The following is a 135,810-nucleotide window of genomic DNA, read 5'->3' as shown; positions in this document are numbered from 1 at the left end:
TGACATTTCAGCTTGTGTAGATGGCCAAATAAAATATACATTCATTCGTGACCAACATAACCAGGTAATATACTATGTACTAACTCTCTGGAATGAAAGATGAAATGTTAAGACGCAGTCATAAGTATCTCTCTCTCTACTAGCCAGCTGTACCACGTATACTACTCGTTCAACCTCTACATAAGATATTTCTCACGCTTGCAGTGCATGTTGACCAACAAGGCCGTATAGCATGAAGTATGCCACAGGGATGACCTTTCCATTGCTGACTATGGTTCTGAGGAGGCCCTTGGCTCACTAGGGGTAGAGCATGGTGTAGCAAATCTAATCGGTGTAGGTATGACAGTAGATGTCGAACGTCCTACCGCAAAGTGCTGTGATGCTGTTAAAATGTAAACCTTCAACCTACGCAACCCTATGTCAAATCTATGATGTGAACTACTAAGTGGGTCATGGTGCATGTATTGCGTCCGATGGCGCTAGGGACTAAAGATCCGAGAGTGGCATGAGGGAACCGCTACTTCGGATAACATCTTATTGAAATGGCCCTGGTTTGGATAACGGATCGAGGAACTGGTGGTGAGAAAATAGACCCGAAGGTCATTATAAAAATGGAAATTCACGGCCATCCTACACAGTCGTACACGTGGAGTCAGACGAAGCTGACCAGCTGGATCTAAGCGCTATCCTATAACCAAATTTTTGGGGGGAGGTTGTCCCATCTCGGTCCGTTTAAAGTGGAGAATCAATTATAGACTCCGATGTCACAACACAGCTACTACCCTTACACCCAATGAGTACTACTACACAGAGATGGCTACGACAAAAGGTCAGCTCATATACTCACAAGGATCGTGTCCTTCTTGACTTTGATACTGCTCCCGCCCGTTTCACATAAAATCAGATGTCTACAGTTCAGTGACCATTAGATTCCATATTCAAATCCCACCAGTTGATCTTTGAAACTCAACTTCTACTATGTCTGCATGGCGTCTTACCAATATCCTTTCGCGGCGCTTCATATAATATCCCCATCGCTGTATGGGTCACAAAAGAGTATCCCCGCCAGCCCCCAATAGTGTATGTTGTTCCAACCCAGGACTAGACCGAGTAAACACGTTGATGTGAGTGGCAGATGTAAAGTTGAATATATCCAACACTGGGAAAAAAAGAGCGAGGTAAGTTCACTTACCGAAATAACCACCAATCAGAACAAATTCATTCCCGAGCAAGGCATGTAATCTATCAGCTTTACTCGAAGCATAGCAACAAGAGTTCTCCCGTGGTCCGCCAGTCTACGCCAAACCAAAAACAATTCCATCATCGTCGCCGTCACTTTTACAGGAAGCAGCTGTGAAAAGCAATTGTAAGAACGTCATACACCCAGCGCGGTTCTCAGGAGTGGGAGAAAACAGGGTCCCAGGAGATAGAATAGGGTCTAACACCATAAAGTGTATCACGATCCTTACCTGATCAAGTACCACTGCCGAGGGCAATTTGCCAGATTCATCGCCTGTATGGTGTTCAGAATCCTGATGAGGAGCAGCTTGACTTGGCTAGATGGAAGTTTATCGAGAGGCACGACAGGTTTTATGGTAACACGTACACCTGCGACTAAGTTCGTTATACTCGACCCAGATCCTCTCGCAGCACCAGTCCTCGTACCACTCTGAGTCAATCCCGTAAGCCCCTCCTCTCTCGGGACAATCTCTATAAGGAAGTCGAACTGGTCTGACTTCGCAAGCGGGACAGTGTTCGACGCTTATTTGAGTCAGTAATAATAAATGCACGAGCAGTTATTTCCGAAAAAAAAATTTGGTGGCGAAGTTGCGTGAAATTTTATGTGACAAAGTGGCGAAGAGAACGTGAACATCAAGTTTCTGTGGCGGAAAGAATAACACCAGACGCACTTTCACAAATCTTATAGGCCCAGGGCAGTTGGGGTAATCACAGAATGCGAATAATACTAGGCATTGCGAGATTCCTGCCTTATATCGACATTCAAGGGGCTGTTGGCTGCAGTAGATACTAGAAACCAAGGCGCTACATTGATGGGAGTAAGGCAGAAACTTAAAATGGTGACCCGCACTGTTTTGTGTGGTACAGTATGCGTAGTGCTTCCCCATAGGCTATAAATCAGAATTCGAAATTCTTGAACTGCTCAAGGTTCCTTGGTTCCAGCTGTGTCTTGTGCAGTATCAGAATGCATAATGCCCCAGAGATTCAAGACTTCCATGCTCTCGGATATAGCCGCTATGGTCCAAACGAATTGAGGATCTCCCGACCAAATGCAATTTAATGCTCCGATGCTCGCGCAGCAACGTTAACTGTATCACAAAATTTCGCCAATTATCCGAGTGCCATTAATATTGAATCCTCGTTCCTCAGGAGTCCAGAAAATCGACGTAAGTTCCTGATAATATACAGGACTCAAGTAATAATTGGTATCACATCGCCTCAATTGATCATGACTCGGAGAATTATTACCACCGGAGAAGATGCACTTTGTTAATAGTCACACTTTCTTTGATTACTAGCTAGTTGTAAAAGACGTAGTCGCCTAAGACTCTGGCATGTTATACATGAGCACGTTGACAAGCCAAGAAAATGGGTATCTGCCAAATACCACTCACATCGATTGGTTAGTATATTTCGCTTATATATTAAGTCATTGCAGAATTTGAGTTCACTGTATCGTGACTCATGCACATGAGTGGTTCAGATGGAGTAAGAAGAATGGCGTACAGCACCAACATTCAAAGCTGCATGCAGAGCTACTAGCTGATTATAAGACTCACGTAAACTCATCCTGAACTATAATCGAGATCATCATCATCTCATAGTGCGTATCCGGATCTCGCGCCGAGCTCATTGAAGAGGTAAAAAACCACGTGTTTGTAGCACTCCCCTGAAAACACTGGACATTGGAAACAACGGTGCGCATCGCCTCCCCTGTTCCTTTTGAGATCTCCATATCTATCTCTAGGGCTTTCCCTGCCCATTGATGGCTCAACCTTCCTTGAAGTAGCGAATGAAGTCAAGGGTGAACTTTTGGCCACCAAGGTGGCCTTGTATAAGTCGTATTAAATGAACACCATACAATATACAAATCTAGAATCTTCCACATCTGGTCCGAAGGATGTGCTCATTCATCTGATACGAGCGCTTGAACACCTTTCTGCAGCCCTGCACAGACAGCCTTAAACTTCCTCTCGTGCACCTCTTTGACGTGACGAGTGAGGTTATCCTTGTTGAGGATTGCTGAGCACCCGTCCTGGGTGCATTTTACTCTATCCTTTGCTTGGCTAGCCTGCATAACGAGGACAGGCAGCTGCGCGTCGGGTCCGACTAAAGAATCCGATGGGACATGCTCCTCGAGATAAACGCTTTGGAAGGGTTGCGGAGCAGGTTCATAGATGGAGTCGATCGTGCCGTGGAGCGAGAAACCTAGGAATATATTCTAAGCGTTTCAATGAAAAAGTTGCGAATGATAATGAATTTACCGAGGCGAGATTTCACACCCTCAGGCTCCAATGATGATTCCGTGACACGCGGGTCACAGAATGCCGGAAAGCCCTCAGAGTACATGCTGTGCTGAGGCGTTACATAGTTGGCAAAACCGTGGGTGCCATTGAGCAATAAGCCTGTACACGGTAAGGGTTTAGAGGAAAGACTGCGTATACAGCAAATTTACCTTCTATGCTCTCTGATAGCGATCCCATGACCCCAAACGATGCCTCATGGGGTGCAGGTTGTGGCATGAAGTAGCGGTCGTGTGAAGATCCAAATGGTGTAATTACGTTGAGGCCATCGAGCCCAGCTTGGGAGTCGACGGTGCTATCACATCCGCCAGAATCCTCCATGGTGACATTTGACTGGTAGTTGTCAAGGATATTCCTAAAGAGGCTGCGGATCTCCTGGATTTCCTCGTGCACACGACGCTCTAACCTGTCAAGGCGGTCGAGGCACTGGAGATATGACTGCAGGACTAGTCTCGTTGATTGTTGGTCAGGGGCCTGCCCTGGCTGTGAGAACGATGGGTTTTGTAGTGTCGATGTGGATGAATTCATGTTGCGCTCACGTCCTTGTCTGTGATGCAGTGTAACCTATCTCTCTGTGAATTATAGCCGAGTACGAATGTGAGGAGAATACTTGCGAGAGTTGGATTGAACGAAGGACGGCTTTTATGCTCCATGCCTATGGCACGCCTGGCAGGCGTAATCTGGACTGCCCTGATTCAAGGAGTAATTTCCTTGTAACCTCATGTTGTAAATTGGCAAGTTTTGAAATGAAGTGCGCACCGCTACACCTGGAAGATACGCGACGTAAATGCCAGTTCGTTAAAGTGGAATTTAGCTTACTTTGACGCAATTCGAAAACGAAGCGATTGGAGACCAGCAGAAGGTCTTACGACGTTATGGGATGGTGTCGTATCAGGCAGAACTTGGTGCCAGTGTGAGCTGTTGTGGGAGAAGAATAGCTGGTACATACTGAACCAAACGCATAGGTAATAACGCACATAAGAAGAGTGACGTGCTTGTGCCAGTTTCCATTCGTCCAAATCCATCAACTCCGTGCGGGTGGCAAGGGTGGCGACCATATCTTGATCATCGAAAACTGCGTCGATGATCTTCATGCTGGATGAAAAGAAGCAAGGTCTGATTAGATCTGAGCGCTTTATGGCGTTATGAATACCAAGAATCTTTTGATTCACTAATCACTAGTATTTCATTGGTGGATTGGAATAGGCCAATATGGCAGTGCCGCAGGCCTGCACTGGTACACGAATAAGCCATTGCCTCGCTTCTGCAAATATGAATAATTTAGCATTGCCAATTCTAAATCAGTTGGAATGGAAGTCTAGTGGATCAAGTCACGTTAAACCACGCTAGTCCTCCGTCCTCTTCCATTGAATCCGCGATAGAGTTAATCCCGGTTGACTTTACCCCATGGGTCAGGAAGTCACTTACCCGATCGGCACAAACATCACGCTTGATTCCAGTGGAACAAGATCTTGCAGTCCTCGTAGCAGCACTACCCGCAAAATTAGTCACTTCCTTGCCGCTTGAATCACTTTCTCTGGGCGTTCCAACCCATCGTGCACAGTAAATGAACGATCGACTTCAAGTCTGGTTTATGATGTTGTAGCTTGAACAGAATGTTTCAATTATGCACGTTATAACCGTGAATAGTTCTAAACGCCATCAGGTAATATAGCAAACCTTGGAGTGTGACGCTCGAATCATGGATCCCACAAGTTGGTTCTTCTAAATCGACGAACCCTCATTTGATGTGCACGGAATCCCAAGAAGTCGATGGCCATACTTATCTGGTACAAAAACATGAGTTAACACATAGCATCTTTATATATAGGGGCGCATCAAACCTCGGACATCAGCGATGAGAGATCGCTGTGATGACTCAACCCAAAATTGCTCTATAAAGTCCCAGTGACAATTGTCAATGGCAGGGATATCTAGACGCTTAGCGCTTAGGCTTGACACCTCTCGAGGATGGCCACAAGCACCTAGTGATCAAGTACTGCGAATGTCACAGTATGGCTGCCGGCCCGATAAAACCTGACACGAGAGCGCCGCAGGCATACGTAATCGACAGACCTGGTATGTGATGAACTTTAAATATTAGTTTTGGTGAGCTAGGCACCGACCTTCGGTATTCGGAACGACCAGGTTACTCCCGAATCCCAATGTAAGAGTCCCGGTTAGGTCGGAATATGTAGTCAAGAGCCCATGGTCAACTACAAGAGCTCTTTCGTCAAGTACTGTTGAGAAGTACGTTGCAGAAACGAAGATGTGAGAAGCGTCACATATCTGCACACCGCATAGTTGCTTACGCCTGTGAGATCTGCATGAGCTACTTTGTTGCAGTGGACCGTCTATGCGCATGGCATATACTATCGGTTTATCTTAGTGCCATGCGAAAATGATATGACAGGACATACGATATTGGAGACCAGCAGCTACATCAGCAAGCTGTGACGACGCCCGTGAGTTGTGGTGCAGCTATATCATTGGGGAAGACTTACCAAACTGAATTTGTGGGCCTGTCATAGTTTTCATCAAGACATGTGTTCAAGGATCCGTTGGGAATCCGTAGAGATACGATAGCTGGTACTGTGCCAAACCCGTAGGCAATCCCACACAAGGGAAGAAAGTTTTCATGGCACAGTAGTTTCTATTACTTGCGGAAGTCGTCCATCAACCTCTGTAAATATTTTCATATCATTGTAGCGGGTGTTCTACATCACATAGGCCCACCTTGGTAAAGATTTTCTTGAAATTGTCATCCTAAATTTCGATCCTCACACATTGAACCGCCACCTTGAACCTTATCATCAGATGTTAGATTTTACTACGAAACTCGTACCAACCTCCGCGTTAATATCTTTGTCTGAGAACATGCATTTCCATATGTCACCGAAACTGCCCTGGGCAGTAGCGTAAGCCAATTCCTTCACGACCTTCGCAGTAAGGTCGACCGGGCGTCTAAATCGGTTGCAAAAATTGCCATGTCAGTCAGCTTCAAATTCTACAAAAAAGACTGCGTTACTCACTCATTATCATTGACGTCTACGTCCAGGTACGTCGAGTTCGACGTTTCTGGTTCTGGTTGGACTTTCCACCATTTATTGGGCAAGGCACTAAAGATCCAGGTGGGAAGGGAAAGTACTTGTCGCACTGGCAGCGTAAGTTGAATGAGATCGGATCTTTTAGGCCCGGGGCAGTTTGGATAACCAGAAGAACGAGAATATTTGCAAGATCCCTGCCTTTGTGTTGACGTTCAAGAGCTGGCTGCAGACTAGCACCAAGGCGCTGGCATTCATGGGAGTTTACCACGACCACAGGAATATGCCGTTGTACTAGCATAAGGTTAGTCCGGAATTCTGAATGACGTTGATCAAAAATTTAGGTTTCCCTTCTTTTTGGTCGTCCAACCTAATAGTACGACCATGTGCATCTGCAGCTCTGCCATCGATCAGCATCTCATGCGAAGACGGCTTTTATGGCATTAAAGGATCAGCTAGATTCTCCTTCCGACCTTGTTCAGCTCTTGCTTTAGTCGGTCTCATTACAGCCCGTCTAGCAGGTGAGCACCACCCTGCTCGCGCAACCGTCGAAGTGCACGTCCGCCCGCTCTCATCAGTACCAGGAACTGCAGATAAATCTCGATACGAGAGATCATAGAATGCTTGTGTCCTCTCGCACAAGATCCTCGCACTTTCATTCATATCATCGCTTAAGCCCTAGAACATCTGACCCTCGGTTATGCCCTTCTCGGAGCCGTCCAGCATTGCTGGATAACGGTCCATTTAGGAGGCGTCTGGGTGCAATGGCTTGATGCCTGTAGATATCGCAAGGAATCTGTATGTCGCACCGGAAGTAATGATAGGGAGTTTTATCAGAAAGGACCCAGGGCGATGCTGAGGACACAATCACTGAGACACACTTGAAACATGACACCTCCAAAGGAATATACGTCACCTTGAGTACTAGGAAAGCCCACAAAATTATTTGATTCGTCGCAAACTTGAAAAAGCTCTCGTCCGATCCATCTCAGCATCCCTCCGATGGAAGAAGAGAAATAGGACTCGCTAGAAAACTCCGATAGTATAACTTCCATCCCGAAGTCAGCCACACATGCTAGTGCTCGTCTGAGATCGTCGACAAAGATATTCGACTGAACCGAGATGGAATTGAGTGAGTGATCCATACCCGGAAAGATAATGTTATAGTTATGTAGGGTTATAAAAGCTTGAATTGGCGCGAAAAAAGTCGATGCATACGCACCGGTGCTCGTCATCGCCTTTCGGGTCGAGGCAGTGATTTGATGGTGGTTTTGCTCCAAGTAACGTGTCAGAGTGCCAACAAATTATACAGTCTTCTGCACACGTTTAGCAACCTTCGCTCAAACTCCTACGCAAGTCCACATACCTCGTATCAGCGCTACATCTCGTGCCTTCGCGCATGCACCACCCCAAAATAGCTGTCAGACCAGCTCTCACAGCTTCGCATTCTGCCTCTGGGACCTGTAAGCCAATGAGGACAATAAACGCGAAAAAATAGTTTACATCGTTAGATGCTTGATTGGATCACGGTGCGTTTATTGCGTTCGACGGCGCTAATAGAGACTGCGGCTGTGAAAAGCAATTGTAAGAACGTCGTACATACAGCGCGAATCTCATGAGTGGGAGAAAACAGGGTTCCAGGAGATAGAACAGGTCTAATACTACAAATTGTATCACGATCCTTACCTGATCCAGTACTACTGCCGAGGGCAAATTGCCAGAACCATCGCTTGTATGGTGTTGAGAATCTTAATGAGGAACAGCTTGGCATAGCTAGATGGACGTTCGTTGGGAGAGGTACGACATGTTTTGTTGGTAACACGTACACCTGGGACTAAGTTCGGTGTGAACGTAATTAGCGATTATTTTATGATGGAGTGACATACCTTCAAGATCGCTCTTCATGACTTGCTTAATGTAAGTGAGAGAGGGAGCGGAGGACTTCCTGTAACCCGCTGTCTCTTTCTCTGCCGTATCTACTTGCCGCTGCCAAAATGAACAAAGGAAATCATTGCGGGGGACTACATGTATGGGAGAGTAAGTATGTGGGAAGATCTATATTGGTAACCTTAACCCTAGACTAAGGGCATGTTCACCTCGCCCGAACATGGTGCGCCGAGGCGTAAATTTTGCGAGCTAAGTACTGATTAGTTGTCTTTTGGACGTCATCGATATCCTTATTGGAAGTGTTTTTGAGATGGCAAGATACTCTATTGGAGAGTTATTCATTATCCTTGGCGTCTACATTAAGGATGTAGACACCAATGATAATGGACCACTTTACTAAAGATCAAGGTGGGAAAGGAATATTTGTCGCATTGCCAGCGCAATGAGCCCGGATCTTTATAGGCCTGGGGCAGAGCATCTCGGGGTAATTCCTAGGTTTTGCAATATTCTAGCTGCGACGTTCAGGGGCTGATTAATGGCGTATAAGCAAAAGCATGGGAATTTCAATACCATGACTACTTACAGGAACGTGCCGTTGCATCACCGTAAAACAATCGTACATAGTACCGCTTGCGTGGATTCGTCAGGTACTGCTTCCCATCCAATTGTCATGAACTGCTCAAGGTTCCTTTGTCATGCCCTTGGCTATGGTCCCAGATCTTTCCCAATGCTCGCACAGTGATTAAAATTTTAGTGTCGATCAGGGATCTATCTCTAATTATAATCATCCCAGTGCAATGAGGCAAGTTCCTGGTAATACAGGAAGCAAACAAGTCAATATCACATCGCCTTGACTCGGAGTAAGAAGAATAGCGCACAGCATCAACATTCAAAGCCGGATGCAAACTCAGAGCTACTAGTAACTGGTACGTAGCTATTTTGCCTGCTCCGATGACAATGGCTTAAAGGTAGAGTAAGGGCAACCCTAGTTTATTGGGCTCACTGCGCTCAAAGTTTCAAAGCTCAACGCCTAAAACCAGTTACACACAAGCTCCAACTTTTCTTCAAAATACTTCAGACACTCCAATTTCGGGCAACGTCACTTGGAGTATCTCCCATCAGTTCTCCGCCCACTCGAATCTAAAACGATCCAACAAGCTGGTGAGACTTCAGCCAGACACTACGGCAGCAACGCTGACTTGATTCAGAATTGATCACTTGACAGATTTAACTGGCCAACTAGATCGCACGCCACTTCTTTTGGAGGCCTGAGTGACATCCGGCGATGTACATGGGACAGGAATGGTAGCATCATTGTAGTGAGTGCGTCCCGATTTTCATGTTCGAGTCTGATAAAGTCACAGGTAGCTGTGAAGTCAATCAGGAATCAAGCACTAGATGAAGAGCGTGCCAAGAGAAAAATTAGGGTGCGTCAGCGTGCTCCGTACAATTCAATGTTGCTTATCGGTTGTTATAGAGGCTTCGCCGTGAGCTCCAGCTTTGGTCGAGACTTACACGACACATCGTCCCACGTACCAGGCTTTGGCCAATTCGTTGCCTTGGTTTGCTCCTGGTATGACAATGGAACCCCTTCAGGTTATCCGGAATCCCATGATCAAACCGTGTCCGCAGTCAATCGTTTCCAACTGGTATGTCTTGCATGATCTGTCTGAAAACGTACTCATGCCTTAGCAGCTCAGTCATATTTCTGCGGGTCTTCAACACGGTAAGTGACTTGCTTAGTTTTGCAGCATATTTGATAATGGTTCTTTGTCTCAGTTCACCCGTGCTCTCAGGGCGATCTTACTAGGGTAGAGTCCGTGGGCACATCTTATTTCACGTCCGCCCTGGATGGCACTGTGTGGTGAATAGCACCCGAACTTCTTGTTCCCGAAGAAGGCGCAATATGATCCCGATGCATACTGGGGTGGGTATTAGGAGCGGCGTAAGGTAGCTGCTTGAGCTCATTTAACTTAACTATTAATAAATTGCAACCAGCAGCTATCGAAAATGTCGTCAAGTTCAAACTGCAGCATTGCCCGTTACGATTGGGACAAACGTCACGACAAATCGAGCTTGGGTGCCGCAATCAACGTTAACGTTGCACTCCAGATTGCACTCAATCAAGTCTAATTATTCTGTTTAGAACTATTCTAGGCTAACCCCAGGTGCAAACAAACGTTTTCTTCTAGATCGACACTAAGACATCCGATCGACGTCTTCGTCACAGTCAGGGCTCGAGCTAAGCTTAAGATCAAGATTGCATCTCACGGCACTATAGGAAATTCATACGCCTTAAGGATCCGGCCGAAATGTAGATGGAGTTGTCTTCGATACACGCACCCCTTATAAGCTTAACTTCACTATACATATTTTGACACAGGTGCTAAATTTGTAAGTGCCAGGAACGATTTTGCACTGGCTCCCTGATATGTCAGCAAGAGAAGCAAGGTACCCGGACTGAGAAGGCCAGGCAAGTGCCGAGACCAAAGGATAAGAAGGATCCACCACTGATATATCACTTACTATGTATCATAGCGGACTATGGGCTGTTGGATATGATGTATTAGACCAACCCTATAGATTATGGTCTTTTGATATATCAAATCACTATATGGCCTGACAAGAACTTTGGTGAACATTCTAGTCGAAAAAAAAAACACGGCAGTATACGAAAAAAAGATAGCTAGAGTGAGTGCCCAGGCTGCCTTCGTACAGTCCATGACACCACCTTTCTTCAAATCTCCAAACATATACCCGTAAAAAGCTTCAACGACATGTTTTGCGACAGCATCATCGACCTCCCATAGCGTGCCAATGATGCTCTTGAACCCTGAAAACTGAATACCAGCTGCGAGGTGGATCACTTCGTCAGGCGTCTCCTCATCGCCTACAGCAGTGTGACAAGCTGATAAGAACGCGAACTCGGCCTGCGGAATATGTCTCTCCATGATATCGAGCAGCGTCAAATGTTCGTCTCTCATGACAAAATGCGAATCGTAAGGCTGTTTAAGGTCCTGCTTGCCATGACAAGCAAGGTGCACACCCAGGTGTTCTTCTGCAAAGCTGAGAGTGCACCTGCTCGGGTGGCTTCGTCGCCAGAAATAGTGGTGCGGTCAGCTGTCGCAGGGACGAGCTTATGGACAAGCTCGAGCTCGCTGTCGACAGCCAAGAGCGCGTTGCCTTTCCCTGCACCCGGTTGACCCTGTCCGATCGCCACAAAGGACGGAAGCACGCGCTTCTTCATCAACTGTCTAGATCTGATCAGAGCCGAAAGTGTCGGCGTGTAAGAGCAAATGTAGAGATCCTCCAGGCATGGCTCCTTCCCAGAACGATCCGCCTTTATTTGAAATGGGTGAGCTGCATGGAGAGGAATGGACGTGAAAGCTGCAGTGGGACACAACCAGATTCGAGAGCGACGCTTTAGTTTGAGAGCGTGCTCGAGTACGTTGACGATGGGTAGCATGATCTGGTCCCATATTATCCGCAAGAGCACTATTAGATCCGTCCTCGACTCCCCTGGGTTCATCCGAGATGAATCTCGTATTACCCTGGCGAAGCGATCCTTAAGAATCTTGAGGTCTGCGAGAGCGATGGACGGCAAAGGAACATGATGGGGGTCTCCTGACGTCGGGACGATGATGGCGCTGCACGAGTATTGACTCGCAATGAGGATGATGACCGGTCCCTGGCGTGCTGCCACTTGGAGGTCTTCATACGAAGGTGGAAGCAGGAATCGCGAAAATGCCGGAAGATTGCGTATCTCAGCTACCGCAACCTCCCATTGCCCTGTAAGTCGCCTATATTCAATTGCTGCCCGATCAGTAGCAGCTCTGTCGACGATGGTTGCAGGACTCTGTGCGGCATTGGAAACGAGTTTGCTCAATTGCAAATAATTGTGCGCCAGTCTCGGATTTGCTGACTGAAGGTCTTCGACTGGAGTCCTGAGTCGAGAGGCCAGCGACCACTGCTGGCCACGGCCTTGCTCCACAAGTTCAACTGCTTGTCGTAGATTGTTATGACGTATGGCGCATGAGGCCGCATCCGCAGGAAGTGAGCGTGCATGAAGAAAAGCTGTTGCAGCCTCACGCCGTGAGACGATCGACGATCGCGTCATCACGTGGCTGTCGAAAAGCTCAAAGCATACTTGGTATGCTTCGAGGGCAGAGTCGTGTTGATGACTCTCAGCATCAGTAACCCAGCCCAAGGCGCCTTTAATGCGTCTCGGAAAGCCTTGAGTAGGATGTCTTGATGCAAGTCTGAAGTTCTCTATAGCGAGCGACAAATCAGCAGGGTCGTGTAGAATCCGGTGACGAGACAAATAAGCCTTCTGCAGCCACATGTAGCTGAAATACCTGTCCGGGTGTGTCGAGGACAGAGCCGCCAATGATTGTCGGCAAAGAGTAATGGCCTCCTCGACATCTTCATTCTTCTGCGTTTGCGTAAAACGAGAGCAGAGCGCCGAACTCAAGTTGTAAAGAGTTCTATGGCGCTCTGGATGGTCAAGCCGCATTAACCGAAGGCATCTGCGATATAAAACAATGGCCTTGTTGAGATCCTCGCTAACATGCAATTTGTCATATCTGGTGTCGAGCGCGAGGGCAATGTTGTTAAGCGCGGTGTCACGATGTGGATGCCCAGGTGGGCGCAACGTCGGTGCTTCGCAATAGAGGCTGATAGCTCTGGTGATGTCTTCACTGTCGCCGCATTTGTTGAAACGGTCGACAAGAATGCCCCCTAGGTTGCCCAATAAGCAATCACGAGATTCGTGCCCAATAGGGCACAGGCGCAGTGCTTCTTCATGCAAAGAAATGGCATCATCGAGGTCATTAGGTTTGCCTTGGTGATCGAAGCGCGACGTGAGTGAGAAGGCCAAGTTGTTCAGGTAAGCATCACGGTCAGCATGTCCCTCGGGGATCAGAGACACGGCTTCACGACGAAGTTGTATGCTCGTGTCAAGATCATCGATGCTGCCGTGCTGATCAAATCGTGCTTTAACTGCTTGTGCAAGCTCCATGAGGGCTCTGGGACGGAGTTGATGGCCCAGAGGACAGAGCTCGAGAACGACTCGTCGAAGGTGGATGCCCTCATCAGATGCATCTATTGGAAGATTGTTGCATTCGGAGATCACATAATAGACACCGTTTTCCCCTGCCGCGATGCTACGAAGATAGGTGCCCTCTGGACATAGAGGCAGTAGTTTATGATAGAGTTGGGCGGCTTCGCGGATGTCGGCAGCAGTCCCTTTCTTGGAGTGGCGCCAAGTCAGCGCTTCGGTGAGATTGTAAAGAGATAAGGAATGATTGGGCTGCGAACGCAATGTAAGGGCGTCGCGGAAGAGGGAAGTGGTGGCATCAATGTCTTCAAGATCATTTCGGATGTAACCTTGAAGGCGGGCGCACCCGAGGTTGGTGAGAGCCGTGGCATGATGTGGATGGCCGGCCGGACACATGTCTAGAACCAACTGAAAATGCTCTAAAGCACATTTCAGGTGAGAGACACTCTTGCGTCTCATGTATTCGGCAAATTGTGCGTGGCCCGCATCTGTGTCTCGAGCAATATCGCAGTCTACGAGGGACTGCAGTTTGCGTCGTGTCAGAAAAAGCTAAAGGAGAGATACCAGCGTCACTCACATTGAATAGTGCGTCGTCCTGATCGTCGCAAGCACGTACAATAGCGGCCTTCAGCTTGATGGAAGGGTGAACACCGCGCACGGGTGGGAAGGATAAATCTACGGGACGTTAGTATATGCTTGACTGAGAAGCGAATCACTCACCGAATAACTCATGTCCATGATTGAGTAGCTCATTCCATGACATTTGAAGTCTTCCAACGACCTCACCACCGCCTAGCAATCGACCAAGCTCATAAGATGCTCTGATCTCTACTAACAACGTAGGTGAGGCATGTGATGACCTATAAACCAAATATCAGTTCTTGCATAGCGTCAGAAAGTCTCCATGGACTTTACAGAGTCGCAGAATTCCCCCACACCACAGATTTTTCAGACGATAAAACACTGATGGCTGATTTCCAGCATCTCCGGGAGTCGACATTGACGGATATGTAGATGCCAGCGGGAATGCGCTCGGAAGGGACTTGAAGATTCTTTCCACTGATAACTGTAGGGCGAGGATGATGAAACAGATACGAAGGTAATATAGAGGGACTCGCCTTCAAGTCTGATATATTGTTCTTCTAGGCCACTACGTGTGATTTTGGGACGAAACGGACGACGAACGACACGCAGCATCTGAAGTTCAGAATGAACAGCAGAAGGGGGTGGGTGGAATGAGTCAGACTGTGGATGGAGTTCGGCTGAGAGAGAGAAGATGTTGAGGGTTCAGGCCACGCTGCACGTGTATTTCATGTTGTCGAGGGCTAGAGTATGATAGACGCTGGTATGACTACACTAAGCGCTGGGAATGGAGATCATCGACCAGGATTAGCGGAAGAATCTAAAGTAGACCATGCCATGGCTAGTCTTCAGCGAAAGTGGCCAGCCAATGTCGAAGTCGGCATGGGAGTCTCAGAGTGATTGGACTTGTATCGTCCTGCTTAGTTAGCACAGGGCAAGATGTAGAGTCGAAAGCAAGAATGTAACCAACTGCATGCTTGTTCGGTGAAGGATGGTTGACGAATGTTCAGGATGCTGTGGCCGCTGCCAGGATTCACTGCTGAGAGATATCAAACTAAACATTGTGGGAGAGAAATACTGACTATATCATTGGCACTGGATGAAGAGGCCAGCGAGACCATCGCGCAGGGAAGCCTGAAAGGTGATGGAAACATATTAATATCATTTAGGCCGAGGACATGGTTATTGGCGTCGGTATGGCTCGACGCAGGGATTACAGGAGTGGACCGCTGCGGTAAGCACATCCCCGAGACTACCATCCGCTATTGGAGGCGAGACCTCGGGTACGCTACTGAGGTTGCTTAAAAGTCGCATGAGGAAGTGCATTGCTACGAGGTATTTTGGACTTACTGGTTGTTGGGACGGTCTATCCTGCTTCTCCACCACCACCACAGCTTCCTCTTGATATTCTCCAAGCAAGACATATAGTGGAAAAAGAATGGTAGAATTGTTCGGGTTAGGGATCAGTGGGAGTAAGCAGGGTAGCACTACCTAGTAAAACTACCTGATACCGTGTTAGGTTCCCGCACGTCCTGATTCGTAGAATTTCACGTCACGACAGTGATGACTCCACCCAACACTGCTCGACAAAATTCCAGTGACAATCTTCAATAGAAGGGATATCTGGATGCTTAGGCTTGACACCTTTGAGGATGGCCACAACCACCTGGTGATCACCGCGAATGTTACAGTACGGCTGCTTGCCTGATAAAACCTGGCACAAATGAGAGCATTGCTGTACAGTTCGGCTGGTTGACGTAATAAAGCATCATAAAACGCACAATACACGCACCAATCCCTCCAAAGTCCACCTCGACCGCGCCAAACACCATCAACCTCCAGTAAAATGTTGGAGCTCATTCTCACTACACCATTGTGGCAGTCGCAGTTTTCTCCGATGAACGACGGACGGTTATGGGCTCGTACGACAAGACACTTCGTATGTGGGACTTGAAAACAGGGGACGTGTTGAAGCAGATGGAAGGGTATCGCTGTGACCCGTGGCTTGATGTGTATTCTGTACGCGACATGGAACGTGTGAGTTATGTCCATTACGCCATTCCAGCCTCGAGTGATTGCAAATTGGTAAGACTCTGTCTGCTGTCAACGTTCAAACTATCATGAAAGTCAACCTGCAATTGTATATCCTCGTGCTTTGACATGCGGGTACTGGATGATGCACTCTGTGACGCAGTTTTCTCCTTCAAGAATAGTGACAGGGTAGAAATTCGGTGACAAGTAGTAGCATGTAGTACCCACTGCACGAACACTTGCATATGTAGAAGCCGTGCACCTGTGTCAGGAATGAGCTGGTGCACGGTGTCGACTCGGAGGTTTTCACGGCACCTAGTTGCTTTTCTTGGCGTTATTAAAATAAGGCCACTAGATTTGTGCCCTTGTACTCGATAAGTGCCTCGTCATTCAGCGCTCAGCCTCAGCGCCTTAGCTGTATTTCTGATCCTAGAAAAGCCGTACCTCCGCCCCTTGAATACATCTGGGCCTGTACAGACCTCAGAAGACACCTCAGACACCTCGTATCAGCGCCACATCTCGTTGCCTTCGCGCATGCACCCCACCCAGAAACAGCTGCCAGACCAGCTCTCACAGCTTCGCATCCTGCCTCTGGGACCTGTAAGCCAATGAGTAAATACAATAACGACTTAGCACATTTAGCACTAAACCACATGTACTGTCGACATTAGGTCAGCTTACAACGACAATAAGCGAGAGAGAAAACTAGTATACATGGGTGGATGCTTGATTGGGTCACGATGCGTGTATTGCGTTCGATGGCGCTGATAGAGACTGGAGCTGTGAAAAGCAATTGTAAGGATGTCGTACACACAACGCGGTTCTCATCAGTGAGAGAAAACAGAGTCACAGGAGATATGGGGTCTAACGCTACAAACTGCATGACAATCCTCACCTGATCCAGGACCACTACCGCCAGCTTCATCGCTTGTATGGTGTTCAGAATCGTGATGAGGAGCAGTTTGACATGGCTAGATGGACGTTCATTGAAAGAGGTACGACATGTTTTATTGGTAACACGTACACCTGCAACTAAGTTCGGTGTGAATGTAGTTAGCGAACACTTGGAATTGTTTTATGATGGAGCGACATACCTTCAAAAGTTCACGTCTGGATTTCTTAATGCGAGTGAGAGGGAGTGGAGGATTCCTGTAACTTGGTGTCTCTGTATCCACTTTCTGCTGCCAAATGAACGAAGGAAATAGTTGAGAGGCTTCCCGGACTACACGTATGGGGCGACATTAAAGAGTAGGTGGGAAAATCTGTCGGTTGTCGGTTCAGAATCTTCAGATTATTAGTAATCTTAACCCTAGACTAACTTAGGGCATGCTTAACTCTGATTAGTTCTCCGTCGTCATTAGAAGAAGTGTGTTTGAGACGCCGAGAAACTCTATTGGAAAGGGATCTATTATCATTGGCGCCTACAGATGTAGACGCCAATGATAATAGACCACTTCACTAAAGATCAAGGTAGGAAGGGAAAATATTTGTCGCATTGGTAGCGCAGTGAGGCCGAATTTTATAGGCCCGGGGTAATTGAATAATTACATTTGCAAAATCCCTGCCTTAATATCGACGTTCAAAAGGCTGGCTGGCAGCACATTACGAATAAGGAAAGCTGGATTCATGGGAATCTAGGGCCGCCGCAGGAACATGCCGTTTGTACCGCTTGTCAGGTACTGCTTCCCATACAATTGTTCAAGATTCCTTGGACAAAGAACTCTGCCCTTGGCTATGGTCTCCTATTACAAAGTGTGCCAAGCGTTACGTATCTGCTCCGTGCCAATCAGTAGCTATATATACAGCTAATCTCTCAAATCGAAGAGGTAAGTTCCTGATCTGATAATACAGCAATACTTGAAACAAACATCGCCTCGACACTGCTCCCGCAGAAGCCAATAGCCGTACACTTTCTTTAGTTCCTGAGCTACTAGTACGAAATGCCCCAAGGCTCCATATTATAAGTAAGCCAAGAAACTGCGTATCACTCTTACATAAAATGCCACTCACGCCGATTCATTGTATTTCCTTAAACCAATCGCAGAATTTGAGTTTATGAATATTTGAATAATGGCGCACAGCAACAACATTAAAAGCCGCATGCAAACTCAGAACTACTAGTAACTAGTATGTAGTTACCTTGTACTTACACTACTATTGATTCCGAAAGAGCTCTAAAATGATGATGATTTCATTGATGCTGCTAGCGTAGTTGTTTTGCCTGCTCCGATGTGACAACAGCTTAAAGGTAGAATAAGAGCAACTCTAGTTTAAATGTCCTATTGGACGTGCTGGATTCCCTTATATGCAGGTACATATCGTAGAAACGACTCTTCGTCGCGGGAAACTATACTACATAGTGTGATCATGCGGCAGACCCAGTCAAGCCTGGTATAATTTATTAGTACAGCTTCAATACTATGTACATGGTCCTATATACATATACATAAGCGTTGCGGTATTTTCTCTCCAGCCCGAGTCTCAATCCTATGAAACATACAGAGACTCTTGGGCGATTTTCGTACACGGAAGCGGCTGCATCACGAAAATCTTTTGCCTCTGCGTGGTTTCAGTCACGAATTTGGGCTACTTCCAGCGACCGTTTTCCGATGGATACACAATGACTCACTCACTACATATCTTGAACACCATTTCACAGAATTGACCATCAAACGAATGCACGAGCGTGCTTGAGAAACGAAACGCTCGTATATTCGTTTGATAGTCGATTCTGTGAATTGGTGTCCAAGGCATGTGGTGAGTGAGCCATTGTGTCCATGGGAAAACCATCGCTGAAAGTAGTTCAAATTGATGACTGAAACCACGCAGAGGCAAAAGATTTTCGTGATGGCAGTTGCTTCCGGAAATCGCCCAAGAGTCTCTGTGAAGCGAGCGAGCATGCGTATCGCATGCGAAGGGGAAACCAAAACGTACTCGAGTAACTCTGGCCTAAAAATCGTCACCTGCGACATCGACCCTTATGGATTTGACCGCTATCTGTCATGGATTCAGATTGCTGGACAGCCATATGTGTAGCATGCTTACCTCCAGGCCTTGACGGTTAGATGCAGTATAGGTGCATTTCCACACATCCCCGAAACTACCTTGCGCTATTGGATGAGGTGAGTCCTTGGATACGAATCCCGTAAGGTCGAATAGGCTGCACTAAAAGTCGTATGAAGAAGTGCGTTGTCACAGGGTACGATGATCGTGGACTTGCCAGTCGTCGAGGTCTATCTTACCACCACCGGTGGTAGCGATCATGACAGACAGGCTGCTTCTCCACAACAACGACTTCTTCCCGACCTTCTCTGACAAGGACCTGCAATGGGATACGAATGGAAGAATGATTTAGGTCAGTAGACTCATGTGTTGTGCTCTTTTAACAAGGCAGGCTGAGCGCAGAAACAATAAGACAATAGTATATTAGTACCTCCTTTTGTAGGTTAGTAACAGAGGCAGTGAATCAAAAGTCACGTCAGGCGTCCCGTTCTCTTATCTCTTCCATCGAATTTGTCAGAGCATGCTGTACCGGCTGACTTCACCCAATAGGCTTCCATACAGCATCACTGCCCACAACAATAGCCACTTCCTTGCCGCTTTACTCACCTTCTCTGGGCGTTCTGCCTGTCATACACAGTAAATTTGACAGGTCCGAGTCCGGTTGGTAATGCTGTAGTCCGAACAACGGAAGTCCTATTGGAATGGTCGTTCTCCCTTGACCGCCACAGCACAACGGTAACTAGTCGTGCGTTATTTTTGTCTTGAGACAATACACATTGCTAGAACAGGAGTAGCCTGCGTGATCCTATATCATTTCATTCATTCGCAGGAGACAGATTGAACGGCCGTACTAGTACACGTACTGTCATAGTTTTAGACACATGACCAACACAACCAAGTAGCGGTCGGCAATATAGCAAGGATTACGATAGAGTCCTGGATCGCACAAGTTGGTTCTTCTAAATCGACGATCGCGAACCCTCATTTAATGTGCACGGCACAAGAGGTACACGTGCAACTTAGATTAAGTACCTCTGTTCTAATTAAAGTAAATATGGCCCAATTAATATTGCAGCGTGGTGACTCACCTAGCGCTCCATGAAGCAAGATCATTAATGCACACCGAGTTGTCTTACCGCGTGTTTCTACGCATTACCTCACGCGCAGTGATGCAGTGCGGATCAATATTATTTCGTGGTTTTGGTTTATTCTTTGTTTTCTATTCGCTGGCTGACTCAGATACCACTGGCGGTACAGACCAAACGCGGACCACAAACGAAGGTCAGCCACGGTATGATAACTATAAATGAAGTTATGAACGGACATACCAGTCTCGGATATATCATATAGGACTGACTCCGACTGAGGTCCAGAAAAATAAGGATTATGTGAGCGCGTTTCGGGAGTAATCGGAATACTACATACAGAATGGGCACGCTGACGCACCTTGGACGCACCCTACTTTTTTTCTTGGCATCCTCTTCATCTAGTGCGTGATTCCTGTTCGACTTCACATCTACCTGTGTCTTCATCAGATTCGAACATGGAATCAGAACGCACATACTAGCATTACTTTCCTATGTACATCGCCAGACGTCACTCAGGCCTCCGAAAAAAGCGGCCGGTTAAATCTGGCAGGCTATCCATTCTGAATCAAGTCAGCCTCGATGCTGTAGCTGAGGTCATACCGGTTTGTTGGATCATCGAGTGGGGAATTGACTGCGGAGAACTGGTGGGAGATAAAGTCACGTTGCCCGGTATTTTCGAGCAAAGTTGGAGTTTGTGTGTTCGTTCCACTGACTTTTGGTGTGGATTTATGGTGAATAGTGTTTTCGTAACCAACTGAACGTTCATTCGTATGTGACAACTCAGTGTTACTTATTGGTTTTTATAGAGGCTTCGCCGTGAGCTCAAGGTTTGGTCGAGACTCACATGATACATCGTCCCACTGTACGACACTGTATCAAGCTTTGGCCAATTCGTTTCCCTGGTTTGCCCCCAGTATAACAACGGATCGCTTCTTGAATCCCATGGTCAAACCGCGTCCATAATAAATCGTTTCCAACTGGTATGTCTTGCATGATCTGTCTGAAAGCGTACTCATGCCTTTGCAACTCAATGATATTTCTGCGGGTCTTTCACATGCCTCAGTTCACTCGTACTCTGCTATTCAGGGCGATCTTACTGGGGTGGAGTCCGTAGGCACGTCTTATTTTACGTCTGCGCTGGATGGCACTGCGTGTATTTTTTTCCAGGTTTGCTCAAGATTACGTTGCTTCAACGCTGAGTCTCACCCTTACGCCAGGCATTGACGGGAAGACCACCGTACTCCGAGCTCAAGCGAGCGCACAAGTTGTGGTCACAATTTCTCTCGGGACAAAACCGTCGCGTCCTAAGTTTCACGCGATCATTGGTCGCCATTGGAGTTTTATTCTGAATTGCTGGTCCATCAAGACCGTCCTCTCAGCAAGTAGATGAATACATCAAAAGCCAGTTCTACCTCTTACGGGCGAGCAAATTCTAAGGAGTGAACAGTCTGGTCCCCAAAATGTCGACCCGATCGTGTGGCCACGCGCTGCATCATCAGTAGAAATTTTCTGGAGTGGGAAGCAGTCCACTGGCGCTGCACTCAACGTCACCGAGGCGCTTCCTCTCCTCGTTTGCATGTAAGTAGTGCTTCTTGATGTGGAAGTACCTCGATGACAGATGGACGATATAGAATGTCAGGTACAGATGGTATAACGTGGCATCAATGCCATCCCACTCCAGCCGCGGTGGTGTGCGCTTCGACTGGACGCATGCGATATATACCCTTGATTTAGAACTTGATCCGAACTTTGGGTCTTTTTACGATTGGTCTTGGCGTTAATCAGTCTGCGTCGTTGCTTACAAGATGTGTACAGCTCTCGTTCACCCAAAACCTGACTTATTTTGAGAAATCTATACCTCTGCTCTGCGAGAAGTCACGCAGCGAAATGGAAGTTGACGAAATGTTCGGGTGATGCACTGAACAACGATTCATGGAGTATCCACATTTTTAGCAACCCACATCGATATCTTGACTGGAATTCTGAAAATAGCAGGTGACAACACCCATTGGTCCCACGTGGGCAATGTTGTTAGATTAGCGGAGCGAGCTTGGGCGGCGTTTTAACTTTGAATTGGCTAGTTTGAATCCTGACTCTACCGTACCCCAGTGATGCATCAAGCTTTACTTGTTCCTGAAGTCCTCCTGGAGATATTCGCCTATGTGAATATAATGCCATCTACTGAAACAACATCGACCCGGGAATTGCTTGCAGCGCTTGCAAGGACATGCAAAATCTTCTACGAGCCTGCGATGGATTTACTGTGGACTGAAATCGACGGGTTAGAACCACTGCTAGGCTGTGTAGCGAGGTTACATCCACTGATATATCATAGCGGTACAACGGTCAGTGCATGACTTCATTACGCTTTGTTCATTTCTTTTAGGCTCACCGAGCATCTACATAATAGTGGGACGAACCCTGGGCGAAAGGTGTCGAGCCATTATCTGCCCATGAGGCCCGTGAATTTCTGCGTCACTCCTCCCGTATACGCACATTGGACATACAATCTGATCATCCGCACCTTCTCTCTGTCATCCCCGCCGAGGCATGCATATTTCCGGGGCTGAAATCATTAAGTCTTACCACCGTATATTTGAACCTCTTTCTGCCTCACATGCTGCACCGATGTCATCTATTGAGCGTCGACGAGGATCTGCAATCTTTTGTGACACGTTGCATTGCTCTGGAGCATTTATGCATCCACACTCCCGAATGGCGCCACGTTGACACCACAGCAAATGAGATGTCCCTGCTATCCGATAGGATTCATTGGTGCACACGGCTTGTAACTATTTCTTGTCCAATGCTCGACTGGGCAACATGGAAGCATCTCTCCCACCTCCCTACCCTTCTCAATTTGGAAATTAGACAAGGGTGTAATGACCCTCCTTCGCTGTCAAACCGAGATATCGTGAATTTATCATTCCTTAACATCACAAGCCTTTCCTTTCAAGAGCTCTATGATACTGCAGATATCATCACAGTCATGCAACACTCGCAATTTCCCTCGCTGAAAGAGTTCGAGTTTGAAGCCAAATATATCTCTTCAGAAGAAGCCGAGCAACTCTTTCATGCTCTGTCCCACTGCAAAGCGTGTCGGACTCTAGAAGAAGTCACCATTTGTTCTCTTAATGAGGGACACCTTGTACCCCCAAACAGCGAGCCTTTGACACCAATTCCGCATTTCCTTTGCTTTACCCAGCTCCGAACCCTGGAGCTCACATTTTATAATTCCTGCATCCACCTGGACAATGCCATGCTCTTGCAAGCCATGTCTACTTGGCCGCACATCCGCACTCTGGAAATCGATCACACAGGTGGCTATTTTTCTTCTTCCGAAGTCTCCCTCGGTGGATTATTCACAGCGCTCGGTCTATGTCCAGAATTGCATAGACTACGAGTTCCAATCAATCTTGCAACTATCGACATCGATCCTGATGCCGAGCCAATACAACATACCTCCCTACGGTCATTGGCTTTGGACTTGTCCGGGTCTCAAATAGCAGATGCTAAAACTATCGCTCGCATTATTTCCGCCTGGCTCCCTTGTGTCGACCAAGTTCAAAACCTATATGGTTTGAGCTGGGTTGAAGTCAACAGGTATCTTAGATCTTTGAGAACGGCTACTGTGCCGGATGTTGTGGGAGCCTCCTAGAATAATTGAGTTCGGAATATCTTCACGTCCGGGAATGTGTCATTAGTACGATTTCCAACACGATTACGTGCGCCATCTGAGCTCCACCGTTCACTGTGCTCGACGGTCCCCTCCCTCCTTCTGTATACCTTTTGATATCCGCATCTGTAACAGCCATGTGATCACACAACACAGTACGTGCTTGTTAAATTCAACAACTACATAGAAGGATACATCCATGCCATATGATGAGATACCATGGCTATGTCTAGCGCGCTATACAGATAGTCTAATAATCATATAGAAGTGATAATGAAGAGAGGAAAGCGTGTCAAGAAGAGCGAATGTTCAATTTAGATGTCGTTAGTCGTAGATAGAAATGGTTTCAGGGATCCGGACATCCCGGCGTATATCTAGGCACCCGAACAATCATATTACATAACGCTCGAAGGTCTGCCGAAACATTGTCTCCCTTCTCCGTTTCTCCCATTTATTCTTATACTGCTTCCTAGAACCCTTCCTTGATTATATCAAGCATCAAAGCAAGTACAACACCAGAACGGGACCGCCTATGGAAGTGAACCACACCGATACCAGAATCACCTTTAATATCATGTAGCTTCACCTCATCTCAGCCTTGCTCGCTCTGTCTCTGGGCTGCGAGCCCCTCGGCTTAGTTCAACGATCGAATCATGGATCCCCCAAGTTAGTTCTTCTAAATCGACCAACCATCTTTCAATGTGCGTAGAATCCCAAGAAGTCGATAGTACTTGTCTGATACAAAAACATAGTTAACACATAGCGTCTCTATAGCGACACATCAAATCTCGGACATCAGCAATGGGAAGTCGCTGTGATGACTCAACCCAACATTGCTCGATAAAGTTCCAGTGACAATCTGCAATAGCAGGGATGTCTGGACGCTTAGGCTTGACACCTTTGAGGATGGCCATGACCACCTTGTTATCATTGCGAATGTTATAGTACGGCCGCTTGCCCGATAAAACCTGACACAAATGAGAACAAGAGCGCTGCAGATGTAGGGTATAGCATGGGTATGGGCCACACTGCGGGTATGGGGGTCACGGGTATGGCGGGTATGGGTATGGTGTTGAGATGTGGTACCTGTGGTCATACCGTACCCATTAGCACGGTATATGGGTATGTTTACGGGTGTCTCCGATAGAACTGAGAGTGGAAAGGACGGGATGGCCGAAGAACAGGCACAAGGGGAGATGCGCATCCAAAATGAAATGATAACGCAAGTCGATGTGTTTAGTGCGAATGTGATTGGCAGCTTCTGTCGACAATGCAATAGCCCCCGTGTTGTCAGCATAGAGTTTGAGAGGCAGCGTGAACGTGATCTTCAAGCATTCGCAGAAAGACTTGATCCAAAGTCCGTCTTGGATCGCTCCCGTTAGTGCCATGTACTCTGACTCCACCGAAGACAAGGCCTGTGTTGTCTGCTTCTTCGCCGCATGCGAGATAGGACTACCATGATAGTACCAAACGTACCCGGTGATCGAAATGCGGTCCTCTGGACAAGTGGCCCAGTCAGCATCGCTGAAGCCGTGGATGGTGATGTCTGTGTTCTTTCCCCCGTAGTGCACACAATGGGATAGGGTACCAGAAAGATAACGAAGGACTCGTTTTGCGGCGGCGTAGTGCCGAAATTCAGGTGCGGAATTGTGCTGAGACAGCTTCATGACGGCGAGGGCTATATCGGGGCGAGTATACATTGCAAGGTAGAGTAATTCACCGACAAGCTTGCAATATTCGGTTGGGAGATTGTCGATGTGAGGATGAATGTCTGTGTTGCGTCCGAAAGGATTGACGGGGTCCATTGGGAGTGAGACGGGATTACAGTGACGAAGGCCATGTTCCTCGAGAAGGTAGACAATGTACTCTTGCTGATGCATCCAAAGCTCTCGAGTCGCACGCGAATGAACATATTGGACGCCCAAATGCTTGACAACTGGCCCTAAGTCCGCAATTCCGAAGCGTGCTGCAATGCGACCTTTGATCCAGTCAAGGAACTTGCGGTTGTTACAGCCCGCAAGGCCGTCATCAACGTGCCACGCGATGATGCAAATGACGTGCACCCCCTCAGAGTTGACGTGGTCATACACGAAGACAGCATAATCGGCTTCGCAATGCAAGAACCCCAAATGGATGAGAACCACACGCAAGAGCTCATACCAATCGTATGCAGCTTGTTTCAGTCCGTAGAGTCAAGACAAGAGATGGCATACCAAGCTTGCCCCGTTCTCAAAGCCAGGTGGTTGGCGCATGTACACATCTTCACGCAGTTTTCCCCACAGGAAGGCGCGCTTCGCGTCGAAACTGTCTATCTCCCAGTCGTGAGCTGCTGCGTGTGCGGAAAGGAGTCGGATGGAGGATGGTCGTGCGACGGGTGCGAATGTCTTGCCGAAATCAATGCCTAGTACCTGCAAGAATCCCTGCGCAATGAGACGGGCTTTGTGCACAGGCCCACCTTTCGCATCCTCCTTAAACTCGAGAACCCATCTACATCCTATTGCCCTGCGTCCTGCCAGAAGCTCCACCAGTTCATACATGTTCATCTCCGACATTAAATTGATCTCCTTGCGCATGGCGTTGAGCCAATCGTTAGCGTCCGAACATTGCATTGCTTCATTGAAGGTGGAAGGAGGAATCTTCATGTTGTAGTCCGAGGTGAGAGGATTTCGGCGAGTATCGCTACGGATGGTGACACAAGCGAATTCCGTGGCGATGAGATTGGCGAGCACATGGGGATAGCCAACTTCATCCTTGTCTGGGACAATGGCATCAGAATCAGCAGTCGTACCTTCTGGAGCATCAGGCAAAGTATTCACCCCCTCAAGAGGCACCTCCTGAATGCGTGCTTGATGCAACTCACGTTGATGCGCTAAGCGTTCATGATCGGATGCCAACTGCTCTTGGAAGATTTGACCACGTGCCGTGGGCAAGCGCACACGTTCAGATCGACGTGCCTCTGTGGGTAGAGATGCTGGGGTGGAAGACGATGTGGTCATTGAGGACACTGCCGGATTCACAGGAGTTGAGGGTTGTGCAGGAGCCATTTCTTCGTCGTCCAAATCATCTCCGTCAGTTGGGAAAGGACGACCAGAGAATGTTTCGTCAAATATAACGTCCCTGGAGTTAAAGAAACTACCGGTTGCCGTATCACGACAGCGCCATGCACGCCCGTCTGGGGCATAACCCACAAATATAGCTTCGCGTGATCTTGGACCCAGCTTCTCTTGGAGTTCGGAGGGTATCCGAGTGAAGCAGCGTGCACCAAAGACACGAATGTGCGAGAGGTCGGGTTTAGCATTATGTAGCATTTCGTACGGTGTTTTACCTGCAGGTAACGCGCGAGACTCTGTGCGATTGAATAAATATGCTGCTGTTAGCGCTGCTTCTCCCCAGAGATTACGTGGGAGCCGTGCGTAGTTTAACATTGCGTACATCCTTCCCTCAATTGTGCGAAGCACGCGTTCTGCTCGTCCATTCTGTTGATGGAAATATGGTGCCGAGAGTTGACATTCTATCCCAGCGGCGTGTAGTTCAGCAGTAAACATGTCATTGAGAAACTCTCCACCGTTATCGGAGCGAAAGGCGACAACACGCAGACCCAAACGAGTCTCCCACCTCGCGCGAACAATCTTCCATGCCTCTAAAGCTTGGTCCTTGGTGGCCAGAAGCTGAAGTGCGAGAATTCCCGTGTGATCATCAAGGAAAATAATGAAGTATCGTTTGTGGTGAGGTGTGAGAACCAGGATGGGACTGCACAGGTCAGAATGAATGAGCTCTAGAAAACAGGAGGCGGGAGACTGCGATGTGGGATGAGGCTGCCGTGGGTGCTTGCCAATGATACATGATTCACAGCATGACATGGCGTTGTGCGAGTCCAGGGTAACACCACGAGCAGTGAGAGGAAGGCGACAGACTGATTCTCCTCCGGTATGACCCATGCGTGCGTGCCAGATGTCGTAAGTCAGCGGAATACGTGCAAAAGCAGAGACTTCTGACAGTTCAGATGTGAGAGGTGTTGACTCGGAAGGAGGGATGAACTCGAGATCGATATAAAAGAGACGTCCCAACATAGGAACGGAGCCGAGAGATTCTCCCTTGTACATAAGCTCACAACGCGAAGGCTCACCCCGAAAGTTGCATTCCCAACCTTTTGCTAACATCCACCCAACTGAGAGAAGGTTCAACATGGCTCCTGGCGCATGAAGACAGTTCAAGAACCGAACTCGATGTCGAGTACCGCCAATCTTAAGCCATGCGACACAATCACCGCGACCGGACATGTGAAGAGACCCGTGGTTGGCCGTTTTGACAATGACAGGATCCTGAGTAGAGTAAGTCCAGAACATGGCGCGGTCACTGATGAGAGTGCTAGTGGTGCCGGAGTCAAGAATGGTGGATAGTGCATGAGTGTGGGCAGAGATGTCGTCAGGCAGCTCCTTGATGCCTGCACACGATAGGTCACATATGTGTGCGGCTAGTGCAGCAACAGCGGGTGGTGGATTGGATGATGCCGGTGAAGGAGTGGGAGGAGTGACTGATGCTACTGCGGCCGTCTCTTTCTTCTTCTTCTGCCAGGGTGCCTGTCCCGCCATTCCTCCACCTTCACGAAAACAATGTTCTTTGTCGTGATCCCCGCGTCCACATCCGGTCGTTAAGCAAAAGATTCCTTGAGGATTGTTCTTGTGCTTCCGCAATCCGGTGATAGAGTTAACGTTGGAAGCGGAGGAGGTGGACACAGAGTTGGCATACTCGGATCCGGGCCCAGATGCAGCAGTGGGATGGGTGTTGATCATGCGTGAGGCCTCTGCAGTGATGCGTGCGGTGCAACTCTCGAATGTGAGAGCATTTGTTTGGAAGGAGGCCGAAATGGGATTCCCGCTGCTGAGTGCAGAACTAACAACAGTGGCAGAAAAACTATCGTGCATGCGTTGTTTGAGTTGCATGCAGAACAGTTGCCAGGCGGGAGATGTAGGAAGCCCGGAAAGGAGATTAAACACAGCCTCTTCGTCCGAATAAGCAGCACTCATGCCAATCAGGCGATCACGGCAACTAATATGCTGACCGACGTAGTTACTTGCGTCATGTGCATCTTTCATGCGAAGTGCCTGTATGCACCTTCGAATGACAAATTGAGAGCTGACGTTGTTACGATGGAAGTGGTTTTTGAGAATTTTCCACGTGTCACACACTGTGATCGAAGCATTGCGGGGAATTAGAAGATGGATACTTGGTGCGAGCTTGCAGAGGATGATTGTCTTAGCCTTAGAGTCGTTGATGAGCCAGGCTCATATAGCTGCCTTCTCGGCATCAGTAGGAGTTGTTGGAACAGCTGCTACAGGCAAGACCGAAGCCGTTCCGAGAATGTCACTTGGATCTGCATTTTCGGTGACATGACACCAGAGGTCATCATTCGTTAAGACGAGCTGCGCCTGCGTCTCCCAGGGAATGTAATTTTCTGCTCCCGTCAACTCTGGTATGTGGTCGTACTTTCCCATCGTTGGGACAATGCACAGAGTGAATTTGAGCAAGGAAAAGAAGATTTGAGTTGTTCCAACATGAGGGATTCCGTATCTTTCCGGTTTCTGTGTCGTTTAAGACACAGGGCTCATAACCTGTTAGAAAGTAGCGCGCTCAGCGTTGATAAGCAACAACTATATTCACAATTAATGTACCTGTTAGAAAGTAGCGCACTAGGATCAAGTAAGTACGAGGCTCAGAGCAAGATAAACAATACGCGTACCTCAGCGTTGATAAGCAACAACTGAGGGACACAAACGACGACAAGACGAGATACTTGTAGGATACGGAAAGATGGAGCTTGAATGTCAAGAAGAAGGTAACCATACGGTGCCAAGAATGAAGCACATGATACGACGAAGTGGTGAGGTTGCCCAATAGCCAAATGCAACGTTAATCTGTCCGAATGCAGAGGACGACTTATCTCTGTCCGGATGCAGAGGACGACTTATCTCTTCAACAGTCTTCAATGCGAATACTGAGATATTCGCACCTTTGTCTAGGTCCCGCCTGTCCGCTTCGATATACATCACTTTAACTCTACATTTCTCAATACTCCCTCCATTCACTCCATCATTATGGTTAATCAGACGGCCTCGATCACCGAGTCACCCCCTGAAGCTCGAATATTTCTGACTACAAAAATGGGTAGATGAATGGATTGAGGCTGCCGAAAATCTCATTGGAGAAGAGTACATAGATCGTTACAAAGACCAGGTCTTACCTTCGACTCCAGCTGCACATGTCTTGGCAGAAGACAAGGTGCAACAATGTGCTGATGACTTTGGTGACATATCTCTTGGCATAGCGGCATCTCTAGTAGATGAGCTTGACAACTATTTGCAGCAACCAGTGGAGAATACCAAAGTCCCGCTGCAATGGTGGGTCCATAATCAAAAGACATATTCAAATTTGCACCGGATGGCACTTGATTACCTTAGTATTCCTGGTAGGTTGTGCACCATTGCTCTCGCTAGCATCACAGCTTATGTATTACACACCATAGCTACCTCAACTGCAGTTGAACGTGTATTTTTGCAAGGCCGGCACCTTCTGCACTTTACTCGAAACCGCTTGTCTCCAGCATCAACCTGTGCATTCCTCTGTCTTGGCTCATGGCTCCGCTGTGATCTGGTAGTGCCCAAGGACCTTACTAAGATCATGAAGTCTCTGAAGAAAAGAAAACGAGAGGACGAGAGCATTGGGTAAGGTTATTCTACGTAGTTTCACTATTTTTTGTTTGTGTACCCGCGGGTAAATGCAACACCGCGGGTAAGCTGCCATACCGCGTGTTAGTATGGGTAATACTGTACCCGTATCTGTACGGGTACAGTGTTGATCTTCCGACCTGTGGGTGTACCTGTGCTATACCCTATGCAGATGTACGTCGTTGACAAACCTGGTATGCGATGCATCCAAATGAATAAATGTTGCTTTCTAGTTTTGGTGAGCTAGATGCATCCTCGGTGTCCGAACCTTCGAAAAGTTCGGGCGCAGCCCATCGTACGTTACTCCTGATGTAAGAGGTCCCGTTCAGGTTGGAACATGTAGTCAAGAGCCCGTAGTCTAGAAGAGCTCTTCCATCGCTATTGATAAGTACATTGCTCTAAGAGGCAACAAAGGTGTGAGAAGCGTCATATATTTGCATACCATACAGTTGCTTACACCTGTGATATTTGCATGAGCCATTTTGTTGGAGTGGACTGTGCGCCGTGTACTATCAGCTCATCTTAGTGCAATGCGAAAATGACAGCATATGATATTGAAGACCAGCAGCTACATCAGCAAGCTATTACGACGCCCATGAGTTGTGGTGTAGCTATATCGTTGGGGAAGACTTACCAAACCGAATTTGTGGGCCCCAGAGAGACCATCATAGTGTTCATCAAGATATGTGCTTAAGGATCCGTTGGACATCCATGGAGATACAATAGCTGGTACTGGACCAAATCCGTAGGTAATCCCGCACAAGGGAAGAACGTTATCATGGCGCAGTGGTTGTTACAGTAACATGGCACGAGTCCCCCGCCAGCAGACAGCCCTCTGCCACCCGCACGGCTATAGACGATAGACGACACCGGAGCCTCACCACCTCTACTGACGACGATAGAAGATGATAGATAAGAGACGATAAGCGGCAACTGCCGGCTTAGATAAGCGGTCTGGACCGCACGTGACATGGACATGACGACGTAGGTCTAGAAGACCTATTTATGTTATCAAGATAGAAGGCAAGCCTCGTGTTGCCTCATGTACTGATAGAAGGATACCACGTGGATCCTATCTCTGATAGAAGCCCGCCTCATGGACGCTATCTCTGACTCATGTAGATAAGCATATTAGAACCCAGCTTTAGGCTGAGCTTAGATACGATAGAGTAGCCTTATATAAGGTCGAAGATTAAAGTAGATGTTCCTTACTTTAATCTTACTAGGTACAACCCAGAACTAGTCTAATCAACTAGGTTTACCCTTGAACTCCTTGTCCCGCTAAAGCTACCTGCTCGACATCGACTCGTACCTTCAGTGACGCCTCTCACTGTCTGTAACCCTGCTATCATCTCAGCGTAACCCCTCGTTAACCACCACGAGCTACGTTCGAGTACGCAACCTTTGCTTGTCTGTGAAGGCCGACGACTCTCAGCACTTGGTACCACTGTCGTGGTTGTCGCTGTTTAGATCATCCTAGTCGCACACGACCGTTTGTCGTAACAGTGGTTTCCACTTGCAGAAGTCGTCCATCAACCTCTGCAAACATTTTCATATCATTATAGTGTTCTACATCATGAGCATGTCGGCACACCTCATTGACGATTTTCTTGAAACTGTCATTCTGAATTTCAATTCTGACACATTTAATTGCCACCTTGAAACTTATCATCAGCTGTCAGAATTTACTACTAAACTTATACCAACCTCCACGTTATTATCTTTTTCTGAGAATATGCATTTCCAAACGTCACCAAAACTGCCCTGCGCAGTAGCATAAGTCAAGTCCTTGACAATCTTGGTGGTGAGGTCAACCGGGCGTCTAGATTCATTGAAAAATTTGTCACATCAGTGGGGAGCTCTGCAACAAACTATGTCTACCCACCCATTATCACTGATGTCTATATCCAGGTGCATCGAGCTCGACATTTCTGTCTCCGGTTGGCCTTTCGCCAATTTCCAAACATCACCACAGCCTCCTTGAGTGAGAGGGTATGTCAATTCCTTGCCAACCTTGGTGGTAAGGTCGACCGGGCATCTAGATTTGTTGGAAATTTTGTCACATCAGTGGGGAGCTCTGCAACAAACGATGTCTACTCACCCATTATCACTCACGTCTACATCCAGGTACGTCGAGCTCGACGTTTCTGTCTCTGGTTGGCTTTTCACCCATTTCTCAAGTAGCACACTAAAGATCCATTCGAAAAGAGAATTCATATCTCGACCTGGCAAGGTAATGAGATCAAAGCTTTATAGGATTGCTTTTGATGCATGTGGTGGATTAGCTCTGCATTGGATATGGCTCGATTGCAGCGTGGTGAGTCGCCTAGCACTTGTCTGTATCCATGAAGGAAAATCATTTATGTACATCAACCTTTCTTACCCTGTCTTTCTCCATGCGCAGTAATGGAGCATGGCCTCTTCATCCTTCATCAGGATCATTTCGTGGTGTTGGTCCATTCTTTTTTTCAATTCTCAAGAGGGCTGGCCGGATCACATCCATGCACTGGGAGTAAAGATCCAAATGCGGACCATGATGATGTTCCAAATGATGCTGTCAACGGAACATCTCGTGCCAAGAACATGAGCTTCTAGAGTACAGATTTGTGAGTGATTTTTTAAGATCCTTCCATTGTAATTCTTCTGGTGCATCTTCATACCGATCTATGGAAGGTACTAAATCCTCGTCTGGTACAGCAAGTTTACTTTCAAGAATGCCAACTCAACTTTACACCACAGATCCACATCATAAACCAGTGGGACGAACACAGACTCCAAATTTTCTCCAAAATGCTTCAGACACACCATATTTGAGCAACAGTATCTCCCACACTGGAAGTAGCCCAAACTCGTGACTGAAACTGAGCAGAAGCAAAATGTTTTCATAATGCAGTTGCTTCCAAAGTGCACGGAAATCACCCAAGAGTTTTTGTGAAGCCATGTGGTCTGAGCATGCATATCCCACGCAAAGGGGAAGCCGAAAACGCGCTCGAGCAACTCTGGCCCTGAAATCGTCAGCTGTGTCATTGATCCTTATGGATTTGACTGCTACCTGTCATGGATCCAGTCTGAGATTGCTGGACAGCCGTACATGTAGCATGCATGCCTGCAAGCCTTGACGGTTGTATGTGGTATAGGTGCATTTCCACACATCCCCGAAACTACCGTGTGCTATTGGATGAGGTGAGTCCTTGGATACAAATCCCGTAAGGTCGGGTAGGCTGCATTGAAAGTCGCATGAGGAAGTGCATTGTCACAGGGTACGATGACCACGGACTTGCTGGTTGTCGGGGTTAACAAGGCAGGCTGAGCGCAGAAGCAATAAGACATTAGTATAATAGCTCCTTTTGTAGTTAGTAACAGAGGCAGTGAATCGAAAGTCGTGCTAGATGTCCCCCGTTCTCTTCCATTGAATCCGCAATATGCTCTCATCGGCTGACTTCACCCGATGGACTTCCTTACAGCAGGACTGCCCGCAACAATAGTCACCTCCTTGCTGCTTTGATCACCCTCTCTGAAATGCGTGTCTAAAACGGCTGCCGGGAACGGCGGGCTGATGGGGGCACACCCAGAGCATTCGCGATTTCGGTACATCAAAGGACACCGGGGGTCCAAGTAGAATAGCACGTATTGTCCTACACACCACGTGAAACCGCAGATTGTTGTGGCAGGGGATGAGGTACCTGGGAATCAGCAGATTCCGATGAAATCTCGCTGCAATCACATGAAAATCTCCTAGCCACGAGCTCTAGGATACCTTCCTCAACGGACACAAATGGAATAAAATAAAATACAAACACCTTCTCTGGGCATTCTGCCTGTCCATGCACAGTAGACTTGACAAGTCCGAGTTGGGTCGGTAATGTTGTAGTCTGAGCTGAACGGGACTCCCATTGGAATGGGCATTAATGACCATTCTCCCTTGACCGCCACATCACGGCGGTGGCTGCAACACCACTATAGTCATGGTTTTTTTTTGTCTTGAAACAATACACATTGCTAGAAAAGAAATAGCCTGCATGATCCTATATCATTTCATTCATTTGCAGGAGACAGATCGAACGGCCGTATGCGTACTGCCACAGTTCTGACAGATCTGAAGGTTCTACAACTAGTGCTGCCGTGGTCTGGTTCGGTCTGGTTCAGAGGGTCCTGGACGAGAACTGAGAACAGGACTGTGGTCCGGTTCTGCAAAATCTTCGAACCCCGAACCGGACCACAGAGAACGGTTCTCTGTGGTCGGGTTCGGTTTTTTTCTGGTCCAAACTCCAACCGAACCCGAAAATTTTCAGTGGTGAGCATGAAAAAAAAATCATTGGAAGACTAGTTTACACATCAAGTAGCTACTCCAATGACATGGCTACATATGACTCTATGCCTCTGTAGCCACTGATCCAAGAGCTAACTGATTCGATCTATACAAATGGTGAGAATGAAATAAAACACAATAACAACCAATGCTTACCGTCGATGTTAGTGGGTAATGTGAACCTGCGGCATCTGATCCAGACAAGCAATTTGAAGTAAGCTGCCTTGCAAGGCACACATCAGTGAGAGTGTTTGTTAGAATTGAAATCATTTTACCTCCGTCGTCAGCAAAGGAAGACATTCAGGACAATGAGAGAGGTACGTGCGGTTTGAGTCGCACCTCCATTCTCAGATGTTGCCGTCACCTTTTTTTATACACAGAACAGGGAGAAAACACCTGCGCATCTCGAGTGAGAGGCGGCGGGTGAGAGACAGCGGGGTGAGAGACGGTGGGTGAGATACAGCTAGCACGCCGAAGAGAGGTAGTATCACAGCCACCGGAAAAAATGTGTTCGACAGCAACAGCTGAGCCTGGAATAGTGAGAATATCACGAGCCAGATGTGAGAGGTCATTGAGGTATGTTGGGAGTGGGCAGCGCACCTTGTTCGTCTCCTCGACAACTTTCTTTCTCCCATTCCTCTTCTCCTTTCTCTTTCCCCTGGCGTCTTCCTTTCTCCTTCACCAAAGTGTCGTCTGCATTCGCCTTAGCCACACCAGCATTTTCTGGCGTGTGCTGGGCACATGGGCTAGACACTGGTTGTTGCTGGAGTGGGGTAGTGGTTGCAGCAAGTGGTGGTGGTGGTGGTGGCGGCACGGTCAACTCAATCAGTAAATAAAATGAAAATGGATATACAAATAACTACCTTGAGGACAGAGTCTTGAGAGTTGATTGATTAGTACTAACCTTCAAAAAGGCTAAAAGTAGCCTAATTAACCAATAGTGCAACTCCCGAAGACGACACTTTGACGTCGACATAGAGACTGACGTTGTCGTAGTTGAAGTTGAAGTCGACAATGGGTTCGGGGTTTGGAATGGTTCGGGAAGGTCAAACCAGAACTGGACCGTTTGGGAAGATCTAGAACCGAGAACTGTTTTCCGGTCCGGTTCTGGCTGGCGTGAGAACCATGGACTGAACTGCGGAGAACCGGACCAAAAGTCCGGTTTGAACCATGGTTCTGGACCGGACCACAGCAGCACTATCTACAACTCCATTTTGGATGTGGACACTAGACTCGTAACCAGTCTGGACTACGTCTTTGAGATGTTACGAGTCTACGTGGACACATGACCAACACAACCAACATCAGTGAATTGATGAGTCCGTGATATTGTACCCGTGGTAACTATAGACGGATATAATTCTGCTCCTAGTAAATATGGCAATATATACTGTGATAAATCTGAGTCGTTGGTAAATAGCCATTCATGTCTGCAAATCTAGATTATTGCGAGCAGTTTATGATAAGGTTGTGATGTCGTAGCGTGATGGCCGGCAAGAGATGGTAGCGTAAGTATGCCCCCCTTGTCGAGCATTCTCATTCTTCAATATTTATGTCATAAATTATATGACTATTCAAGGGTTTCTCTCGGAACATCAGTAAACTACAACTTTCCCACAGAGGTCGCAAATTTGAGGTCTAGCGACAGGAAGCCACAGGGCTCTACAGCTCACACAGGCTTACAAATGACAGCAATAAAGCGCTCACAGTTTGGACAGACTCACAATTGATAGCAACAAAGCACTCAAGTAATGAGGCTCCTACTAGTATATACTCGTTACTCGTACTAGTAGAACCTTGACACTTGCCGCAGTCTGACTTCATCAAACAAACACGCTGATATATGAAAATCGGTTACATATAAAATTTTCATTGAAGACAATGTAAACATAAGCCTCGCATACTACATAGTATATCAAATATATGGATAATGCAATATGATGATAACAACATGACTCCGAATATCGATTAATCAAGAACAATTGTTGGGCGCCAGCCCTGCGATACTTTCAATCCTGAGCAGAGCATCAAGACCAACAATATTACAAGAGAGTGCACAGACTTACCTTGCGCACTTGACCAACCTTGTCCTTGTGGTGGATGGCTGAATGCGACGTGAGACCAACCGCAATCTTTAAAAATAATCCTCATGCATCCCAGCCCTATGTCCGTCTCATTGATTTTCTTCTCAACAGCTGCTGCTTGAAACTTGAGTAGACGCGCGGAAACCTCATTCTCCTGTAGCACACAGTCTGCAAGTGTCTTCTGTGCTCGGAAAACATCTCGCTTTGCTCTTACGAGATCAAGTACAAGGCTGGCTTCAGAGTCAGTTGGTTCATGGGTACTGGACTATTGAAAAGTAAGGCGTGATATGGATGATAGAAACGAGAAACGAAGACCCACCAGTGAATTGACAGCTTCAAGGACTCCATATAAGTCGCACATACTGCCACTGGCAGGAATTTCCACATTAGAATCATTGTCACGCTTAGTGTAAGAATGATGAGCAGGATTATCGGAGGAGGAAGCAAGTGCTGATAGTGATCGCAAAGTAGTAATGTCAAACTTTAGCGATGAGGATAACATGGAGGGACTCAGACAATGTAAGGCAGGCATCTGGGAAATGCCGAATGCACATCGAAAACCAAGTTTGCTTTTCTTAAGTCCGCGACTTAGATATCAGTACCAGCGCGCCGTCATGGCCCCAGCTCATTGTCCGTCGTGCAGAAAAGAATTTCGGAACCATACATCTGTCGCTCGTCATATGAGCCAACCACGGTCTGGATGTAATAATTGGCTAGAAGACCTGATCAAACTCAACTCTACCTTACCACTCACCGAAGATCCCATGGCAGTGGACAATACTATTGACGAAGGCCCCTCTTACGAACAAGGAGAGGATGTAAGTTTCTATGATTTGAGAACTGAAGGAGGGCATTTGGACTTTGAGGCATCTGGACACAGCAGAACTCGGGACGAGGTAGTTACCGACTACTTTCCACAGCCCCTGCTGGCTTTTGAGGAGGGTTACACATTTCTAAGCCTATTCGACGCAGACAAAAACAGTGTCTATCGTAAAAAAAATCTATACTATCTGTTCAGCGATCGAAGGGAATGGCAGCTTGCATTATGGCTTCTTCATTCGGGTTTGAGCATGGGGCAAATCAACGATTTCCTAGCGCTTGATATTGTAAGTCTTGAATTTGAATATCATCACGACAGCTTAGCTCAAAGAACACTTAGATCGATGATCTTCCTCTAACCTTTCACTTGGCAAAAGATTTATGAGGTCGAGCTGAATCATTACCTAGCGGTCCACGTTGGAAGTCTCAAGTTATTCCTACGTCACACCCCACAAAGTCTCCAGCAGTTCTCTACTGGCAGGATCCACTTGAATGCATCGCTTCTCTATTCAACCATCCTTTATTTCACAATCGCATAGACTACATGGCTTGCAAGGTGTATAACACAGCGGAGAAGCTCTCTCGGACATATACCGAATGGATGACAGGTGAACATGCCTGGGAGATGCAGGTATGTGATTCAGTCTCTCCTGAAGTCATTGCTTCATGCGTTCTTGTAGTCTGCACTTCCCCATGGCGCAACTCTCCTTGGTACCATTCTATCCTCGGACAAGACATGCATTACTGCATTGTCAGGCGACCACATTGCGCATCCTCTCCTTATCAGCATCGCCAACATTCATATGGACATACGCCTAAAATCATCTTCAAACGCCTTCCTTCTTGCTGCCTTACTTCCAGTCCTGAAATTCATCCACAAAAATAAATGAATGAGAGGTGTGTTGCAAGACCAGCTCATTCATCATTGCCTGGACATCGTATTAGAACCTCTCAAGTTGGCTGCTCGAAATGGTACCATGTTGTCCGATCCCCTCGGACACAGCCGTTACTGTTTCACGATGCTCACTAGTTATATTGCTGACACGCCAGAAGCCATGATGTTGGCATGTGTTGGTGGAAAGACGTCCCCAGTGACTATGGCGATGTACAAATATTTTGGGGATCCCTTCCAACATGAACCCTGGACACGATCGAAAACTCTTGCACAACTGGACATGGTGCATTCACGCGCTCGTCCAAATGATATTGAGGCCTTTTTCCGCGAGGCGCAGAAGTTTCGCCTGAATGGCATAGACAAACCATTCTGGTCGGACTGGTTGTTAGTGGATCCGTCCCGGTTTCTCACACCTGAATCACTGCACCACATTCATAAGCAGTTTTGGGACCATGATGTGCAGTGGATTATCCTTGCAATGGGAGGGTCCGAGATAGATTTTTGGTTTTTGGTTATACAGCCCACCACTGGTTATCGACATTTTCACGGAGGTATCTCCAAACTTAAGCAGGTTACAGGTCATTGTCACTGAGACATTCAACGATCCATCATCGCAGCCAGTGCAGATGCAGTACCTGCTGGAGTTATTGTTGCTGTACGTGCGCTCATGCACTTTCGTTATCTCGTGCAATCGCTGTGTATTGACGACAAGGATCTTGGTCGCATTACAGCTGCACTGAGCGAGTTCCATGCGAACAAACATGCGATCATTGCTGCTGGTCTTCGTCAGGGAAAAGGCAGTAAAGTCATCAACAATTGGCAAATCCCAAAACTCGAGCTTATGCAGAATATCGTGCCTAGCATTCGCAACTCTGGAGTTATAGCACAGTGGTCTGTGGATGTTACCGAGCATGCACACATCACCATGGTCAAAGACCCAGCAAGATCTACCAACAATAATAACTACGACCCACAAATCTGTCGTTATCTCGACCGTGCTGATAAATGCAATCGGTTTGAGCTTGCCACTAGCCTTTTGGATCATTCGCAGAGGGAAGACCCAGGAGTTGTTGGAGATGAATTTGTTGAGGAGGATGACGAGATCGACGATGACGTGAATGACTTTCCTGCAGAGCTGCTGTCCTCAATTCAAATTCCCGCACAACCACATCCTATCACGAATTACTTTTCACTCGCAAAAATACTCCAGCACAAGGAAATCGGATCGGTACCTGTCCCACTATGTTCTTTTACCATTGGGCGCACCGCTCTTCACCTTTCTTACAATCCATCCATCAGGAATGCCACTGTCAATGAAGTTGCTATCATGTTCTGCCTACCGGACTTACGACCAGCTATCGCAGATTTCCTTCACCGTGAGGCAACCTATGGTAATCACATACACTCAATAAGCGGTCCTAGAAGATCCACGCATGACACTCAGCTTCCATTTGACCACCTTCAAGTGTGGTTCAAAATTTGTCTGCAGGAGACTGATTTTCATGATCCCGATAATGTTCTACCCGTGCAAACGCTCAACTGCGCACCACCTTGTGGCCCATGGACTTTAGGTCGTTATGATACGGCCATTATTCAAACCAACTCAGGGCACTCTTGGCCTACCAGTGGCCTTTCAGGTACGTTCTTTCTGTCTTTGAGGGCGATACTCACCAAGCTAAAAAATAACCCAAAGGGCATTCCATTGGCCAAATTAGGCTTGTCATTTGGCCCATTGCCAGAAGTGGGATGCCGTGGGCATGGGATGATCAATTCTTAACTTACGTCCAATGTTTCGATATCTCTAGTGAATGTGTTCCAACCACTCAGCTCCATACACTGAAAAGGGCAAAACACTCGAATGGCATGCGGATGGGCGATGTCATTCTGGTCTCTCAGCTTAGAGCGCCTATCCATCTTGTTCCCCATTTGGCGCCACTGCGGACACGCGTCTCACCACATACAACAGCTTAGAGCATGCGATGGAGTTTTGGTTAAATTATTTTTGGACCAAAAATACCTTTTTTGCTCTATCCAAGTTTCATCAGTACCATTTTTGTAGGCTAAAAGATACAGGTACTCACTAGGATTCTGCATTGTTGAATGACATTGTTACACTTTCACCCAGTCATGGCGCCTGCAGATCACAGCAAAACTGTAGACTTCAGAATGAAGTTAGCGTCACTAATGTCAGCTCCCCGTGTCAGTGATGTGCCTATGATGGACAAACTCACCAATCTCGAGCTCAATCATCTGATTGTAGAGGAGGAAGAACCAGGCAATTCTACCCAGCCTCTTAGTTATTTGTTGTCGCGGATTTTCAGGACATTTACTATTGAAGTCCCAGATGCCACAGAGCTCCAGGTTCCATTACATAAAATTCGTTATCGTGATACCAGACTTCACGTTAAATTTGCTCACCTTAATGAACAGTCTATAGTTCCGTTATATGATGAAGCCAGCCGCAGGTGGAACTGGGCACTTCCCAGATCACATCATGAAACTGGCATCGATCAGTTACCCTAACTCAAAGAGATTGGAGATGGAGAAGAGGATAGCGGGGCGAACAAGGAGTCTGAGAGTGGGGGTAGTACTAGTGGCGACTCGGAGGGCCCATCAATTCAACAGCACCTTCTGGTTGACACCGCCAGTAGTGACACCAGCCAAAAACCACAGACGTTGGAGGATATCTTCTCGTCGTTCTTCAATGCTACGTGTGGTGCTGTTGCTCAGAAGAAGCGAGCACAGATCATGGCAGCAAATAGCGGAGCAGTGATTCGTACATGGAGTTCACGGAACTCCACGCGCCCTGTCAAGGATGATGAAGTATCGCGGAAGCCTGACCTTGCATTGTTGGACGACGTAGAGGCTCGTTGGGATACCATCAAAGCTGCTTGCGAATTGACGTCACAGCCATACACACCTTCAAGTACAATTGGAAAAACACTCGACAGCAAGGCCTACCTTCTCTTGAGGCGCCAGCCTTGGAGGCGGTTTGTCTTACTCTTTTCCCTTATGAACGAATACCGTGAACTGCGAGTCCATATTTACGACCACGCAGGTGGTGTCGTAACGCGTCCCATCCATATCGACAAGGCTCCCAATCGTTACCTGCATATCCTATCGAGCATTGTCTTCGGTCATCTTGAATGTATTGGTTATGATCCCTCCATTAGTATCTTCACCAAGACTCTTTGTCCTGCCCAGCTTGAAAACCCAATTCTCCACCCTTCTACTAGACAACAAATCGCACTAAATCAAGTGCATGGTCCCCAGATGGACGGTGCGACCGAAGGCACTGTACCAAATATGGATATTGATGCATCCGAATCTGAGTCTGACTCAGACGTGAAGACCCCACACTCAAAGCTGAACCTCCCTATGGACCCTCCTCAGATAGAAATACCCGAAGACCCTCTTCGCCAACCCTTTTCAGAACCAATCGGCAGGATCACAGTTAACGACCATGCATACGACATCCTCGAACTTATCTTCTCTAGCCAGGGGCTCGTCGGTCGAGGCACTGTCTGTTACTTAGCCAGGAGAGACAATGAAGAATACATTATCAAGGACCATTGGGTTCTTGGGGGTAAAGATGCTGTGTTGAATGAAGTCGACATGCTGCATGAGATGAAAGGGGTCCATGGCATACCAGAACTGGTTGAATATTGGCTTGTCGAGGTTGTACCTGGGGAAGTCGATAAAACTATGAGCTATCGATACAAGGTTTTTGAAAGTATCAAAGGTACCTCTTGTACACATCTGCATTTGGTTCTGAAGCCCTGCGCGTGACCTTTACATGCATTCCGGACCAAATTAGAGTTAGTAGGCGCTCTTCGAGACATTGTCAAAAGTGCGTACTATATCTGGTTCATCTTCTACATTACACTGACATATTTCTCAGTTCAACAGACAGCGGTTGAGGAGTGGGGAATTCTTTACCGTGACTGTAGTCTCAACAACGCTATGATCTGGGATGATGGCAATGGGGGTCAGGGAACCTTGATCGATTGGGAATTCGCCGTGCATATTGTTGCAGGTCGAAAATATGCTATCAGTGGGACGGTCAGTACCACTCTATTGCTGAGGGGATGAATATACTCACAGCAATCATCAGGGTACATTGCTGTTCATGTCTCGTTCTCTTCTATGGCAGCTCTCAGAGGCTGTTGGTGACCAGGTGACATCTCTTCGCAGCTGGAAGGCAAAGCTCGCAACACAGTCCTCTGCAACGCCCCCCCCCTCTCATACTACACCACTACCATGATGATCTCGAATCCCTTTTCTATGTCTTTGTGTGCATCTGCATCGAATTCAGGGGTCCCCTCGGAGTTAGATGTGACCTTTCAGCTGATAGGAGTCAAGAGTGGCTACCGCACCGATGGTCTACCAACACGCTCCGAGACACCACCAATGAGAAGACTTCATTTTTTTTCCACCCAAATGCGCAAAAGCTCAAACGACAATTCCACCCCTACTTCACCAGTCTACTCCCGCTTGCAAAAGATTGGTACGAGTTGATCAGGAACAAAGGACCATCGAGTACAGTAACTTTCCAGGAGGTCATTGATCTATTGGAAATGCACCTCGACATGCTTCCAAAGAACGAGCCTTCCCCTGAACTTCTGTTCGCAAGGAGAGTCATTGCAGCGCTCCTGCAAAAGAGAAACGCGAATGAATTGGAGGGTAATGATACAGATTCACAAATAAATGAACGTCATGCGACAATAGGTCAGATGGGTTGGACGATGGAAGTTGCACCCCAGCCCAAGCGGAAGAGAACTACATAAGTAATCATTCTTCAAGTTAAGCGCCTTGCTTAGTACTAGTCAATACCCCTTTTACGTGTACAATTGAACTTTTGTTCTGGAGATATTCCCACCCACATTCAAACATACTCGGCTATATATTCACAAGTTCGACGCAAGGAGGTTTTTTACACATTTTCTCTCAGCCTACGGCATTTTGACTCAACTTCGAAGCGGACTCGTGGACTCGGCTACATCTCATCAACCCCATTCATGGTCTGTGCTGCGCTGTATTACATTTGGTGCGCTTGTGTATGATGTTTTATCTTTAAGTGCTTTTCAAGGTGCGATGGGAGCTAGATTTAAAAGTAAGTATCTGTAAATTGTTGGCGTCGTGGTTCATCTCTCCCCCTTCTTTACTCATGCCAGGTAGCCCCAAGAAAGGAAAACGAAGCGGAAAGCTACGGATTCCGACCTCAAAGCACCTGAAGGGCAAGAAGGTGTGGTGAAGAGAGCGTGTGCTCAGGCTGGGTCAACCACCAATCAAGTGGATGAGTCGCAACACCCTCGACGGTCAGGACGTCCAGGCGCTGGGAAGGGAGGTAGAGACACTCAGCTGGAGAAAATTGGCGCCATCTTGCATGCCCCAACACGGACCAACCAAGCCAAGGGTAATACATCCCTTGATCCGAACATTCCTACAAATCCTCTTGCTCCAGAACCGCCTTGAAAGGGTCGCGGAAGCCATTCCAAGGTAATTTTATCCTGTTTGTAGGGTACAATACTAACCAGGCATTCAGAAGAAGCAGCCTCCTCTGCCATATAGCCCCTCGGAGACATTAGATGTAACGACTTCGAAATCATGCTCAAAGAACAAGGTGAATTTCTATTCCGCGAATATATATCTACTAATCCTTGTGCAGACTCCCGTCTCTCTTGCCCCGAGCTCTGAGTCATTTAACAGTCAACCAGCTTTTGCACCATGTGAAGCTGGCGGCTGATATGGATTTTTGCCCCCGATCACTTCCATCGTCCCCCCCAGCATGGAACCAAATATTAATGCATCAAATAATGCCATCGTGGCCAATGCTAGGAGGCTCCACGCACTGTCTACTCCCGACACCTCCCAAAGTCAGACTCCTGTTGGTACCTCTAACTTGTCCCAATCTCAAGCTCGTGTTTCTGAAACTCACCATCCGATCACTGCTCCTCGCACCAAAGATCCAGTACCTTCCAAGACAACTTCAACTACTGCAACGCTATCAAACACCAACTTCTACGATAATTTGGATCCTGCCCTCCAGTTGAGTGCACCACCAAATCCAGATTCTGAAGAGTCAAGCACGTCGAAGGATGGGGATTCATCTAGTTCGGATGAAGGTGGTGAAGACGAGCAGATCGGTTGGGGGGAAGTTCGTGGGCGTCATAGTGCTCATCCTGGCAGGACCTTCCCTCTTTTAAATTATGTTGCGCTGATGAACAACAGGTTTTTCAAGGGAAGAACTACCGTCCCAATCTCAAGTGGCGACTGTGCTGCCAACCGATTTCGAATTCCAGCACTCACGCGACGAAGATGACCAAGTGGCCGAGAGAGTTTTGGCGGTTGATGGTGATTTAAGTGAGAGTAGTGCGGCGACGGATCAAGAGAGTGCTCCCCAGGTATGAACTTCATATTTTGCTGGAGTATACTAATTTCTCATTTAAGCCGGACAATGTCTTGAGAGCTCACCACGAGAGAAATGGCTATCCCCGCCTTCCTGACCCCGCCCTTCTAGAACTTCTCCGCTCTGCTGAGGTAGATGTCCCTAACCCAAAGGCTAAACCAAAGGCAAAACGGAATCGGAAATTGAAATTGAAATTGAATGCAGAAAACGCATCTGATGATAAAGGGCCCAAAGCTTCTCAACTGGGATGGTATAGTTCGTGCTGGAAGAGTTTCCTTGAAGATGCGAAGGAGGAGTGTCGCACCCAGCAAGCATTAGAAAATCCATTTCCAAGCCTTGTTGTTGACATGCCGGTCTCAATCACTGAATGTCTTTCAGCATCCCTCGTGCAATGGCTCAAAACCGGCCACCAAGTTGATGCTGGTAAGTCCCTGTTTCCGTCGAGATAGTCAATTGACTCGAGGCATCCAACAGGTGTGTGGCCCGAACACAAACCAGACATGGTGAGGCTGGTGCGCTATATATATTGTCATACGCCTCATATCTTATTGATTTTCTAGTTGTACGATGACCTGGCAACTTGGCATTCTGAGCTCAAAAAAATTGTCATCGCTATCGCACCTTCTGCATATGGCCTCGTCCCACCAGCTGATATTCCCATTCAAGAACGCGCAGCTTGGGTTGAAGCTGCCGCTGCAGATTTGTTGGACGATGGCAAGTTTTTGCGCTATGGACTGGACAATTTAGGGAAAACGAGGAACTTCGCTCACCCCGCATTTCTTGAAGCTATCATTCTCTTCATGTATACCGGAACTTATCGCATTGCTAGTAGGCGACCAGATATTTTTCGGAAACAGGTACCATTGAAGTGTTTGGCTCTCATTTGTACAGCGGTACTTTCTTCATAATGATGTGCTGCCACAAATTTTCTGACATTTTTCTAGTTCCACTGCATCCTGCAAGGCCTCGCAAAACACGGCAATGGCAAGCTCTATCCGAAGTTTACCGCCAAGGAGTATGAGACTGTTTATATGGCAATGCTTGGTCTACTCGAAAACGTCAAGAACAATCCTTATCACGGTCCGAAGCTGATGCATCAGCTTCGTGAATGGGCTCAAGTCAGATGGTTAGGACTTTTTTTGTGTATCGTTTAGTGCTGACGAATTTCTCAAGGGTGGAGGCATCCAAACACGACGGCATCAACACATCAAAGCACCATAACCTACGGGTGCAGCTTGATTGAGGCTCCTGGTACCGTTTTTCGCAGAATTAACCCGTTGCATCATGTTTTCGCTCTCTTTTGTTCTTATTTACCGTTTACTACTACTACTAGTTTTGTGTTTCCGCTGATTCAATTATATCGTGATTTTTTGCACTAGTATTGTACCCGATATGAATAAGCTAAATTGTGAATACCTCTAAGCAGTCTGTGAGTACCTGCACAAACATGGACAGAGGTCTGTACAGACGGACAGAGGGTTGTACAGATGCTGACAGAAAATAATACTATTTAAAAGACCTATTTGGTACCTACTGGGTGGGTCTGTGAGCATCTGTACAGAGATTGACAGAGAACATCCTACTGTGATGAACTGGCTAGTAAGGACCAAGCTGTCCACTTGGTGTGCTGTACAGATCTGGACAGACCTGTACAGAGCGTGGTAATTTACTGATGAAAGCGGTGTTTGCATTGGTCAGCAAAACTAAGTTAGCACGCGAGTTTATAACAATGTTGTGATATTGTGCCATTACTGCCTGTAAGAACTAATAGCGTCCAGTTCGTATGTTTTGTGAATGTTGCTATGAGACCTGTAGAGATGCTTCTCCTAAATATCTATATATTCCATAAGAAATCTTGGTTTTTCATACACACCCCCCAGATCTAAACTTACAAGACACATCAATGATGGAGTTGAAGTATAGCAGCATCATAAGCATACAAGTCATGGTAGTGTAGTGGCCACGAATTGAGAGCCTATTCTCCCTTTGTCTTATGTATGGTCTCGGTTTTATGGCTATATAAAGCATTCTAATGGAAAGTTGCTTTTACAATGACTGCCGAATTTAATGGGCCATGTGACTCAAAAATGAGATTGAGGTGCAGCGACGTCGGAACATACGAGGCACAATAGTGTAACATGCATAACGACACCTGCTATAAGCACCTTAAGTATGGGGGAAAAGAGAGGGGATGCAAATTGTCGAATGCGGCTTGATGGCACAGTGTTAGATGTGGAGACTGGCTCGATCGAACTTCATCAGTGGCGGGGTCGCGTGAACAACTTTACAGACTGGATATTGTTTTTGTTGCAATGTAACACGGACACGCAATTTATTGGGTTGGGGCTGCTGTCTTTTACATCAGAGTATATTACGAAAGGGGATGTATGTTGGTTTACTAGTACAGGCGTTAGATTTCGCTACAAAGATGCATGATGCTAAGTCTATTGATACAGAAAGTGTCAATGATACTCATAGGTGTCAAAATGTGATCTCGAACTTGTACGTTTCGAGGAGCGCTTGAACGGCCGCAATATGATAGTGTGCCGGGCTGCATGCTGGTCATGACATGCGGTGACTGCATCACACATTTGGGCGAACATGCTTGCAATGAGTCTGAGGCGGGTGTGGCTTAGTAACGCAGAGAGAGGCAAGGAGAAATGAGTAGGAGAATATTGCCCTTTGCGTTCTCGTAGGGCGCATAGTGATCGCAGGCTTGCTCGAGGGAATGAAAGAGATCTTCGCCAGGGACAAACTCCCAAGACAAGGAGTAGAAAAGTGTCAGTCTCGAGTATACGGTGGAGTGTGACAATGTTCGGATGTGGAGAGAGGAATTGGTGTATTGTGACTTCTGTGAGTTGTGCTGTAAGAGCGTCGGAGTCGAGGTTTGCCTTTGAAAGGACTTTGAGAGTAAAGTCTCTGCCATAAAAGACTCGGTAGGCGGAGGGGTTGGATCGAGATCGAGGACGCCAATGTGGCCATCTTTGTTGATGGGCATGCGGTAGATGATTTCATGGACGAGATAGATGACTGCATAGCTGCCTGTTCCTAGTCTACGAACGACTTGGAATTCTTTTGCAATGTTCATATCTATTGGAGCGAGGACGCAAAAATGAACTGGATCGCCCTGGAGAAGTAAGTCCTCGCCTACGAGGTCGCCTGGAGTTAAGACATCTTCTATCAGACATGATACTGATGGAAGAATTCCATACATGCTTGTCGGATCTCTATTGAACGGGTACTGAGCATCAACGGATGAGACCGGTGATGCAACATCTGAGCTCTCAAGGCGGGAATCAAGACGATATTGAGAGGGAAGTTTCGAAGGAGGTTTGGGCATGTATAACCGTTTGAGTGTTCCCTGCAGGCCATCCAGGTGTAGCTTCAGATGACGGTTTTGCCAACAGCTGCGAAATACTGGGGAAAGTTTCCCTGTCAGCTCATTGAGATTGTAGCACTTCACTTGTAACGTACTAGTAGTAAGTGCCGGAGGATTTTCGCAGGGCCAGGCACCCCGAACTTTGTTGAGAATGACTTGCTTTTCAGAGCGACACTTGTCTTTGAAAGCTGAATAACGATGCTTCTCCATAGTCTTTTCATCTTCGCCGGGCATTGCAGGTACTAGGTGTCTCTCCTGGCTATTTTCATAATGTTTGGCTGCATATGTTGACAATTGAGAATGGCGGCTGGGAATGAGTGCTAACTGTGTGGTGTGGACGTTTATCTCCCAAAAGGTAATCATTATTGTTTGCTACAGCAATATATCACCATTAACTGAATCAGACTACATACAATGCTTCCATGGAACAAAACATCGAGTTCAACCAAGAGAATGGTCTATACAACTCACCAGCAGTAAGTGAACAAGTTTTGCCTACAGTAGCTTGCCTAACCCTAATACTAGCAACTCCAAGACCATACGACTATGATCGTCCCGGGCCCTCTGATCATCAGCGATTCAGCGATTGTAAGCAGCCGCACACTACCAGATATCATAGCAAGCCCTAACGATTTCCAGGCAACGTGGAACACTACGATGCAAACGGCTCAGGACCGGATTAGAAATCATCGTTCTGCATCGCAGCTTGAGCCCATTCACACCACAGACAAAGACAAATGTTGGCTTACTTTGATGGTGTTACGGAGGGAGCAGGAGTTGGATGAGATTATGAAATATGCAGAAAATGCCTGGCAGGAGTTGAATGAGGTCAAGAGGCTGTTGGGGGTCAGGAGGAATCAGTAGGAATCAGATTGGTCATATCGGTTGTGATTGATGAAACATCAAATGTCGGACTCTGGTATCAGCTCGAAAGAAGTTTAATGCATGTGAGATATTCGACGAGACCAAAATACAAACCATACGATCAATGAAGAGTAAATTCCAACAGAGAAACCTACTTCATAACTGAGAGGGTGGAAAATGTTCACCGAATCCACGTCTCGTTGCTTGCATCCCCATATAAGATCTATCCGAGCGGGAAGCTGACCTAATGGCCCTTCAAGAACCTATTGACACACCAGAATAAGAATACAATTATTGAAGTGGCAAACGATCATCGATCTGTACTCGGTAAGAAAAAAATATGGGCAAATAGAATAAACTTACGAGCTGATGTGTGTTCTGTAGTGGAATGGCTCTTCATCAACACTGCTCAGGTTAGTATAGCGAGTGTCCACAGCCTCACGACGCTCAGCCGTCAATGCTCCCATAAGTTTAGCGAGACTGAATTATTATGTTAATCGGATCTACAATCTGAGGGAGTATACAAACTCACTCTCTAAACACATCAGTAGATGAAAGATCTAGCACTTCCAAAACATAATAATTGAGAACCCAAGCTAAAACTCGCTGTGAGTTTGCTTGTGAATAAGGAGGTAAAGACCACTGACGAAAAACGGGGTATTGAGTTACCCACTTGGCGACGTGACTTATCAAGGAAAATAACCAGCAGCATGCAGCTATCTTTGAAGAAGATCTCGAACCTGATGACCGGGTTAGTAAAGTGACATGCAGTGAGTGACACATCTCACCCTACATCTTGGAAAAGGAACATCCTGTCAGAAAAGCCTGAAACTTGCTCTAATGACCTGTCACAGAAGATATTCAGTATGACAAAAGATAGAATAGAAAAGTGTTCTCTATACCATCGTTGAGCCCGCTGTGAGTTCCAAACGTCCACAGCACTTCCGGATATAAAAATCAATCCTTCCAGCGCATCACCTGCACCAATAACTTCACCTTCACTAGTCTCTATAAGGCCTTCTAACATGTACAGGTGGGTACGCCCGAAGATCAACATGCCAACTAGGAATCAACGATTGAGAATGCTAGTCAGCAAGTCAGTAATTTGACCGCTCACGAAAGGAATCAGCGCTGGATACTCGGCAGACAGTGCTAACAGCCTCAATGACATCACCAGGTTCGAGTTGATGCCTCACTCTCCTGAGTTTGTCCTCAGTTACCTCTTTAGCGAGCTGATGATCACCTGGAAACAATGTTAGTCAAAATTGATAAAAAATCAAGAGTAAACAACAACCGTCTTTGCCTGTATAAGATGGAACAGCCACGGTATTCGGAGAAGCAAGTTCTGACTGGGACAGCGACAATAACTCTGAATCAAAAGCTGACGAAGCTTCCTCACGACCAGTAGACCTCAAGTCCTGCACAAACATTTCTCCATCTTTGTCCTGGCTGGTATCATTGTTTTGCCTCTAACAGCGAAAAACTCACTGACCTAACTTTGTGCGGTCCTTCAGTCTCGTCCAATTTCTGCACCTCCTCCCAACAGCCCCAAACCTCAAACTCAGAAACAGACTAACTCGTAAAGTCTACCACCCGCCTTTGGGATCATGGCTCGCAATACACATGTAACCTGTACCTAAAATAGGTATTGGTCCTCTTCGAACAACAGGGAAGATGGATGCTGATTTGGTTTCAGATTCATCTGTAACGGGCGTCAAGATAGGTCAGTCTCAGCTGGCCATAAGGTTGAATGTACCATCTAGGCAAGGCATTTTTTTCCCCATGTGGAAGCTGGCATAATCTGAAATGAAATGTACGCTTTCATAGGTGTAATATGTGAACAAGATGGACTATCACCAACTGAAGTTTGTGAATGATGCCCTGGAAAGATTGCAGCGTAGTTATAAAGCAAGAGCGTCATGTTTTTCTGCACCAGTCTTTACTGGAGGAACGCATATTGAATGGGTAGAAGTAATTGAATTCGTGCTTCAATGCATCGGCTTTTTCCTTTGGGAATGGCTCTAAGTCTGGCCACAGTCTATTGAGGAAGATGTATTCCCAGGCCTCATTCGTCATCTGCTTGGCACTGACGACCAGAGGCCCAGGTGTGTCCGACCAAAGATGTCACCACCTAAGTGATTGTGGTCAGTGAGATGATAAGGTATAGCTCTAGCACCTACCAGGCAACAGACGTGCAACAGTGAAGTATCACCGTGGCATCTTTAGCGCTCAATGTCAAGTTGCTGGATGTCACGGTAGTGTGGGAGAGAGAGAAAAAGAACACCCGATTTTGGCTCTTGAAGTTGAGATGTATGAGGAGGAGGAGTCCAGAGTAGTTGAAAGGTGAAAGGGTACATCATCGAGAAAAAGAGTTCAAGAGCGAGACGACTCGTGGCCAAGAGAAAGGGTTAGAAAAAGATGGTACGTGCTCCAGAGGAAGAGCTTATGTCGAATTAGGTTATGAGCCAATGGCGAGAGTCACTACACATAAAGGGCATGCTCCAGTTCATGATCCATGATTGAGCCTGGTAGTCGTCCTACAGGCTCAACCCTTATTTGAAGTCATAAAGAACAAACACCGCTTCTTGTATTGTAAAGTGCTTTCCTGGGCAAATGTCAACTCTAAGGTCAGCAGCATCTGAGACGAGATCCTCGGAGAGGATGTCCTTAGCAGAGTCTTCATGGTATGCTATAAGTGTGCACTAATCAGAAGGAATGGAGCAAGACGTTACCTCCATGATGTTCGCTATTGGAGGGCTCCTCTGCTTTGACAACGGATGCTTTCTTTGCTCGCCTGTTCTCGACGACATCTGCACCATCGCCATCACCCTCGATGTCCTCCTTTTCTGGAGACGGTGAGGTGAACACGGCTTTATAGCCCTGCAAACAAGGTAAGATTATTCCTGGGCAACTCGGGTATGGGTACGACAAACCTGCACAAGAATTCTGCCCTTGAAGAGCCCATCCTCCAGATCGTCTACAGCTGCTCTTGAAAAATATTATGATAATGCCTTGGAAGATATACATGATTAGGCTGCTGTCTTTGCCAAGATAACTTGAACTAGTAATACCCTTCGTTGGTCCATATAAAATTTGTGCTCCTCGGATCCCTTTGATGGTGGTTCAAGCTTGTGCAGATGTGCAAATTCTTCGCCCGTTTTTTACTATATTTCATTAGGACCTGAACTACAGAGTCTTTGAGGCAGTCATTGGCTATCAATCTGTCATGGAGATCAAATGGCATGTAAGATAACGACGAAGTTCGAGAAAGCCGAACATACAGGGTAGCCTGACGTCCTCAGGTTGTTCTTCAACCTTGACAAGTATGGTAGTAACCCACTAGCAGGAGTCCTTCAAGTTGCTCTATTCAAGTTGATCTTGGCAGAGTAAGCGATCATGATGGTCAGGCGATGTTTGGTAAGGTGGACGAAATCCTCCCTGTGGATACCTGCAGAGTCCGAGTCGGTATGGATACTATGACTATCATCGATAAGCAAGGCACAAAGAGATGTGCTTTGAGAGTTGAAATGGAGGTGAGCACCATTCCTGAAGTCGGTACAGTACTGTAGTATCCAACAATTTCAATCTCCGGCCAACAACGTGACAAACTTCTGATGTTCTCTACTGCCCTTAGTGCAGGTATGGCGGTATACATGATGAACATTGAATGCAAAGATGACTCGGACGCCTGCAGCTCAATACCAAAAAACTGTGTTAATTAAATTGAAGGAATTTAAAAAGATAGAAGGTCGTCGTCGTCTGAGTTGTCCCCATTGCCATGATCTTTCTCAACTCCCTCGTCTTCATGCTCTAGCTCCTCATCGCTAAGTTCTTCATCGCTCATTTAATCATCATCATCATCCTCGCTGCATCCCTCACAATCCTCACCGTCACTATTCTCTGCATAGCCCACATCCTCCACCTCATTACTGTCGTCCACAACGTCCATTGCATCGCCCGGTGTAGCACTCGAGCTTGCGCTAGGCTCATATTCAGCTATTTTCCCATGCATGTCAGACACACGAATCACTTCCAATGTTATCCGACACTCATCCGCACAATCCGATGTTTATCCACTAAACCCGACGCTAACCCGCTAAACCCGACGCTAATCCGATGGACCCGACATTTCCCGCGCATCGGACCCGATATTTTCCTGCGCACTTGTCCTCCCTATGTCTTGTCCTGTTGTATCTATCCCCACTAGGTGCGCAGTTATTCATTTTCACGTCACTAACATTGTAGAATGCGTTATTACATGTCCGCAGTACATCGTGTCTTATTACATAGGACATCGGACCCGAAAATCAGCGCTACTACTTTCGCCTATAGCACTCCGAAATTCTACATAGATACTATATATTTCGCATACCTCCTACCTATTTACTTCACCTTTCTACCTCCAAGTAGGAGGAGGTCATCTGATATTTGTAGTTCTTAGTTGGATTCCGCAATATCATCCATTCCTTATCCGAAACATCTGACAGTAACCTGCCATTCACTATCCCCGACATTCGCTACATTCCCAACGCAAACCCGATGCAAACCCGACAAACCCGCTAACCCATAACCCAAAAACATCGGACCCGACGTTTTTGACATCGGACTCATAATTATACCTTCGGACTTTGTTTCCCACGCTTCGGACTATCTTCCTTTTGATATAACTGATTATTCTAATACCAACAGCAAGCCCCTCAGGTCGAACGCACTTGTCTTGCAAGTATAAGCAGACTAGGCTGTGCACGACCACAACATTATTATATTGCTGGCTACTTACTTTGTGTAGTGCTGTTACAGGCATCCGTAACACCTACAGAAGCCCCAGCTCTGCCTACGCCTGCCCCCGCTCTGCTAGACTCCCCGTGCGGCGGTGCGCCGTCCGCGCCTAGAAAAACAGCGGTCTGGACCGCTATGACCCCGCCCCTGGCGCTATGACCCCGCCCCTGGCCTAGACGGCCTTGTACCTGATCCATGGAGGCTGTACTACTCATGGTCACCCTAGATCAAGCGCATGTATACAGCATGTCGCTTCATGTAGATCTGGAGTGCCCTTGGCGCCTCATGTACCTATGCACAGTCGCACTTGGCGCTGCATGTTACAGGCATCTGTAACACCTACTAGAGCCCCAGCTCTGCCTACGCCTGCCCCCGCTCTGCTAGACTCCCCGCACGGCGGTGCGCCGCCCGCACCTAGAAAGACAGTGGTCTGGACCGCTGTGACCCCGCCCCTGGCGCTATGACCCCGCCCCTGGCCTAGATGGCCTTGTACCTGATCCATGGAGGCTGTACGCCTCATGGTCACCCTAGATCAGCGCATGCATACCGCATGTCGCTTCATGAAGATCCGGAGCGCGCTTGGCGCTTCCTGTACCTATGCGCAGCTGCCCTTGGCGCAGCATGCTTGATTAGAGGTTAAGCCTCATGTATCTTATCTGAACCTCATGTCTGGCTATCATAGATTTACGATATACTATTGATTACAGACTGAGCTAGAATACTTGTAGTACTTCCCTATAAGTAGACACAGATTATTGTACTTAGACTTTACTTTAATCTACTAGGTTCATCCCCAGAACTTGCTCATCTAAGCCTTAACCAGCTTCCTTGTGTGAGACCGCACTTCTAAGTCGCCCCCATACGACTTAGCACATATCCGCTAGCCCTGCATCTCGACGAGCGCCGTCTTACCGAGATCGCCGGAGGAATCCTTGACGTTCCGTCAAGGCTAGACCACGCTCAGCTTCAGTAGACTCACTCGAGTCGTCGCTGAGAAGACCTATCCTAGTTCGCACACGCCGACCAACGGTCAGCGTAACACTGCATGCTTGATCAGAGGTTAAGCCTCATGTATCTTATCTGACCTCATGTCTTGTTATCATAGATCCTAGATGTACTATAGATTACAGACTGAGCTAGAATACCTATATGTAGCACATATAAGTAGACAGATTATTGTACTTAGACTTTACTTTAATCTACTAGGTTCATCCCAGAACTTGTTCAACTAAGCCTTCCAGCTTTCTTGTATAAGACCGCACTTCTAAGTCGCTCCCCGCTTCTTAGCCGTATCCACTAGCCCTGTATCTCGACAAGCACTGTCTTACCGAGATCACCGGAGGAACCCTTGACGTTCCGTCAGGCCGAGAACCACCCTCAGCTTCAGTAGACTCACTCGAGTCGTCGCTGAGAAGACCTATCCTAGTTCGCACACGCCGACCGACGGTCAGCGTAACAAGTGCCCAGCAATTGTTGTATCTCTACACCGGTGATGCAGGGCTACTAAGACAGTCTCTAGTCATTTTCTGTATCATTGGCGGATGCCCCACACCAAGATGACCATAGCGCATGAACATATCTCGGTCAACGAATCTGCACCAGAGGTTGAGTATCAGTATACCATAAGAATGGATATTTACACTCACATGCCAATGTAATATGCCTCCCAGTCATCTAGTTCCTCTCCAGGACGTGCTAATGTTTTTCCGTGGCAAAGCGAGCTTACACCACGTCCCAAAGCAAACACTGGAATCAAGTGCACTCCTCGGATCACTTGCCCTGGGTCAAGAAACTTGAATGTGTCTGTGTCAGATTCCTCCACGAAGGCGACTTTGGGAAGACGAGTATATCTCGTGCCAGATTTATGGTTCTGCAAAGGGGCCAGCCATCTGACCCAGAGAATTTCAAGGTGTTGCTTCACCGGCTGAGTTCCGTCATTGAGCCACGTCTCCATATGATATATTCCCAATACGCAGGCATACCAGTATGGATGGTCGGGAGTTGTCTCCCCTGAAACTACCATGACGTCCGCATGCGTTCGTGGGTTGATCATGTCATACTCGCGCCTCATGTCGTACGTAGTATAATGCACTTGCATGGGCTGGACAGAGTGTTACAGTAACATGGCACGAGTCCCCCGCCAGCAGACCAGCCCTCTGCCACCGCACGGCTATAGACGACACCGGAGCCTCACCAGCTCTATAGACGATAACAGAGCATCATTGACTCTATGACGATAGATGATGACAGATGATGATAGATGATAAGCGGCAACTGCCGGCTTAGATAAGCGGTCTGGACCGCACGTGACGACACATGACGACATAGGTCTAGAAGACCTATTTATGTTATCAAGATAGAAGGCAAGCATCGTGTTGCCTCATGTACTGATAGAAGGATACCACGTGGATCCTATCTCTGATGGAAGCGTACCGCATGGACGCTATCTACGATAGAAGCCCGCCTCATGGACGCTATCTCTGACTCATGTAGATAAGCAGATTAGAACCCAGCTTCGAGCTGAGCTTAGACACGATAGAGTAGCCTTATATAAGGTCGAAGATTAAAGTAGATGTTCCTTACTTTAATCTTACTAGGTACTACCCAGAACTAGTCTAATCAACTAGGTTTATCCTTGAACTCCTTGTCCTGCTAAAGCTACCTGCTCGACATCGACTCGTACCTTCAGTGACGCCTCTCACTGTCTGTAAACTCTGCTATCATCTCAGCGTAACCCCTCGTTAACCACCACGAGCTACGTTCGAGTACGCAACCTTTGCTTGTTTGTAAAGGCCGACGACTCTCAGCACTCGGTACCACTGTCGTGGTTGTCGCTGTTTAGATCATCCTAGTCGCACACGACCGCTTGTCGTAACACAGAGTGGATTGTGTTGTTAGGGATGATGACTAAGTTTCACTCCTTGTCTGTGAAGGTATGGTCGCAGTAGCTGACGTCTAGCTTGCGCAACCTATAAAGCACATGATCCTTCAGTTTTGGGATAAATTTCTAATAGTTACTGTGAGTAAGGTGCTTGCAAAACAAATGAGACTTATGTATATCTACCCTGAGAGCCGGATCGCCATCATGTTGTCGAATGAATGTGAATAGACTGACTGGATGATTCTGACTGGTGGTGATACAGTAATGCTTTCCAGAGGAAGGGACATCGATGAGTGATTGAGTAAGGGAGGGGGTTGTACCCCCTGCTTCTGCTACCCGCCATAGCACGCGGCACCTGTGCTTGTGCTTGGCTAATTGCGCCACAGTGTCTAGCTTACTGGTTAGTGGATAGAACACCTTTAAAGCTCGGTGTGCAAGCTCGCCCTGTAGAAAGATGTCAGGTACATACCAATAGAATTTAGAATATTAGTACATACAATTTGGGTAGTAAACGAATCTGTAGTACCAAAGAACCGGATGGTGTTCACATAGTCCCCCATAGCGTGGAACTTATAGGTATTCAAGTTGAACTTCTTAGCCCTTGCTCCAGTTGATTCTGGAGCGACATGATGAGCTTCAGAGCACTGAGCAAACCTTCGTTGATGAGCCGCCTTCTCTTTCGGCAATTCCTTGGCATCGAAAACAGCGCAGGTGTGGGTTTGAAACTTCCACAACATCCGGGAATGTTTTTTGAAGGTTTCCTCCAAAAATACCAGGGTAGAATCAGAATGGATTCTAAGCTTTGCAAGTGCATGCCACTGCGCAAACTGATAGAGCAGTGACTGCACAGCCATGTCATGTTCAGGAGGGAATAACCCTTCAAAAACTGGGATAGCGCACTGGAGGGCATGTGAGGGAGTCTCCAGACAAATAAACAACACGAACGAACCTGTAAAATGTCTTCAAAGTCACGAGCTGCCAATCTTTTCATCTCCGAGGTATTATTTGAAAACCTGTGAATAACGCCATTCCCAAAGGTTGGGAGCTGGCGAAATCTAAGGCAAAATTGCAAAATTGACAACTTGTTAGCGGGTAAAGATATTTGGCCCCTCATTAGCTCCTCATACCTTTCATCAAGGGCAGCAACCAGCTGACTACCTCCAGGAAGTGCATAAATAGCGCCTTCCAGGTGCCCAATTCACACTTGTGCATGATATCCACCACAAGCATGCGAAATGGGTCGAGGCCCAGCGGCCCGAGCTTTGCTGCAAACTGATTCTGCCGCGGACGCTGGTTTGAGTTCATCATAAACAGTAGGAAGCCCCATTGCACCTACCAGAATAGGAACCCACGAGCCTTCTCCAAGGGTATCCTCGACCTTTCCACTGTCTACGGTGCTTCCCCATCTATAAATGAACTCATGAGCCTTGACAATCTTCGCTGCAGCATAGACTTGAAGTCTGGTTACGCGGCTTTTCATGTCCTTCGCCAGACTGAGACAATTGAACAAACTTTTTGGTACAAGGCAGCGAGGGCACGGACAGGAGCCCATGTCCTTGATAGTCGCTATTAGAGCCCTGGAAAATTATAATTCATGTCATGTCTTGAAAGAACGCAATGAAAAAAACATACTTCTCCGGGTAATCAGCCAAATATGTAAAAATTTGAAGGTATACTCTCTGCATCACTCCATCAGTGCACTTCAAAACAATACCATGTCGATAAGCATATAAAAATTCTTCATCAATCAGTATTTCCCAGCAAGCCTGGAATAACTGCCTCCAGGAGTGGGTAAGAAGGGAGGCCATGCCTGTTTTTGATATTCGAGGCAGGCTACTTAAAACGTCTTTGACGCTATCAGGAAGCTGGTGAGGGTAGTTAGTGTATGAATAAGGTTAAAATATGCAATCAGGAGGACTCGCCGAAGGTAGGAATCCTATAAGGTGACATGATCCCGACGTAGGCGACGAATGTATGTACTTCATCAAATTTCCAAAGTAGGCATAGAGAGGCCAAGCCTTGGCAGTTCTGAAGTTCGCCAAGTGAGTGGTGTCCGAAAAGAACATAAGGCCTGCGATGACACGCTCCAAGGAACACCCGGGCTCTTTCGGTATCTTGTGCAGATCATCCTGGGCTTCCAACCAAGCATCAGACATGTAAAGCTCGTTGTATATCCGTTCTTGATGGCCATCTAGAGGATCATTCCATAGACGTTTGAAAGGCATAAGGTGAAAAGTGCCCACTTGAGCATCTGCAAATGCAGCACGTACAACTTCAACAAGAGGGCGAAAATGAAATCCAGGAATTGAAAAGGGCCTAGGGCCATCCTCCTTCGACTTCGTTGGAATGTCAATATTGACCGTAGTCTCAATCCAGTCATCTGGAAAGGTAATTCTCTTTCCACCCTCATCTTTGTCCAATTCTCGCAGACTCCGCCTCACCGAAAACCCCTGGAGGTCCTTACTGTCGAAATCCTCTGCTAGAATCACGTCTTTGACCAGGGAGGCGACTTTAGTTTCTGACACACGACTGCTACCGGAATTCATCCAGGATATAAGTCTATAGACGGTCATATTAGAAAATGGATACGGTGGTGCGAAGACCTTTGGCGGAGAATGGGCTTCTTGAGCAGCAGCTGGACACGTCTTTGCCAGTAATGCAGATGGAATAAATTTATCCGGCTCGAACGAAGGACGACAAGGGTAAAGTCGGCAGAGACCGAAGGAATTGACAGTCATTTGAAGCGTGTCTCTGAGGGTTAAAAGAACACACTAAATTCTGGATTGAGCTGGTACGACAGGCAAGTTTTGATTCAACGAGTTCCGGACGTTATCAGAGTGATTAAGGTCATCCTCGAGGGGCTCGATGGCATAGAAGGGTCTCGGAATTCGTCTCATATGGCGTGTCGGTTTCTCTGAAGCTGTCAGGTAATAAGAAAACTCATAGTCTGCCACTCAAAGGAATGCTAACCAATGCCATCCGACTCATCAAATCTGTGTTCACCACTGGCACCCATCTTGATGTCGGCATCATGTTGTAGATTCTCCAGGTCAAGGGAGAGTCCTGGGTTATCGAGACCAGAGGAATCAGAAATCCCAATGCCAGAGCCTCCTCCTTGCCCTACTAGCAATTGGCAAGGGACACTTGGTCTAGGACGGCCAATTCTCTGAGGTTCAAGTCCACACCATAAGTTAAGAAAACAGCTGGTTACTTGGTAAGATTACTCACTGCGTGTGAAGCTTCTTTGGCACGCTCCCGTCTCTTCTGCGTTGTGAGAACGCTATGTCTCTTGTACAAATAACAGGACGCGCGATGCCTACTGAGTCCATGCGTGTCCTTTGCGTTCTCCCAAGAGCAACCTAGGGCACCACACTGGGACACCATTGTCAGTAAAAACAAGACTGAGAGAAGGATGATGGTCCAAAGAGATGGTGTGTGCATTGGATGTTAGAGCTGCTGGCAAGGCAGCAGCCGTTTGAGTTTTTAAGACCTGTTGCAGTGCCTGTTAGTGTTGCCGTGAGGTGAAGTGAACCGAGATGAAGTGTATCGAAGTCGGACCGACTCCGACTGAGCAATGATGCATGATGAGCCAATCAGATTCACTGGAGAAACGACTTTTTAGTCATATAAGGGCATGTACATGGACAGAAACTGTACTCCACAAATAGACTCAAAATGTATCAGACAAAGTACCGAAAGGGAAAGGTCTCACAATCCGAACCCAACGAGCATACAGATTTCAGCATGGAACAGAGTGTGATTAGGCTATAGACATGCTATTCCTCTTAAGCGAAGCCGATTAGCTATGTTATCACATCTGTTTAGAATATCTAAAATGGTGAAAACCCCCTCTGTTTAGGCTAGGATTACATGCTGCTATGGATTTACATACATCGCAAAAATGCCCGCTCTTCTACCTGCTCTCATCCCCTCGCATAGCGATGTATGGTGTGCCCCAGAATATGCAGAGAAGGCCCAGCGATCCTAACAGCCAGTTAGGTCATGAAACTCAAAGACAGCAACAGTGCCACGAACCATTTGCGTTAGTTGTATTGTGGTTTCTTATCAATCTCCTGCACGATACCAGAACGAGCTCCTGAGAGAGAAACCGACCTCATTTTGAGCGAACTGCCGCAAAGCATCAAACTTGATCGAAATGTTGTTATGATCCGCAAATTGCACATGAGCAAGGTGCTCGATTCCCTGTAGCGAAATCAGCAAATAATGACTGTGGAGACCCCTACATGCATTAAGGATTACCAGCAAGGAGTAGCACTCAGGCTGGCAAACTCAAAATGACCATGTCGGTCTCGCAAACAGAATATTTATTTTTGATTATACTTACGACGGCCCAGACAGACATAGAACACAAAGTAGATGAAAGTATCAGGCCATACTGAAATCTGTATGACGTCTAGATCAGGATCACAATACAAAGCCATTAATAATGTGTTACATACAGAAATGAAGGATATAACTGCACAAATGCTGGTGAGCAGACCATTACTGATGGTAAAAGGAATCAGCTTATCTGGCACAGTATCAGGCCTCTGGAAACTGGTGTGAAAATTTTGGAAGAACATGCAGAGGTCGGCAGTGATAAGGACATCTTCAGCAGCTGCAATAGCATTTACAAACATCGACACTCATTAAGCTTCATGAGTTTGACGAAGATTGTCAAATGCTAAAGGGGTAGATGCATTACCTGAGCTGCCTGATATTAGACATAACTAACTCTCTTGCAATGTAAGCTTTGATATCGCTTACTGCGTGCAAGTCGGCAACCGTGCACTGGCGGAAACCACACATACATATATAGACATGCATGGGCAGCGATGTATTTAGAAAGCCCTTTGAATCACGAGCGCTCAGGTTGTGAAGCCATCGAACAAAATTTCGACCAGTAATGCAAATGAACACTTGAATGGAAACCATGAGCCACCGTCATGCAACCTATACACATGTCCGAGGTCACTGATGATGTCAAAAGATGGAGCATGCATAGGCTTTCATTTGGTGTTTAGTCCACAAACATACAGCGGGTATCTGGCGCTCACCTGTGTGCGTGATCAGAACTTGATGCATCGAATCTGACATGCAACGCCAACCTATAAGAAATATTAATGTCAGATGAACAGCACATATCGGACATCCTACGTAAAGCTGCTAAAAACTTGATGCACCCACGAATCCGAAGAATATCAGGTAAAGTAGTGTCCAGGGTCTGCACACATTGCAAGTGACTTTGTGATTGTGAGCTTCTGGCGGGGAATGAAAGCACAAGAGCATGCCTCCGTAGAGCCTGCAACCTGAGAGTTTTAATAGACAGACTAGACTATTCAATAATGAACCCTTACATTGCAGGGATCACAACCCCAATCGAGAGCGCTCTAAATATAGACAAATATATTATGATAAGTTATGTGCTCGTAAGGGGTATTCGAAGTATATGTACGTGTTATCCAAAGTAAATGGCAGAGACGCGTTTATGGTTTGGATTAAGTTCCTTGGATGGGGGGAGATTAGATGTTCCATCATAAATACAAGAACAATCTTTCTGTATACTTTTTTCCATGGCTAGAGCATGAAGGTATCTAAATGCGGAATATCAAAAACATATCACACTTAAAGTTCGAAACACATACGGCTTATACTAGTAGTTGGATAGAGGGGTATCTCCATGACTAGCGTAAGATATGCTGCTGCAAGATCTCCGAATGCAGAACACCAGACTCACAAAGGCATTGCACGTCGTTGAGTTGCACCCCAAAATGTCCGCACTCGCAGGGTATACTAGAGGAGGCGGCCTGTGCAGATACAATATCCATGGTGACGCGGAAGAGGAGTGGGTAAACCCTTTTCATGTGCTGCTTGAGATTTGCATCAATGTTATTGTATTTTTAACTGAAACATGAACATACCTCACAATATTGGATGAGGTCCGTCAAGACTTCTGAACACATTTGTGGCAGCTTTGGCATACACGCGAGTACTACTGTCACAAGGTGTCACATTGTCACGATCACATCATATCTAAACTCGGTTGACAGTTGATAATCTGTCCTGAACGAGGTGCAACGAACCGAGGTGGATCGAACTGCCTCAAATTCGAACCAAGGGTTTGTGGCTTTGAAAGTAATATTCACACGTGCTATCCGGTCAGCCAATGAAAATCGTTTGTTCATTGCTGCTGGTCACATCGAGTAAGTTTACATTCAAACCTCCTCTCACGCTGTATTATAGGTCAACCGCCAGACCATTCGCAATGAGTAGCTCTCCCGAATCAAAGAGCAATTCCTTGTCCAACTCCTCTGACTCCAATTTTAGGTTTGTTTATTCAACGATATGTTCAAGTTGTTTCACGTCCACTCATACATAGTATCCCAGCAAAACCCAGTCGAATGCAGGATCCACCCCCCCCACATCTATTGCCACCAATAGCTCTCCTGCCAAGAGTATAGGCTCTCCCATTTTGTCTGCTGACAACTCTGGACTTCGTCTCGAGTGGGCTCACACCTTTAATTTGGGAAAATGTCATGCTTGCGATCCTCATAGACACCCTGTTCAGTACACATTATTCCAGAACAGCAAACAGGACGAGGATTGCGATTTGCCCACGAAGAGGTTAAAGACCTTGCAAACGATGGTCAGTCCATTTGAGCGTTCGCTTGCGAATTTCCAGTTCTCATGTATTTTTCAAAGTGGAACTTCACATCTACCCCCTCCTCTGCAGCTACAATCTACCTCAACAAGCGCATGCTCGAGCTCTCTTGGATCACTCGGCGAGCTATTGCTGCGAGGTTGCGATACCAACGCCTTCGCTCTCGTGAACTGGATTTGATAAAGTCAATCCTTGAAGACGAAACCGAGCTATGCCAGACACAGTTGAGTGGAGTTGATGTGCAGATTGGTTGCATCCGAAATATGCTTCAGGACGCTGCAGTCATGGCAATAGCAAGCACAGGTTCTAGGTTTGACTCTAATGAGGCTGGACCTTGGTGTGAAAGTTCCTCCGATGAGGAATCTGTTGCAATCACCGCATCTCGTGGCAGTTCAGCCTGCCCGTCCGATGACTCAAATGTATAATTTATTTTGTGTTCATCATATCGCTGTAACTGCGTGTACATTTTATGTAACTTGATTTGAATGTACGTGGCGGCTTTATTGTGACTAAGAAGCTTGACATTCTGAATTGTGTTGTCAGACTTTGCGAAGCATTGAAGGTTTTACTACATCAGCTGACATATATTACCGACATCCAAAGTTGAGTTCGCGGGCTGTTTCTTAAGGTTCACTGTTGATTCGGATGTCGATCACTATGTGGACTTGACTCGGACATGTATAATAGAACACCTAGCAGTCGTCGATATCGTTGTATTAACCTGGACCTTGTACTAAGGATTTTCGAAGCACTTTTCTTGACAGTTCGCTGATTCCGATGTCGATCAATATGCAAATGTAATAGAACCCCTGGTTATCGAAGTCTGCTGACCTTGTCAGGCTTTGGCGGCGTCTAAACACAATTCGCTATCCAGAAATGTACGTAATATTATGTTTGGCAGCGCAAAGCTAATCATCGTATTGAAATACTCACTGGCCATGAAGCATCATAACGAGTCCTAATAGGTCTAGGAGCTGTGTCATTCTTCCAGAAACTTCCAATAGTAAGTATCCCCATTTCATCATTTCTTCTAACCGATTGTGTTCCAACCTTACACTGCATGGAGCTGATCAGTGAGTCAAATGCCCAGCTTGATCATTATGTGGGCTTGATTGAATATAATTCTTTATCAGGCGGACTCGGAAATGATATCCAGAAGGCCGCATGCCAACCTTCAAGTTGCACCACATGGCGTCCTCAAGTTCTGTGAGTCAAAATCTTGATCATTTAGGGGGCACAATTCACGATAACATTTCCATCAGACCAGAGATGATATCTAGAAGGCTGCAATCGCCTGTCAATGGTGCCTTTGAGTAAGCCTGACTAGCACCGCTTGTATTGTGATGCTCGTGCAAGACTTCACCGTAAGTTTACACAAGTACACTGTGACAAGGGGCCAATTGCAATAGTACGACCAACGTCGCTGATTCTTGAGTATTTAACTTCCAACGTCGCTGATTTAACTTCTAACTTTCCCCCATCTTCCAAGCCTGCCTGATGGATACCTCAGAACAATTAATGTTTACGCCGGTTGAGTTTGACCCCGACAATTCCTCTATTCATAGACGGCAGGGGATACCCATTCAATTCAATTCATCACGCTATAACCCATATATATGCAGCACGCCAAGCTCAGCATCATTGGCATCAGCAAGCGTGATAGATGATACCGAGAGCGCTTGATGCACCACCGACTTGCCGGATCCACAATCCCAGTGTAGCCTCAAGGACTACGATAAAACACAGCAGCTGGCTCTATATTGGGCGCAGAAGCGCCTCGTTATGGACGGTGCAACTACCAGCTGGATCAGGAACAACACCAAAGATGAGAAGGCCAAGATGGCAACGCGCATTATGGAGATCATTTTTCAAGCTAGTATAAAATTTGGTTGTGGTATGTGCTAACAACCTCCCTGTGCGCATCCCAGCATAAACTAATCTGCGCCGCAGAATTGACATCCAATGACTACACCAAAGACTTTGTAGCTCAGGCCCTAAGGCAGGATCGTAGATGGCTCGCAAAAGCGGGCGAAAAATTTGTGCACCTGCATAAACTTGAGCCGTTGTCAAGCGGGTCCAAACAGGAACGCAAGATTTATATGAACAAACGAAGGGCAGTTATCTACGATGCAAACCAGCCCTTCGAATACTATTTGCACGGTATAGAGGAGACTGAGACATCTACCAACATTGTTGTCTTCTCAAATAAAGCTGTCAAAGAGACTCATATCAAGCACTGGTATGAAAGCAAGAAATCGCCACTCTGTGATGAAGAAATGAGGTCCTCGATTCATACGATGCCTCTTGATATGCTCGCGGAGACAGTGACAGCAGTGAGTAAAGTATATTCTAGTGTGCATTCGTTGACTGATTCTGCATGATCTTTAGGCGAGGTGTGCGATTGATCGGTATGTCGAAGGTCGACTCTCCGGATCAAATCCGGTGCCGTTCGCTACCAATGTGTATGCCAATGAGCAACAATTGATTAAAGATGCAATGGTGTTTGCCCTCCAGCAAGATCTACATCGGGAGTCATTCCAGAGGTGTCTACTAAATCTTCATCACAGAGGCCTGTAAGTCTCGTCACGGCGAATGCAGCCATGATGCTCATGCTTTTGCAGTCAAAAGTTGTACCTGATCCTGGGCCTTCCGGTTCCTCAGATTCCGATTTACGTCCCTCTGACGACGGCGGAGTTGAGCAGACCACACCCAGTGCCAAGTCATGATACCATGACTGCCTTGCCCAGGCCTTCCACTTTGTTGCTGTTTGTAGAAATGGACAGTCAGGCGCCATTGATAGTGGTGGAACTGCAGATGATGCTTGCACAGATGTCAAATGACGTGGGTCTAAATTTGTGGGGCTTTCCAGATTTTGGCTTGGACTCGGCGCAGCCCCGACCTGAACTTGAAGGCCCTGGATCGAATCAAATGTCTTTCAGCATATAGTGCATTTGACTGAACATCAATTCAAGAGGTCAGTACAACTGCTGACTATGCCTTCGCCTGAGCTAATTTCAGCGACAGGTTCAGCCCATTGAACTCATTCAGAACCATTGTTACAGTAGCCCAGCTTTCCGAGTCATTGTTGAACTTTTGGTAGTACTAAAATTACTGTCTGCTCTGTCATGGCCATACTCTACAGCTGTAATGTATGGTGGATGATAGGTTACGGTTCGATTTGCCGATTTGCCGCGACTTATTTTGAAGTCTGATCACTGTTTGCTCTAGTCTTTTCAATTTTGAACTATTTGTTAGTACACTCATCTTGTGCTGAGTTTCAGAATCTATTAGACCACCGTGACTCGGATTGCTCTCCTGACCAGCGGACAAATTCCCTGACATCTTTGGGGGATCAGAACTCCTGAAAACCTACCCATATCTCCTGCCATGCTCTATCTCAGCATTGTCTATATCGATAATTTGGCTAGTCATGTATATCTGTCTTAAAGAGGTGAGCGCCTGAAAACCCATCTTTGGATCACACTAAGTGTGGTTACAAGGGCGTCTCTACCACTGGCAAAACACCGCTCTGGGAGCCAATTAAAAAAGGATTCCATACTCGAAGCCTCGCCAGCCATCGAGCAACGTTATAGTTGGTTTTGGGGAAGGGTGTCCTGGAGAAGTTCAACTAAAGCCACTTCCGCTGCGCGCCTTGCTAACCTCGAAAGTGTTGAGTGCGACAGCGAGTTATGCCACCATAGACCTGTTTTAAAAGGGATTCAATTCGGTCTTACCTGTTTTCTATGCGATACCTATTGAACTTGGTGGTCTTTCCCTTGACCCTCCTCACATCGGTGTTTTACTTGCGGCATCAGGTGTCATACATGGAACATTTCAGCTGCTTTCCTACGTTCATTTACATGATCACTTCGGTGCAAGAGTTATCTTTATCACCGGTGTTAGCTCTGGCATACCCATCATCATTTTATTTCCAGTGACCAATGCTATAGCTCGGGCCTATGGAATAGGTATGGCAGTATGGCTGTGTGTTGTCGTCCAGCTTACGCTGAAGACTAGCCTGGTCCTGTGCTTCCGTATGTTAATCCAGCACTTCCTGCATTCTGTTGAACTGAGAAGAACTCATAGCCTGCATGGCATTATTCATCAGAGCAGCCGCTCCCAATCGTGCCTCACTCGGAACAACCAATGGAATTGTTATGGTGGTTGTCGCAGTAGCAAAGATCATCGGCCCGGCATCTGCAGCTTCAGTCTTCTCTTATTCATTGCAGGAGGGGCATGATGCGTGGTCGATATACTACTTCTTTATCGCAATTGCATTTCTCGTTGTAGGTACTGCTCTATCGCTTCCTCGTGATCCTGGTGTATGGGAAGATTCCCAATAATATTATCATGAATGACCATGTACACTATGATCCAGTGTAGGAGCAGGACTGGCAAAATTCTACTATGTAACCTATACCTTTGCGAGTGAATTGCATCGCAGATGGGCCAATATTTATGGCTAAATATTGTCTCAATTTGGAAACATTGCAAGGAACCTATGGAGATCTGACGCCCGTTCAAGTTGGGCCTGGGGAGGGCTTTGTAGAACGCAAATGACTTTCCCAGTTTCCAAATCACTTGAATACTTGCCATTTACGCAAACTCAATGGAAGAAAGACGTATGTGGTCCAACACACTCCCGCTATCTGCATGTAATCTTATTCATACTATCGGTTTGCCACTCTCGGCATCCCACACTGCTACTGTCCGCATCTGCGGATCCGATGATCGATCACAACCTGCACACCTGGGCCATCTGGACTCCAGCATACTCAGTTGACGTCTTCGCTGGGCTCTTTCAATTTCGTGATGACCTTCCTTCTTCCAATGTCCCACAACCTCACTGTCCCCTCAAGATAGCCGCTGGCAACAGTCCTGCCATCGGAGACAATGCCATGCTCGATGCTCCCATTCCACCCCCTCATCTCGCCCATCTTCACCTATCTGTGTACAGCTCTGTAGGTCACATAGTCATAGTAAGTTGTCTCTCGAACATGTGATGATACGCTGCCCACTGGGAAGGTGTGCAATGCTTTGGACCAGCTAGGTATGGCCTCGCATCATCTTTTGGGTCTTTATTGTTGACACTCTTTTCATCTTAGCAGCCACGGAAGACACGGTTGGTGCTCTGGGGTTCTCAACAAAGGATAATGTGAACTAGTATATGTGCGAGAGCAGCTCCATCAGTGAACTAAGGGGAACATCATTGGAGTCTTCGAGCGGGTTTTCATTGGCTTTCAGGCACCAAGATCATTGGTGAGTCAACAGGCCTATGTGATTTCTCCTGAATGAATGTCAATCGACGTGCATGAAGCTCAAAGCTTGTATCACTTCGCACAAATCATGCATTTCTCCTTCCTCGACCTCATTACTGCCTTGACAGCATGTCTGTCTGTCACTGGACAGACCGACTCAAGCAGCTGCAAGCCATTTTTCAAAGACCTGCGACAACTTGAAGAACAGACGTCAGGCTACCCTGTATGTTCGGCTTTCTCGAAGCTCATCTCGACCTCACATGGTGTTTGTTAGCCGGAGAAATTGTTGTGGAGGGTACCAACTTCAGGCCCAATGGTACTTGCATCCATTTTAAGGCGGCACTCCTCAGACGTACTACTCCGGAGTGATTGGATGTGAAGTCATGAACTTTGAGACCTCCACCATCACATTAATCCACCGTTACCTGCTATTACTATATATTCTCGAGCTCTCCCATAGCTTTTCCCATTTCTTCACCACTTTCTTCAATACAATGTTTGACGACACTACTACCAGCTCTAGTAGCACACAAGACTGACTCCATGATTTCTCGGACGACCAGTGAATCATGTACGGTATGCTATGCTGTCAGTAACGCGTGGTCAAAGATGCCCCCCAGACCTTATCCACCATCCTAGCAAAGCTTGTAGTATGATGGTCTCACCCCCACCTTCATCCCCGGCCGACTACTACTAGTACTACTAGTACAGGGTCACCCAGTGGACCCGGGTGATGTCCCTTCACCTTCTGCAAGCCCTATACTACTCACACGGGCACGTCAGCGGTCCAGAGAACAGCACAGCACAAATAGTATGGCAAGCTCACCCATGCGTCCCAGTCGACAAACCATTCATGACTCTCAAGCTACTAGCCCGGCCAAGGAATTCTTTTACTAGAACCATGGCACACCACAACTTCCATCGAAAAACTGTTCAAGTCGGATTAGTCACTGAACTAGGCCATTTTTAGTAAGTCACAAAGAAGCATACTTCATACGATCGCCTTCAATATCTAACTCAAGGGAGCCACGGGTCTGGGCGGCCCACCAGCATATAAAGTGAGTGCTGCCAACTGAGCTTGTCTTCACCTCTCTTTCTTCATCTACTAGTACTTTTCGAACTTCCCTCCAAGTTCCTCCTTCTCTTATTGATGTCATACCCTGTCAGTGCCAGTGAGGGCAACATGATGCTCAATGCTGAAGGCAACACGATGCTCAGCGCTGAAGGCAGTGTGAGCCGCCGCATGTCCGAGCTGCCCATCGAGAACCAACGGAATGACCACAATCTTCAGCAATCTCCCGGGCCAGAATCATCTCAAGTAATGTTTATGCAAGCTCGGCAGAGATGCAAGATTGCCAAACTGGAGGAGAAGATAGAGACTCTCGAGTCAGGGCGAGCTGTGAAAGAAAGGTATGACTTGCAGTTGCATGTGTTGGATCGGGTTGCTTACCACACATCAGGCAAACGAACTACTACCTGGCCCAAGGAAGAGGCTTCAGGCGTGTTGTCGCTCTATTCGATAGCATTGAGGATCTCGTATCCGACAATGACAGAAGATATGATATTGATGGTGATGACGATGCGGAGGCCGCTACTGTTGAGTCAGTTATTTCTCTTTATTATTTTTTTCGTGGCGAGTGTCCTCGTTGACTTCTTTATGTAGCCAAGACAGGCTGCATGTAGGTTACCATGTCCTAGTACAAACCTTGCCGTGGTTTGTGAAGAGTGTCTTGAACATGGAGCACGATGACTACATGTGCATGTTAAAATTGGTATGTTTTTATCTCTATCAACGATCATGCGGCTTTATCACATCAAGTTTGTGTTTAGCTCAGGCAGGGGGCTGATGGTGCTCGAGGAGATGATACATCGAAGCTCAAGACTCTTATTTCAGACTGGGTTAATTGTGAACTGAAACCAAACCCTCCTGTTGACCCCGACAATAAGCATTGTCGTGGATTTGTCAATGATGCATGCGGTATGTTACTGTGCCCAGCTGAGCTTGACTGGAACGACTCAACGTGAGTAATACACTCTGCATCCTGAATAACGCTAACGGTTTACTAGCATAAGGACAGGGATCCGAGATCGATTGGAGGGCTATGTTGTTACAGAGCTCTCCTTTCCGACCTTTTTGTATGAAAAGTACAGCGCCAATTCAGAAGATCTGGAGGAAGGGCTCTTCAAGGGCAGAATTCTTCCACAGGTTTGTTGTACCCATACCCGAGTTTCCCAGGAATAATCTTACCTCATTTGCAGGGTTATAAAGGTTCAACTCACTGTCTTCAGCAAAGGACATTGAGGGTGATGGCGATGGTGCAGATGTTGTCGAGAACAACAGGCGAGCGAAGAAAGCACTCTCAGGAATCAAGGTCAAGAAACACGTAGCGCAAATTATCAAGATAGACAAAGTTACTCTGTGGTCTATTGCATACATTGCCTGTCAGGTAAGCCATGATGATAATTTTGTTGTGATCAATGGTAAGTGATGATTCCACGGGTAGGTGCGATTTGCGCTTTCATCCGTTACCTTGTGGCGGTCGGTTGATGGTGACTTCGACTACATACAATTCTGGCAGACCATAGTAGATTTCTTCGAAAAGCCTCCTGGCCGAGAAGTGCAGCACAGAGTCAAAAAACTCCTGGAGTGGTGGACTAGGTACACTATCTATTCTTACCACAAATCTCAATTGATGATCTCAAGTTGTTTCATAGGAAAGTTTTTGGCAGGAGTCGCCATGAGGACCTTAGCAATGCAACGAAGGCCTGCATGTCTGTGAACACTCTTGCGAGGCAGAGGGCGCGCCGCGATGACACTGCTTTAGATTCGAACTAGGAACATATTATTATCTTATTGTCCTGCTTTCGTATAACTTTCTTGCAGTCGTAGTTTGATAATGTCATGGCTCGATGACTTGCCCTCATGTGATTGGATGTATGAAACGCCCACCTGCAGGGCTGAAATTGGACTGAAAGGATCTCATATTAAAGTTTGCATCACACTGCCATGATGCACATGGCTAATTGAAGGAAGTCTTCACGACAATCACCACAATGTAGTGGACTCACAAAATGAAAGCAAATGACAAGACCATTGAATTCAAAGTCCAAATTCCTTGTGGCCTCAAGAGGTCTGTGTAAATACCTTACTTTGCCTGACAATCACAGTATTGTTGGATTGAAAAGCTGAATCACCAATATTCCAAATGCTCACATAGATATTACCCTTGCAGGGCGCAAAGGCACCCAATTACTTTGATGCATGGGCCAAGTATATGTGAAGGCTGTTGAATGGTGAGTGAAGTACCTTGGTAGGAAATGACGCTTAGCTGTTGAGTTCTCAGTCAAAGTACTAAGTGATAACTCCATGGTGTTCAGGCACAGCCACTATTTTTTGGGACATGGTCGCAAGCAGTGTACTAAGGCTGTTGAATGATAAATGAGCTGTCAGTGGTGGTGGATGACCCTTAGTTGAAAAGCAGTGCGACGGCGATGACATGTAGATGTCGTCATTTTTATTCTGATGAAAGACAAATATTGTATACATTGGAAGTGACAAAATCCCACTTGTCATTCCTATCATCACAGATGGGAAGTATAGATGTGCGAGGGGACAAAAATTAGCATGACAAGGTTAATATATGCTATTTCTTAGTATTCATTCTGCTCACAGGGCATAAAATATACACCAGCACAGTGCCAAAATTTCCAATGCATGATTCCTGTCTGCAGATGGAATCGTGGATGTGTGATCATACAAAACAAAGTGTGACAAGGGTGATTTACGTATTTCAGAGTATTTACTTCACTCATAAGTCAGCCTGGTTTTACTTGTCAGGTGACAAGAGCTGTCTAACATACCAAAATCACATCCATGTTCATGACATACTGGCCAGTTAAGATGTAATCTTTGTCTATGGACTTTCCAAAATTAAAATTTACCTAATGAAAGGTTGGCATGAATGCTCAGTTATTGCAAAGTGATAAAATAGTTATTCTAACAGCCAATGGAATAACCGAGGCTGACAAATGCACATACATATAATTACTTAAGTAGGGGCACACAGACCCGCAATCTCACCTATAATGAGGTGGGAACATTAAGTTAATAGGCCTGTGAGGTCATAGCAATTGTAGAACATAGCGACATCACAGCCTTGGTCATCATACGTGGGATACATTGTCAAGCTGCTAGTCAAGTCGACTATGCCATAAAAGTGCGTTGTGGATGTACATCTTAAGCAATTTCATACTGTGTGTCCAGTAATACTCAACTGACTGAGATTGAACATTCGGAGCAGATGTTCGAAAGACCCAAATTCAAGCATATAAGTCAATTCTTGCACGGTTGGCGCACAATATCAATGACTATAAAATACTGACTTCTGGGCGTAATATCTGTATTCAGAGCAGACGGGCCAAAGGTTCAAGGTAGCATTTAATTTGGTTCTCAAGCAATCGGTGCACACATTATTGCTTCAACGAGATGTTACAGCAGTTTTGTATGGAGTAGCCAATGATACCCGACAGAGCTACATTATAAATTCAAAGCGGTCAGACCGATGGACCCAATCAGGATATCATTCGGTTTGAGCTCGAACTGTGGACAAATAGTTGGTCTCTACAAGGTAGCGATTTCTGCTCTGATCTTCAGAATTGTGGACCTTGTTCCGGAAGTGGTGGGTATGATTCATCGAGATGGAAACTCAAATTTTGCACCACCTACCTCTCGATCTCGAGTTTAGGTGATCCATGAGCCTTTGGCAAGTTCCAAACCTGTGCATGTGAATTCGAACCTCTGCTTTCCTCTATAAAGCCAAGCATCACAATGTAACGGCCGATAGCAGAATTATGCTGATGTTGCTGAATGTGTGCTATATATTGTCATATATGGCTTTCTCACGTTTCCATCAGTTCACTGATGAAGTAGGGGTCGGCGATAATCATTAGCAAGGATGACAATAGAATCTTGCAATTGGATTCCACAAGTTAATTGTTCTAAATCGACGATCACGAACCCTCCTTTAATGTGTATAGAACAAGAGGTGCACACGCAACTTAGATTACCTCTGTTATAAATTATAATCAAACATGGCCCAATTGCAACGTGGTGACTCACCTAGCGCTCCACGAAGAAAGATCATTTACGTACACCAAGCTGTCTTTACCGCGTGTTTCTACGCATCACTCCATGCGCAGTGATGCAGTATGGATCAGTATTATTTCGTGGTGCTAGTTTATTCTTTGTTTTCTATCCTCAGAAAGGCTGGCTGGCGAGTCAGACCCAAACACGGACCATAAATTGCACATATCCAACACTATTCACCACAAATCCACACCAAAAGTCAGTGGACACAAACTCTAACTTTGCTCTTCAATTTCGGGCAACGTCATTGTCTCCCAGCAGTTCTCTGCAGTCAATTCCCCACTCGATGATCCAACAAACTGGTAAGACCTCAGCCAGATACTATGGCACTGAGGCTGACTTCAGAATGTATAGCCATCCAGATTTAACTGGCCACTTTTTTCGGAGGCCTGAGTGACGTCTGGCGATGCACATGGAAAGGGAATGCTAGTATTATCGTAGTAAGTGCATCCCGATTTCCATGTTTGATTTTGATGAAGACACAGGTAGCTGTGAAGTCAACCAGGAATCAAGCACTAGATGAAGAAGATGCCAAGAAAAAAAAGTAGGGTGCATCAGCGTGCTCCATACAATTCAGTGTTGCTTATTGGTTGTTATAGAGGCTTCGCCGTGAGCTCAAGGTTTGGTCGAGACTTACACGATACATCGTCCCACTGTACGGCACTGTATCAGGCTTTGGCCAATTCGTTGCCTTGGTTTGCCCCTGGTATGACAATGGATCGCTTTCAAGTTATCTGGAATCCCATGGCGAAACCTTGTCCATAATCAATTGTTTCCAACTGGTGTGTCCTGTATGCAATGATCTGTCTGAAAGTGTACTCATACCTTCGCATCTCAGTGAAATTTCTGCGGGTCTTCGACACCGTGAGTGACTAGCTTAGGTTTGCAATATAGTTGGTAATGGTTCTTTTGCTCAATTCACTCATGCTCTGTTGTTCACGGCGACCTTACTGGGGTGAGAAGAGGGTTTTCCTGAATTTATTACTGATGATGTTCACATCTGCAGTCCAATGTCCTCATCTCATCTGATGGGAGAGCTCATCTATCCGACTTTGGTCCCTCCGTTATAGTTGTGGAGTTTGCGGGCCCGTCATATTTCACTGCCTTGAATGGCTTGAATAGCACCCGAACTTCTTGCAATTCCCGAAGAAGGCACAATCATGATCCCAATATCAAATAGCGACATATATTCATTTAGGTGTAGATATTGGCAGGCAAACCACCCTACTCCGAGTTCAAGCAAGACACACAAGCAATTTCTCTTGGAACAAAACTGTGGCATCCAGTTTCTCGCGATCATTGATAGCCATTGGAGTTTTATCTGAATTGCTGGTCCATTGAGGACTATAAACCGTCCTCTCAGCAGGTAGATGAATACATCAAAGGCCAGCTCTACCTCTCACAGCCTGATGCATCATCTCCCGACTAATGTCTTGAGTCTGGCTTACCATCATGTCTGTCTGTATGGACTTGACTTCTTATTCTCGTGCAACAAAAACCATTTGAACCAAGTCCTGTATTCTCGAACATTCCTCTATAGTCAGGATCACATAATAATAATAATGACTGCAACCCTTGATTTGGCATCACTTATAAGTGGGCTACTCGCATCGGTTATCGCTGTCATCTGAACTTGAAGCTACGCAGTATCCCGAGCTTACCATCAACAGTGCATAGTACTCTCCTCAAGACGTTTACACAGCGAATGATGCATGATGTTCAATACATCATGCAGTACCTCTCCCTTTATCACGGTCTTTTGTTTGCTGATGGTTTCTCCGCAGAGAGGTATCGATGTTATGATGGTCAGTACTAATCAATCAATGGACTGAACATTCTACCAGGAAATAGATACACACGGCTACGCTGCTATCATTGTAACCACTTACACTGAATATGTTGCGAGCTTTGACGCTAGCCCGTGGACAAACTTCGCCAACGAGCCCCTTGCTGGCCAGCTTTGTTTTACATTCTCAGAGGTCGCTGTTTCCTTGCTTACTGACATCGCAAAGATCCTTCCTTTGTACTATTTCAGCACCAGGGCAATGAAATTAGCAAAATTTTACGCCGACGACTACCTAACGCAGCAGCAACAGCACTGGCATGACGCTGAACTGTGTTCTTGACACGTTCACACAGACCACTTGCGGTGCACTGATTGCCCATGGAAAGACGCCTGTCGTATGGGAAGGTATGTGCCGTGTTTCTTCCTTTGAATGATGGTATTGAATGGAAACGGTTGTTCAGAAATGGTCTTAGACTAGACTACTACGCTCTCAAACCAAACTATTGTGATGTAAGTATCATAATATCATGATTTGACTTTGCTGATTCAACTTTATTGAAAGGATTTGAATTTCTTCTGTGGATGCTGCAGGGGTGGCAAGGAGCTTTAGGATCATCCAAGCACCATCAAATCACTTCTACCTGGTTAGTTGACGAGTCCGTTTATAGAATATAATGGCCTTATTATCCTAGGATTGTGGTGCTGGTGAGGGACTGGGAGACGACCCAATTAGGTTGGTCTTCATCTTGTCAAATATACTCGATCTGAACTGACATTCCTTGTGAGAACAGAAATCGCTGGTGCGACCCCTTCAGAAGCTAGTCCGAGGTAAGTATGAATGTTGAGGATAGCCACACATCTCACAATGTCTCATTAGGCATATATCTTTCATCCATTGGCAAACTTGACTGAGGCGCAGTATGAACTTGTTGTTGGAGGTAAACACAATCTAGTCTCGAGGTTAAATCAACCTTTCTGACCAATCTGCAGGCGAGCAGATTCTATGGAGTGGACAGTCTGGTCTCCAAGATGTCGACCTGATCGTGTGGCCACGCGCTGCATCATCAGCAGAAATTTTCTGGAGTGAGAAGCAGCCCACTGGCGCTGCACTCAACGTCACCGGGGCACTTCCTCTCCTCATTTGCACATAAGTAGTGTTTCTTGATGTGGAAGTACCTCGATGACAGATGAACGGTATAGTCTTACGACGTCAGGTACAGGATGGTACAGTGCGGCATCAATGCCATCCCACTCCAGCCGCAGTGGTGTGCACTTCGACTGGACGCATGTGATATATATGCTTGATTTGGGACTTGATCCAAACTTTGGGTCTTTTCACGATTGGTCTTGGCATTAATCAGTCTGCGTCGTTGCTTACAAGATGTGTACAGCTCTCGTTACCGTTCACCCCAAACCTGACTTATATTGAGAAATTTATACCTCTGCTCTGCGAGAAGTCACGCAGCGAAATGGAAGTTGACGAAATGTTCAAGTGATGCACTGAACAATGATTAATGATTCATGGAGTGTCCACATTTTTGGCAATAAATATAAATTGTATTCATACTACGTGTATATATAGCCCACATCGATATCTTGACTGGAATTCTGAAAATAGCAGGTAACAACACCCACATGGGCAATGTTTCTAGATTTACATAAACCCTTGTTTTGAGTTCTGACCTACCGTACCCCAGTGATGCATCAGGCTTTACTTGTTCCTGAAGTCCTCCTAGAGATATTCGCCTATGTACCACCTACTCAAAAAACATCGACCCAGAAATCGCTTGCAGCGCTTGCAAGGACATGCAAAATCTTCCACGAGCCTGCGATGGATTTGCTGTGGACTGAAATCCATGGGTTGGAAGCACTGCTAGGCTGTGTAGCGAGGTTACATTCACTGATATATCATAGTAGTATAAGGGTCAGTGCACGACTTCATTACGCTTTGTTCGTTTCTTTTCGGCTCACCGAGCGTCTACATAATAGTGCAATGAACCCTGGACGAAAGGCGTTGAGCCATTATCTGCCCATGAGGTCCCTCAATTTCTGCGTCACTCCTCCTGCATATGCAAATTGAAGATACAATCTGAACATCCGTACCTTCTCTCTGTCATCCCCGCCGAGGCATGCATATTTCCGGGGCTGAAGTCATTAAGTCTTACCACCGTATATTTGAACCTCTTTCTGCCTCACATGCTGCACTGATGTCATCTATTGGGCATCGACGAGGGTCTGCAATCTTTTGTGACATGTTGCATTGCTCTGGAGCATTTATGTATCTATACTCCTGAATGGCTCCTGGTTGACAGCATAGCAAATCAGATGTCATTGCTATCCGATAGGATTCATTGGTGCACGCGGCTTGTAACTCTTTCTTGTCCAATGCTTGACTGGGCAACATGGAAGCACCTCTCCTCCCTCGCTACTCTTCTCAAATTGAGCAAGGATGTTGTGACCCTCCTTCGCTGTCAAAACGAGACATCGTGGATCTATCAATCCTCAACATCACAAGTCTTTCCTTTCAAGACATCTATTATGCTGCAGATATCATCACAGTCATGCAACACTCGCAATTTCCCTCGCTGAAAGAGTTCGAGTTTAGAGCCAAATGTATCTCTCCAGAAGAAGCCAAGCAACTCTTTCATGCTCTGTCCCGCTGCAAAGCGTGTCAGACTCTAGAGGAAATCACCATTTATTCTCTTAATGACGGATACCGTGTACCCCCAAACAGCGAGCCTTTGACACCAATTCCGCATTTCCTTTGCTTTACGCAGCTCCGACCCCTGAGGCTCACATTTTATAATTCCTGCATCTACCTGGATAATGACATGCTCTTGCAAGCCATGTCCACTTGGCCGCACATCCGCACTTTGGAAATCAATGACTCAGGCGACTATGCTTCTTCTTCTGAAGTCTCCCTCCGTGGATTATTCACAGCGCTCGGTCTATGTCCATGATTGCATACACTACGAGTTCCAATCAATCTTGTAACTATCGACATCGATCCTGATGCTGAGCCAATACAACATACCTCCCTACGATCATTGGATCTAGACTTATCCGAGTCTCAAACAACAGATGCTGAAACTATCGCTCGCATTATTTCTGCCTGGCTCCCTTGTGTCGACCAAGTTACAAATGTATATGGTTTGAGCTGGGTTGAAGTCAACAGGTATCTTAGATCTTTGAGAATGGCTACTGCGCCAGATGTTGTGGGAGCCTCCTAGAATAATTGAGTTTGGAATATCTTCACATCTGGGAATGTTGTTACATACCTTTGAGCTCTTTCGTTCTTTCGTTATCATTATCGTTGTCATCACTGTTGACTGCAGTTATAAACTACTGTACTGAGTACCTGCCAACGACCCACCGGTTCACTGTCATTAGTACGATTTCCAACATGATTGTGTGCGCCACCTGAGCTCCACCGTTCACTGCGCTCGACAGTCCCCTCCCTCCTTCTGTATACCTTTTGATATCCACGCCATGTGATTACACAGCACAATACGTGCTTGATAAAATTCAACAACTACATAGAATGATACATGCATTCAAAGGTCTAATCGACACTAAGACATCCGATCGACGTGTGCAGGCCCATGATTGATCTGATCGACAATGAGATCAAGATTGCAAGTATGTTGATCGACAAAATGATGCATGGGGGAATTCACACACCTGTAAGGACCCTCGACTGAAATCAGTGAAGTTGTTTACAACACACGCTCCCCTTACATAATTCCACTACAGCTAGTTTCAATGAATCTGTACATGCGATGAGCGAAATGAACCCGAAAGGCATGGACAAGGCGATGCGGATCAATGCCGCTGAGTTGCCACTTGCTGGTGAGGCTTATCGTTGGCGTACTCAACTTTTGACCGTATCTCCAAGGGTGGAGGCAGTGTAACTAGTTGTCACTTGTGGAACATATACTAATAGTCATCGGGACATGCTGGCGATAGGGCATCTTATCTAATAGGCACCCAAACACATCAGCATCACCGAATTGCTGACTTTTCTTCCATACATCTCCTTCTCCGCACCTATTTCCATATTTGCGTGGAGGGCTATACTAGATGGACACCTGGAAAACGGATTATCATCACATACAACCAATGATCAGTGCATTTTCTACCGTTGACCCCTCCCCCATACTCCTGGGGTGCTAACCATTTCCTACCACTCACTTGCCCTGCAATACCCACACGTTGTTTGGTGCTCTTCCCCCGTGTGCATCCCAGGACCCACTATCCAGAGTTTGCTTGCAGTGTGACAGGTGTTTGATGCATTTCCGAACGCCTTTTTTCCGTCTCAAATGAAAACAAAACCGAGCGGTCCCTAACTCCGCATTAATTCATAGGAACTACTTCCAACTTTGTTATACAAGATAATAATCTAGGATCTTTCACAAGGACATCCGACATACATGGTGCATCATCACATTCGTGCATGTGAAAAACTTATCGCATCTTGGACAAACAGCCACAATCTTCTTCTCATGCACCTCGTTAATGTGACGGCTGAGGCCATCCTTGTTGATGAATTTCGGACACTTGTCCCAGGGGCATTTTACTTTGGGGTGTCCTACTTTGATCTTTACTCGGCCGGTTTGTACAACAGAACCAAGCTGTTGGGCAGCAGGCTCACACACGGGATCGGACGTGCCATTGACATCGAGCAATAAATCTAGGGATGCATTGTAAATGTCTCGACGAATAGCTAGGAATGATAGCAAATTCACCGAAATGAGCACCCATACCCTCTGATGACGATTCCGTGACATCCATGACATAGGATACCGGGAAGCCCTCAGAATATATGCTATGCTGTTGCGTTACATTGTTGGCAAAATCATGGGTGCCGTTGAGCAATAAGCCTGTATATGGTAAGTAAAGGAAAGTTTGTGTATACAGCAACTTACTTTCTGTACCCTCTTGCACCGAACGCGTGACCCTGTACAATACTTCATGGGCTGCAGGTTGTAGCATGAGGTACAGGTCATACCAGGATATAGATGGTTGAATAGCATTGAGGCTATTGAGTCCAGCTTGGGAGTTGATGATTCTATCACGTCCACCCAAATGCTTAACTGTGATAGGAGAACTGTGAGCGCCGTGGGGTAATAAGTCTATACATGGTAAGCATTTGAAGGAAAGACTGCGTCTAAAGTAACTTACCTGTTGTACGCGCTGACAACGATCTGATGACCCCGGATGATGTTCCATGGAATGCTGCAGGCTGTAGCATGATTTGGCCATCATGTGAAGATCCAAGCGATGTAGTGGCATTGGCATTATTGACTCCAGCTTGAGAGTCGACGGTGCTATCACATCCACCCAAATGCTCCATTGTGAAATATGACTGATAGCTGCAAATGGGATTCTTGATGCAGCGGATCTCCTGCATTGCCTCACGCACGCCATGGTCCAACATGTCAAGGCGGCGGCCTAACATGTCAATGCGCTGGTCTGCTGTCTCAAGGTGGAGGATGCACTCGAGAATTGACTGGAGTGTTAGAAGATGCTGGTCAGGTGGATTCTGTAGTGTTGATGTGCGTGAATCCATGTCTTTGTTTATGATGCAGCCTAATGTATAGGCAAGTGCAAATGGGGGGAGAATACTTGCGGCAGTTGGAAAATTGAACGGCTTTTTATGTTCATTCTACTGGCCCGTCTGGCAGGTGCAAACTGGCCTGTGGCTCATGGCAAGTTTTTGCATACCGCACTTTGGTTGGTCAACAGAATGTTAACACAGTGGATCATTGATGTCATCCTCCGCTTATTACATTGAACCTGAGATTAGCGCGCTGACTTTACCCGATGGGCTTAAGTCCGTATAATAGCACTGCCCGCAAACACAGTCACTTCCGAATCACTTGGCCTGGGGGTTCCAATCCATCATGCACAAAAATGAATGATTGACTTCAAGTCTGGTTTGTAACGTTGTAGCTCGAACAGAACATTTCAATTATGTGTATTATGGCTGTGAAATTTGACTGACCTCTGTATAATTCATGTCATTTGCAAGAAACAGATTGGATGCGTGTAGTACTTCTGCAGCTCGAAACACGTTCCTAACACAGGTAGGGGTTGGCATATAGCTTGGGGTATGATAACCGAATCACGGATCACAAGCAGGTCCTTCAATGTATATCACATCTTGGTCATCAACGATAGGAGGTCGCTATGATGACTGAACCAAAAATTGCTTTAGCTACAATTGTCCGGGTATATTTAGGCTTGGCACCCCATGGGACAAGAATGGCCACAACCACTTAGTAATGATCAAATACTGCGAATGTTAAGTACAGTATGCTGATAAAACCTGATGGTATATGTACGATACATCCAAATGAACTTCAAAATATAGTTTTGGTAAGCTGGGCAAATCTTCGGTATCTGGAAGCTCGAAAAGCTCAGGACCAGCCCTTTGTACTCCCAATGTAAGAGGTCCCAGCTAGATCGGAACATGTAGTCAAGAGCCCATGGTCCACTACAAGAGCTCTTTCGTCACTAGGGCTGGCCACCATAACCTTACGCCTCTGACAATACATATCAAATGAGATTGATACCCAAATCTTCGACAATGATCATCGCAGCCCGCTCTCCGATGAGAAGTGCGGTCGAGCATCAGTAAACTATTGATTTCGTGACAATTCCCACACTTTCGACAACTTCACACAAGGTATCACAAGTTGTCACAAGTCTCACAGACAACACAAACAAATGACTACAAGTCTGCCACAAGCGCACAGTAGCACAAGTGGACAAATAGCACACAAGCATACAAACAACACAAACTGTTACACACTGTAACATGCAAAAAGGATATAGTACCAGTATATACTACTAGCAGTGATTTTATATACATATATGCGCAGTGAGAGAACCGACTATTTACTAGTATACTGCACGGTCTAATAGATTATTAATTGAGAACAGTAGTAGTAACTATGAAAGAAAAACGCACTCACTGCTCATGTCACGCTTGAAGAGTAGCATACATTGTGATGCCGTTTTCCTCCAGTGCTCTGAGTGCATGCGTCCGACATTGAGGTCGGCCAATAATAGACGCGTATTCGCAGCTTCTGCCCGTCGGCGGCAGATATGGGTGAGTACTTGGTGTTGTTTCAAAAGGCAGTCAGCCAGGTGCTTTTGAGCTTGACACACTTTGCGTTTGACCTGGGCTGCCTCGAGTGCGAGGTCAGAGTTATCTTCTTCCAGTTGATTGAACAAGTAGTAGGGCTCGGCTGAGTCTTGTTCCTGCAGATAGCAGATATGAGTAACAAAGCAACACATTAGTATTGCGACTCACAAAATGCATTGCTAGTACAGGTAAGTTCTCTTCTTCTTCTGCCTCCTCCTTAACAGGGTACGATCGTGACGGAGAATGCAAAAGGTGTGGATACCTGGAATCACCCCAGGGTGACATGCCTCGAGTTGAAGAGGCATCAGAATCGTGGGAGTCAGAAGAAGAATAGCAGGAATGGTGAGAGGAAGGAGAATAGGTGTTTTGGGGAGAGGTGCGAGAAACATTTTTAGTATCAGGGAACATATGGATGCACAGGTAGTAGCGATATATAATATTATGATCGTACGGCTAGACTTTGCAAAAGCAGCGTGGGAACTTGCACATATCAATCAATATGTCAATACCTACATGCCCGAAGTGCAGAAAAGTATTCACCAGGGACTCCAGTGTCACTCGCCATCTAAGCCAGCCTCGGACATCTTGTCACAGTTCTGTTCATGACATTGTTGACATCTTGGAGTTTGCAGATGTAGCTCCACCGCAACGATCCCTCGATCCACCTCAAACTAGTATGGGTCAGAGTCTTAATGTCAGTGATGACTCGCAATTCAATACTCTGGACGCCATGGATACCAACTTAGATGGAGAATTTCTCGATACAGTGGGAGACCTACCTCCGAGTAATGAGGAATGGTATGAGGGTGCAGCTAAGTGCTATTCTCAGGACGGTCTCACATTTCTGGATCTTTTTGACGCCGATGAGCATGCAGAATACAGGAAGGAGAACCTGTTTTTACCCATTCACATCGAGGGAAGAGTGGGAGGTCGCTGACTTCCTCCTGCATTCTGCCCTTAGCATGGCAGCAATCGACAAATTTTTGCAGCTCTCCATGGTACGTATCCTTTTTTTTTCCTTTCACATTTCGATCGTGACATTACCTCACAGATAAAACGATTGAAGCTGTCCTTTAACAATGCTAAAGATTTGCGAGGTCAGGCTGAAATGCTGCCAAAGGGACCAAGCTGGAAATGCCAAGTCATTCCCTCACTTCATGGCACGAAAAGTCCAATTCGACTATTCTGGAGGGATCCGGTTGAGTGTTTGGAGAGTCTCTTCAGTAACCCCCTCTTTCACGACCAACTTGACTTCGTCCCTCATCGTGTTTACAAGACTGCAGCACGGCTCCTACATGTATATTCAGAATGGTTGACAGGTGACGCTGTTTGGAGCATCCAGGTACATGTTACGATGAACTCGCAATGTGCCTTATCTCACAAAACTGTAGGATCAACTGCCCCAAGGCGCAACAGTCCTTGGCACTGTGCTTTCATCCGACAAAACCAATATCACGACGATGACAGGTGCTAGGGTCGCACACCCACTTTTGCTAGGCCTTGCTAATATTTGTATGTGCACTCGCACGAAGCTCTCGTCCAAGGCGTTTATGCTCACGGCTCTCCTTCCCATCCCACAATACTTACACCCCAATCAATGAATGTGGGGTATGCTCAAAGATCGCCTCATCCACAAATGTCTTTCGATCGTTCTACAACCCCTGATGAAAGCCACCAAACTTGGAATCATGATGTCTGACCCAGTAGGAAACATCCGCCATTGGTTTACCCCCCTTGCAGCATACATTGTCGATACCCCTGAGGCATGTATGCTCGCATGTGTGCGTGGTAAAACTTCTCCATTTACACTGGCATCGTATCTGCAGTTCAGGGACAACTTTCGTCACCCTGCACGTACATGTGAAATTACTCTCGAGCAACTGGCCAGCATCGATGTTGATCCCAACGACCTGGAAGGCTTTTTGCTGCATGTGCAGAATTCCGGCTAAATGGTGTCTTTGCGCCTTTCTGGAAGGGCTGGCCGTTGAGTGATCCTGCAATATTTCTTACGCCGGAAGCTTTGCATCACTGGCATAAACAGTTTTACGACCATGACGTGCAATGGTGTCTTGCAGTTCTCGGAGCGCCAGAATTTGATTTCCGATTCTCAATATTGCAACCTATCACAGGTTATCGCCACTTCCACAACGGAATATCCAAACTGAAGCAGGTCACAGGCAGAGTCCATCATGATATACAGCGCTACATTGTTGGACTGATTGCTGGTGCAGCCCCCCGTTGATTCGTGATCGCAATTCGTGCTTTAATGGACGTCCGATATTTGGCGCAGTCTCCCGAACCTGACGACAACTTACTCGCATCTATTGACAGATCACTCGCACTATTTCATGATAATAAAGATGTTATCATGACACTAGGCGCTCGGATGGGTGCGAAGAGAGTGATTGACAATTGGCACATACCCAAGCTAGAGCTCATGCAGAGCATTACCACTAGCACATGCCAAGTTGGTGCCCTCATCCAGTGGTCTGCAGACGCAACTGAACATGCACACATCTCCGAAATCAAGGACCCAGCGCGACGTACTAACAACAACGATTACGATCCCCAGATCTGTCGTCACTTAGATCGAGAAGAGAAACTGCATCATTTTGCAGTTGCTACATCTCTCAAGAGCTCTCCCACAGATCCCGATCTCGAAGAACTCTGTGAGGATGAAGGAGATGAGGACAAGGACAAGGACAAGGACAAGGACAAGGACAAGGACAAGGACAAGGACAAGGACAAGGACAAGGACAAGGACAAGGACAAGGACAAGGAAGAAAATGGGGAGAATGATGAACCGATGGATCCGCGAACCGCACTCTTAGAGGAACTGAATCACACACGTACCACTTCCAACTACTTCAGCAAAATAAGAATGTCGGCTGCTACAAGGCATGGAATTCCTCAGGCTCACCCTCCTCGTACGTTCCTTGCTGGCAGCACTGCCATTCATCTTAATTGTAACCCCACCTACACTGGCTTGAAAATTGACGAGGTTGCTGATCAATTTAACATCCTGGATCTGCGGCACGCTCTCTCAGACTTCTTTCAACGTGATGCGAGGAATGGAGATGGAGTTTTTGGAGTGGGGGTTCCAAGAAGATCGCTGATCGACCACCCTCTGAATATTCCTTTCGAACGTGTTCAAGTATGGCATACTGTTCGCTTGCAGCAAGCTTGTCTTCACGATCCAAGTATTGTTTTACCTGCACAAACCATGCATGCATCTCCCGCACACCCTGGGTGGCCAAAAGGTCGACAAGATGTTGCCATTTTCAACGTCAATAGTGCGCATGATTGGCCTGAGTCAGGGTTAATGGGTGAGCTCTTTAGTAATTGTATATGTTTTGATTGCCACTGACACCTTTCCCCTCTTTTGAAGGTCACGCTGTCTGTGAACTGCAACTTATCATGCGCCCAATACCTCGACGAGGCTCACGTATTACATGGTGTGATCGATATCTTTGTTATGTGCGCAGCTTCAAGATTGGTGCGGTTGATCCTGTCACTGAAATGCACACATTGACATGCACAAAACATGTCAATGGTACTCTGGTGGGAGATATTGTTCCTCTAACACAAATTCGAGCATTCATCAGCATCATCCCGAAACTGGGTGCTGCAGCGGATCCTAGGTTGACTAAGTCTACTTCTGCACATTATCATTCCTCATTCTATTTGAATAAGTACTTTGATAAGCAAATTTATGATAGCCTGTACTATGCGTCGCAAGGATAGTTACTGTTTGCTCATTTTCTTTCTTAGTGATATCATAGTTGACATGTACCAGTGCTGAGAAACCCCGAAGTGTGATTGGTGAGGAACCAATGCCCACGCATTGCCAGCATTGCTTGCACCCTGTCCACTAGTAGAGGGAGCGCTTGCTTAATAACTATTCAGACAGACAGGTGAGTTGTTGTTGTAGAATGCACTGGTCTGCAGTATTCATCACTCCATACTAGTAGTAGTAGCATTGACTCAGACAAATCCAAAGCAAGACACCCGTTCAACCCGCTCGCTCGCTCCAATGTCACACCCCACCACATCGTTCGACCTTTATCTCTGCGGCCCTTCACTCAGCTCAACAGGCTTCCCGCCCGAGGGTGGTCGCACCTATGATCTCGTCAAAGACTTACTTAGATCAGAGCTCGAAGGCCACATCATCTTCGAGGCTGACCTGAACATCAAGGACAATGCTAGCCTTTTCCACCAACTCATTTCTGAATCTTCATTGAAGACCAGACATATCGAACAGATCAAATATTACGGTCGAACTAATGGACCACCGGTATATCTTCAGGGCGCATGGAACTTCAATCACAAAAAAAGGCCTAAACTCACCGATCAGAACAACGGCTCTGGGTCAGGTGACTCGGATGATGAATCTGGTACCAGCACAGATATTGTTGACACAGATGCTGAGGCCTTGGATTCTGAACGTTCAGGGATAATCTCCCAGGACACGGACAGCACCTGGAGTCGTGATGAATATGATGGCACTGCAGAACCAGGATCGAAGAGGGGACGTAAGCCCTCATCGACCGAGAAAGACTTGCAGTGCCTCTTCAAAGCCGTTCAGTACGCCCTGCGCCGTAATTCGAAAATTCGAGTCAAACTTCCCTTTCAAATATTGAACATCGAACGATACTGGTCTGCAGAGTTTGCTAACTCACCAATACCGGACCCTTACAACGCACAAAAGCCTGACATCACTTCATTCTATTACAAGAGTAAAGCTTGTGAGAAAACATGGACAGACATCCTGAGCTTTGTCGAGCATACGACCTCTGACTTCAGCAAGAGGCGTGACTTAGGAGTGTACTGGGGGTCTGCCACTAAATCATATCTCATCATGCGAGAACAGCCCTGGTGTCACTTCGTCCTCTCATTCTCTATCTGTGCAGAACAGCTTCGTGCCCATTATTGCGACTGCTCAGGCCTCATCATAACTCTTCCGACTCCCATCCAATCCTCACCCTCTCGTGTTGCTGATGCAATAGCTGCTCTCTCGTTAGGAGATCTGAGTCTCTTGGGTCTCGACCCCACAATCCATATGTGCATCCCTTCTTGCAAGGGTACTCACACCAACCTAGCAGCGGGGGCGATCGGTTGGGTAACTAACAATTCTAATAACAGGTACTTGATTATGGCTGTTCTGTGGAAGAGCCAGGGTTCATTTTGTCGTGGAACGGCTTGCTACCGCGTCCGGGATCCTGTAGATGGGAAGGAGTACGCAATGAAAGATTGTTGGGTCGCTGAGGTGAAGAGATACCACGAAGTGGATGTCCTTGAGAGGGTCAAGGGCATCCCTAATGTGGTCCAACTCATAGACCATTGGGATGTCCAATTCAATGGAAAGCCTGACTGCACAGCCCCCATTCGGGATGGATATGGTGCCCTACTTGGCGACAGGCCGGACAAGAGGTTCTGTAACAGGTATCACCGGCACCTTCTCTTGACTCCATGCGGAGATCTGTTATGGGATTTTAGCTCCAGAAAGGAGCTGATTTGCGCCTTTCGTGACTTCGTGGTTGGTGAGTTCAGTTTCATGCGCTTGGTTTGTTGTATCATCTCACATTTTATCTATAGCTCATGAAGCAATGATCCAACAAAGAGTTCTACACGGAGACCTTAGCCCAAACAACTTTGTAATTTCTGAAGGCATCGGTTATTTCATTGATTTTGATCACGCGTCAATCATAAAGGAGGGCGAGACATTCACAGTTTCATTTGGTACTGTAAGTTTGAACGTGAAGTTCATTGTTCTCACTGTTGATTGCTGAACTCAACATTTCAGGGAACTGTACCATATATTTCTATGTGCATCTTGAAAAAAATGTCCAAGAACGCTGACATCGTCAAGAAGTCAAAGACGACCATCAACGCAAAAAAGAGCAATAGCAACACCAACAGCATCACTCAGCTGGAACTGGTTGAGCACAACTCCAGTGATGACCTCAAGTCCCTTTTTTACATTTTTTTGGAATTCGTTTCCAAGTATGGCGGGGCACATGGTACACTCGCTCCAACTTGGGATAAGACGACTATGCCATGGGCAGATGCCTATGAAAATTTGGGTGCTACAAGCGGTTTGCTTGCCACCTTTTTGGCGAAGAAGGGAGCCATGTCCGAAGATGATATTCTGACGGACAGGGTATCAGAGTACTTCACAGAATTTAAGCCCATTATCAATGAATGGCGCACTCGAATTCATCGCATGGAGTCCAATCTCAAAGGAGCCATCATTCACGAGCACATTTTTCAAATGCTCACCAAATTCATCACGAAACTCAACAATGAAGAACCAAGCCCATTGCCCTCTCCACCCCTTCCAGTGGCTCCTCCAAGTGCCCCAAGTACTCATCATACCGGGGCTCCCCCCATCGTTCAACCCACAGCAGGGCCTTCCCTACATTGTTCATTACGCCTCAGTGCAGGCCGGACCTAACGATACTGGCATGAGCTCATGCAATTCTGATGCCTCTTCTTAGAATATCCTTCATCTGACCTCACTTCTACATCTTCCTATGTGTTTATCTTTCTTTCATGCTACCTTTAGTATGTACTCAGACGCAATTATGATTATGTAACATGGATTATGTCATGTTCATCAGTATAACTTAGAGCTACCTTCATACATATTCAGGTCGTCTGGTACCATGCCTCCAAGGAAGAAGCCCAGACATTCTTCTCCAGATCTAGAGGCGCCCGCTCGCCGAAGCTCAAGACTTAACCGTGGCATTGGTGGTCATGCAGCACAGCTGCAAAGAGTTGGAGAAACAGTTGCTGCCCCAACAAGGAAGGGACCGAAGGGTGACGACCTTCAAATCAGCAGCTCAGAAGAGAATCCTATGGCTCCTTCGCAGCTTCAGAAAGGAAAGAAAAAAAATGTAATGTGAATCTTCTAAAATTATGTTCAAGCTAATTTCTTCAGCCTCCTGCAAAACCTCGCAGCACTGCTAAGAAAACCCCGAATGAACGCAGAACGACAGAAAATAGCCAGCATTCTCAGGCTCCCACTTCCCATCCGAATCAATATGTGGCTCACTCTTCTGAAAGGTTCGGATTCAAGGAACCTCGGTCTAATGGTCGCAAAATGGCTGGAAGGAATGTGGGTCAGCAAGATGCAGGTCATGAGAGGGAGTCTACAGAACGTGATAGTGGTTGCAAAAAGGAGAGGCGGAATACGGAGGATTACAGGGAGTTTGTGCCAAGCTCTCATGAAGGTGATACTTCTGACGACAATGCTGACCGTGATGATGATCCTGACAGTAACACGCTGTAGAGACTCATGCCTCTCATTGTGCAATATGGCAGTTTTCACTGGGGAGTACATGGCACGAACTTGTAGCATCACTCTGTGTGCTACCTGCAGCTATCTCTATATGAGGCGCAGCTTTCCCGCGCAATGCGCGCCATGCGCGCGTACCTTTCCCGCGCTTCACGATGTATATGCGCGCGCGCTTTCCCGCGCTGTAGCGCCCTATAGCGCCAGCCATCCAGAAGCATCCATCCACTGTCCACCAAGTTCCCTAGTGCGTATATTTCCATTTCTCACATTTGCATATCGTTCCATCTTTATTTTTATCATGGACCCTTACTTACATATATCTTTACATACCTTACTCGGTAGCGCTTCGGCTCCGCATGACAGCGCTTAGGCGCCATACTTAAGCGCCAGCAGTACATACTTACTGACTGACTTACTCTCCCACCAGAACGACAGAGGACTTACTGGTTACTACCCACTATTCACCTAGCAGAACATAGTAGAAATCTATTTGTTTACACCTCGCATCTCCCTTCTCTTGTCTTACATCATATCATCACTTAAGCAAACTCACTCTTACTCTCTCTCGTATCTGTATACACGCGCACGCTTTCCCACGCTTCGCGCCATACACGCGCGCATTCCCGCGCCTTGCGCGCACCTGCACTTTCTCGCGCTTCGCATTGGCCAACCAGTAGTGTTACGGTATATTCATTCTCTTCGTTTCTCTTTCGATACTGGACAATGGTACATGCACACGGCTCTTAACGAACGACCAATCACCTTCCAGAACCTCACTCATATCGTCGCCAAGCTAATGTTCCGTGCTAGTAACCATCACTAGTGTTTAGACCACTATCTCTTATCAAAGCGGGCTGTCCGCACCATGGTTACTATCTCTTATCTGTTATCTCTTATCACTTACCAAGCGGGCTGTCCGCCTTCTATCTTGATACGCACTTACGAGCTCCGCTTGAACTTACGCTATATAGTTACATAGCGTACCCCATGTATTTCCTCACTTTAATCTACTGGGTTTTACCTGGACAAGTCCTTTAGCAAGGTCTCCAACCTTGCTATCTAAGAACCACCATTCTAAGGAAGTCGCCGATACTTGCCTTAGCCTGAAACCTCCGACCTCTCACTCGAGAGAAGAACTACGTCTGTCTCGCCGATACTCAGTCCACTCAGACTAAGACAGCTCGACATACCCCAGTCGTAACAAAAGATTAAAGTCCTTTTCTTAGACGCCGCCACCTGCGACGTCAGCAAGACACCACGACTTCGTTAACTCCTTTGATCGGAGCTTTGAACTTAGGCGCGCTACCGCCAATACCACCATTAAATACAATGGCGGCCACCACTAAAGAATTTGAAATCAAGATCGGTACTCCCCCCGAATTCGACGGAGACCGCGATGAATCGCACAGGTTCATGCTGAACTGTAATGCGTATTTAGATATCAATGAGAAAATCTACGACAACGACAAGAAGAAAGTAATTTTCGCACTTTCGTTTATGACCAAGGGCAATGCAGCCGCTTGGAAAGAAGACTTCATGGAGACCGCTCAGAACGCCAAGCTGAAGAATACCGCAGGAAATCTCATCGGATACGGTAGCTGGGATGAGTTCAAGGTCTCATTTAAAGAAGCCTTCGGAGCTATTGACCCGAAGGGAACAGCCATGGCTAAAGTACGAGCCCTCGAGATGAAAGGAGACCTCCACACGTATATCTCCAACTACCGCCTCCTAGCCCATAAAGCAGGAATAACCGAGAACGTCACCAGAGTAGAGTTCTTCCGCGAAGGTCTTGACGTAGGACTTCGCAACAACCTCTACCATACTGGAGAAAGTCTAGATGACTTTGAAACCGTCGTCGCAACGTGTATCAACCTGGATAACGCTTTCCAACGGTTGAGAGCCATTCAGAAACGAGAGAATCCTACGCACTACCAGCCTAGGAAGAAGAAGTACGGAGATCGTCACTTCACCCCCCGCAGAAGCGATGCTATGGAGATAGACCAACTCTCCGAGTCTGAAGTAAAAAGACATCTCAAAGAAGGACGCTGCTTCAAGTGTCACCAAACGGGCCATCGCGCCAACGATACCACATTCCACCCTAGGGAAGAGAAGAAACAAAAAATGCCTATTCGAAGGAAAGTCGAGAAAGAAGAAAGCAGTGATGATGATGAAGAGGTAAACCGACGATTCGTGGAGATGGATTTTTAGGAAAGGAGTCTGCATCGATGTCAGTACCTCCTGTCCCAATACGACTTGTACAATCACTTGGAAATAAAAAGGAGCTTCGTGTCCCGGCTACTATTATTTCCACCAAGCGTAACAAAACCATCGAAACCTCAATGGTCATTGACTCCGGAGCAAGCGGAACCTTCATCAGCGAAGAATTCTGCAAACTCCACGGAATCAAGACCCACAAACTCTCGAAACCATTCCCCGTAATAACTGCAGATGGATCTGATGCAAGAGGAGGGCTCATCTCTCGTTACTGTGTCCTTATTGTCAAGATTGACGGGAGAACCATGATAGGAAAATTCAACATAACCAAATTATCAAAGAAGGATAAAATCCTGCTCGGATTCCCATGGTTAAAAGCACTGAACCCGTCAATCAACTGGACAAACAAGGAACTATCTCTTGTGCCGAACGAACGATCACTCGAAATCGAAAAGAAGATCGACCATCTTAGGAAACAACGTAATCTACCACTACTGTTTCCTCATCTCGTTCTCGCAGAGAAAGAATCATCCCGTGAATGGAAGAATTCCAAACTAAAGAAAAACCCCGTTTACCCACAAGCTTCTGCAGAAGAAATCGTCGACGAAGAGCTTCCTCACCTCGCACCAGATCAAGACGAACCGGATTACGACACTAAGGAAGACGTATGGTCAGAAAACTATGCTCCTCCAGTGGTCGATCCTTCTCTCTATCCCCTAAACGACGAAGACGTCCTGATCGAATATTCCCCTGACGGTTCTCAAGTTAGAGTAATCTCCGACGTCTCTTTTGATACTCCTCTCACCAGAGACGGTACGTCAAAACAAGAGCAAGGATATTCGAAAACTAGCAACAAAGCTCAAGAGTTCGCTGTCGCTGGAGAGAAAGAAAAAATGAAGAAGAGCTTCGAAGAACTCGTTCCATCTTACCTGCACACCTACGCTGATATTTTTGCAAAGGACGGTCTTAATAAATTGCCGCCGGAACGACCTGGTATCGATCACCGAATTGATCTGAAGCCGGGATTCATGCCCAGGACGTCCAAGATCTACCCATTATCAGGAAAAGAAAGAGAAGCAGTAAAGACCTTTATCACAGAAAACACCGCGAAAGGATTCATTGTACCCTCAAAGTCTCCGCAAGCCAGTGGATTTTTCTTCGTAGGAAAGAAAAGCGGAGAGTTGCGCCCTTGCCAAGATTATCGTTACCTCAATGACTGGACCATACGCAACCAATACCCGCTCCCGCTCCCTAAAACTCTCATAGAACGACTCTACAAGGCAAAACATTTCACAAAGATTGACATACGGTCAGGCTATAATAATATCAGGATCCACCCTGACGATAGATGGAAAGCGGCTTTCACTACCGAAGAAGGACTGTTTGAACCCACTGTAATGTTCTTTGGCTTAACCAATTCCCCCGCTACCTTCCAGTCCTACATGAACAACCGCTTCCAGAAAGAAATCAATGAGGGATGGATCGTTATTTACATGGACGACTTGCTCATCTTTTCCTCCGACCTCGCAGAGCACCGTGAGCGAACGAAACGAGTATTGGAGATACTCCGTCACGAACAACTGTTCGTCAAACCAGAGAAATGCACTTTTGATGCAACAGAAGTGGAATACCTAGGGATGATTATTCGTCCTGGAGAAGTTGCTATGGAGCACGCCAAAGTTGATGGAATAAAGGACTGGCCTACCCCGACATCCGTAAGGGACGTCCGCTCTTTTCTCGGGTTTTGCAACTTCTACAGGGCGTTTGTATCCCACTACTCTGATATCGCCCGTCCGCTTATCAATCTCACTCGGAAGGACCAAGTGTTTGCCTGGACGCCTGACGCTCAGACCTCGTTCGATAAACTCAAACAGTGTTTCATGACGAAACCAGTATTACGGAACCCTGATCCTACCCGCCAGTTTGCCCTTGCCACGGATGCCTCCTTGGTAGCAACAGGGGCTGTACTCCTCCAGACGGATGAAAATGGCGTCTATCACCCCTGTGAAAACATCTCCCAATCCTTCAACCCCGCCGAACGAAACTACGAAATCTTCGATCGCGAGCTGCTCGCTATTATCCGCGCTCTCAAAGAATGGCGTCACTATCTAGAAGGAAATCCCCATCCCATTCTCGTCTTCACCGACCACCTGAACCTCCTCTACTTTTCGAAGGCACAGAAACTCTCGCGCAGACAAGCACGGTGGCAGCTTGTTCTGTCTAATTATGATCTCGAACTGCATCACGTCCCCGGTACGAAACTCGCAGCACCTGACGCACTCTCTCGACGCCCAGATCACGGTCTTGGTGAACACGACAATGAGGATCGTGTACTCCTCCCAGACTCTATGTTCATACGGTTGCTCGACGATGAACTCTCTACCGCCCTCGCCCAGAATTCCTTAGATGACCCCATTTTCACCATCGCCAACGACGCTCTAGATGGGCTTTGCCTGCCCCCCATGAAGTCGGCCCTCTCTGACTGGAAAATCTCGGACGGGGTGCTCTATTATAAGTCCCGCGCTTATGTCCCGCCTTCAAACCGGCTGGCCATCTTATCCCGTCATCATGATCATCCCACAGCCGGCCACCCCGGACGGTTTAAGACCGAGGAACTCGTCAAGCGTGACTACTGGTGGCCTGCCATGGGCACTTTTATCCGCTCCTATGTCGCGGGCTGCGCTCTCTGTCAGCAGATGAAGACGGATACTCACCCCGTTTCGCCACCCCTTGTCCCCATTCCCTCCTCTGCCACCCGCCCCTTCTCTCAGGTCTCTGTGGACCTTGTCACCGACCTCCCTGTGTCCAACGGTTTTGACTCTCTCATGGTCGTGGTAGACCATGGCCTTACGAAGGGGGTGATTATTTCTCCCTGTAACAAAAACATCTCTTCTGAAGGAGTGGCTAAACTATTCTTTAAAAACGTATTCAGACGCTTTGGACTCCACGAGAAAGTGATTTCTGACCGAGGCCCTCAGTTCGTTTCGAAGTTCTCTAGAGAATTAGCACGCCTCCTCGGATATCAGATCGCTGCCTCCACAGCGTATCACCCTCAGACCGACGGTCAGACCGAACGACTCAATCAAGAGATAGAGACGTACCTCCGGATATACTGCAGAAGTAACCCCTATGAATGGTCGGACCACCTACCCCTCGCCGAATTTGTGCACAACCATCGAAGACACGAAGCAAGGAACGCATCTCCATTCTTCCTCATGATGGGATACGAGCCTCGCGGTATTCCCCACGTACTACCATCATCAGATACCCCTGCCGCAGAAGAAAGGGTTCGCACCCTTCAGAAGATCAGAGAAGAAGCCATCTCTTGCCACAATATCGCCATGCAACGAATGGCAGAAAGGACGCATGGAAAGAAGTATCAACCATGGAAGATAGGAGATAAAGTCTGGCTATCTGCGACCAACCTCATGACCACACTCCCATCTAGGAAGCTTGCGCCCAAACGACACGGGCCGTTCCCCATAACCGCGGTCTTATCACCAATCACGTTCACTCTTAGACTTCCCGAGCAATGGAAGGTTCACCCCACGTTCCATGCTTCCGAGCTATCTTCCTATCAGGAGACGGAAATACACGGACCGAACTACGAAGAACCACCTCCAGATATAGTCAACCAATCGGAGGAATACGAAGTCGAAGCAGTCCTGAGTCACAAGGGAACGGGTAAACGAAGACGCTATCTCGTATCCTGGAAAGGATACTCTTCTGGAAGTAACGAATGGATTCCAGCGGAGAATATGGAAAACGCCGAAGACCTACTTTCCGCCTATAAGAAGAGGCACAAGTTGAACTGAATCGATCAGTCCCCACTGTCATACCAAACAAAGAACATGTCTTACCCAACTACGTCTCCCACTGAGTCCAATGCCTCCTCCATCAGCCTCTGCGAATCCCCCTTCGCTGACAACGTTGTCAGCATCGAAGACGACGTTATCGTCGAAACCACTATCCTCTCCGTCGCCCACGCCCTCGAAATCGAAACCTACCTTAACAACCAGCCAGCAATACCAGCAGGAGTCGCTGCCACATATATCCATATCATTAGAGCCACCCAACGCCTCGAAGAAGAATTTGCCCAGATTGAAAACGACGCTCTCCGACTCTCCTGCAACCACGTTCAGCGGCGCATACGCTCGCTTACGCTTCAGCTATTCCCTCTTGGTTTTAGCACTATCTGCAGGGAAATTATACAGACTGTTGCTGATAGAAACTCCTTCCAAGTCGGCCGCCCGTTGCCTCCTATTACTCACAATCCCCCCGCTGTTCTACCTGATCCAACTTCGATTGGAGGGAACTTTGCACCGGTACCTGTACCTGTCCCAGCGCCCAGCGAGGTCCAAAGAAGGAACCTCCGTGGCGGATCCGCCATTCACGGCGTAACTAAGAAAAAGTCATCCAAAGGAAAGAAGCGCGAGGTCATCGACCTCACCGTAGAACCCCCTGCTATTCCATCCTCCAGCATCGTTATCAGAACCCCCTCATTAAAACAAATAGTCGGCACTATCGCCGACTCCAACTTCATCTGCCGACTCTGCAAGAAGCTCGGTCACAAGCACAAGAACTGCCCCCTGTACTACTGCCGCGTCTGCGGTGACACGAAACCTGGGCACTTTTCCATTTACTGCCCCTTCGCCACCACCAAGATACCATTCCCGTTGGTTTATACCGACGACGGCTTCTACGACGCGTTAGCCGCGTGGGAAGCGGAGAAAGATAAGAAAGAGGAAGAGGATCTTGCGCGCGCCGATAGGGAGTACTTGGCGCAGCCAGAAGAATTAGAATTCCACAATGCCGACGCCGACCCCATCTACTACGAGAACCAGGACAACTAGTGATGTCGATGCCGGTGACATCGACCATAACACGGGGGTAATGTTACGGTATATTCATTCTCTTCGTTTCTCTTTCGATACTGGACAATGGTACATGCACACGGCTCTTAACGAACGACCAATCACCTTCCAGAACCTCACTCATATCGTCGCCAAGCTAACGTTCCGTGCTAGTAACCATCACTAGTGTTTAGACCACTATCTCTTATCAAAGCGGGCTGTCCGCACCATGGTTACTATCTCTTATCTGTTATCTCTTATCACTTACCAAGCGGGCTGTCCGCCTTCTATCTTGATACGCACTTACGAGCTCCGCTTGAACTTACGCTATATAGTTACATAGCGTACCCCATGTATTTCCTCACTTTAATCTACTGGGTTTTACCTGGACAAGTCCTTTAGCAAGGTCTCCAACCTTGCTATCTAAGAACCACCATTCTAAGGAAGTCGCCGATACTTGCCTTAGCCTGAAACCTCCGACCTCTCACTCGAGAGAAGAACTACGTCTGTCTCGCCGATACTCAGTCCACTCGGACTAAGACAGCTCGACATACCCCAGTCGTAACAAGTAGCGCTTTCAGCGCATACCTCTAGATCCTTGCTGCACTCGCTTCCCCTTTAGGGTCGAACGCACTTGTCGTCTCAAGTATAGCAGACTAGGCAACGCATGACCTTACAACAATTATAGATACAGTCAGGAGCATTGTTCATGCCTCGCTGTATCGTTGAACCTTCAATGCCAATGTAAGTGTTCTTCGGTCTATCAATTGTGTTATTCCTGATATTATGTTCTCATTGCAGGAACAGATATGCCAGTCAGCACACGCACCAGCGAATGGACGATGCAGACAATGGAATGGATTTCAACAAAAATATGGATCGACCTCATCCTGACAATGAAGCTTGAGGAGGTGTTGAACCAGTAGCCTCGAATGACGAGCTCACAGACCCGGAGCAGGATGAAGTATCTACATTTTTTCTTCTCTACTCTTGCATTAATTATTTGTACTCAAGGCTTACGATGTTCTCAAGCGCCACCATGCAAAGAACGGGCAGCAAAAAGCTCCTTCACCAACCTATCTGTCAAAGGGGAAGGGAAAGGAATGGGCACGCACTTTTAAGCTGCCTGGAGGAACTTCTACTGTTCAAGCGGTTCGTAGACACTCACCTACACTTCACTCATGTCCCTCTCGTTCAAAGTCTCCACGTCGACAATCATCTCAGCAAGACAGATATGTACGCACTTCATCTTCATGTACGCAGTCTCCTCTTCGGCGCCCATCTCGACCAATCACTTCCTCAAGTCGCAGTCATACACAGCCCACATCTCGTAGGAGCTCTCCACCACGTTCTCCATCTGACCCTATTCTACCTTCAAGCCGTGAACGTTCTCGTACCTCTACACCTGAAGATGCTCATCAATCCAGCAACAGCAAACGAAAGGTCAAGACAAACCAAGAGGATCCCTCGAAGCTAGGATTTTATCCGCCCACTTGGCAAACATTCCTGCAGACGGCCAAGTTAGAGATGCGGTTGCAAGCTGTTCTAGCTACTCCAGTTCCGGAATCCCAGGAAGCCCTTAACCTTGCAAGAGAAGTCTTGCCCACTGTGCTATGGACATACCACGAGAAGAAGATTAAACTCGAGAGAGGTATGTTCTTCCTACTCCACCGTCTACCCTTCTCACCATTTGCAAGGCTACTTTCTGGAGTACAGCACACAGATGTGCCGGCTGGTACGTTCTTTGTTTATTGATGGCTCATGCACTCACTGATACCATGTCCATGAGCTTTGCAATGATCTCTTTACATTTCGCACAGAACTCAAGAAAATTGTCGTCTCTATTGCCAAAAGGGCATACAATATCTTCCCGCAGGGCTCCACAATGTGAAAGGAGGAATGTCAAAGGCAGGTCACTGCAGCCGCCACTAGGCTCCTCAAGAGTGGTGACTACCTCCGGCTCCCTGACTCATCTGGTGTAGGTTGCAATTCCTAGTCATAGCATCATTTAAAATTAATTTTTGCAGGGAAATTTCAAGAACTTCACAGTGCAGGCTCTCAAGGACGTTTGTCTCGAATTCTACTACAGCAACAGTAAGAAAGCATTAAAGAACACGGACGAATTCCACCAAACAATCCCCATTAATGCAATGCTTCTTGTAGCAGCGGTGGTATGCTTACAATTCTTTATTTTTTCATCGCTGATAGTTCGACAGTTGAAGGGCGTTATCTCTGGCTTTCGTGAGACTGGCACCGACAAGGTTCCTGAATTAACCACTGAGCAATGTAGGGCCCACTTCGTCAACTTACAGAAATCGATTGACACCCTGCTCGACATTCCGGAGCGTCGCGAAGAGCTTGAAGACATGTTGGAGCAATGGGCTAGGATTGGCATGGGGGATTTCAATGAGTATGCAGATGGGAGTGCGAGTGACGCAGAGGACGTTAATATCATACTTTAGTAGTTAGTGATGTGCACGGCCCGGCTTCAGGCTGTGGGCCGGCCAAAGCCGAGCCGGGCCCAAGTCAGGGCCTGACCACGGCCCAGGGCCTGGCTTGAGGTGTTGAAAAGCCTGAGCCGGCGGCTCAGGCTGCGGCTTTTTGTCCCTCATAGATATCGATTTTACAGACCTCCACAGACTCAATGACATCTTGATTTGACGTGTACTGCCACTCATCCACCCCAACCCAGAGTTGTGCGCCCACCAATCGTGAGCAACCTCACTTTTTCTCATATGTCTCGTTAGACCTTTAACCATGGTTTTCAGGTCTTGATTCTTGCAATCCTCGCCATGCGCATGCACCACCATCTCTGGCAGGTGAATCAACATCCACACGACACCGCTGGCGCCATCATTTCCGTTCAAGAGCCTTGAGCTTGTCACCAACAAGGTCCGTTTTGGCAGAGGACTTAGAGAACGCCGAGAATCTTCATGCACTGTGCAGTCTCATGCAAACCACACATAGATGCATTACATCCCGCTTGGAGAGACGCTCGAGTATTATTCCAGCTTCGCAAATCTGATCACATCCTCATGCCCATGTCCATTGTTCTCGAGCGTGAAAACGAGGAGCGTCGCCAGTTGGAGCGGGAGTTGTCTTTGATGGCACTATCGAGTCCAGTTGCTTCTTCCGCATCAACTTACACATCATCTTCAGCATCCATGTATTCGTCATCTTCAGCATCCATGTACTCGTCATCTTCAGCATCCACTTACACGTTGTCTTCAGGATCAACACGTCCTTCATCAGTGCCGTCTATTGCATCGGAGATACTGACTGCCAACTCGCTGCCACCTCTAAGCTGGGATAGTACAAGCAACCAAGATGAATCAGGATATCACTCCCCATCTCATGATCATCGATCCCGCCGCGACACAGCATTGTCCTCACTCTCTGAGTATAGTCGATATTTAAATAATCTGACATCTCAGCGAGAAGATCGGATCAAGTCCCCTAGAGCACCATCCCGACACTGCCATGTTCTCAATGCCCACTTACCCTTCGCGAGATCTCCTCATCTTCTTCCCTCCTCCTACTCACGTCTGTCGTCTGCACTCGTTTGAGCCATGTCAGCAGTTGCTGACGTGCACTGGGCGTTTGCGCATGGTGTTCGTGGTATTGGGAATGGCGTGGTGGATGGCATTGGTATGCGCGTGTCGTTGATTGCTCACCGTTACAAATATGCTTAGATTGAATTTTAGATCATTTTGTTCTTGAAAGCCGTCATTGAGCCCAAGCCAAGCCGCGGCTTTGGCCTGGCTTGGGCTCACAGCTTGGCCTGAGCTTTTGCAAAGCCCAAGCCCCCCAAAGCCGGGCCTAAGCCGGGGCTTTCAGGCCGAGCCGGGCCCACACATCACTATTAGTAGTGCTCTGATCAATATGCCATGTTTTTTTTTTGTTAGACAATCATTACCACAGTTTGGATCATGTTTACTGTGTGAAACTGGAATTAAATGTATCCTTTGTATGGTCTGTATCATGTGTGCAGTTTGTCTGCATTGTAACAAGATGTACAGATTGTAGGGGTATGTGACAGTATTGTAAAGGGGGGACTTCCTTGTGTAATTGTAATGCTTGTACAATACTGTACAATCTTGTACACTATTGTACAGGCGCCCCCTAGTTTGCTGATGGAGTATGTGTTCTGTGTATGTTGTTAGATCGCACATCAACAATCCCCTGTCCAGTACTCACCGTGCCAACGTTCAGTGGCGAAATGGACATATCTGCAACCTTCAGGTTCGACACCCCGTATACATTTAGCCGAGTGTCGACAACTCCCTGACAGCACTCACCAATATCGCGGTGGAATCGATCAATCACCTCGTCATCTTTGGTAGTGTAAACAATGTCAGGCACATTCAAGTCCACTGGCCCGAAGGCTTCTCTGCAGGCTGCAGCGCTTCCCTCTGGGAAATCAGGATGGCCGGCGGTGACTTCACCTCGGTAGGAAGCCATGCATTAAAGAAGTTCGCGTGTCTTTTTGTTCCCGAAGTTAAGAGGAACAATATCGGATGGACTGGTCGGAGTGTCGTAGCGATGTGAAGTGCCTTCAAATGAAATGCGTCCACTCACTTATCTAGGAAGCCTGTAGTGAAGTCCATTCCTTCTTTTCCATCCTCCGTCACATTGATACGGACCACTGTTGAGAAGCACGTTGCAGGAAGTGAAGATGTGAGAAGCGTCACGTATCTGCATGCCACATACTTGCTTACACCCGGAGATCTGCATGAACCACTTCGTCGGAGTGGACTATGTGCCATATACTATCAGCTTATCTTAATGTAATGCGACATGGCATACGATATCGAAGACTAGCAGCTACTAGATCAGAAAGATGTTACGACACTAGTGAGTTGTGGTGCAGCTATATTATTGGGGAAGACTTACCAAACCGAGGTTGTGGGCTGCAGAGAGTTTTCATCAAGATATGTGCTCGATGATTCGTTGGGCATCCGTGGAGATACGATAGCTGGTACTGGGCCAAACCCGTAGGCAATCCTACATAAGGGAAGAATGTTATTATGGTGCAGTGCTTTCTACATGCGGAAGTCGTCCATCAACGTTGTCAACCTCTGCAAAAGTTTTCATATCATTATAGCGGGTGTTCCAAATCAACATATAGGCCCACCTTGCTAAAGATATCCTTGAAACGATCTTCACATATTTAACCGCCACCTTGAGATTTACCATCAGATGTCAATTTGATACGAAACTTATACCAACCTCCATAGTGTGATCTTTTCTGAGAACCTGCATTTCCATATGTCACCGAAACTGTCCTGGGCAATAGCATAAGTCAATTCCTCGACAACCTTCGTGGTAAGGTCGACCAGGCGTCTAAATTGTTACCATGTGAGTCACTAAAGTGGGAAGGGAAAGTATTTATTGCACTGGTAGCATAATGAAGTCGGATCTCTATAGGCACGTGGCAGTTTGGGTGACCACAAGAACAGGGATATTTGCAGGATTCCTGCCTTTGTGTCGACGTTCAAAAGCTGGCTGTAGAACCAAGGTGCTAGCATTCATGGGAGTTTACCACGACCACAGGAATATGCCGCTGTATCAACCCTTTTGGTCGTCCAACCAGCCATCTAATAGTACTACCATGTGCTATCCGCAGCTCTGCAATCGATCAGCATCTCATGCGAAGACAATTTTGATGGCATTGTCGGATCAGCTAGATTCCCCTTTTGTTCAGCTCTTGCTTCAGTCAGTGGTCCCATCACAGCCCATCTAGCAGGTGAGCATCACCCTGCTCGTGCAACCATCAAAGTGCACGTCCGCCTGGTCTCGCCAGTGCCAGGAACTGTAGATCTCGATACGAGAGATCGTAGAACGCTCGTATCTTCTCTCATAACATCCTCGCACTTTCATTCAGGTCATCGTTTGAACCCTAACGAATCCGACCCCCAGTTATGTCCTTCTCGGAACTGTCCAGCATTGCTGGATAACGCTCCATTAATGCAGGAGGCGTCTGGGTACACTGGCTTGATGCCTGTAGATATTGCAAGGAATCTGTGTGTCATGCTGGAAGGAAAAAGGACCCAGGGCGATGCTAAGGACACAAACACTAAGACGTGAAAATACGCACTTGAAGCATGATACCTCTTGAGTACTAGGAAAGCCCACAAAATTATTTGATTCGTCGGAAACTTGAAAAAGCTCTCGTCCGATCCATCTCACCATCCCTCCTATGGAAGAAAAGAAACAAGACTCGCTAGAAAACTCCGATAGTAGAACTTCCATCCCGAAGTCAGCCACACATGCCAGTGCTCGTCCAAGTGAGTGATCCATACCCGGAAATATAACGCCATGGTCATGCAGGGTCATAAAAGCTTGAATTGGTGCGAGAAAAGTCGATGCGTACGATAAAGAACTGCAGAAATGATTGTCTAGTCCCGTGAAACGGGGTCAGCAATTGTAACAGGTGTAATGGCCACTTACCGGTGCTCATCATCACTTTCGGGTCGACGCAGTGATTTGCTCCAAGTAATGCGTCCGAGTGCCATTTACTGTCTTCTGCATATGTTTAGCAACCCTCGCTCAAACTACTACGCAAGCACACACCTCGTATCAGCGCCACATCTCGTGCCTTTGTGCATGCACCCCGCCCAAAAACAGCTGCCAGACCAGCTCTCACAGCTTCGCATCCTGCCTCTGGGACCTGTAAGCCATATATGGGTGGATGCTTGATTGGGTCATGGTGCGTGTATTGTGTTTTATGGTGCTAATAGAGACTGCAGCTGTGAAAAGCAATTGTAAGGATGTCGTACACACAGCGCGGATCTCATGAGTGAGAGAAAACAGGGTATAGGGTCTAACACTACAAAATGCATCACAATCCTCACCTGATCCAGTACCGCTGCCGCCAGCTTCATCGTTTGTATGGTGTTCAGAATCCTGATGAGGAGCAGCTTAACATGGCTAGATGGATATTGAGAGAGAGGTACGATACATTTTATTGGTAACATGTACACCTGCAACTAAGTTCGGTGTGAGTGTAGTTAGCAAACACTTGGCATTGTTTTATGATGGAGCGACATACCTTCAAGTTCACGTCTGGATCGCTTTTTATGACTTTCGTAATGTGAGTGAGAGGGAGTGGAGGATTCCTGTAACCTGGTGTCTCCTTCTCTGCTGGACGATCCACTTGCTGCCGCCAAAATGAACGAAGGGAATCATTGAGAAGCTCCGAATCCCGAACTACACGTATGGGGCGACATTAAAGAGTAGGTGGGAAGATCTGATATTAGCGGGTCAAAGCGGCGAAGGTTCGAAGGCAGGACTCTGTAATTAAGGGGGGGATGGCCACACTGATCATCCCGGTCATGCCATTCCTATTGCAATATGAATTCCATTACGTTGAATGACCTCGAGTGTGGTCGCAAAAGTAGGAATCTCGCAACGACTAGCCAGAGGCATTTTTGGCATTGCCCATTCCAGATTAGTTGGAAGTGAATCAAAAGTCACGCACATTAAGCCACGCTTCTCTTCCATTGAAAGATCTGTTATATGATCACCGGATGACTTTCAAACGTGTGCGCACTGCGCGGGACTCCGGGCAGAAACAGTGAATTCAGGTGTATCGTGGTGATTGAACCGGAACGATAAGATGGCAAACACAGGTCAATAACGTGCCACGCATGCTTCATTCCGATCTTTCGATTCAGCAGTACCCCGCAACGCGTCATAGTAAGTACCTCATTATCAATTTACTAGTAGGGATCTTTTGATCCCACGGAAGCAAGTGTCTATCCGCGGGGTGTTGCTCCAAATGCAACTTGAAACCGCGTGCTCGGCATGTGCAGTCCATATTGGTGTGTTTCTACTCTTCAGGTGTTTTGTCCGACGAACTGGGAAATGAATACATGCGTGGCGATTGATTCAAATACTGTACCTCGGAACACTAACGAAATGATAAATTTTACTTAAAAGGCATCACACTGGGGAAGAAGAGCTGATTCTACTTGAATGCAGCGAAGGCGCAAGTAGACATACCCTTCACTTTTTTCTTGTCTTGAGTCATCATTGCAATGTCGAGTCCTGCTCACACACAACCACCTAGTGTGAGTGTTGTCCAACTTTTGCTTAGCTGGGATTAACTTGAAATCAGTCCAACCATACTGAAATTGAAGAGCCTCCACACCACATAGTAGACACGCTCGGCATCGTCATTTGTGGAGAAAGCGGATCTGGCAAAAGTTCATTGGTCAATTTGATCGCTGGGACGAACATTGCGAAGACATCCCCCGATGCTGTGGGATGTACGACTGGAACAAATGTGTACGACTCGGACAATTTGATAAATTCCCAGTACGAGACGTTGAAGGTAAAGCTTATCGATACAGCTGGTCGGTCCAGTTCACCCCTCTTCGTGGCTATTACTGAATTGAATTGCAGGTCTGGATGAGGGCACTGAAGGGACTGTCTCAGACAAGGAAGCTCGAAACATTTTGAAGAAGCTTCTTCGAACTCTGACGGAGCAAGGCAACGCTCAACTCATCATATACCGTGTGCGGGGTGGGAAGAAGATTTAGACACTCCGCCGGAACTACGAGTTAATCCGCTCCCAAGTCAAGAGCAAAGTTCCAATTGTCCTTGTCGTCACATGTTTGGAAGTTTATCGGCCAGAGATGGAAGACTGGTGGAAGGTTAATGAAAACACCATCTCAGACCTCGGGATGATCTTCGCTGGCCACGCGTTTATCACCACGGTGGAAACGACAGAACCTATGTTTGTGGAGCGCCGCAGCCAGTCATACGATGCTGTCTGGAACCTCATCGAGCAGTATCGCCCATCGAATAACACGACCGTTCACACTGGATTGTTGCAAGGCACTATTCATGGGGTCACAATGTATGTTATTTCCACACTTTGTATATCAAATTTTCCTCACATTGGTAAGTAGGACCCAGCATGACAGTTGGGGGTGGTACAGGCGGGTGTTAGCTACCATTTGCTTGGCTTAGTCACTAGGGCCTTCGGCACATCATCATCCCGACTAGGCCGACGGTGATGATAAGGAGTCTTTTCCGGAGTCTGCGTCCATTCTTATCCAGATATGTTTGAATTTTTTCGATATAGTATCGCCCGTCCAATTTGAGCAGTAATCAAATGCGTGATTATACAGTACATAGCAGCTTTCAGGATCGTTGAGCGCTTGGACCTCAATGAATCGTAGAACCATTATCTGTACCTGTGCACCCCCCACTCATCCATTCTCTACAATGCAGAATTTTGTCATTGAATTCATCAACAAATACTAGGTTTCATAGCGAGAAAAGCACGCTTGAGGCAAGCGCAGGCATCGACTAGTGTGTGCGACGGGAAAAGAAAAGTAAGCGCTTTGTCAATATTCTAGAAGAGGTTCTGTCGCCGTCGCTACCTGTTGTGTCTGCTCCGCTGATATCGATAGTGGCCACCACTTGTCTAAAATCTCCTAGATACCGAGATTGGCATCTTGAATTCCAAGTGGACACAATTGTCACCGAGCAAGAGCGTGCATCAGCGTTGCGCAGCACGCCGGGGTGGACACGAACCGCATGCTAAATATATATGTTAGAGTTAAGTTCCTAATAATGTATACAGGTTGCTTCCCTCGACTCCTTTAGGATGCTACTTTGTATCATCATACCTTTTTCTGGATTCCGACTATGTTCCCGGCTTCCTTCGGGATACTTCCTTGTATCACTACATGGACTCGTACCTATTTTCAGGAAGGACCTTGGACGAGGCTGATTTCAGTATGGTAGCTTATTGAAGAAAAGTGATCTGGGACTTTGAGAATGGCAGGACGTACAGCGCCAGATGACATCCCGGGTAGGTGAAACAGTGCCACTGGCGGGCATTTTGAGGGGGTCTATCTGAAACACCAGGTAATGTATCATCGGGTCATCCAGATGCCAGTTGCCTGAGTCCGAATCTTGGCAGTATCACCGTATCATTGTATCTAACGCTAATCTCACTTGTCAAAAAGAAGTTTGATGCTTACCTTACGGGTACTGCAACGTGCAGATATTCAGTAATATCACTGCTAAATGCAGCTAGTCCTCTAGGAAAGTACCCAATATAGCGAGTGAAATACTTACAACTGTCTATTGGCTGTGTACTGTATCTGCTGACATGCTATCGCAGTGCATCCACCTTCTACCCTTCGAGACCACTCACTAGAGGTGAGCTGCATACATATCTCTGCGGGCACCACGGTACTGGTGAGTGGGTCAGAGAAAGCCTCAGTGCGGATATCATTAATATGGAGCTTGGAGCCTTGGAGCCTTGGAGCCTTGGAGCCTTGGAGCCTTGGACGCTGTGGAACTCGTCGTGGTTGGTCCCACCAAAGTGTAGAAGAGACTCGAATAGCTTTCCCACGAAACAGCTGTCGCTTGTATTCTCACGGTTCGCACTTGCAAATGCATGTAGGCAATGTTTTTATATTTACATGAAATCTAGTTTTGAGTCCTGACTCTACCCCAGTGATGCATCAGGCTTTACTTGTTCCCAAAGTCCTCCTGGAGATATTTGCCTATGTGAATATAATACCATCTACTGAGACAACATCGACCCAGGAATTGCTTGCAGTGCTTGCAAGGACATGCAAAATCTTCCACGAGCCTGCGATGGATTTACTGTGGGCTGAAATCGATGGGTTAGAACCACTGCTGGGCTGTGTAGCGAGGTTACATCCACTGATATATCATAGTGATACAATGGTCAGTGCACGACTTCATTACGCTTTGTTCATTTCTTTTCGACTCACTGAGCGTCTACATAATAGTGGGACGAACCCTGGGCGAAAGGTGTCAAACCATTATCTGCCCATGAGGCCTGTCAATTTCTGCGTCACTCCTCTCGTATACGCACATTGGACATACGATCTGATCATCCGCACCTTCTCTCTGTCATCCCCGCCGAGGCATGCATATTTCCGAGGCTGAAGTCATTAAGTCTTACCACCGTATATTTGAACCTCTTTCTGCCTCACATGCTGCACCGATGTCATCTATTGGGCGTCGATGGGGATCTGCAATCTTTTGTGACATGTTGCATTGCTCTGGAGCATTTATACATCTACACTCCCGAATGGCGCCAGGCTGACAGCACAGCAAATCAGATGTCATTGCTATCCGATAGGATTCATTGGTGCACGCGGCTTGTAACTCTTTCTTCTCCAATGCTCGACTGGGCAACATGGAAGCACCTCTCCCACCTCCCTACCCTTCGCAAATTGGAAATTGAACAAGCGTATAAAGAGTATCCTTCGCTGCCAAAACAAGATATCGTGAATTTATCATTCCTTAACATCACAAGGCTTTCCTTTCAAGAGCTCTACGATGCTGGAGACATCGTCACAGTCATGCAACACTCACAATTTCCCTCGCTGAAAGAGTTCGAGTTTGAAGCCAACTGTCTGTCTTCAGAAGAAGCCGAGCAACTCTTTCATGCTCTGTCCCACTGCAAAGCGTGTCGGACTCTAGAAGAAATCACCATCCATTGTCTTGAACACAAATTCGACGGAAGCCAATACGGCGAGTCTTTGACACCAATTCTGCATTTCCTTTGCTTTACACAGCTCCGAACCCTGAAGCTCATGTTTTATGATTTCTGCATCTACCTGGATAATGGCATGCTCTTGCAAGCCATGTCTACTTGGCTGCACATCCGCACTCTGGAAATCGATGACGCAGGTGGCCCTTCTTCCGAAGTCTCCCTCCGTGGATTATTCACAGTGATCGGTCTATGTCCACAATTGCATACACTACAAGTTCCAATCAATATTACAACTATTGACATCGATCCTGATGCCGAGCCAATACAACATACCTCCCTACGATCGTTGGCTTTGGACTTATCCGGATTTCTAATAGATGCTGAAACTATCGCTCGCATCATTTCCGCCTGGCTCCCTTGTGTCGACCAAGTTCAAAACCTATATTGTTTGAATTGGGTTGAAGTCAACAAGTATCTTAGATCTTTGAGAATGGCTACTGCGCCGTATGTTGCGGGAGCCTCCTAGAATAATCGAGTATCTTCATGTCCGGGAATGTTGTTACATACATTCAAGTTCATTCGTTCATTCGTTATCGTTGTCGTTGCTATTGACTGCAGTTATAAACTACTGTACTAGTACTTCTGCATAATTGGTTCACTGTCATTAGTACGATTTCCAACATGATTACGTGCGCCACCTGAGCTCCACCGTTCACTGTGCTCGACGGTCCCCTCCCTCCTGTATACCTTTTGATATCCGTGTCTGTAACAGCCATGTGATTACACAGCACAATACTCATCTTCCCATCAGGAGACAACGTGTCTTACTTACGGTACGCCTTCTCTGTCTCATAAGTTTTATTCTATCTGGTCACCTACTCAAGTTCCATACTCGCAGGTCGCCGCTTGAACAAGCTATGATCTGATATTCACCAGGCAGGTGAGACGAGCTGTGTTGTCCAAATTTATGGCAGGGCGTTGTCGCTGACATTCCATCCGGCGCTGCAGTATGTGATCGTTACTTGAAGTGTGCAACTAAACCTATAGTTGCGTCGCGTCTACCTTGACATAGCCGAACTTAAGGTCATATTGGCCTGCTATAGCCATTGGATTTCGATTGCATACCTAGAGTGCGATCACAAAAGCAGGCAACGACTAACCAGTGAGTTGCGTTCGCACCTTCCCATGCGACCTGGAAGCTAGGCTCACCATTCCGAACCGAGTCTTTGCACAAGGAGTAAACTTGTGTCGCGCATGGCTCCAAAATGAGCTTGCCTTGAAAGATCTAGATCGACATGAAGACATCCGATCGACGCGTCGCAGTCAGGGCAGGTCCATGATCGAGCTAAGATTCGATGATCAAGATTGCAATTATGTTGATCGATCCACGCACGTATGTATAGGCAATTCACACACCTGTATTTGATTATCTGAATCTATGTTTGTTTTCAACACACGCACCCATATGTGTAGATGAAATTGTTTTCAACGCACACATGCAAGCTCCATAGCTAGTTTCAATGAATCTGTGCGAGGTTGTGAGCAAAAATTAATACAGAAAATGTTCTTGAAAGGCACGGACAAGGCGATGCGAGTAAATGCCGCTGAGTTTCCGCTTGCTCGTCGTTGGCGTACTCACCTAGGCCAAGGGATCGATCATGACATCTCCAAGGCTGGAGAACATAGGAATGATATCATGACCCGGGATCCGGACATCCCGGCGTATATCTAGGCACCCAAACAATCCTATTAGATGATGCTTGAAGCTTAAGGTCTGCCTCTCCGTTGTCTCCCTTCTCCATTTCTTCCATTTACTCTTATACTGCTTCCTAGGTTAACCCTTCCTTAATTATATCAAGCATCAAAGCAAGTACAACACCAGAACGGGACCGTCTATAGAAGTGAACCACACTGATACCAGAATCACCTTTAATGTTGTGTAGCTTCACCTCATCTCAGCCTTGCTCGCTGTCTCTGGGCTGCGAGCCCCTCGGCCTAGTTCAACGATCGAATCATGGATCCCAAGTTAGTTCTTCTAAATCGACCAACCATCTTTCAATGTGCACAGAATCCCAAGAAGTCGATGGCCATAGTACGTGTCTGATACAAAAACATAGTTAACACATAGCATCTCTATAGTGACACATCAAATCTCGGACATCAGCAATGGGAGGTCGCTGTGATGACTCAACCCAACATTGCTCGATAAAGTTCCAGTGACGATCTGCAATAGCAGGGATGTCTGGACGCTTAGGCTTGACACCTTTGAGGATGGCCACGACCACCTTGTTATCACTGCAAATGTTATAGTACGGCCGCTTGCCCGATAAAACCTGACACAAATGAGACAAGAGCGCTCCAGATGTACATTGTTGACAAACCTGGTATGTGATGCATCCAAATGAATAAATGTCACTTTCTAGTTTTGGTGAGCTAGATGCATCCTTGGCGTGCGAAACTTCGAAAAGCTCGGGCGCAGCCCATCGTACGTTACTCCTGATGTAAGAGGTCCCGTTCAGGTCAGAACATGTAGTCAAGAGCCCGTAGTCTAGAAGAGCTCTTCCGTCGCTATTGATAAGTACATTGCTCTAGGAGGAAATGAAGGTGTGAGAAACGTCATATATTTGCATACAATACAGTTACTTACACCTGTGAGATCTGCATGAGCCATTTCGTTGGAGTGAACTGTGCGCCATATACTATCAGCTCATAATAGTGCAATGTGAAAATGACAGCATACGATATTGAAGACCAGCGGCTACATCAGCAAGCTGTTACGACGCCCATGAGTTGTGGTGTAGCTACATCGTTGGGGAGGACTTACTAAACCGAATTTGTGGGCCCCAGAGAGACCGTCATAGTGTTCATCAAGATATGTGCTTAAGGATCCGTTGGACATCCATGGAGATACGATAGCTGGTACTGGACCAAATCCGTAGGTAATCCTGCACAAGGAAAGAATGTTATCATGGCGCAGTAGTTTCCACTTGCGGAAGTCGTCCATTAACCTCTGCAAATATTTTCATATCATTAAAGTGAGTGTTCTACATCATGAGCATGTCGGCCCACCTCGTTATCGATTTTCTTGAAACTGTCATCCTGAATTTCAATCCTGACACATTTAACTGCCACCTTGAAACTTATCATCAGCTGTCAGAATTTACTACGAAACTTATACCAACCTCCATGTTATTATCTTTGTCTGAGAATATGCATTTCCAGATGTCACCAAAACTGCCCTGGGCAGCAGCATAAGTCAAGTCCTTGACAATCTTGGTGGTGAGGTCAACCGGGCGTCTAGATTCATTGAAAAATTTGTCACATCAGTGGGGAGCTCTGCAACAAACTACGTCTACCCACCCATTATCACTGACGTCTAAATACAGGTGCGTCGAGCTCAACATTTCTGTCTCCGGTTGGCCTTTCGCCCATTTCCAAACATCACCACAGCCTCCTTGAGCGAGAGGGTATGTCAATTCCTTGCCAACCTTGGCGGTAAGGTCGACCGGGCGTCTAGATTTGTTGGAAAATTTGTCACGTCAGTGGGGAGCTCTGCAACAAACGACGTCTACTCACCCGTTATCACTAACGTCTACATCCAGGTACATTGAGCTTGACGTTTCTGTCTCCGGTCGGCTTTTCGCCCATTTCTCAGGTAGCAGACTAAAGATCCATTCGGAAAGAGAATTCATCTCTCGACCTGGCAAGGTAATGAGGTCGAAGCCTTGTAACCACAAGAACAAGGATATTGGCTAGGCTTTGCGAAATCCCTGCCTTTATATGGACAGGCTCCAAGAGGCCACTGGCTGTGCATTGCACATAACAAAGGGTGGGAATTTGTCACGACCGGACGGGACTATGCCACGTTGTAGTTATCAACTTAAAACGGTTGGGCGGCCTTCTTGCCATTGAACTGCCCTGGGCAGTAGCATATGCCAATTCCGTCACGACCTTCATGGTAAGCTCGACCGGGCGTCTAAATTTTTGACAAATGGGTCCGCTTCGGTAAAGCCCTACGTCTACTCACTCATTATCATTGAAGTCTACATCCAGGTGTATCGCGCCCGACGTTTCTGTTTCCGGTTGGACTTTCCGCCATTTGAGTTCAGCTTGGGAGTCGACGGTGCTATTACATTCTCCCGAATTCTCCATTGTGGCATCTGACTGATCGTTGTCAAGGAGAAGCTGCGAACCTCCTGGAGTTCCTCGTCAACACGATGCTTCAATCTGTCAAGGCAACCGAGGAACTGGAGACATGACTGCCGGACTCTCGTTGAAAGTTGATCAAGGGCCTGCACTGACGATGAGGACAACAGGTTTTGATCTGGAAGAATTCACAGTGCACTCACGTCTTTGTCTATGATGCAGTGTAATAAATAGGTGAGTGTTCATGCCGGGAGAATGCTTGCGAGAGTTAGGAAATTGAACGGCTTTCCTATTCTATTGCCCATGGCACATCTGGCAGGCGTTTTGGGCTGTGCTCTTTCAACGAGCCAGGTCTTATGCGATGCAGCATCATTGTAAGTTACTCCTGACTCTCGTTTTAGCAGGAACAATCAGCCAATACCTAGATACGAATGACTCACCATTTCAATTAACTTCGCTGTGCGCCTCTCACATCGTGATGAAGTATGACAATGGCGAGGCCGATAAATTCATCGTCCTCATCTTTGGCAGTTGCGAGTCAGCAAATAGAAAGAGCTTCGAGTTCTACAGCCAGTTGTACATGACGAAGCCGTGCGATTGAAGTCGATGACGGTCAGCGCCAGATCTAGACACGGCCGCGATAATGATAACTTGAACCTCCGCGGAGTAATTCCGTTTTCACTGCATGTGACATGTCAGCATCTGTCCAATTGAGTTATGAGTTATTTTTAGATTCGTGCTCATCGAAATCTTTTGAAACTCCAAGATATTCTCATCCATGTCTACACTCGTCTACATCGGATGTAGACGTCTAGACGCCAATGATCTCCATAATTCAAGATCCAGGTACCTGGGACCGGGTTAATATTGCCTACAGCGTAGTGAGGTCAGATCTTTATACATAGGTCGGAGTAATGACAAGACTTTGAACGAAAATATTATGCTTTTCAGGTTGCCTTTATATCACATTCAAGAGGCTGCTGGCATACTAGAACCAAGGCGTTACATTTATGGGAGTATTTTAGGAATATGCTGTTGCCAGACGTCTAGACTCTGGACAGCCATACTCTGGTCATCCGCAGCCCTGTGATCGATCAACAATATTAATGAATCAGTACCGAGAAATCAAAAGGCATCTTTGGCATTGCCCATTCCAAATCGGAGTCTAGTGAGTTAAAAGCCACACTTATCTTCCATTGAATATGACCACCAGGTGACCTTTTACCCGTGCACAGGTCCGGGCGGGCAGCAGACTAAAGCGCGCCGAACGATAAGATGCAAACACAGGTCAATAACGTGCCACTACACTTCCTACGATCCAGCCACAGCACCCCCAACAATGTCGACTTCCTTGCCACAGTTCTATCAGTCTAACAACCAGCTGGTATAGGCTTGGTAATCTTTAGTTGGTCATCATGTACGCAACGCGTCATAGGGACCCACGCTGTTGCTCGAGTCCAAATGCAACTTGAAACCGCCATTTGCTTGGCGTTTTTATCTCCGCATCTATACTCTTCAGGTCTTTTATTCGACGAACTGAGAAATTAACATGCTGAATGCATGCGTGGTGATTGATCTAATTTGTATTCATAGGGTCCCAATGTACGTTATTTCCACTCTTTGTATATCGTATTTCACCAATGCATGAACTAGCCATCACGGTCCAGACAGTCTGGGCCCTCAGCACCATGACGAACGCTACTTTGGTAACAGTGGACACATCATGATCGAGCCTCCTACTGTGATGCTCGAGACGGGTACCGGTTAATTGCTAAGTTCTTCTACAGAATAAAATCTCCTTATCATCCCAGAATTCCGGTCCTGATGAGTGGCTGGGAGACGGGTTAGTCTTCATCTTGTCGAATGTACTCGATATGAGCTGATATATCTTAGGAGAACAGAACTAGCTGGTATGACCCCTTCAAGACCTGGTTCGAGGTAAGTGCGGATGTTGAGGATAACCACGCATCTCACGATATTTCGTTAGACATGTACCTTTGATCCGTTGGCAAACTTGACCGAGGCGCAGTGCAAACTTGTTCTCGGAGGTAATCACATTCTGCTCTTGAGGTTAAATTGACCTTTCTGAGCGATGCGTAGGCGAGCAACTTCTATGGAGCGAGCAGTCTGGTCCCAAAAATATCGACCTGACCGTGTCGCTCACTGCCACTGCACTCAATGTCACCGAGGCACTTCCTCGTTTGCATGTGAGTGGTGCTTCTTGATGTGGAAGTACTCAACCGACAGACGAACGATGCAGGACGTCAGGTACAGGATGATACAGCGCAGCGTCAATGCCATCACATTCCAGCTGCAGTGGGTGTGCGCTCTGATAGAACACATGTGATCTGTACGCTTGATTTAGCACTTGATCGGAATTCTGGGGTCTTTGCATGGTCAGTGTTGACATTAAGTATTCAGTTTGTACTGTCGCTTACAAGATGTGTACAGCTCTTGTTCGCCAAAAACATGATTTATGTCAAGACATTTATGCCTCTGCTCTGCAAGCGTTGAGAAGTCGCGCAGCGAAATGGAAGTTGACGCAATGTTCAAAGGGATCCACCGAAAGTATGCAATAGATTGTATATATGGTACGTGCAGTGCACATCTTGACTGGGATTTTGAAAATAACAGGTAATAACGCCCATAGATACATATGAATGTCCTATGTCGAATGATTCTCCGCATCCCGCACCCTTGATACCTGATACTCCATCATTCAGAAAATCCAACCCTACATCTCGACTTGAACAGACAAACAACACTTTGACTGGTGTTCCGGGTGAAAACCTTGACAACAGGTAGGTGGCTTGCTTGCTAAGTTACAGTGCTCCTTCTCCGTCTCGTTAGTCTTACCCTATAGGTTATCTGGTCACCACTCTCCAAGTTTCATACTCGCAGGTCGCCGCTTGAAGATATGATGTTCGTTTGGCAGGTGGAACGAGCTGTGTTGTCCATATTTCTGGCAAAGCGTTATTGCTGATATGCATCCAGCGCTGAACTAAACGCTAAGTGAGACCTTTATACCCAGATAACGGACTTCGGTGCGCAAGGATTGACATGTGTGCACTGAGCGTCAAATATCTAGCGATTTTGTCATACAAGATAATAATCTAGGATCCTCCAAAAGGACACACATGGTGCGTCATCACATTCATGCGCGTGAAAGCCTTTTTGCATCCTGGACAGACAGTCACAACCTTCTTCTCATGCACCTCGTTAATGTGACGAGTGAGGCCATCCTCGCTTATGAATTTCGGACACTTGTCCCTGGGGCATTTTACTTTGGGGCGGTTTACTTTGACCTTTGTTTGGCTAATTTGCACAACAGAACCAACTTCATGGGGTGCAGGCTGTGGCACGAAGTAGGGGTCGTGCGAGGATATAGATGGTAGAACAGCATCGAGGCTATTGATTCCAGCTTGGGAATCGACGATGCCATCCATGTCATAGGATACCGGCAAGCCCAGATGGGTTACATTGTTGGCAAACCCAAGGGTGCCGTTGAGCAATAAGCCTGTATATGGTAAACATTCAAAGGAAAGTTTGCGTATACAACAACTTACCCTCTGTATCCTCTGACACCGATCCAGTGACCCCGTACGATACTTCATGGGGTGCAGGCTGTGGCACGAGGTAGGGGCCGTGCGAGGGTATAAATAGTGGAATAGCATTGAGGCTATTCAGTTGAGCTTGGGAGCCAACGATGCCATCACGTCCACCCACATGCTTAAATGTGATAGGAGAACTGCGAGCGCCGTAAGACAATAAGCCTGTACATGGTACCGGGTAAGCATTTGAAGGAAAGACTGCGTATCAAGCAAGTTACCTGTTGTACCCCCTGACAGCGATTCGATGACCCCGGACGATGTTCCATGGGATGCTGCAATTTGGCTATCATGCCAAGACCCAAGCGATGTGGCATTGAGGTCATTGACTCCAGCTTTAGAGTCAACGGTGCCATCACGTCCACCCGAATGCTCCATTATGAGACCTAACCGGTGGTAGCCAGCAAGATTCTTGATGCTGCGGATCTCCTGCATTGCGTCACGCACACTATGGTCTGACGCGTCAAGGCGGCGCTCTAACTTGTCAAGGCGGTGGTCTAACTTTTCAAGGCGGAGGATGGCCTCGATAATTGCCAGGAGTGTTAGACGATACTGGTCATCTGGATTTTGTGGATCCATGTCTTTTTTTATGATGCAGCCTAATGTATGGGCGAGTGCGAATGGGGGGAGAATATTTCGACAGTTGGGAAATCGAACGGCTTTATACTTGTCCCACTGGCCCGTCTGACAGGTGCAATCTGGCCGTGGCTCATGGCCATGTTTCGATACGCACTTTGGTTGGCAAGCGGAACGTGAATCCAAGGTCTGCCTCCTCAGTTGGATCCGAATTAACCGGCCAACTTTACCCAATGAGCTTAAGTCCTTATAATAGCACGATGACAACAATAATCACTTCCTTGCGGCTTGAATCACCTTGTCTGCGCGCTCCGACCCATCATGCACAAAAACGAATGATCGACTTCAAGCTTCAAGTCTGGTTTGTGATGTTGTAGCTCGAACAGAACGTCTCAATTATGCGTATTATGGCCGTGAAATTTTACTGACCTGTATAATTATAATTCGTACGTCATTCGCAGGTAGGGGTTGGTATTTCCCTTATTGGAGTGTGATAGTAAGCGAGCCATGGATCACATGACAAGTCGGTCCTTCTATGTATATTAAATCTCGGCCATCAGCGATAGGAGGTCGCTATGATGACTGAACTAAAGTTTGCCACAGGTATGACCTTTCTATTGCTGACTATGGTTCTGAGGAGGCCCTTCTAGGGGTAGAGCACGGTATAGCAAATCTAATCGGCGTAGTAGAAGCCAAACGACCTGCTGCAAAGTGCTGCGATGCCGCATCTTATTGAAATGGCCCTGGTTTACGAGATCTGTCCGAAGGGTCATATTCATCCTAACAATTACAGCTATTTGCAAAAAGGTTGGCAGTACCCGATATTTACCCGATATTAAATTATTGTTCACCATATTTGGAAAGTACTATGCATACCTCTAAAAAGTTCAGTTAACGTTCGTTTCATCTCCGAATACAGGAACAGCACTGAGTACTGATTACTGATTGCTGACGCTTGTTGCCAGTTGTTATTGGGTCGAGAGTTGTCGCATCTCAGTCCCACAGCTACTACCTTACACCCAATGAGTAGCCATTACAGAATTCGAGTTCACTGTATCGTGACTCATGCACATGAATCCCAGTGAAAATCGACCAGAATTAAGCCGATACGTGAAGATAGATGTCTAAGCACAAATTGAGGTAGATACAGATCTAAGAAATTCGAGACAGCAAAACTCAAATTTTGTGCAAAACGCAAAGAATCTTTGTCAAGGTCAAAAATGTAAGAATGGTATTGTAATTTGCACAACGCATTTGACAAACTTCGCATTTGGGACTTTGTTACACTTGTGTCGTGCATACATCTTGTACCATATCGCGCTTTGCAGTTTGCACTTACTGATCGACATTTCTCTGCGCAGATTCATTCACATCGACGGCAGAGGGGTGAAGTCCTATATCACCCCAGCATCTTTCGATGAAATCCGACTCGATGGTCTTCTAGGCTTCTCACCCTTGAGCATCAGGACAATGACTTGATGATCGTTTCGCACATCTGCATAGGGTGGTCTGCCGTAATAACCGGGTACCTTACCCCAACGGAACAAAAATAGGATTTTGTTTAAAAAAAAAACCTTTAGTCGCAAACTAGCAATGCAACCACTAGAGACACCTCAAACCTGAAGCATGATGCATCCGAAGGAATAAATATCACTGGCTGGTTGTGGAGTCAATGACTCTTCGCCCTGGGTACCTCGAAGAGCTCCGGCACAGCCCACCGCACGTTGCTTCTGATGTATGACGTCCCTGAGAGCTCAGAACACATTGTGAGAATTCTATGGTCTGCTACGTAGGCATTGCGATCCGAATCTATCAGAATGTTGTTGTGGCATTTCAGATCAGAGCCAGAAGGCAGGTATCAAACAACTAGTACATACGGCGGTCAGGTCACCGTGGACAAACGCCCTTCGGGTGGACTGTAATGCCGTTACTGAAGATTCCACATACGGTAGCTGATGGCTGCAGCGACTTGTCGCAACTAAGGTCCAAATCAATGGCATGAAGTATGAGCCCTTCTGAGAGATAACTCACGATCAGGAGCTTTTTTTGATGATTAATTCTGTGAAATGGTGTTCAAGATAAGTAGTGAGCGGTTGTGTATCCAGGGAGAAACCATCGCTGGAAGTAGCCCAAATTCGTGACTAAAACCGAGCAGAGGCAAAAGATTGTCGTGATGCAGTTGCTTCCATGCACGAAAATCGCCCAAAGACTCAAGAGTCTCTGAAGACATAACGTTTGAGTAAGCGCATCGCATGCAAAGGGGAAACCGATAACGTACTTGAGTAACTCTGGCCCTGAATTCGTCATCTGCGACATCGATCCTTATAGATTTGACTGCTACCTGTCATGGATTCAGATTGCTGGACGGTCATACGTGTAGCATGTGGTCAAGAGCTCATGGTCCACTACAAGAGCTGTTTCGTGAAGTACTGTTGAGAAGTACGTTGCAGGAACGAGGATGTGAGAAGCGTCGCATATCTGCACACCGTACAGTTGATTACACCTGTGAGATCTGCACGAGCTACTGTGTTGACCGTCCATGCGCCATATGCTATCAGTTTATCTCAGTGCAATGCGAAAATGACATGACATGACATACGATATTGGAGACCAGCAGCTACATCAGCAAGGTGTTGCGACGCCCGTGAGCTGTGGTGCAGCTATACCACTAGGGAAGACTTACCAAACTGAATTTGTAGGCCTGTCATAGTTTTCGTCAAGATATGTGCTCAAGGATCTGTCGGGCATCCCTAGAGATACGATAGCTGGTACTGTGCCAAATGGTTCTGGTTGGACTTTGCACCATTTATTGGGCAAGGCACTAAAGATCCAGGTGGGAAGGGAAAGTACTTGTCGCGCTGGCACTGGCAGCGTAAGTTGAATGAGATCGGATCTTTTAGGCCCGGGGCAGTTTGGATAACCACCAGAACGAGAATATTTGCAAGATCCCTGCCTTTATGTTGACATTCAAGAGCTGGCTGCAGACTAGCACCAAGGCGCTGGCAATCATGGGGGTTTACCACGACCACAGGAATATGCCGTTGTACCAACATAAGGTTAGTCCGAAATTTTGCATGATGTTGATCAAATTTTTAGGGTTCCCTTCTCTTTGGTTGTCCAACCTAATAGTACGACCATGTCATCTGCAGCTCTGCGACCGATCAGCATCTCATGCGAAGACGGCTTTGATGGCGTTGACGGATCAGCTAGATTCTCCTTCCGTTTTGGCGACGCTTAGCGTGTGTTTGGCTTGCAAACGACAACGACATTTAGAATTGAGCATCCCTCAACTTTGCTCGAAAATACCGGGCAACGTCACTTTATCTCCCACCAGTTCTCCGCAGTCAATTCCCCACTCAATGATCCAACAAACCGGTAAGACCTCAGCCAGACACTACATCATCGAGGCTGACTTGAAAGTTCAGAATGGATAGCCTGTCAGATTTAACTGGCCACTTTTTTCGGAGGCCTGAGTGACGTCTGGCGATGGACATGGGAAAGGAAAGCTAGCATTATCGTCGTAAGTGCGTCCCGATTTCCATGTTCGAGTCTGATGAAGACACAGGTAGCTATGAAGTCAAACAGGAATCAAACAGAAGAGGATGCCAACAAAAAAAAGCCAGGTGAGTCAGCGTGCTCCGTACAATTTAGTGTTGCTTATTGGCTGTTATAGAGGCTTCGGGCTGAGCTCAAGGTTTGGTCAAGACTTACACGATACATCGTCCCACTGTACGGCACTGCATCAGGCTTTGGCCAATTCGTTGCCTCGGTTTACCCCTGGTATGACAATGGATCGCTTTCAGGTTCTCTGGAATCCTATGGTCAAACCGTGTCCATAATCAATTGTTTCCAACTGGTATGTCTTGCATGATCTGTCTGAAAGCGTACTCATGCCTTCGCAGCTCAGTGATATTTTTGCGGGTCTTCAACACCGTAAGTGACTTGCTCAGTTTCGCAGCATTGTTGATAATGGTTCTTTGCCTCAGTTCACTCGTGCTCCGCTGTTCAGGGCGATCTTACTGGGGTAGAGTTCGTGGGCGCGTCTTATTTCACGTCCGCCCTGGATGGCACTGTGCGGTGAATAGCACCCGAACTTTTTGCAATCCCGAAGAAGGCGCAATCATGATCCCGATATCAAATAGCGACATATATTGTATTTTTTTCCAGGTTTGCCCAAGATTACGTTCCTTCAACACTGAATCTCACCCTTGCGCCAGGTATTGACACCCTACTCCGAGTTGAAGCAAGCGCACAAGCTGTGGTCGCAATTTCTCTCGGGACAGAACTGTCGCGTCCGCGATCATTGGTCGCCATTGGAGTGTTATTCTCAATCGCTGGTCCGTCAAGGACTGTAGACCATCCTCTCAGCATGTGGATGAATACATCCAAGGCTAGCTTCACCTCTTACAGCATGACACATCGTTTCTCCCGACCAATCTCTTGAGGCTTACCATGATACTTGTACGGACTTGACTTGTGCAGCAAAACCATTTGAACCAAGTCCTGTATTCTCGAATATTCCTCTATAGTCAGGACCATATAATAATAATTCGGATGATAGCAACCCTTGATTCGGTATCACTTATAAGTGGGCTACTCGCATCGGTTATCGATGTCACCTTGAAGCTACGCAGTATCCCAGCTTACCATCAACAGTGCATAGTATTCTCCTCAAGACGTTTACGCAGCGAATGATGCATGATGTTCAATACATTATGCAGTACGTCTCCCTTTATCACGATCTTTTGTTCGCTGATGGTGTTCCCGCAGAGGTATCGATGTTATGATGGTCAGTACCTATCAATCAATGGACTGAACATTCTACCAGGAAATAGATACACACGGCCACGCTGCTATCATTGTGGCCACTTACACTGAATGTGTTGCGAGCTTCGACGCTAGCCCGTGGACAAACTTCGCCAACGAGCCCCCTGCTAGCTAGCTTCGTTTTGCATTCTCAGAGGTCATGAACTTTGCTGTTTCCTTGCTTACTCACGTCGGCGGTCGCAAAGATCCTTCCTTCAGCACCAGGGCAATGAAATTAGCAAACTTCTACGCCGACGACTACCTAGCGCAGCAGCAGCTCAACAGCACCGGCATGACACTGAACGGTGCTCTTGACACGTTCGCACAGACCACTCGCGGTGGACTGATTGTCCATGGAAAGATGCCTGTCGTATGGGAAGGTATGTGGTATGTTTCTTCCTTTGAATTATGGTATTGAATGGAGACGGTTGTTCAGAAATGGTCCTAGACTAGAATAGTACGCTCTCAAACCATACTATTGTGATGTAAGTATCATAATATCGTGATCTGTCTTCGCTGATTCAACTTTATTGAAAGTATTTGAATTTCTTCTGGGGATGCTGCAGTAGTGGCAAGGAGCTTTAGGATCATCCAAGCACCATCAAATCACTTCTACCTGGTTAGTTGACGAGTCCGTTTATAGAATATAATGTCCTTATTATCCTAGGATTATGGTGCTGGTGAGGGACTGGGAGACGACCCAATTGGGTTGGTCTTCATCTTGTCGAATATACTCGATCTGAACTGACATTTCTTGTGAGAACAGAGATCGCTGGTGCGACCCCTTCAAAAGCTAGTCCAAGGTAAGTATGAATGTTGAGGATAGTCACACATCTCACAATGTCCCGTTAGGCATATACCTTTCATCTGTTGGAAAACTTGACCGAGGCGCAGTACGAACTCGTTGTCGGAGGTAAACACAATCTAGTCTCGAGGTTAAATCAACCTTTCTGACCAATCTGCAGGCGAGCAAATTCTATGGAGTGAACAGTCTGGTCCCCAAAATGTCGACCCGATCGTGTGGCCATGCGTTGCATCATCAGCAGAAATTTTCTGGAGTGGGAAGCAGCCCACTGGTGCTGCACTCAACGTCGCCGAGGCACTTCCTCGTTTGCATGTAAGTAGTGCTTCTTGATGTGGAAGTACCTCGATGACAGATGGACGATATAGGACGTCAGGTACAGGATGGTACAATGTGGCATCAATGCCATCCCACTCCAGCCGCAGTGGTGTGCGCTTCGACTGGACGCATGCGGTATATACGCTTGATTTAGAACTTGATCCGTCTTTTCACGATTTGTCTTGGCGTTAATCAGTCTGCGCCGTTGCTTACAAGATGTGTACAGCTCTCGTTCACCCAAAACCTGACTTTATATTGAGAAATTTGTACCTCTGCTCTGCGAGAAGTCACGCAGCGAAATGGAAGTTGACGAAATGTTCGAGTGATGCACTGAACAATGATTCATGTGCATGAAATATCCAAATTTTTGGCAATAAATTGTATCCGTGCTACCGTGTATACTATATGTAGCTATTCACATCGATATCTTGGCTGGAATTCTGAAAATAGCCTTGGTCCCACGTAGACAATGTTACATAACACTTAGTTTTGAGTCCTGAGGACTCCTGACTCTACCCTGGGGCCCAGTGATGCATCAGGCTTTACTTGTTCCCGAAGTCCTCCTAGAGATATTCGCCTATGTATCACCTACTCAAACAACATCGACCCCGAAATCGCTTGCAGCGCTTGCAAGGACATGCAAAATCTTCCACGAGCCTGCGATGGATTTGCTGTGGACTGAAATCCATGGGTTGGAAGCACTGCTAGGCTGTGTAGCGAGGTTACATCCACTGATATATCATAGTAGTATAAGGGTCAGTGCACGACTTCACTACGCTTTGCTCGTTTCTTTTCGGCTCACCGAGCGTCTACATAATAGTGTGACGAACCCTGGACGAAAGGCGTTGAGCCATTATCTGCCCATGAGGTCCCTCAATTTCTGCGTCACTCCTCCCGCATACGCAAATTGAAGATACAATCTGAACATCCGTACCTTCTCTCTGTCATCCCCGCCGAGGCATGCATATTTCCGGGGCTGAAGTCATTAAGTCTTACCACCGTATATTTGGACCTCTTTCTGCCTCACATGCTGCACCGATGTCATCTATTGGGCGCCGACGAGGGTCTGCAATCTTTTGTGACACGTTGCATTGCTCTGGAGCATTTATGTATCTATACTCCTGAATGGCTCCTGGTTGACAGCATAGCAAATCAGATGTCATTGCTATCCGATAGGATTCATTGGTGCACGCGGCTTGTAACTCTTTCTTGTCCAATGCTCGACTGGGCAACATGGAAGCACCTCTCCTCCCTCCCTACTCTTCTCAAATTGAGAATTGAGCAAGGATGTAATGACCCTCCTTCGCTGTCACAACGAGACATCGTGGATCTATCAATCCTTAACATCACAAGTCTTTCCTTTCAAGACATCTATTGTGCTGCAGATATCATCACAGTCATGCAACACTCGGAATTTCCCTCGCTGAAAGAGTTCGAGTTTAGAGCCAAATGTATCTCTCCAGAAGAAGCCGAGCAACTCTTTCATGCTCTGTCCCGCTGCAAAGCGTGTCGGACTCTAGAGGAAATCACCATTTATTCTCTTAATGACGGATACCGTGTACCCCCAAACAGCGAGCCTTTGACACCAATTCCGCATTTCCTTTGCTTTACGCAGCTCCGAACCCTGAGGCTCACATCTTATAATTCCTGCATCTACCTGGGTAATGACATGCTCTTGCAAGCCATGTCTACTTGGCCGCACATCCGCACTCTGGAAATCAATGACTCAGGCGACTATGCTTCTTCTTCCGAAGTCTCCCTCCGTGGATTATTCACAGCGCTCGGTCTATGTCCAGAATTGCATACACTACAAGTTCCAATCAATCTTGCAACTATCAACATCGATCCTGATGCCGAGCCAATACAACATACCTCCCTACGATCATTGGATTTAGACTTATCCGAGTCTCAAACAACAGATGCCGAAACTATCGCTCGCATTATTTCTGCCTGGCTCCCTTGTGTCGACCAAGTTACAAACGTACATGGTTTGAGCTGGGTTGAAGTCAACAGGTATCTTGAATCTTTGAGAACGGCTACTGCGCCTTATGTTGCGGGAGCCTCCTAGAATAATTGAGTTCGGAATATCTTCACGTCCGGGAATGTTGTTACATACCTTCGAGTTCTTTCGTTCTTTCGTTATCGTTGTCGTCACTGTTGACTGCAGCTATAAACTAATGTACTAGTACCTCTGCATGATATCCAACAACCCATCGGTTCACTGTCATTAGTACGATTTCCAACATGATTACGTGCGCCACCTGAGCTCCACCGTTGACTGTGCTCGGTCCCCTTCCTCCTTCTGTATACCTTTGATATCCGCGTCTGTAACAGTCGTGTGATCGCGCAACACGATACGTGCTTGATACAATTCAACAACTGCATAGAAGGATACATCCATGCCATATGATGAGATACCATGGCTACGTCTAGCGCGCTATAAAGATAGTCTAATAATTATATAGAAGTGATGATGAAGAGAGGAAAGCGTGTCAAGAAGAGCGAATGTTCAATTTAGATGTCGTTAGTCGTAGACGGAAATTGTTTCAAGACCTGGAGACAACACTAGAGTACGGCAGTAGGAAGTTAGCAGGAGTGACGAATTCTCTTAGCGTTGATCAATTTGTGCTGTCGCTTCCAAGTTGTGTACAGTTGTCGTTCACGAAAACCTGACTTACGTCGAGAAATTTATGCCTTGAATTGGCTCTGCGAGGTCACACAGTGAAATGGAAGTTAGTGCAATGTTCGAAGTGACGCGCTGCACAATGAGGTATGGCAATACGTGGAGTCCACATCTTGACTAGGATTGTCAAAATAACAGGTAACAGCACCCATAGATGACTGTACTCACGTAGGAATGTCCTGTCTTGAGCGTCCCTTCGTTTGGAAAATCCGCTCACCACTAACCCTAAATCTTGACTTCAACAGACAAACAACACTTTACCTGTGTTCCAGGTGAGCACCTTGCCTCTCTCGGTATCCCACATTCTCATCCTCACATCTTCCCATCAGGAGACATCACATGTCTTACTTACGGTACGCCTTCTCTGTCTCGTTCTGTTTGGTCACCGCTACTTAAGTTCCATACTCGCAGGTCACCGCTTGAACAAGCGATGATCTGATATTCGCCGGGCAGGTGAGACGAGGTGTGTTGTCCAAATTTCTGGCAGGGCGTTGTTGCTGAAGCGCTGACATCCCATCCGGCGCTGCAGTACGTGATCGTTACTTGAAGCGTGCAACTAAACCTAGTTGCGTCGCGTCTGCCTTGACATAGCTGAACTTAAGGTCATATTGGCCTGCTATGGCCATTAAAATTCGATTGCATACCTAGAGTGTGATCACAAAAGCAGGCAGCGACTAACCAGTGAGTTGCGTTCGCACCTTCCCATGCCACTAGAAGCTAGGCTCACCATTCCGAACCGAGTCTTTGCACAAGGAGTAAACTTGTGTCGCGCATGGCTCCAAAATGAGCTTGCCTTGAAAGATCTAGATCGACATGAAGACATCCGATCGACGCGTCGCAATCAGGGCAGGTCCATGATCGAGCTAAGATTCGATGATCAAGATTGCAATTATGTTGATCGATGCACGCACGTATGTATAGGCAATTCACACGTCTGTATTTGATTATCTGAATCTGCCTGGCTTGTTTTCAACACACGCACCCATGTAGATCTGAAGTTGTTTACAACGCACGCACGCGTGCAAGCTCCGCTAGTTTCAATGAATCTGTGCGAAGTAATTTGTGAGCGAAAATGAATGCGGAGAACTTGAAAGGCACGGACAAGGCGATACGAATAAATGCCGCTGAGTTTCCGCTTGCTCGTCGTTGGCTTACTCACCTCCAAGGGATTGATCATGACATCTCCAAGAGGAATGCTGGAGGTATAGTTGTGGAACATAGGAACTCCGGAGATGCCGGTGATAGGGCATATTTATATCTAGGAACCCGAACAATCATCCAATGGGGCCCGGGGGCCGAGTCCCGACGTCTCGTCGACGTTTTTCTTGTCAGTGCAGCCATACTTCTCCTTCCATATTCACGTAGAGGGCTGCACTCTCTTAAGTTATTTTTGAAAACACTTTACATTGCAAACAACGGTGCGCATCGCCTTCCCTGTTTCTTTCGAGATATTCATACCTATCTCTTGGGCTTTCTCTGCCGATATTGATGGCTCGACCTGACCCGAAGTAGCGAATGAAGTCAAGGGTGTGGAGAATCTATACGAGCGGGAGGCTTCGCGACACGCTAAACAGGTACGAATATCTCAGTATTCGTTTATGAAACTCTATTAACAAAACGTTGTACCTAAACAGGTACGAATCTACTTGTACGTCAGTACTCTACTCAAACGTTACAGTGGGATAACAACTCACATCTCAGTATTCGTTTATGAAACTGAGATGTTACGACTTTGGCTGGCTCTTCTTATACGGTGAGTGTGCCAGCAAGACTTTTGATGAAAACATATATACTTAAGAACAAAAAGATTGCCGATGTTGACACATCGTCCATGTTCTCCGTTTGGAGACGCTCGCACTCGATGTGGTTCATTCTTCGGCCGTACTCTCCTTCTCCCCTTCGGCTCTGTCTCTCTCTGCCTTATGCTCCTCGGATACATCGGCTCTCAACACTCCCCCTCGAGCGCTATCCAAACGCATCAATGTCCGTAACCTCTGGAGTCTGGGACGTGCTAAGGGCTTGGTGAATGCGTCCGCAACGTTGTCTTCGCTTGGGCAGTAGATGATCTTGAACGTGCCATCCTTCACGTGTCCGCGCACGAAGTGGTAGCGCAGGTCAATATGTTTGGTACGTGATTGAAACTTGCCTGTTGAAACTAACGCTATAGCTGCTTGATTATCGCAGAGTATGGGCGTAGGGAGGTCGTGGATGTCGTAGAGCTCGCACATGAGGAGTTGTAGGTAAAGTACCTCCCGTGCCACGCTGGTCAAGGCGATATACTCAGCCTCTGCCGTAGATAGTGCTATAATGGGCTGTTTGCGCGCGCTCCAGGAAACGGGGCCTCCATTGAGCAGTACAATGTACCCGCTCATGGAGTGCCTATGAGGCTGGGATGCCCAATCGGCATCAACAAAGGCCTCGATGCCTCCGTCGCTGGACCCCAGTGTGAGTTCATATTCGGCGGTGCCTTTCAGGTACCACAGGGCGCGTTTGGTAGCCTCCCAATGAGGTCTACCTGGATTCCTCATGAATTGGGATAGGGTTGCCACTGCAAAGGCGATATCCGGCCGGGTACTCGTAGCGGCATACATCAATGATCCGATTGCGCGTTGATACGGCACATCACGCATAGCTTGGACTTCGGCGTGCGTTGCGGGAGATTGTTCCATGGAGAGGACAGTGCCTGGTTCCATGGGCGTGTGGAGGATCTTTGCGTCTTCCAGGTGGAACCGTTCGAGGATCGTGTCGACATACGCCTTTTGGGATAGCGTCAAGGTGCGTGCTATTCGGTTTCTCATCACCTTAAGGCCTAGTAACCAGCTCAGTTCCCCTAGGTCGGTAATTTCGAAGTGCGTGCGCAGCTCGGACTTGAAACGATGGATATGGGAGATATGGTTGGCGGTGACGGCCATGTCATCGACTGACACGGTGATGACGACGTGTTCGTTCAAGGTGTGTTTAAAATAGACAGCTTGGTCTACCTTCGATCGACTGAACCCCATTTCATTGAACGCTCCAGCCAGTTCTTGCGCCCACTCGTACCCGGCCTGCTTGAGTCCAGGTAAGCTCCGTTTCAACTTTAGCACCTTTCCTTCCTGACCATCCTTCAGATATCCCGGGGGCGCTCTCATGTAGATTTCCTCCTGCAGACTCGCATATAGGTACGCACTTTTAACATCCACCTGATGTATCTCCCAGTCACGCTGAGCCGCCATCGTTAGCACGGCACGTATAGTGCTCATATTGGCTGTGGGGGCGAAGGTTTCGAAGAAATCGACCCCATACTTCTGGCGCTGTCCATTGGCGACTAGACGCGCTCGAAGCTTCAGTTTCTCGCCGTCCGGGCCGCGTTTCGTGGCCAGGACGTAATGACATGGGATTATGTTTACGCCTCGAGGTGCGTCTACAATATCCCACGTGCCTAGCTTCTCGAGTTGACTGATTTCGTAATCTATGGCTTCTTGCCATTCCACAGCGTCCGGGCCTTTCAGGGCTTGTTGGAGGGTTGGCTCTGGTTGTACCGCTGCCAATGCCAGGTGAATGTGCACCTCTTCATCTAAGAGGTCGATTTCTGACGCTTCTAACAGGTTTTCCATGGCGACGGCAGCCTTTTGGCCTTCGTTTAGCGCCACGTAATATCCTGGAGGTGGTCTGGCCCTCGTTTCCCTCGTAGGAGGAGTAGATGGCTGAGGTTGCTGGTCGGTAGATGGTTGAGGTTGCTGGCCGGTAGATGGTTGAGGTTGCTGTTGTAGTTTGGTGGAGATGGGCTGGACGCTATTAGGTGAGTCTTTATTAATATTGCCGCTATTATGTTCGTTGACTGCAGCAGACTCCCCCTCGTCCAGCACACCATCTCTTACCTCCATCGGTGGGAAGGTAACGTTCCTTTCCACTGAGACACGCCGCTTACCCGGCCAGTACACCCGGTAACCTTTGCTTTCGGCATCCACCCCCACAAATACTGCCTCTTCCGCCTTCGCCTCCAGCTTGCCCGCCTCCAGGACATGGACAAAAACCTTGGCCCCAAACTCATGGGCCTGAGACAGGTCTGGTTTGGACTTGCGCACCAGCTCATAGGGCGTGCTACCTGGGATGGCTCTCGACGGTAGGCGGTTCTTGAGCCAGGTGGCGTAACTAACGGCCTCGGCCCACAGGTATTTTGGCATATCCTTGCCCAGGAGCATCGCTCTCGCGTGCTCGACCAGGGTGCGGTTGAGGCATTCTGCGACACCGTTCTGCTGAGGTGAGTCGTGGACCGTTAGTTGGCGCTCAATACCTTGCTGACGCAGGTGATTTTCGAACTCTGTGCTCAGGTATTCTCCTCCCCGATCTGAACGCACTTTCCGCAACCGGGTTCCGGGCGTCTGACGATCGAGCCAGGCCTCGTAGGCCTTGAAAGCCGTGAGTGCTTCGCTCTTGTGTTTCAGGAACTGCAGCTTCGTTTGGCGACTAAAATCATCCGTGAAACTAATATAATAGCTGCAGCCTCCCAAGCTTGTCGTCTGCGCCGGCCCCCATAGGTCCGTATGGACAAGTTCGCCATAGGTAAGTGCTCGCGTCTTCGTCTCCTTGGGGAAGGACTGCCGCGTTGACTTAGCTTTGACACAGGCTTTGCAGAACTCGGCGGCGGGCACTGGGTCAACGTCAATGCCCTCGATTAGGCCCTTCTTGACTGCGTCAAGAAGGGCCACATGCGACACGTGTCCTAGGGAGCGATGGAGTTGGTTTATGGTAGGTTTTGTCGCGGCAACGTTGGCTCTATGCTTACGCTCAGATGTCACCGAGTAAAGTCCTTGGACTTGGGGAATTTCCGCGATGGTCCTTCGTTCGGGGGCAGCAGATAGTATCTTGCACATTCCCCCTTCGAACAGTACGGCCAAGCCGGCAGACGCTATCCTGTTGGTGGATATTAGGGTGAAAGCCATGGAGGGGGCATAGAGGACATCCTTGAGCGTGACAGTTGTCTGCTTCAGGCCCAATGGTAAGTCTATCTTAACATCTCCGCGTCCTGTCGCATTGACAGTAGAGCCGTTTGCAGTGTAGACCTTCTGCGGTGGTATATCGATGAAGGTCACGAATTTTGCCCTATCGGGGCAGAAATGGGATGTCGCGCCGGAGTCTACAATAGCTCCACGGCGGTCTGGAGGTACGTCCATAGATTTAGCGATGACTGCTAGATCTGACGTCGCGAAAGCGTAATTATCTTTTACCTCCGGCTCCTTGGCTGCGTTGGCACTGTGTTTCTGGGTGCGTCCTCCTTGTCTCTGTCGCTGATTCGGCCCCTGACCCTCCTTGCCTCCTCCTTTCCGCCAACAGTCACTCTTCCAGTGTCCCTTGCGATCGCAGTTCGTGCAGAGTGCGTCGGGGTTGGACTGTGGGGCTGAGCTCTGAGAGCTCCTGCTCCTCCCCGGGTTTGTTCTCACAGAGAGCGCACTGTTTGTTCCCCTTTTGTTGGGACGTCTGTCGGTGAGTAACCGATGTTCGTATTCCTCGGTGATGATCGTGATGAGTTCGTAGGGAGATAGAGGTGTTTTGGTGATCTTAGCGGCTGCGTTCATGGATGAGAGAAGCGGGCGGTAGGATTCGGGCAGAGACCCTAAAATTATAGCATGGAAGTCCACATCGACGACGGTAACCCCCATTCCAGCTAGGGACTCCCGCAGGCGCAAAAGCTCAGCAAAATGCGCCTTCACGTCTCCTCCTTCTTCGCACCTCGTCTCCTGGAGCCTTCGTCTCAGATCTATCTGGACAAGTTCTGTTTTGCCTTCGTGAATTTGACATATTTCTTTCCAGATTTCGGACGCAGATCCTAACTTTTGGACTCGTAACAGGAGCCGATCCGTGATCGTGCAGAAGATCTGCTGTTTTACGAGTGAGTTCTTTTGTTGATACTCGTCAGTCTTCGCATCGAGCTCATCAATCTCCTTTTGCGTAGGCGTTGTACCATCCGGCTTCGTAACGACCCCCGTAGAGCTCACTATGAAAGGCGTAGGCTCTATAGCTCGACCATCGGTATATCTCGTGAGTCCTCGTGCACCTATTGCTGTTAACGTCCGTTCCTTATAGGTTATCCAGTTCGAGCCGTCTTCGGCAAGCTTCGGGATGTTAAAAAGGCTTGAGTTGGCGCTGGGAGCAGACGAGTCCATGGTCGAGACAGGGCTCATAACCTGTGGAGAATCTATACGAGCGGGAGGCTTCGCGACACGCTAAACAGGTACGAATATCTCAGTATTCGTTTATGAAACTCTATTAACAAAACGTTGTACCTAAACAGGTACGAATCTACTTGTACGTCAGTACTCTACTCAAACGTTACAGTGGGATAACAACTCACATCTCAGTATTCGTTTATGAAACTGAGATGTTACGACTTTGGCTGGCTCTTCTTATATGGTGAGTGTGCCAGCAAGACTTTTGATGAAAACATATATACTTAAGAACAAAAAGATTGCCGACGTTGACACGTCGTCCATGTTCTCCGTTTGGAGACGCTCGCACTCGATGTGGTTCATTCTTCGGCCGTACTCTCCTTCTCCCCTTCGGCTCTGTCTCTCTCTGCCTTATGCTCCTCGGATACATCGGCTCTCAACAAAGGGCGTGCTTTCCTCCACCATGGTGGCCTTGCAGCAAGTGGACATCAACACCCCCAGGTCCCATCTTGTCCATAAGGAATCACTTCATCAAATATCTAACGACTTTCTTATACAAGATCACAATCTAGGACATTCCACATCCGGTCCGAAGCGGCCTATGCTTATTCATCTGGTACGGACACTTGAACTCCTTTCCGCAGCCTGGACAAACAGCCTTAATCCTCCCTTCGTGCACTTCTGTGACGTGACGAGTGAGATTATCCTTGTTGATGAGTGCCGAGCATTTATCCCAGGTGCATTTTACCTTTGCTTGGTTAACCTGCCCAACGGGGACAAACAGTTCCGCATCAGGTCTGGCTGCAGAACTCAATAGGGCATTTCCCGGCTCGAAATAAATTCTCTGGAAGGGTTTCGCAGCGGGCTCATAGACGGAATTGGACGTGCCATGGAGCAATAAATCTAGGGATACATTGTAAGTGTTTCAATGAAATGTTGCGAACGATAACGAATTTACCGAGGCGAGCATCCAAACCATCTGATGACGATTCCCTGACATGCGGGTCAGAAAATGTCGGAATGCCTGCAGAGTACATGCTGTACTGAGGCTGAGTTACACAGTCGGCACTGCGGGTGCCATGGGGCAATGAGCCTGTACATGGTAAGCATTCAAAGGAAAAACTGCATATACAGCAACTTACCCTCTGTACCCTCTGTTAACGATTCCATTACCCCGAATGATGCTTCGTGGGGTGCAGGCTGTAGCACGAAGCAGGGGTCTTGCGAAGATTCAGACGGTAGGATAGTATCGAGGCTATCGAGTCCAGCTTGGGAGTCGATGGTGCTATCACATCCGTCCGAATCCTCCATTGTGGCATCTGACCGGTAGTTTTCAAGGAGATTCATGATGCTGTGAACCTCCTGGATTTCCTCGTGCATGCGACGCTCTAACCTGTAGAGGCGATTGAGGCACTCGAGATATGACTGCCGGACTAGTCTTGTTGAATGTTGATCAGGGGCCTGTACTGACCATGAGGACAACAGGTTTTGTCGTGTTAATCTGGATGAATTTATGGTGCGCTTGTGTCTTTTTCTACGGTGCGCGCGTAAACTATCCATCTGTAGACTCTGGGCGACAGGTAAAACAGTAGGGAAGCAGGAGAACCCTTGTTATCCTTTGTGAGGGTTGGGAAATTGATCACAAAATGGGACATTATCCCAAGGCCTTTTTATCATGCGCTTCATGCCCATGGCACATCTGGTCGGTATTACGCCGGTCCAACAAAATTTTATCTTCCTCCTGTTGCACGACAGGACCAATTGGCAAGTCTTACCGGAAATGAAGTGCATGTCAACTGCAAAGCGTAATTGTTGCCTGCCACTCGAACCCTGTGTACCTGTTATAGATTTAGATCACTCCATGGCCATGCGCGGCCTGCTTGCTTCTAGGTGACAGTCAAACACGTTGTGAATGAATTACACACATACCCGAAATAACCGTGCACTATGTCAATGGACGACTCCTTTGAGTTCAGGTAGGCTGCGTTAGAAGTTGGTGTGACTCACAGTGCACTGTCACAGGTACTATTATGCTGGTTGTCGGGATGTGTCTAGCTATATACTGTGGTAGTTCCATTTGAACGGTCTCCATCGCGGTGACGTCCTTCTTAACCAGGAACCGTGTTGTAACAAGAAAGGATCATTTCGGTTGGTACTCGTGCTCCATGATGTCAACAAGGGCAGATGGCAGGGACACAAAAGGATCGATATTCTGTTCTCCATCAATACTGGTTGATATTGCCATTCCCAATCGACTTCCAAACATAGCCGTGGCGGTCCATGTATCTTCTCTTTCATGAAATCCGCGACAAAGAGCTAATTACGTCTGCAGCCTTTACTCAACGACATGGAATTCCATCAGGGCAATCCACTAGAATCCGCCAGCACCATACCTGTTGGTTCGAATTCACCCGCAGCACTCCCAACCCATCGGCCAACACAACAAGGAACCCGGTGGGGAAGAAGATGAGGGGTCACGGTACCTAGATCAGACAGCCGAGTGGGCAAGCAAGTAACGTGTGTCATCATCGTGAGTATGAAAAGGCTTGTTGCCTCGAAATTTGAGGTTATTACCAGGCAGCTGCGCACAGAACGGGCAAGTGCGGAGATATATGTACGTATCTGACTCTATGTAATCTCCCGCGAACAATGGCCGCTGAGCACTTCATTGAACCTTGAGCTTAAGCTTAAGCTTGACCTTCCGCCGAATCGCTGATGACATCTCTGAATGACTCGGTTATCCTTCTTGACAGCTCTTGAGCGTGGGGGGCAAGTGCACTTTACTTTATCTTGACCAGCCTGCGCAACTCGAATGGGTTGTTGGTTACAACTTGCCGGAGACTCAGACAAGGCCTTTCCATCTGAGTACGTCTCCTACTGAGGCAGGAACACGGGTACACTAAGCCCATAGCTGATGGCACCAGATGTAACCCGATACTGTACTAATCCTCCGCATGCATGTCTGAGTTCTCCGATTTAACTGAACTCGATCCAAAGCAGGAATTACTAATACCTTAGTGACTGATCATGTAAACTTACACCATATAAGTCTGTCGCGAAGTCTACAATGGCACTCTTTCATGGGGCGGGCCCGCACGGCGAAGACACAGGTACAAATATCACAGGAAATTAATATCGGGTTGATTAAGCTTGCGATTAATTCATATCGTCCAATTATCATCCAGCGCTCATAACGGGCTACATATAAGAACAATATTGTGTGTGACGTTTCTTGCATATTTACATGCATATGGCTCTTTGAGGCATATATATGTGCAGTCCACATCCAGGAATTTAGTTGCCAGTTCATGGTATCGCCCGAACAGGTTCTCGATTAGTACAGTTTCGGACGGTTTGTGTACAGGAGAATTTCAGTGCAGGGTTCTCGCCGTCTCGGTTAATATATTGCGGCATGGTGGCCTTTTTCGTAACCTCATTTGCTCATTGGATGAATTACATAATCATTCAATTGCACCACTAACACTGCGCAGATAAGTCCATAACAACCCGAATGCCATCACGTCAAGATTTTAATCTTTACGCGAACTATCTATCAGATTGGGCCACGCGACAATCTAGATATCTATGGCTCGTCTTGGTGCCTGCTTGTTAACGCCCAGGATTAATCGATTTTCTACCGACCTAAGTCCCTGACTGATATCTAATCATTACAGCTGTGCAATTTCTGCCGGACCCGAACCTTTGGACCAACTATCGGATTAGTAATCGACTCTGAATGCCAGTGTACCACACATTGTATGTTGCTATGATACTCTGGCATAAGGCTGCGCGATATCGTCAGTGAAAACA

General features: G+C 47.0%; 39 protein-coding genes across 39 annotated transcripts; 22 read left to right on the top strand and 17 right to left on the bottom strand.

The window, feature by feature from the left end:
- Positions 1 to 3,084: 3,084 nt before the first annotated feature.
- F5147DRAFT_721869 (uncharacterized protein) lies at positions 3,085 to 4,460 on the bottom strand. The gene is made up of 7 exons (XM_041438887.1): positions 4,362 to 4,460; positions 4,302 to 4,309; positions 4,186 to 4,252; positions 3,695 to 4,106; positions 3,504 to 3,644; positions 3,197 to 3,447; positions 3,085 to 3,174 (listed from the first exon to the last, which is right to left on the bottom strand). Exons 4-7 carry the CDS (start codon positions 4,068 to 4,070, stop codon positions 3,112 to 3,114), a joined length of 831 nt encoding a protein of 276 aa, XP_041286996.1. The 5' UTR covers positions 4,071 to 4,106; positions 4,186 to 4,252; positions 4,302 to 4,309; positions 4,362 to 4,460; the 3' UTR covers positions 3,085 to 3,111.
- A 2,608-nt stretch (positions 4,461 to 7,068) lies between these two features.
- On the bottom strand, positions 7,069 to 8,122 carry F5147DRAFT_721863 (uncharacterized protein). Its single transcript, XM_041438886.1, has 3 exons — positions 8,090 to 8,122; positions 7,953 to 8,040; positions 7,069 to 7,902 (listed from the first exon to the last, which is right to left on the bottom strand). Exon 3 carries the CDS (start codon positions 7,819 to 7,821, stop codon positions 7,420 to 7,422), a length of 402 nt encoding a protein of 133 aa, XP_041286995.1. The 5' UTR covers positions 7,822 to 7,902; positions 7,953 to 8,040; positions 8,090 to 8,122; the 3' UTR covers positions 7,069 to 7,419.
- A 237-nt stretch (positions 8,123 to 8,359) lies between these two features.
- Positions 8,360 to 8,605, bottom strand: F5147DRAFT_585716 (uncharacterized protein; the record flags this gene model as incomplete). Its single annotated transcript, XM_041431884.1, has 1 exon — positions 8,360 to 8,605. A coding segment is annotated over one exon (246 nt), but the record flags the coding sequence as incomplete, so codon positions are not given.
- A 1,076-nt stretch (positions 8,606 to 9,681) lies between these two features.
- F5147DRAFT_721855 (uncharacterized protein) lies at positions 9,682 to 10,824 on the top strand. Its single transcript, XM_041438885.1, has 6 exons — positions 9,682 to 9,792; positions 9,850 to 9,900; positions 9,951 to 10,122; positions 10,169 to 10,199; positions 10,253 to 10,423; positions 10,475 to 10,824. The coding sequence occupies exons 2-5, from the start codon at positions 9,872 to 9,874 to the stop codon at positions 10,339 to 10,341; spliced, it is 321 nt and encodes a 106-aa protein (XP_041286993.1). The 5' UTR covers positions 9,682 to 9,792; positions 9,850 to 9,871; the 3' UTR covers positions 10,342 to 10,423; positions 10,475 to 10,824.
- F5147DRAFT_821595 (CHAT domain-containing protein) lies at positions 10,673 to 14,597 on the bottom strand (the record flags this gene model as incomplete). Its single annotated transcript, XM_041443712.1, has 8 exons — positions 14,468 to 14,597; positions 14,250 to 14,389; positions 14,107 to 14,204; positions 11,520 to 14,051; positions 11,147 to 11,490; positions 11,050 to 11,116; positions 11,000 to 11,022; positions 10,673 to 10,715 (listed from the first exon to the last, which is right to left on the bottom strand). Exons 1-8 carry the CDS (start codon positions 14,527 to 14,529, stop codon positions 10,673 to 10,675), a joined length of 3,309 nt encoding a protein of 1,102 aa, XP_041286992.1. The 5' UTR covers positions 14,530 to 14,597.
- Positions 14,598 to 19,091: 4,494 nt separating this feature from the next.
- Positions 19,092 to 20,014, bottom strand: F5147DRAFT_657594 (uncharacterized protein; the record flags this gene model as incomplete). Its single annotated transcript, XM_041434293.1, has 5 exons — positions 19,092 to 19,139; positions 19,188 to 19,307; positions 19,359 to 19,464; positions 19,752 to 19,924; positions 20,009 to 20,014. 5 exons carry the CDS (start codon positions 20,012 to 20,014, stop codon positions 19,092 to 19,094), a joined length of 453 nt encoding a protein of 150 aa, XP_041286991.1.
- A 1,233-nt stretch (positions 20,015 to 21,247) lies between these two features.
- Positions 21,248 to 23,891, top strand: F5147DRAFT_657593 (uncharacterized protein; the record flags this gene model as incomplete). Its single annotated transcript, XM_041434292.1, has 6 exons — positions 21,248 to 21,339; positions 21,401 to 21,615; positions 21,640 to 21,811; positions 21,879 to 21,922; positions 22,343 to 22,578; positions 22,644 to 23,891. The coding sequence occupies 6 exons, from the start codon at positions 21,248 to 21,250 to the stop codon at positions 23,889 to 23,891; spliced, it is 2,007 nt and encodes a 668-aa protein (XP_041286990.1).
- Positions 23,892 to 32,110: 8,219 nt separating this feature from the next.
- F5147DRAFT_657592 (uncharacterized protein) lies at positions 32,111 to 33,094 on the bottom strand (the record flags this gene model as incomplete). Its single annotated transcript, XM_041434291.1, has 6 exons — positions 32,111 to 32,173; positions 32,229 to 32,291; positions 32,342 to 32,456; positions 32,520 to 32,672; positions 32,736 to 32,822; positions 33,018 to 33,094. 6 exons carry the CDS (start codon positions 33,092 to 33,094, stop codon positions 32,111 to 32,113), a joined length of 558 nt encoding a protein of 185 aa, XP_041286989.1.
- Positions 33,095 to 34,977: 1,883 nt separating this feature from the next.
- On the bottom strand, positions 34,978 to 37,529 carry F5147DRAFT_779556 (uncharacterized protein; the record flags this gene model as incomplete). The annotated part of the gene is made up of 8 exons (XM_041442316.1): positions 34,978 to 35,049; positions 35,100 to 35,162; positions 35,340 to 35,473; positions 35,544 to 35,763; positions 35,848 to 35,869; positions 35,930 to 36,119; positions 37,010 to 37,292; positions 37,347 to 37,529. 8 exons carry the CDS (start codon positions 37,527 to 37,529, stop codon positions 34,978 to 34,980), a joined length of 1,167 nt encoding a protein of 388 aa, XP_041286988.1.
- Positions 37,530 to 37,641: 112 nt separating this feature from the next.
- On the top strand, positions 37,642 to 38,736 carry F5147DRAFT_779555 (uncharacterized protein; the record flags this gene model as incomplete). Its single annotated transcript, XM_041442315.1, has 3 exons — positions 37,642 to 38,133; positions 38,271 to 38,477; positions 38,527 to 38,736. The coding sequence occupies 3 exons, from the start codon at positions 37,642 to 37,644 to the stop codon at positions 38,734 to 38,736; spliced, it is 909 nt and encodes a 302-aa protein (XP_041286987.1).
- A 129-nt stretch (positions 38,737 to 38,865) lies between these two features.
- F5147DRAFT_779554 (uncharacterized protein) lies at positions 38,866 to 40,712 on the top strand (the record flags this gene model as incomplete). Its single annotated transcript, XM_041442314.1, has 3 exons — positions 38,866 to 39,292; positions 39,359 to 40,378; positions 40,435 to 40,712. The coding sequence occupies 3 exons, from the start codon at positions 38,866 to 38,868 to the stop codon at positions 40,710 to 40,712; spliced, it is 1,725 nt and encodes a 574-aa protein (XP_041286986.1).
- Positions 40,713 to 40,925: 213 nt separating this feature from the next.
- On the top strand, positions 40,926 to 44,216 carry F5147DRAFT_779553 (uncharacterized protein; the record flags this gene model as incomplete). The annotated part of the gene is made up of 9 exons (XM_041442313.1): positions 40,926 to 41,102; positions 41,179 to 41,319; positions 41,367 to 42,483; positions 42,568 to 42,591; positions 42,643 to 42,803; positions 42,856 to 42,910; positions 42,936 to 43,469; positions 43,820 to 43,854; positions 43,920 to 44,216. 9 exons carry the CDS (start codon positions 40,926 to 40,928, stop codon positions 44,214 to 44,216), a joined length of 2,541 nt encoding a protein of 846 aa, XP_041286985.1.
- Positions 44,217 to 44,529: 313 nt separating this feature from the next.
- F5147DRAFT_779552 (uncharacterized protein) lies at positions 44,530 to 46,393 on the top strand (the record flags this gene model as incomplete). Its single annotated transcript, XM_041442312.1, has 7 exons — positions 44,530 to 44,902; positions 44,973 to 45,145; positions 45,192 to 45,573; positions 45,625 to 45,653; positions 45,711 to 46,043; positions 46,095 to 46,276; positions 46,324 to 46,393. The coding sequence occupies 7 exons, from the start codon at positions 44,530 to 44,532 to the stop codon at positions 46,391 to 46,393; spliced, it is 1,542 nt and encodes a 513-aa protein (XP_041286984.1).
- Positions 46,394 to 47,355: 962 nt separating this feature from the next.
- Positions 47,356 to 47,538, top strand: F5147DRAFT_548529 (uncharacterized protein; the record flags this gene model as incomplete). The annotated part of the gene is made up of 1 exon (XM_041430364.1): positions 47,356 to 47,538. A coding segment is annotated over one exon (183 nt), but the record flags the coding sequence as incomplete, so codon positions are not given.
- A 155-nt stretch (positions 47,539 to 47,693) lies between these two features.
- On the bottom strand, positions 47,694 to 47,993 carry F5147DRAFT_526242 (uncharacterized protein; the record flags this gene model as incomplete). The annotated part of the gene is made up of 2 exons (XM_041429997.1): positions 47,694 to 47,830; positions 47,903 to 47,993. Coding segments are annotated over 2 exons (228 nt in total), but the record flags the coding sequence as incomplete, so codon positions are not given.
- A 958-nt stretch (positions 47,994 to 48,951) lies between these two features.
- On the top strand, positions 48,952 to 49,393 carry F5147DRAFT_779550 (uncharacterized protein; the record flags this gene model as incomplete). The annotated part of the gene is made up of 3 exons (XM_041442311.1): positions 48,952 to 49,005; positions 49,055 to 49,117; positions 49,169 to 49,393. The coding sequence occupies 3 exons, from the start codon at positions 48,952 to 48,954 to the stop codon at positions 49,391 to 49,393; spliced, it is 342 nt and encodes a 113-aa protein (XP_041286981.1).
- Positions 49,394 to 49,637: 244 nt separating this feature from the next.
- Positions 49,638 to 51,002, bottom strand: F5147DRAFT_821583 (uncharacterized protein; the record flags this gene model as incomplete). Its single annotated transcript, XM_041443711.1, has 10 exons — positions 49,638 to 49,656; positions 49,757 to 49,873; positions 49,926 to 50,035; positions 50,067 to 50,133; positions 50,182 to 50,238; positions 50,296 to 50,455; positions 50,511 to 50,636; positions 50,688 to 50,842; positions 50,882 to 50,920; positions 50,971 to 51,002. 10 exons carry the CDS (start codon positions 51,000 to 51,002, stop codon positions 49,638 to 49,640), a joined length of 882 nt encoding a protein of 293 aa, XP_041286980.1.
- A 10,116-nt stretch (positions 51,003 to 61,118) lies between these two features.
- On the bottom strand, positions 61,119 to 61,699 carry F5147DRAFT_585749 (uncharacterized protein; the record flags this gene model as incomplete). The annotated part of the gene is made up of 3 exons (XM_041431888.1): positions 61,119 to 61,342; positions 61,399 to 61,456; positions 61,514 to 61,699. Coding segments are annotated over 3 exons (468 nt in total), but the record flags the coding sequence as incomplete, so codon positions are not given.
- A 1,125-nt stretch (positions 61,700 to 62,824) lies between these two features.
- On the top strand, positions 62,825 to 66,673 carry F5147DRAFT_657585 (uncharacterized protein; the record flags this gene model as incomplete). The annotated part of the gene is made up of 15 exons (XM_041434290.1): positions 62,825 to 62,902; positions 63,104 to 63,188; positions 63,217 to 63,256; positions 63,297 to 63,380; positions 63,609 to 63,699; positions 63,756 to 64,133; positions 64,519 to 64,592; positions 64,680 to 64,717; positions 64,848 to 64,920; positions 64,977 to 65,027; positions 65,436 to 65,608; positions 65,665 to 66,047; positions 66,103 to 66,287; positions 66,336 to 66,555; positions 66,584 to 66,673. The coding sequence occupies 15 exons, from the start codon at positions 62,825 to 62,827 to the stop codon at positions 66,671 to 66,673; spliced, it is 2,043 nt and encodes a 680-aa protein (XP_041286978.1).
- Positions 66,674 to 67,039: 366 nt separating this feature from the next.
- Positions 67,040 to 68,097, top strand: F5147DRAFT_721800 (uncharacterized protein; the record flags this gene model as incomplete). Its single annotated transcript, XM_041438884.1, has 4 exons — positions 67,040 to 67,165; positions 67,289 to 67,381; positions 67,430 to 67,564; positions 68,005 to 68,097. Coding segments are annotated over 4 exons (447 nt in total), but the record flags the coding sequence as incomplete, so codon positions are not given.
- Positions 68,098 to 70,122: 2,025 nt separating this feature from the next.
- Positions 70,123 to 71,808, top strand: F5147DRAFT_657584 (uncharacterized protein; the record flags this gene model as incomplete). The annotated part of the gene is made up of 8 exons (XM_041434289.1): positions 70,123 to 70,382; positions 70,433 to 70,573; positions 70,636 to 70,744; positions 70,803 to 70,993; positions 71,040 to 71,178; positions 71,267 to 71,419; positions 71,477 to 71,631; positions 71,688 to 71,808. 8 exons carry the CDS (start codon positions 70,123 to 70,125, stop codon positions 71,806 to 71,808), a joined length of 1,269 nt encoding a protein of 422 aa, XP_041286976.1.
- Positions 71,809 to 75,847: 4,039 nt separating this feature from the next.
- On the top strand, positions 75,848 to 77,055 carry F5147DRAFT_821580 (uncharacterized protein; the record flags this gene model as incomplete). The annotated part of the gene is made up of 8 exons (XM_041443710.1): positions 75,848 to 75,923; positions 75,970 to 76,236; positions 76,258 to 76,309; positions 76,366 to 76,414; positions 76,496 to 76,548; positions 76,597 to 76,637; positions 76,691 to 76,732; positions 76,895 to 77,055. The coding sequence occupies 8 exons, from the start codon at positions 75,848 to 75,850 to the stop codon at positions 77,053 to 77,055; spliced, it is 741 nt and encodes a 246-aa protein (XP_041286975.1).
- A 1,251-nt stretch (positions 77,056 to 78,306) lies between these two features.
- On the top strand, positions 78,307 to 79,200 carry F5147DRAFT_821578 (uncharacterized protein; the record flags this gene model as incomplete). Its single annotated transcript, XM_041443709.1, has 1 exon — positions 78,307 to 79,200. The coding sequence occupies one exon, from the start codon at positions 78,307 to 78,309 to the stop codon at positions 78,862 to 78,864; it is 558 nt and encodes a 185-aa protein (XP_041286974.1). The 3' UTR covers positions 78,865 to 79,200.
- A 1,113-nt stretch (positions 79,201 to 80,313) lies between these two features.
- F5147DRAFT_779541 (uncharacterized protein) lies at positions 80,314 to 83,462 on the bottom strand (the record flags this gene model as incomplete). Its single annotated transcript, XM_041442310.1, has 6 exons — positions 80,314 to 80,594; positions 80,650 to 80,784; positions 80,830 to 81,036; positions 81,086 to 81,446; positions 83,078 to 83,170; positions 83,223 to 83,462. The coding sequence occupies 6 exons, from the start codon at positions 83,460 to 83,462 to the stop codon at positions 80,314 to 80,316; spliced, it is 1,317 nt and encodes a 438-aa protein (XP_041286973.1).
- Positions 83,463 to 83,923: 461 nt separating this feature from the next.
- F5147DRAFT_585747 (uncharacterized protein) lies at positions 83,924 to 84,655 on the top strand (the record flags this gene model as incomplete). Its single annotated transcript, XM_041431887.1, has 3 exons — positions 83,924 to 84,052; positions 84,106 to 84,396; positions 84,446 to 84,655. 3 exons carry the CDS (start codon positions 83,924 to 83,926, stop codon positions 84,653 to 84,655), a joined length of 630 nt encoding a protein of 209 aa, XP_041286972.1.
- A 641-nt stretch (positions 84,656 to 85,296) lies between these two features.
- F5147DRAFT_585734 (uncharacterized protein) lies at positions 85,297 to 86,798 on the top strand (the record flags this gene model as incomplete). Its single annotated transcript, XM_041431886.1, has 2 exons — positions 85,297 to 86,380; positions 86,443 to 86,798. Coding segments are annotated over 2 exons (1,440 nt in total), but the record flags the coding sequence as incomplete, so codon positions are not given.
- A 1,444-nt stretch (positions 86,799 to 88,242) lies between these two features.
- F5147DRAFT_530765 (uncharacterized protein) lies at positions 88,243 to 88,759 on the top strand (the record flags this gene model as incomplete). The annotated part of the gene is made up of 2 exons (XM_041430077.1): positions 88,243 to 88,594; positions 88,650 to 88,759. Coding segments are annotated over 2 exons (462 nt in total), but the record flags the coding sequence as incomplete, so codon positions are not given.
- Positions 88,760 to 98,227: 9,468 nt separating this feature from the next.
- F5147DRAFT_779534 (uncharacterized protein) lies at positions 98,228 to 101,203 on the top strand (the record flags this gene model as incomplete). The annotated part of the gene is made up of 12 exons (XM_041442309.1): positions 98,228 to 98,329; positions 98,377 to 98,382; positions 98,433 to 98,570; positions 98,619 to 99,069; positions 99,116 to 99,153; positions 99,208 to 99,305; positions 99,351 to 99,396; positions 99,446 to 99,589; positions 99,635 to 99,842; positions 100,386 to 100,818; positions 100,853 to 101,066; positions 101,123 to 101,203. The coding sequence occupies 12 exons, from the start codon at positions 98,228 to 98,230 to the stop codon at positions 101,201 to 101,203; spliced, it is 1,959 nt and encodes a 652-aa protein (XP_041286969.1).
- Positions 101,204 to 101,378: 175 nt separating this feature from the next.
- Positions 101,379 to 101,879, bottom strand: F5147DRAFT_619562 (uncharacterized protein; the record flags this gene model as incomplete). Its single annotated transcript, XM_041432590.1, has 3 exons — positions 101,379 to 101,565; positions 101,616 to 101,654; positions 101,717 to 101,879. Coding segments are annotated over 3 exons (387 nt in total), but the record flags the coding sequence as incomplete, so codon positions are not given.
- Positions 101,880 to 101,916: 37 nt separating this feature from the next.
- F5147DRAFT_657579 (uncharacterized protein) lies at positions 101,917 to 102,950 on the bottom strand (the record flags this gene model as incomplete). The annotated part of the gene is made up of 7 exons (XM_041434288.1): positions 101,917 to 101,971; positions 101,997 to 102,113; positions 102,137 to 102,187; positions 102,312 to 102,422; positions 102,553 to 102,599; positions 102,644 to 102,761; positions 102,850 to 102,950. 7 exons carry the CDS (start codon positions 102,948 to 102,950, stop codon positions 101,917 to 101,919), a joined length of 600 nt encoding a protein of 199 aa, XP_041286967.1.
- Positions 102,951 to 104,448: 1,498 nt separating this feature from the next.
- On the bottom strand, positions 104,449 to 104,628 carry F5147DRAFT_548700 (uncharacterized protein; the record flags this gene model as incomplete). The annotated part of the gene is made up of 1 exon (XM_041430366.1): positions 104,449 to 104,628. A coding segment is annotated over one exon (180 nt), but the record flags the coding sequence as incomplete, so codon positions are not given.
- A 786-nt stretch (positions 104,629 to 105,414) lies between these two features.
- F5147DRAFT_721777 (uncharacterized protein) lies at positions 105,415 to 106,740 on the top strand (the record flags this gene model as incomplete). The annotated part of the gene is made up of 5 exons (XM_041438883.1): positions 105,415 to 105,490; positions 105,538 to 105,775; positions 105,825 to 105,937; positions 105,962 to 106,281; positions 106,701 to 106,740. The coding sequence occupies exons 1-5, from the start codon at positions 105,458 to 105,460 to the stop codon at positions 106,738 to 106,740; spliced, it is 744 nt and encodes a 247-aa protein (XP_041286965.1). The 5' UTR covers positions 105,415 to 105,457.
- A 1,142-nt stretch (positions 106,741 to 107,882) lies between these two features.
- Positions 107,883 to 109,438, top strand: F5147DRAFT_821572 (uncharacterized protein; the record flags this gene model as incomplete). The annotated part of the gene is made up of 2 exons (XM_041443708.1): positions 107,883 to 108,134; positions 108,200 to 109,438. The coding sequence occupies exons 1-2, from the start codon at positions 107,901 to 107,903 to the stop codon at positions 109,436 to 109,438; spliced, it is 1,473 nt and encodes a 490-aa protein (XP_041286964.1). The 5' UTR covers positions 107,883 to 107,900.
- Positions 109,439 to 111,014: 1,576 nt separating this feature from the next.
- On the bottom strand, positions 111,015 to 111,931 carry F5147DRAFT_821562 (kinase-like protein). Its single transcript, XM_041443707.1, has 5 exons — positions 111,737 to 111,931; positions 111,653 to 111,683; positions 111,560 to 111,597; positions 111,294 to 111,500; positions 111,015 to 111,245 (listed from the first exon to the last, which is right to left on the bottom strand). Exons 1-5 carry the CDS (start codon positions 111,914 to 111,916, stop codon positions 111,030 to 111,032), a joined length of 672 nt encoding a protein of 223 aa, XP_041286963.1. The 5' UTR covers positions 111,917 to 111,931; the 3' UTR covers positions 111,015 to 111,029.
- Positions 111,932 to 114,781: 2,850 nt separating this feature from the next.
- Positions 114,782 to 115,283, top strand: F5147DRAFT_779531 (uncharacterized protein; the record flags this gene model as incomplete). Its single annotated transcript, XM_041442308.1, has 5 exons — positions 114,782 to 114,799; positions 114,846 to 114,901; positions 114,960 to 114,996; positions 115,046 to 115,106; positions 115,159 to 115,283. The coding sequence occupies 5 exons, from the start codon at positions 114,782 to 114,784 to the stop codon at positions 115,281 to 115,283; spliced, it is 297 nt and encodes a 98-aa protein (XP_041286962.1).
- An 888-nt stretch (positions 115,284 to 116,171) lies between these two features.
- On the bottom strand, positions 116,172 to 117,245 carry F5147DRAFT_779530 (uncharacterized protein; the record flags this gene model as incomplete). Its single annotated transcript, XM_041442307.1, has 3 exons — positions 116,172 to 116,575; positions 116,625 to 116,831; positions 116,888 to 117,245. 3 exons carry the CDS (start codon positions 117,243 to 117,245, stop codon positions 116,172 to 116,174), a joined length of 969 nt encoding a protein of 322 aa, XP_041286961.1.
- A 2,587-nt stretch (positions 117,246 to 119,832) lies between these two features.
- Positions 119,833 to 123,317, top strand: F5147DRAFT_657572 (uncharacterized protein; the record flags this gene model as incomplete). Its single annotated transcript, XM_041434287.1, has 18 exons — positions 119,833 to 119,886; positions 119,953 to 120,114; positions 120,143 to 120,298; positions 120,392 to 120,617; positions 120,710 to 120,766; positions 120,828 to 120,865; positions 120,916 to 121,098; positions 121,145 to 121,175; positions 121,229 to 121,319; positions 121,410 to 121,579; positions 121,899 to 121,962; positions 122,013 to 122,031; positions 122,206 to 122,428; positions 122,615 to 122,667; positions 122,716 to 122,760; positions 122,901 to 122,961; positions 123,014 to 123,165; positions 123,219 to 123,317. 18 exons carry the CDS (start codon positions 119,833 to 119,835, stop codon positions 123,315 to 123,317), a joined length of 1,884 nt encoding a protein of 627 aa, XP_041286960.1.
- A 313-nt stretch (positions 123,318 to 123,630) lies between these two features.
- Positions 123,631 to 125,430, top strand: F5147DRAFT_426089 (uncharacterized protein). Its single transcript, XM_041429774.1, has 2 exons — positions 123,631 to 123,923; positions 123,989 to 125,430. Exons 1-2 carry the CDS (start codon positions 123,699 to 123,701, stop codon positions 125,234 to 125,236), a joined length of 1,473 nt encoding a protein of 490 aa, XP_041286959.1. The 5' UTR covers positions 123,631 to 123,698; the 3' UTR covers positions 125,237 to 125,430.
- Positions 125,431 to 132,568: 7,138 nt separating this feature from the next.
- F5147DRAFT_764087 (uncharacterized protein) lies at positions 132,569 to 133,347 on the bottom strand (the record flags this gene model as incomplete). The annotated part of the gene is made up of 3 exons (XM_041440684.1): positions 132,569 to 132,903; positions 132,959 to 133,093; positions 133,143 to 133,347. 3 exons carry the CDS (start codon positions 133,345 to 133,347, stop codon positions 132,569 to 132,571), a joined length of 675 nt encoding a protein of 224 aa, XP_041286958.1.
- Between the last annotated feature and the right edge of the window lie 2,463 nt (positions 133,348 to 135,810).

This window comes from Suillus discolor (assembly GCF_016758755.1).
Source record: "Suillus discolor strain FC423 chromosome Unknown F5147scaffold_88, whole genome shotgun sequence".
NCBI classification, from domain to species: Eukaryota; Fungi; Basidiomycota; class Agaricomycetes; order Boletales; family Suillaceae; genus Suillus; species Suillus discolor.
The sequence above is the reverse complement of the archived record's forward strand: the minus strand, read 5'-3'. Positions and strand labels throughout refer to the sequence as shown.

What these genes read in the sequence shown, in the direction of transcription:
- F5147DRAFT_721869 (XM_041438887.1), bottom strand. Translation starts at nt 4,070, where the DNA reads ATGAATTCATCCACATCGACACTACAAAACCCATCGTTCTCACAGCCA. An exon ending in GCTATCAGAGAGCATAGAAG is followed by an intron (nt 3,645 to 3,694) that starts GTAAATTTGCTG and finishes TACCGTGTACAG; the next exon opens with GCTTATTGCTCAATGGCACC. An exon ending in GGGTGTGAAATCTCGCCTCG is followed by an intron (nt 3,448 to 3,503) that starts GTAAATTCATTA and finishes ATATATTCCTAG; the next exon opens with GTTTCTCGCTCCACGGCACG.
- F5147DRAFT_721863 (XM_041438886.1), bottom strand. Translation starts at nt 7,821, where the DNA reads ATGACGAGCACCGGTGCGTATGCATCGACTTTTTTCGCGCCAATTCAA.
- F5147DRAFT_721855 (XM_041438885.1), top strand. Translation starts at nt 9,872, where the DNA reads ATGAAGAGCGTGCCAAGAGAAAAATTAGG. An exon ending in CAGTCAATCGTTTCCAACTG is followed by an intron (nt 10,123 to 10,168) that starts GTATGTCTTGCA and finishes ATGCCTTAGCAG; the next exon opens with CTCAGTCATATTTCTGCGGG. An exon ending in TTCTGCGGGTCTTCAACACG is followed by an intron (nt 10,200 to 10,252) that starts GTAAGTGACTTG and finishes TCTTTGTCTCAG; the next exon opens with TTCACCCGTGCTCTCAGGGC.
- F5147DRAFT_821562 (XM_041443707.1), bottom strand. Translation starts at nt 111,916, where the DNA reads ATGGACGACTTCCGCAAGTGGAAACTACTGCGCCATGATAACATTCTT. An exon ending in GGGCCCACAAATTCGGTTTA is followed by an intron (nt 111,684 to 111,736) that starts GTAAGTCCTCCC and finishes GCGTCGTAACAG; the next exon opens with CTTGCTGATGTAGCCGCTGG. An exon ending in TTGGATGCATCACATACCAG is followed by an intron (nt 111,246 to 111,293) that starts GTTTGTCAACAA and finishes CATTTGTGTCAG; the next exon opens with GTTTTATCGGGCAAGCGGCC.
- F5147DRAFT_426089 (XM_041429774.1), top strand. Translation starts at nt 123,699, where the DNA reads ATGCATCAGGCTTTACTTGTTCCCGAAGTCCTCCTAGAGATATTCGCC. An exon ending in TATATCATAGTAGTATAAGG is followed by an intron (nt 123,924 to 123,988) that starts GTCAGTGCACGA and finishes TCTACATAATAG; the next exon opens with TGTGACGAACCCTGGACGAA.